Genomic DNA, 144,179 nt, shown 5'->3' with positions numbered 1-144,179 from the left:
ACCTACAAGTTTTGGTGATAGAAAATTCCGTAGTTCTCATAGTCGCTAAAATCAGTAGAGGGAGTTAATATGATTCTGGAGTTAATATGATTTCATTGTACCCAAAAGGGACCCACATTGTTCCTTCCCCTCCTGCAGCATACACATACTTCTGAACTGCATGCGAAGCAAATCTCCAAGATAAGTTATATGTTAGGCTATAAAACAAGTCTTAACCAATTTAAGATAACTGAAATCATTTCAAGTATCCTTTCTGACCACAATGGTATTAAACTAGAAATCAATAAATGTAACACTTTGGAAACTTTAAAAATCCAAGACAGATCTGGTGTTATCAAGTATCAGGTAGGCAACACCTGGGACACCAGCACTACATACGGGTGCAATACTAGTTAGAGGCTGCTCCACTTCTGATCCAGCTCCTTGCTAATGCACCTGGCGAAGCAGCGGAAGATACTGCATATCCTTGGGCCCCTGAACCCATGTAGGAGACCCAGAAGATGTTTCTGTCTCCTAAATTCGAACTGACACAGGCATCTGGGGAGTAAACCAGAGATGGAAGAACTGTGTGTGTGTATGTGTGTGTCTGTGTGTGTGTTTGTGTGTGTGTATGTGTGTCTCCTTTCTGTAACTCTCCTTTCAAATCAATAAAACATAGGAATAAATCTTAAAAAATGCAAGGACATTAACCAATTACAAATGTGCCCATGAAGTTCAATAGAAATAAGAAAGTATTTTCAACAGGTTTTGGTTTTCAATGTATTATTATAATCCCTGTTGTATGAATGTCATTATTTTACTTACAAAGCTGTAATTATTCATTATCTGTGTATCAATTTAAATCTTTCTCTTTTTCAATTTTTGAATTTATATAATGTGAACAAATTTCCTATATTTCTTAGATACAGATTTAGGAGCATAGTAATACTTCTCACCCTACCCTCTCTCTCACCCTACCCTCCCTCTCACCCATGCTTCCATTCTCCCTCTTTCTTTATTATTCCTTCTTTTAATTTTAAATATATCATATTTTGAATTTATTTTATAATAAAAAGCATAATGAATAAAAAGCATTCAACAAATAGTAAGAAAAAAAACACTGTTCTTCAAAAGTAGAGACAAGGGCTATAAACAATAATCAAACTCAAAATGTCAATTTCACTTGCATGTATAACTTTTTTGTACTCTATTAGTTAACACAGATCACGGAAAACATATGATATATGTCCTATGTGTACTAGCTTATTTCATTAAGTAGAATGGTTTTCTACTTGGATACATTCTGTTGTGAAAGACAGGATTTCATTCTTTATTATGGCTGAATAGTATTCCATAGTGTTTATATCAGCACTACCTCTTATCAATAGGAAAGTAAAATTACGTCAATAAACCACAAGTATAAAAGAGAGATAAAACACTTTTGAATTTACTCTGCCATTGTCAGATTATTACCCACATCATCTGATGTGCTCTTGTTCAAGTGTCCTTGAACTCTCCTAGTGTATAAACAATAACCTTTACCCTCAAGGATGTCTTTTAATCTAATCAATTTTCAGATATTTAGCTGATGTGTGTCCTTTGTCATAAAACAATCAACCAGAATTTTGTCTAAAAAGACATTTCATTTTCTTGAAGTAGAGCATAGGTATAGTACCACTTGACTCATTCCTGCTTTGCTCATAATTATTACCAAGGCTAAAGAGAAAGATTTATCGTTGAAGTTTAAGACTTCAATCAAATTCTGCCGGTTCTTAATAATAAGTTAATAAATCCACCATAGGAATAATTTTATCAGGCAAAATCCCTCCACCACAATCCTATGACCTTTATTCACCTGATCTAATCATCATCCCATTAATCATTCTTACTTTTAATTCCTGATTACTTCCTGTACCTTTTCCAATTGAGTTCTGAATTTACTTCTCACCACCGTGATTCAGTTGTGGATGATGCTTCATATGCCTGAAATTCTTAGATTTATTGGGTCTTGCTAAGGCTTAAAATCCCATTGTACTAAACATATTCCCATTCTATGTGACTGTCTAAATTGTTTGCTTTGTAATCTGTAGTGCATTGGGGGATGCTCATTTTTCCTATGGAATAGAAATAATAAGGGCTGGATATGAAGAATTCAATCTCCCAGCATAATGTTGATTTGGCCTCTGGTGCCAAGATTTTATCTCAGAATATGAGAATCTGTGCTTAATGAGATATCAGGCATGCATTTTGATCATGCATAAATGTTCTTCAACTTGGTCATTACTGGCTACATCAAAAATGAGCCTGTCAATGATAAGAAAAATCATTCTCTGACACCAGAGGATGTGCCTCAAATAGAGTAGATTTAATCATGCTGCAAAGCAATTGCATTCATGGGTTATTGTAAAGATGAGATAGAAAAAGCCAATGTCTAGCTTTTTGTGTCAAAAATGGTTCTCTTGCTTGCTCTCTCTCTTTCTCTCTCTCTCTCTCTCTCTCACACACACACACACACACACATACAACTACAGGTTTTGTGTAGAGAACTTGCCTGCTTGCTGGCCTACCCATGAGCCTGAAATATAGTAAGATATGAGAGGCCCGGGAGACATTTCCCACAGCTGACCAAAAATTCCTTCAATTCCAGGTGTCTACCCATATTTGAGGCAACTTTCAAAAGGCTATTGCTATTCAAGGTGAGAAATACATTCTGCTTTTAGATATTTTCTTCTTCGTTACCTCTGTTTACCATAGGCTGAGCTCAGAGGACACATAAGTTTTGAAGATAGGAAGAGCAGAGCAAAGGTCAGACTTGTGGTTCCCAGCTACCACAGAGGGCACAAGAGTGGCCCATAGGAGGGAGGGAGGCAGAAGGGAGGCAGTCATGCTACCATGGCTCCACCAACTTGCTTCTGCCCAGCCCAGGTCCTATTTGAAATAAAAATGCCTGGTAGTGGACTTAATGGATTTTTTTTCAATATCTTTGTAAAAGTGAATTCTTTCCCCTAATAGTTATCTTGGAGAAAAATACACATAGTCTTTGTTTCAAATGTTGTTTTAGGAATATCAGGAAATTCATTTGAACAGATATGCTCAAAAGTCCTTCACGTTTAACACAAACAGTTATGGAAGTCAGAAGACAAGTAAAAATTCAACAAATTGCTACACATTAATATTTTCATGAGACCTGCAGTTGATCTCTCCTTTTGACCATAATAATTCATCAGGGGAGGACTGGACCTGAAGTGTTCCTAAATTCTCTCCAACTTTGAGTCTAAACTTCTATTACCTATATCTGTGTGGCAGAAAAAAATTTACAATGTTCTCTAACATACATTCTCTCATTTGGTTTTTTTTTTTTTTATTTTATTATTTTATTTTTTTTTTGACAGGCAGAGTGGACAGTGAGAGAGAGACAGAGAGAAAGGTCTTCCTTTTGCCATTGGTTCACCCTCCAATGGCCGCCGCGGTAGCGCGCTGCGGCCGGCGCACCGCGCTGTTCCGATGGCAGGAGCCAGGTGCTTATCCTGGTCTCCCATGGGGTGCAGAGCCCAAGCACTTGGGCCATCCTCCACTGCACTCCCTGGCCACAGCAGAGAGCTGGCCTGGAAGAGGGGCAACCGGGACAGGATCGGTGCCCCGACCGGGACTAGAACCCGGTGTGCCGGCGCCGCAAGGCGGAGGATTAGCCTGTTGAGCCACGGCGCCGGCTCTCATTTGGTTTTGACTACAACTTTAAGTCAAGACATGAACCTCACAGAGAAAGAAACTGAAGCTACAAGACTTTGAATGATTTTCCCAAAGTCACCAACTCCTTGTCATGACCGAATTCTGATTAAGATCAAGGTTTCCTGACTCTTGATCAAATATTTTACTGCCTTCAATTTGCACAATACCCCATGCAAAGATATGAGATAAGTTATACCAATGCTTTGGAATGCTGCTCTGCTATGATATGGTTCTAAATCAGCACATTTGTGCAGATAAACTCAGCAACGCTCTTTTTTATTCTGTTGCTTTATTAGCATGCCAAAATGTTGTGGATATATGGTCTCTGCCTAAGAATTTCAGCTGTTAAAGACAACACAAATATACCTTAGTTTTCTTTCCACTTGTATTAGTCAGGCTCTTTTAACATGTAAGAGGCACATATGTTCAGGTTTCATCAGAGGAGTGGGGCTTCTAGTTGAGATACAAGGAGAAGGAAGGAAGGACCAAACATGATCTCCTGATCTCCTAAGGCCTTCAGGAGAATTGGAACATGCATCTACATAATTCATGGTCAACAAAAGCCAGAGAAGGCAGAAGGTATCTGCGGGTAGTTAGGGTGAATGTTGTTCCTATGTCTAGACTTCAGCCTTACTTCTCTGCTTCTTTCTCCAGTCTTTCTTTTTATTCCATGTAAACTGACCTATCTCCAAACTCCTTTTAGCTGTCTCGTAAGATTTCCTTGATTAGAGCTGCTTATTATTACCTTCGTGAGTTTTTTTCCTTTTATTTTCTTAGTTATTCTACTCTTGACCCACTCTTCCAGGAGGATCAATCTGAGTGTCATAGTCATCCAGACAAGCATGCTGGGACTCTGATCATATTTACAAGTCTGTTTCCCATGTCTTCATGTCATGTCTCCTATGCCCACTCCGAACTGAATCAGCTCTCCAACAGCCTAGATCCTACCTTAGTGATGACACAAGCAAGGACACAAGCAAAGGGAAGAATGAGAGCCTATAGTCAGAGGTCTCTGACTCCTTTTAAACATTCATTCTATTTCATTTTGAAAAGTTGTATTTATTATTTCCTATCTATAATTTTGATGTATTTTGCAAATAAACAACAATGTTCTAGAAACACTTCACAAGAAACATGGATAGCAAAAATAATGAAATCAAAATCAGGACTTGTAATTGGTTATTAAATCAAAGTCATTTAATGTGAGGAATATTTTAAGTGACATACTATTTAAACATAATAGTTAGCTTAAAATGAGTATCTTTCTTATTGGAGTAACCCTTAGTAATCGGGGTTGCATAAAAATCATCATATCTTGTATAACCAACTTTGGATTCTTTACAATAAAGTGAGAACTTATTATATTTGCAAAGTAATTATGCATCATCTTAGGACTTTTAAGTATATATTCCAAAGCATTTATATTTTTATCTACACCTAATTTTAAATGAAATTTAATTTAGAAACAGAAGCTTATCATGCCTTATCAGAAAACAGAACCAAGATTATTTAATGGAAATGTTGTTAATTGGCTTATTTATTTTTATTTTAAAAGCAGTGAAGCATAGAGAGAAAAACAGTGAGAGAGGGATTTTTAACTGCTGTTTCACCCCCTAAATGCCTGCAAAAGCTAGAATTGGACCAGGCCAAATCATAAGGCTAGAACCCCATCGGAGACTTTCACCTGGGCGGTAGGGACTCAAGACTTGAGAACCTGCTGCCTCCCAGGATACTCATTAGCAGAAAGTTGGGTTTGAAGCAGAGGAACCAGAACTACAACCAAGCAGTCCAATATGGGATGCAGGTGTCCTAAGCAGTGAACTAAGCCACTGCACCAAACAACTACCCCTGAACTTCAGTTTGATTGAAGTCCCTTTCCCTCTTCATATTTCATCAGGTGATATCACCTAAAACACATAAATATATTAAAATAAATAAATACCTTAAATACCATAACAATAACAAAACTGACTCTTTTGTAAGTTTATAACACAAGGAATGTGAATAGCACTGCCAATGTGGCTTGGAAAATTAAACATTCTCCTGGTCATGAGTGTTTGGCATGTCACAGCCATCAGCCATTGTGATTCACATGGAGAAAATAGAGAGTCCATGAGTCATACAAATTGGATAAGTGTTTTTTTCTATATATTTACTCAGTCGGATTCATAATTCCCCTTAGGTTATCATGGCAATAAAACTTTAGAATGGTTTTAATTGAAAGAGAGAAAATTCCATTGGTGAATTTCAAGTAAAGATAATTGCAGTTAGAAAAACATAAAATAGCATGGAATTAGACTGTTTAGTATAGGTTATATTCAACAGAAAAAATAGCTCCCCAGAATGTGCACGGAAATAAATTCCCTGTAAATGATGTAGAAGTAGTCTTCTATTTATCAAGAATGCAGGCAACAGATAGTACGAAGTCTCTTATAACAAACATTCTTCAAGTGCAGCCAGACACCAGACATGACAAGGAACAAAAAAGATTAAATAGACAGCAAGCAAACAAGTTGAGGCTATATCTGCTCTTGAGGATGTGCTAATCCTATGCTTTAGCACACTGAAACATGACCAGACAATGTGGGCCTCAGGAAAGGATGGCGTTGAAAACAAAACCAAAATCAGATCAAGTAACGTTTCTGGCCACAATGGAAGAAAACTAGAAGTCAACAACAAAAGGACCCTTGGAAACAGTACAAATACATAGAAACTAAAAACTATACTCCTGAAAGGCGAGTGGGTCAGAGAAGACATTAAAAAGGAAATTTTAAAATTTCTTGAGGGGCCGTTGCTGTGGCGTAGCAGGTAAAGCAGCCGCCTGTAGTGCCAGCATCTCATATGGCACCAGTTAGAGCCCCGGCTTCTCCACTTCTTATCCAGCTCTCTGCTATGGCCTGGGAAAGCAGTAGAAGATGGCTCAAGTCCTTGGACCCCTGCATCCACATGGGAGACCTGGAAAAGGTTCTTGGCTCCTGGCTTCAGATCAGCACAGCTCTAGCCATTGTGCCAACTGAGGAGTGAACCAGTGGATGGAAGACCTCTGTTTCTCTCTGCCTCTCCTCTCTGTAACTCTGAATTTCATATAAATAAATAAATCTTTTAAAAACATAAAATTTCTTGAAATTAGTGGAGATGGAAATACATACCAAAAAGCGAAAAAGTATGAAGATGGAAGCTTATAGCAATGGAAAAAGAAAGAATGCAGCTTAAAAACCTAACAATACATCTCAAAGAATTAGAAAATCAATGACAAAGAAAATACAAAACTGGTAGGAGAAAATTAATAATAGAGATCACAGTAGGAAAAAACTAGAGACTAAAAATTTACAAAACATCAATAAGATGAAAAGTAGATTTTGGTAAGATAAATAAAATAAAAAATATTTAGTTTAACTAGGAAAAACATATTGAAGATCCAGGTAAGTAAAATTAGAGATGAAAAGGAGACATTACAACTGATACTACAGAAATACAAAAGATAATTGAAAATTATTATGAGTGACTGTAAGACAAGAAATTGGTAAATCTATGGATAAATTCCTGACTGCATAAAACGACATAGATTGAGTCATTAAGACATAGGGAAAGCTTTTACAGATAAACAAGGAGTAATAATACCAAGTCAGTAATAAAAAGTCTCCTAACAAAGAAAATCCTGAATTATATGGATTCACTACTGTAGTATGCCAAACCATGAAGAACTCATACCAATTCTCAAACGATTACAGAAAATTGAAAAGCCTGAAAATCACCTAAATTCTTTCTGTGAGGCCAGTATTAGTCTGACACCAAAACCAGATAAGGACACAGCAGACTTACAGACCAACAGCTGGATCCAACAGCACATCAATAGATTATATACCATTATCAAGTAGGATTTATACCAGGACTGCAAGGACAGTTCAACATAACCAAATCAATAAATGTAATAAATCACATTAACAAGATAAAGAACAAAAACCATATGATCAGCCCAATAGACACTGAAAAAAATTTTGTAATATTTAACATTTCTTTATTATGAAATCTTTTAACAAATTAGGTATACAAGACATATAGCAATACAATAAAGGCTGCATATGACAAACCCACAGGTAACACACTGAATGGGGAAAAGTTGAAAGTTTTTCCCCTAAGACCAGGAACAAGACAAGAAAATAAATTTTTACTACTTTTATTCAACTTAATACTGGTATTTTTAGGCAAGAGAAAGAAACAAAGGGCATTTGATACAGTCATATGTTGATGGGCATTCAGGTTGATTCTGTGTTTTAGCTATTGTGAGTTGTGATGTTATAAACATGGGAGCACAGGTAAATTTTTCATATGTTGATGTCATTTCCTTTGGATATATTCCCAGGAGTGATATATATACACGATGGAATATTATTCAGCCATAAAAATGAATGAGAATCTGACATTTGCAACAAAATGGATGGCAACTGGAGAAAATTATACTAAGTGAAATAAGTCAGACCAAAAAGACAAATGTCATGTTTTCTCCTGTTTGTAGTACTTAATGTATATAGAGTATAAAAATTGTGTGAAAATCATATCTTTTGGTATGTAGTTATAAATAGTGCCTCACTAAATCATTCCTGTAAATGATAATACACTCTTCTAAAAAAATTCATTTATTTATTTGAGAGGTAGAAGTACAGAGAGAGAGAGAGAGGTCTTCCCTCCAGTGGTTCACTTTCAAGTTGACTGCAACTGCTGAAGCTGGGCTGATCTGAAGCCAGGAGCCAGGAGCTTCCTCCAGGTCTTCCATGTGAGTACAGAAGCCCAAGCACTTGGGCCATCTTCTACTGAAACAGGCAAATGATCTGAACAGATATCTCTGAAAAGTTGACATACAAATGGCCAAAAAGACATATGAAAAATTATTAACATCACTAACCACCAGGAAAATGGAAATCAAAACAATCGTGAGAGATCATCTCATCTCAGTCAGAATAAAATCCAAAACACAAAGAGTAACAAATACTGGTGAGGATGTAGACAAAGGGAAACATTTATACACTGTTGGAAGGAATGTAAATTAGTGCAGCCACTGTGGAAAACAGTGTGAAAATTTCTTACAAAACTAGAAATAGACTTGCCAAATGATCCACCTATCCCACTACTGGGTGTATACTTAAAAGACATGAATACAATGGATCAAGAAGATATCTGAACCACCATGTTTATAGCAGCCCTGTTCATAATCATCAAAATTTGCTATCAACCAAGGTATCCTCTTCAGATGAATGGATAAAGAAAATGTGGTATATACACACAATGGAATATTATTCAGCTATAAAAAATAATGGAATTCTACCATTTGTAGCAACATGGATGTAACTGCACATGGATGTAACTGCATCATGTTGCATGAAATAAGCTGGACCCAGAAAGACAAATACCACATGCTCCCCCTTATACATTGGAGCTAAAATTAAAAACAGACAGAAAGAAATGTCTATGTATATCAGTATTGCTACAAATATACTTTTGTAAAACTTGTTTGATACCTTTGTCAAACCAATGATTAAGAATATTATATTGCTATGATAGCTTTAAGGATCTATGATTACTTTAAATTTACTATATATTTGTGAAGTGGTCATTTTTCCATTCAATTATTATTTATAAACATTGTCCATATCCCCACTAAACTAGGGTCTTTTTGCTTGTTAAATTTCTTTGGTGAAAAAGTAAAGAAATGCATTTTGTAGATAAATTTTTAAACAGAAATGAAATTTTTAAAATGCTAATGAAGATGCAAGGGAGAACTCTTATATATTGTTATTTTAAAAATTATTTGAAAGGCAAAACATGAGATACAGAGAAAGGAGAGAGAGAATATCTTCCATCTGCTGGTTCACCCTCTTAATGGCCACAACAGCCAAGGTTAGGCTAGGATGAAGCCAGGAACATGGAACTCCATCTCATTCTCCCACATTAGTGTCAGGGGCCCAAGCACTTGGGCTGTCATCCACTGCCTTCCAAGGTACATTAAAGGTGGTAAAATTAGCAGGAAGCTGGACAGAAAACAGAGAAGCTGGAACTCAAACTGGTACTCTGATATATGTTGCTTGAGTAGTAAGGATAAAAACTGGTGGTTTAACCTGTTAGGTCACAATACCAGCCTTTCTTATACACCAATGATGGAAATATAAATTAATATAGCCATTACTGTACTAATGGAGAACAGTATGGAGATGTCTCAAAAAACTAAAAGTAGAACTATTATATGATATAGTACTCTCACCATCTGGTATAGGAAATTAGTATGTCAGAAAGATAGCTGCACTTCCATGTTTATTACAACACTATTCAGAATATCCAACATATGGAATCCAACTAAGTGTCCATCCATAGGTGAATAAATTTTAAAACGTGTTACACATGCACACAAACACACACACATTCACAGTGGGACATTATTCAATTATAAAAATGAGAATTCATTCATTTGTGGCAACACAGACAAGCCTGGAGGACATCATATTAAATGAGATAAGCCAGGCTGAGAAAAACAAACACATGTTTTCACTCTTATGTGGTTGATAAAAAGTGAATCTAATAGAAATACAAAGCACAGAAGTAGTTATCAGAGGCTCAGCAAAATAGGGGAAGTGAGGGGAGGAGAAATTGGTTCATGAGTACAAAATTTGTGTCAGGTAGGTGGAATAAGTTCTAGTTTTCCATAGTATAATGGGTGACTTTAACTAACAGTAATTTATTATTATTTCCAAATAGTTAGTAGAGAAAATTTTGAATATTCTTACCATAAGGAAGTAATAGATGTGTGAAGTAATTGATATGCTAATTACTGAAATTTGATCATTATAGTATGCATGTATGCAATATCACGACATACGTGACAAGCATATTATGTGTCAATTAACAATAAAATAATGAGTAAGGATTTTTTAGCTATTTATTTATTTATTTGAAAGGCAGAGTTACAGACAGAGAGAGGGATAGAGAGAAAGATCTTTCATCTGCTGGTTCGCTTCCCAAATGGCTATAACAGCAGGAGTTGGACAGATCTGAAGCCAGGAAGCTTAACCTACTATACCATAGTGCCAGCCCCAAGAGTAAGGATTTTTGCAAGCTGAATTTAAAACTGAGACTAGCAATATAAAATTGGAACTTCAAGAACCTGCACTCAATAAAAAGGTTAGAAAGAGAAAAGGGAAGTCCACTCATATAAAGAAAATACAAGGAAGTTTGTTTTAGCCTGAATTTTGAGTGGCTAAAAAACATGTATGTTGAGTCTGTATCAAACACTGTTGAGTTTGGAAGAGAAATTACCATGAAAGTTGTTTTTGTAACAGTTACACTACTGAGAGTGCTGAAATAAGGAAACACAAAACCTCTCTGATAGGAATGATTTCAACATAGATCCCCATAACAAGGAAAATGAGTTTACAATTCAATTATGAAAAAAGAAACAAGGTACCATGAATAAGACATCACCCAGAACAAGAGACCTCTAGTCTCCGTAACAGCAGAAAAGAGAGCAATCTGATGGAGATTCTGAAATAAATATGATTGAGATGATTAAAGAGAAAAAAAATACTTAAAGGTTTAAGAAAAAGGGATTCAAAACTTTTCAAAATTAGGATGCACTGCTAAATATACAAAGGATTGGATAGATACAAATACATCAAATATAGTAAAATATTGTAGTAGAATAGATCATGTGTAAATTAGTGTTCACTATAAAATTTTCAACCTCTTATATGTTTGAAAATTTATAGAATTCAATATTGGAATAACATATTGTTAAAAAATAGTTACACAAGAAAAATAGAATTTTTAAAAAGCTATAAAAATTGGACAAATATTCATAAAACTCACAGCCATGAACAAATGGCCATAAAACCTTGAGAGATGATTTGAGGTGACTCTCACATATATCCTGGTTATTTCCTGGAGAACAGGGAAATAGAAGCTAGCTAAAACTGGCATAAGCATGTTTTGGAACAAATACAAACCATCTCACAAAAATGTATGATTCAATTGATAAGAAAGTTTTTTTAGATGTTTATTATTTATTGGAAAGGCAGAGTTATAGAGACAGAGAGGAAGCAATAGAGAGATAACTTCCATCAGCTGGTTCACTGCCCAAATGGCCACAGTGGCCAAGGCTGGGCCACACCAAAGTTAGGAGCCACAAGCTTCTTCCATGTGTCCTACATGGGTTCAGTGGCCCAAGGACTTGGGCCATCTTCTGCTGTTTTCCCGGGTGCATTAGCAGGGAGCTGGATCAGAAGTGGAGCAGCCAGAAATCCAACGAGCGTCCATATTGGGATGCTGATATCACAGGTGGCAGCTTAACCCATTACCCCACAACACTGGCCCAAAGAGGTTTTAAATATAAAAGCAGTGGCTGTAGTCCACAAAGTGTAATCCCCTGACTAGCAGCATCAGCAATACTCAGGGATGTGCTGGAAATGCAAACTGTGTGCTCCCCAAGACTTGTGGAATCCAAAACTCAGGCGATAAGTCCAGCAATGTCTTTTGATAAGCTCTGCAGATGATTCTGATGCCCTCTTTATCATTGGAGAATTTGTGGTTAAAGGGAAATAGAGCTTCCGATATAAAGTAGCTAACAAGATCTTAAAGATCGAAATTAATTTAATGATAACTTAATCACAAAAGAATTCCATTTAATTACAAACTGGGTAATAGTATATTTTCTAATCAATGGAGTCCTTGTCAACGATTTTATTGTCTATACACACAAAAGCAATACTGGTGATTTTATTATCAAATTACTGAAACCAATATAAAAGTTCAACAAGGTTATCTCAAATAAGGGATTAAAATTCAAAATTATATTAGATTTAATTGTGTTTTTAGGAAGCAGAAACAAAAGTTTATAAAATACCCATTTTAGGGGCAGGCATTGTGGTGTAGCAGGTAAAGCTGCCACCTGGACAGCCGGCATACCATGCGAATGCTGGTTTGTGTCTCAACTTCTCCATTTCTAATTCAGTTCCCTGCTAATGGCCTGGGAGGAGCAGCCTAAAATGGCCCAAGTGTCTGAAGCTCCTGGCCCCTGAATTTGGCCTGGCCCAGCCCTGGCCATTGTGACCATTTAGGGAGTGAACCAGTGTAGAGACCTCTCTCTCTCTGTAAATCTGCCTTTCAAACAAATATTAAAACATACATACACATAACTTTAAAATATACATGATGCTATAGTTTGAATATGATTTGGCCCCAGAACACATGCAGACATTTAAATCCCAAAATAGTTCATGTTTAGGAGTGAGGCCTCCTTGAAAGGTCTTAGGTCACGAGGTGGTGGTGGGAGTGCCTGCAGAAAGTAATCCTTGTGAGCAGATGATAATAAAAACCCCATTCTCTCTCTGCTTCACGGCCTGCATGTGATCTTTCATCTACACTTGCTCCACCATTGCTATCCACCATCCTGAGAGGCCAAACCAATGAAGATGCTGATCTTGGACTTGAACCTTCAAAACTATAAGCTAAATAAACCTGTTCTCTTCATAAGTTAGTTGCTTCAGGATTTCAGTGTAGTGATGAAAAATTGATTGAATGTACATTTATAACAAATATAAGATAGTCCAAAATAAAAAAGTACTACTCTTTGACCTTGAATCAACAAAACACAATGTGTGTGAGAAATGGGGAGTTAAATAAGTTACTTTTGTGATAAGAAAGGTGAAGAATTTGGTTGATATAAAGTAAAAAAAAATACATGATTTTTTTGCAGATAAAACTGCAAGCTAAGAAGCTAAATAGGTTCCAAAATTCTATAATAAATGGTCAGAGAAATCACAGAGGTTCCCCAAAGCAATACAGGCCACGGCACAATGTTAGCTATGAATCACATATCTGTTCTGACGGACAGGTACATGAAAAGACAAAGGATGAGGTACTCACCAAGGACAAAAGAACCCAGAAAGAGCTAACAGAGTAACAAGGAACAAATTTAACCAAGGTTATGAGACAGCTGAACTTGAACAAAAAGAGCTTCTACTACTGATGGGGGGGGGGGGGGAAGCTTCACTAATATGACAACTGTGAAAGAGAAAAATCTTGGAAGTCTCATCATTGATAATCACATTTACTCCCTTTCCCTTCGCTTCACAACATCCCCTGAAATTTATAATTTTAGAATGGAATATATCTTTGAGAGAGTCACACTCCTCTGAGTTGCAAATAAGGAGACTGAGACCCACATTGGTTGTGTCTCATCCATGGTTACATAATAAATTTATAAAAGAACCAGTATACACTAAGTTTCTCTGATTCCTAGCTCAACTTTCTTTAAATAGTATATTGCCATCAAGGAAAGACTCATATATACTTGACGATACCTCAAGTGGTTAGTGGAAAATGGAATCAAAAAAGTTTATTTGGGAGCAAAAAGTTTTAAACCCATGCATAACACTGTCACCCTATGCATTTTCCATAAACGTTTTGCAGACCTTCATGTATACTTTTTTCAGCATAAAGTAGAGCAAGCATGTTTGCCTTACTACTGACAGTTTAGAAATGAGTAACTCCTACATGTGAAGCACAGATGATAAACTGAACAAGCCATTCTACAAGTTTGCCTAACCCCGGACTTCTTTATGCAGCACATTATCAGCATCAGTGCATACAGGAAATTGATTTTTTTCCAATCACTTCCATTCAAGGATATTATATTGCTATATAAAAGCTTAGACACACTGATAGATTCCATGAAAATATACAAATGAATATAGTAGATAAAACTGTGCCAAACACACATTTGGCCTTACTCTATGACTCAGTGTGTTTTCAAAGTACTCTGAAAGTAAAGTAATTCTTTTGGGACTAGCCAGAGAATATTTTGAAACACTCTGTGCCAGACCTCTGCAATTCAACTACTAACTGACAATGGTTGGCAGTCCTGAATTCATTCAATCCAAGTTTACTAGGGCTCTATTTTCAATATAATGGCTGGCTCTATCCTATGGTGTGCCACTAGCAAGAATTTTCCTGAAGTTCAGTGTGGAGGAGAACAAGAAAATGCAACAGCCAGTGTCTACCAGACTCTCAAACTGCTCCTAATTTATTTTTCAGATGACTCTAGTTTAAATTACTCAATGCGTAGATCACACATTTTGAATCAGAAGAAGCATTCCTGGAGTTTTATTAGCTTCTTTCATTCTAATTGCTATTCTGCCACAAGCGGACAGTTCAACTAGATTGTGAGGGATTAATTGATAGCACCACAAAGTACAGACATCAAAAGGAGAAAAGGAAAACTAAATTCTTTTATGGCTATTTTGGATAGAACATAATCAAGTTAGCAGTTCTAATGTTTGTATAATCTGATCATAATTTAAATGATAACAGTGAAGCCTTTCTTAGCATCACATTTTCTGTAAAATGCCTTTTCCTGAAAACAATTAATTTCAGTTGGTACATAGAATTTGTTGCTCGTCCAAGGTAGGCTTGTTTCTTCATGATCATATTTCTTGATCTACATTCAGATGCCTGAACATTCTTAAAGACAAAATATTTTTCTAATTTAGTATAGACTAAAGACTCAAAAGACACATGAATACCCTAGGCAACTCAGTAAATGTTAAATAAGTAATATCTCTAAGAGAAATACTTTGCACATAAACAGTGTGCAACTTATTTATTAAAACTATAATTTTACTGAATTTAAATTCAATTGTAACCAACTGAATACTTCTCACTAAAAACCTGAACACATGTATCATCTCTGGTTTTTAGGGATGCTTTTCAGGGATGGTGAGTGGACCATTACGTTTGTTGGAACAGAGCACAACAGTGTGGAACTGTTCCCTCACACAAGGAATCATCCTGCATTGGAGAAAATGGAACATGGGAGATCCAGCTCTGAAATCCATCTGACAATGAACCAAAAGCAAGAGAGGCACAGCTTCCAGAAAGAAAAATTTCCATTCCTAGTACTCAACATTTGTAAGCTAAATTCTCCCCTATCAATGCATAAACCAATTTTACCTTTAAGGAGTTTGAATAGAAGAGTAATATTTGACCTAAAAGATACTATATTTGCATAATATTCTGGCCTCTAAATATTTCTCATATAAATATATTTTTATCCCTTTAAAACATCTTATAACAATAGACAGAAACACTTTTCTCTATGTGTTGGGCTTTACTACGCAAAATTTTTAAAACTGTAGTCGTGCCCAAAATTCTAGGACCCAGATCCTGTCTAGAATGGAGAATTTCAGTGTCAGCTGGTTTCTCTGTTTCCTGAGGGGCAAGAAGGAATATTCCTTGTCATTCTCTCAGAGTGGAGGAAAGTGGCCAGGAATTTTCATAGGTAGACTCCTTTGGTCAGTTTGCTAGATGTCTAAAATCAAAACACACCTTTCCTGGGCTGGGTCATGAAAGTGATGTTTGTTCAGCCCTCACATTTGGGGGTAAATGGATGCCAAAGAAGGAAACACAAATGCCTGTCCAAGAGGCGTGGGGGTGTCTGCCGCCACTTCCTTTCCAGAGTATTTCTCGCTGGGTTGGTGCATCTGGAATTCCTCGCCTTCCTTTTGAACATGTTGATGTTTATTCAGACTCTCTGACTCTTCACAGTGGTAGTCGGATGCCTGTGGCTAGCAGGTCCCTGGATGGGAGGCTGGCAGTCCTCAAGACCACTGACTCTGCCACCTACCACGTGATACCAGAGATTTAAAATCAGCCTGGTCAAAGTCAAGTCCAGATAGACAATGTGTAAATGTTTAGTCTGAGGTATTTTTTGACTCGTGTCTCTCTCTGAACAGCTTACCTCACCCTTCTAGGTTTGTTGATCTTGTTACCAGCTCCTGATGAAATGAAGTGTAGACCATTTTTCTTTTGTGGTTCTGCAAAAAACTAAGAGTCCCTTCTGATATGGATGTGAAAAGGGAATTTATGAGAAACCTAGGGCAGCTGAAATTGGTAGAATGGTGGTACCTCTTAGAAAGATGGTCAGCTCTTTCAAAATGCATTTCCTAAGACCTGAATACATAAGCATCACATTTATAGAGCACAGGCAAATCCCACCCTTCTCACTGTAATCCCTAAAAATAAGAGAACAACCGTGTAAAAAAGGATGAGTGGAAAAAGAAATATTGCATTTGGTCTAAGGATTTCTATGACTTATCCTAATGAACCTATATGAATTTCTTCTTAAAGTGCAGTTTATTTGTTCCATAATTAGGACAAGGTAAAAATGAAGTCTAAAATCAAGCAAGTAGTTTTTCCCCGCTTCTTCTTCAACTACAGCAGAATTAGAAAATATAAAGTTATAGGTATTTTGATGTGGTGGTTCAACAGGACCCTCTGAGCACCAGAACGGAGACTACTTTAGCTATTCAAAACAAAGGTAAAGGGTAATGCCCAAAAGCAAAAATCTATCATGGAGTTGATTTTGCAATCCAGGGCATATGTAGGGAGCCAAAAATGTGAATGAGGCACTTCAACTTACTCAATCTTTTGGTACCCCATCATTCCTGTCCAACAGTATAGATGTTTCAGAGTTAAAAGATGAGTCACAAAAATATGTCTGCTAAAGACAGATTTTCTAAATTACAAAATATTAGCCATCAGGGAAAATTATGACAGGAAATGTCTTGTAGTTGCTTACCTTGGCCAGTAGCCAAAATAAAAAGCATTCATTATTACTGGGTAAGCCTTTGTACATCTAAGCAGACTAATTTTTAGATAGAATGCTCTTAAAGACTCAGCATCTGGAAAATGTCTGTTGATCTTCAATCTTGGTTCAGTTTTTAACAGTAGACTAACCACAGCTATGGAAATGCTTGGACAGTATTCCCACAAAGGATGTTTTGGGTGAAGCAAGGCTAGCGTTGTCAAGACTTCAGTTCAGACCTGGCAGCGGTTCTGCAAACTAGCAGGTGTTGGAACTAACAACAGAATCAAATGGGCAACGGTTAGCAGAATGTTTTAAAAGGAAGCCAATGGAGTTGCATTATTCTTGTTGGTGTGTCCTGGACATATGTTCTTCTACCTGTGTTTCATGTATTTGGTAAAAAAAAAATGTGATATGTGAACATATATCTTATAAGGTTTTATTTGTCTCAAAACAATTAATATAATTCATACACTTACTTAGAGAAAGAAAATGTTTCATCTATGTCTCATGGTTATTAGGGTTCTCAAGAGAAACAAAACCAATGCATATTGTATCTTCCCCCACACACACACCCCAATACACATAGACACACATTCTCTCTCTCTCTCTCTCTCTCTCTCTCTCTCACACACACACACACACACACACACTCATATATATGAGATGGTCTTCAAAAAGTTCATGGAAAATGTGTATAGATTTTTTTAATGAAATTGCAACAAAATAAATTTACCTTTTATGAAATTTTTAAAATACATACATATATATATATATATATATATATATATATATATATATATGTGTGTGTGTACTTAAAGAGAAAAATGTTATGTATACCTGAAATCTACAAGGCAGACCAGTAGTCTGGAAATCTTGAGAGGAGTTGCTATTACAATCTTGATTCCAATGGAGGTAGAATTCCTTCCTCTTAAAGGGCTTCAGTCTTTTCTTTTAAGACTTCAACTGAGTGAATGATTTATGCACATTATGGATGGTAAATTACTTGGCTCAATGTCTACTCACTAATTTAAAAGTTGATTATATTTAAAATGTATTTGCCAAATAAATGGGCACCATGATCTAGCTAAGTTGACATAAAAAATTAACTGACATGGGGCAGAACACCTTTTCCCAACACATGGCATCTTAGAGGTTCTCCCATCTCTTCTGTGTGGGAGTCATCCATAAAAGATGGTAAGTAGTTCATAAGATCGTCATGCAACAGGTGTCTTGCCCTATTCTCAGTGGGGAAGTGGGGGAAAGGTAACGCCATGCAGTGATACAGAGAAGGATCTGAACAAGTGGGTGTTGATGTCTTCCCCCAGTACATTGCCATTAGATCGTACTTCTTTTTGTCTGTTTATTTGTTTCTAAAGCTAACCACTTATTTCATCAGACTTAGCATTAAAATACACAGTTTTCACTGGGTGTTCAAATATTCATTTCTAAAGCTCCTATGCCAAGTAAAACTTTAGTAAAAGGTGTCTTGCTGCTTTGTTGTTAGTCTGTATTTAGTTACAGGGGTGTCAGCCATGAACCTTGCAATAATTGTGGAAAAAAAGTATTATTTTCTCTTCCCTACATAACTATCACCTTATCTTATATATAGTTCACATTTTTATCACTTAAAATATACTCCAATAAGTTTATGGCAGACTAAAACCTATAAAATATAAACTATGAAAGGTAAACTTGCCCTAAATTAATTTAATCTAGTACTTCTCATTGTCATTTGGCCCTTCAGCTAGATATGTCTAGAAATAATAATAGGAAGTTGTCATAAGTAGAACTGTAGGTGTGCAAAAATAAGGCAAAGCTACTTAGAATCTAAATCATCACTGTAAATAAATATTGCAGTAAAGTAGTGAGAAAATAAAGGAATAAAATTTCCACTAAAACTAACCTCCATGTAAAAATGAGTTTGATACGCAATACAATCTCAATTATAGGTTTTTAGATTAGACTTGGTTGCCTCTCTCTGAAGCCTCTCCCTTACTTAGAAATTGTACTTTACATACATTATGCCCAAAAATATCTATCTCTGCTTTATTATTAAAAACTACTCTCGCTTCAAATGAAGAACAAGAGTAATCTAAAAAGCTGAAAATTCTGTCTTCTAGGAATCTAATGACAGATAACAAACGAAGATATATAGGTTACTTTTGAGTTGATTAATATTATTTTTATTATCATTTTTATGAAGGCATAGCAAGATGAAAAATGTCTCAATGTTTGGAACAAAATGGTTTCTGTCTTCTGTGTTGTTTTCTACCTTAAATACAAAAAAAGTGGGAACAGTGTCTTGGACATAGCAATCAGAAGACCTTTTTGTTCTTTTTTCAGTGACTGATTAAGAGCAGTCAACAGAACATCCAAGACCACTGATTTAAGAAAAAAGTGATGTAGATTCTTCTCGCACTTGCTTTACACAATGTTTTATTTCATACCTGATGTTTTTGGTATGCTATGATTGGCCATTGATGACCGAGACTCTTTGGTCTGGAAAAGTAATCAACAACAAAAAAAAATACTTATTGAGTTCCACTTTGTTCCCAGCTTCATAAAGCTCACCTCATTAAGAAAAAAGTAAAATTTTCAAGAAACCACAAAGAAAAACGGATAAAAAAGTGTAACGTCTTTAAGATTAAGACACACCTGTTTCCGCTATTTTATTTTTACTTCGCCAAAATATTTCCTTTCATGTGGCTGACTCTATGATGCCTATTAAAATATTGGATTTTTGGAGGATAAACATCTTGTCTCTTTGATAATACAGTACTCCTGCCTCAATTTTTTATTACATATCCTATCAATAAAATTATAAACACATATCCATTATGTTTACATATTTATTTATAAATTATACAACTGTACTACTTTTATAAAATATTATGCACATTATAAAACCATATAAAGATATCATTTTAAATAAAAAATGTATATAAATGGAATTTCTAATATTTTTTTCTGCACCCTAGTAAATCATTTTTGTCCCTCTCAGAGTAGAAACCTAAACCCTAAACCCTCTACTTCACAAACCATTGCTTCAGCAAAGATGCTCTTCCTACTGGTTCCTTGCTCCCAGTAAATTTCTCTTTTTTTTTTTTAAGTTTGTGTAGACATAAGCATTCATGCATCGTTCTGAAATCAATTAGGCCTACATTTAAATGCAGAGTCAGGTTAGTGTAATTCTTAACTATGTATTTGCCTACTCATTCACATCTCCTCTTCTGTTCCGAGAGTCTCTTTGCTCCATGTTCTTGGAAAAGAAAGCATATTACCGTCCTTGTACATCTCTTTCTAGGATCTAGTCTGGGATTGGAGCCCAAGATAGTCAGTGGTTTATTTTCTCTGCCATTTTTATTTTCCAGGAGGAAAAAAAAAATCCCAGTACCATTGTACTTTCCTGTACTACAGTCATCTCCCAAGAAGAGCCAATTTACCTCAATTTCATTCTGGCACTACCAGATTCTATACCAAATGAATGGGAATATTTGTCTATGGCCTTAAAGTAACTATCCTTAATACTAATAGACACTCTTAACTACAACTTCCTTAAAATGCCTTTGCCCCTTGATTTGTACCTCAGTGCAGGATCACTGGCTGCTGGGACCAAATCATTCAAGGTAGTTTAAGGAACTAAATCCAGAAGGAGGAATCTCTTTGGTTCTTTGAGGGACTGAAACCAAAAGTGACAACCTGCAATCCAGGTTTCTTTCTTAAGCACACAATGCTCACTGAGGCGTCTTCAGCCCTTCTCAGATCTGTATCAGTCATCTCTCTGGAGGCGGACCTTCTCTGCTGACACACTGCATAGTGGTCATGACTCTGCATGTAGATGACCTCCAGCACAAAACCCCACTGAAAGATGAGCGTCTACCATAACAATCACATTAATCAAGACCAGGAAAGTTTGACTCAGCTTGCCTCTTGTGTCAAGTCCTGGTCTTTGGTTGCCTGTGGTCAATAGTTTGGGGGTCTTCAGAGGGGACAAAGTTGGATTATGGTTGGAGAGTGAGCCTGGTTCCCATATGGTTCTGGATAAAACATGATTTACAACTCTAGAACTGTTTCTACTATTCTCTCTCCTATTTCTCTCCTCCCTTTCACACATTTCTTTAAAAACCATTTTATTGAAATACAATATACATACCAAAAAATGGAAATAAGTAGATAAATGAGGTTTTTTGTATCTCAAGAGTCCTCACTATTCTCTCCCTCACCATTTCTTTTCCTACGTGCAAAATAAGAAAATATTGTCACTTCCATGCGAAGCATCTATGAAGAACTGTCTTTATATATCAAGTGATTTAACATCCACACAATTTTTGTACTCAATATATATTAACTAGCACAAATAAGAAAAAAAAAAAAACATGTGATATTTGTCTTTTGGGTCTGGTTTAATTCACTTAGCATAATGATCTCCAGTTGCATCCATTTTGTTGCAAATCTCATGATGTCATTCTTTTTTGTGCCTGAGTAATATTCCACATTTTCCTTATCCAGTCATCTTCCCTTCTTGGATTCTTCCAAGGGTTCTTCTTTCATCCAGTGTTTAATGAGGGTGTTTGCACAATATTCTGACTATTTTTTCTCTGCTCAGTTCATTCATTCCAAACACCTGGCTTTTGCAGCCATACTGGGTTGATGACGTCTACATTTGTGTCTTCAACTCTGCAATCTGCCCTGAGTTTTCAATGTGTCTACCTGCTGCCTCTCTGTCTGAGTTCCCCCAACCACCGAGATTACCAATTTCAGTCTGACTACTGATTTTTTCACATACCCCTGACCCAGGCAACACATCTATACCCCCAGCCAGACACCAAAACCTGAAAGACGTCCTAATTAGATCCCTGCTTTCATCTGAATTGTATCTTGGCTCTCACTTCAGATTTCACTGAAAATGTAACTTTCTATTGCTTAAAAACGATGCTAAAGCATCACAATATTCAAAGTTCTTCTACTCAAATAACATAATAAATTGATATTATTAAGTATTTATCATTAGAGAATTTAGCATATATGTTTACAAATAACAAATACCTGTGGATAGGGCACCAGATGATAGTGCAGAATGATGCTACTGAGGAATGACTTGGAATCCCAGGAAACATTTCTTATTTATTATGCAACCCAACCATGAGAAGTAAATATTAATATTCTCATTATACAGGTAAAGAAAGACACTGAGATGTACAGTTAGAATAACTTGCACAATGTTACCTATCTAGACAGAGGATTTTAATATTTACTCTGGAGTCCAAATTCATAATTCTTTCAATTTGTGTCTTTCTTCCATGTTATAGAGTTTGGTATGTGGTTAAGAATACAAGCTTCAAAGTCAAGCAAAACTAGTGTGAGTTACTGCTCTCCGATTTGGGCTAATGAAACTTCTGTTTCTTCAGCTCTAAAATGGGGGTGATCAAAAACTTTAGGGCCTTTACAGAGTAAATGGAAGTGATGGGTATGGAATGGAGAGCCCAGAAACTGGCATATATGTGATGTTCAGTAAATGGTGCCTGTTACCATAAATGAAGACATGTAGTAGAAGGGTGTACAAGATCAGACACAACCTGGACTCAACCAGTGGATGTGTGAGTTCTCCAGAAAAATTGAGCAAATACAATACATATGGACATCTCCAAACTGGAGAATCAGAAAGGCCAGCGGTAAAGTTCCAGTCCAAGATCTAAGAACTAGGGCAGCCAGTGATGTAAGTGCTGGTCCAAGTTCAAAGTCCTGAGAACCAGGAGACTGATGTCCAAGGACAGAGGAAGATGAAGTTTTCAGTTCAAGCAGAGCAAATTCTCAGTCCTTTGTCTTATTTGTACCCTCAGTGGAATGGATGATATCACAGGCATAAGTCAGGGCGATCTTCTTTACTCAGTCTGCTGACTCAAACCCCAACCTCACCTGGAAACATCCTCAATGCCATTAAGAAATACTATCTTCTAGCTGTCTAGATATCCCTTGGATCAGTCAAGTTGATGCACACATTCATAAGCGCTGTTGCTGCTGACACATTGGGTTATACTAGGCAAAGTACCTTAATCCAAAGTTGATAAAGTCTAAAAGAACATGCTTGTTAAATAAAATGGATTTATGTTGGAGGAATGCCAGCCAATGTGAAAAGCAGAAGGACCTTAGACCTAGACATGTTACATAACAGGCATTGATGAATATTACTTCCTTTCCTCTCTCAGATCATAATGTAAAAATAGTAAAGGCCAGCTGTTGTGTCATAATGAGATACAAAAATCCAGTTGGGCAAAATGAGGAAGGGCACTTACTGAATAACTGTGGTATTCTTGCATGGTTAGTAAAATGACAGTGAGCCAATCTGGCATACCACAGGATAAGCACCTTAATCCAAACCATCCAGGTCCTACTAAAAAGAATGCTATCCATTCCTGTTTAAACATAGAAAACAGTCTGAATCTTGTGATTAATTAGAAATTCCAGGAGAGTGACATTTCAGGATTATCACAATTAGTTGGTATTCGTCTTGTGAACTCAGACCTGGAAAACTGCTCCAAGAGCACGCTGGAGTATAGAAGTCCAGACTCTAACTTCCCATTTCTGAAGACCAGTTTTTCCTGACACTGCACACCTAGCCTGGCCCTCTCCTATTTTTTTTTTTTTTTTTGGACAGGCAGAGTTAGACAGTAAGAGAGAGAGAGAAAGGTCTTTCTTCCATTGGTTCACCCTCTGAATGACCACTACGGCCTGTGCGCTGCACCAATCCAAACCCAGGAGCCAGGTACTTCCTCCTGGTTTCCCACGCGGGTGCAGGGCCCAAGCACTTGGGCCATCCTCCACTGCCTTCCCAGGCCACAGCAGAGAGCTGGATTGGAAGAGGAGCAACCGGGACAGAATCCAGTGCCCCGACCGAGACTAGACCCCAGGGTGCCCGCGCCGCAGGTGGAGGATTAGCCAAGTGAGCCACGGCGTCGGCCCTGGCCCTCTCCTATTACCTAGGCTTGTCTGTTGTTCCCAGGACATGTGAACCTTTAGACCATGTCACTTTCAGATCTGAGTGCTATGGTCCGATTTTCTTAAACCTAATAGATTCTGTTACACATAGTATAATCAAACTGTCAGACATGACAGTCCCAGAATGGATTGTCACTGACTACAAGACCATCCAGTTGAGATTCTTCTGTTCAGAAGGAAAAGAGAATATCATCTCAAAATTCTTCCCAGGGATGTTATAAAATATTGTCATTCAACATTTTAATCAAATGATATTAGTAATTAAAACATCATGCAGTTCAACATTTTGCAAATATAGCACACTTTCCAAGTACAGCACAAATTATCACCCAATTCACTAGGATACAGACTTTACCCAAAAGCCACAATTGACAGGAAAGTCTATAAAGAATTCTGTGGCAGACACTACTAGGTTCTCACTTAATATCTATTTTTCCCTCTTCTTGGTGAATAGAACATTGATAGTATTATAGATGGCAGTGTACCCAAATTAAAAACTACATTTCCCAGTCTCCTGTGAAACCTGGAATGGCAAAAGTACTTAGATGGATGCCTGGAAAAGGAGCTTAAAGTTAAGTTAGAGCTTAAAGGAGCTCTAACTTAGCTAAGAGAGGGAACTCATCGCCCTTTTCCTTCCCACTGCTTCTTCCTTCTTGGAATTCAAATGTGATTATTGACGCTCCAGCACCCATTATAGACCAATCCTGAAGCCAAGATGGGTGTTTTAGTCAGCTCTGGTTGCCATAACAAAATACCATAGAGTGAGTGGCTTAAACAAGATATTTAGTTTCTCACAGTCCTGGAGGCTGGAAGTCTGAGAGCCGGATGTCAGCATGGTCTGTCTCTGGGGAGGCCTCTAGTCCTGCTTGTCAGTGTCTTTCATGTTGCTGTGTGCTAACTTGACTTTGTCTTTTCTTATTTATACGCTTTAATGAAGGCAGATGGGGCTGGAGTGTATGCTTTCTGATTTATCTTTTTATACGGACACTAATCCTTGTATATAAAGGGCCTGTCTTAGGTTGAGTTTCTTTAACAAAATACCATTGTGTGGGTGGGTTAAATAATACAAATTTATTTTTTACAGTTCTGGAGGTTAAAGTCCAAAATTAAAATGCTGGCAGTTCAAGTGTACTCTATTCCTGATTTCCTCTCATGGAGAGGGTTGGGGAGAAAGAGAGAGAGAATGAGAAAGAGAAAGGGGAACACCAATCCCATTCACAAAGGGCTCTATCATCATGACCTAATGATTCCCAAAGGCTCAATCTCCAAATACCATCACGATGAAGATTAGGGTTTCAATATGCTTATTTTGAAGGACATAGACATCCAATCAGTATCAATGACTTACCCATTTAACTGTATTTAAACTTAATTACCTCCATAATCCCTATCTTTAAGTACAGGCACAATGGGGATTAGGTTTTCAACATATGAATTTGAGGTGACATAATTAAGTCCACAGCAGATGAAAGCAGAATTTCTCTTGTGACGCTAATGCCAATGTTGAGTCATTATACATCTCTGGATTGTCTGTCTTTGGATTTCTATTTTTTAAGAATTTATTTATTTATTTGAGGGGTAGAGCTACAGAAACAGAGAGGGAGAGTCAGAGAGAGATCTGCCATTCACTGGTTCACTCCTCAAATGACTACAATGGCCAGAGCCAGGTTGATCTGAAGCTAGGAGCCAGGAGCTTCTGTCAGGTCACCCATGATGGTGCAAGTGTAGAAAGACTATGGGCCATCTTCCAAAGCACTGGATTAGAGGAAGTACAGCTAGGACAGGAACCATTACCCATAGGGGATGCTGACACTGCAGGCAGAAGCTTAGCTTACTACACCACAAGGCTGGCCTTTATCTTTGAATTTCCTCTATAGGAGACAAAAAACAAAACCAATCAAACAGATCAAACTACTTTGAGTAAGTCATATATTTAGTTTTTATTATATTAACTCAAACCTAATCTTATATGTCAAAATATTTATTCATGCATTCATTCAATAGAAAATTTTAAAGATGCACAGTGTATTGGGCAACATGCTGAATACAGAGAATGGGGATCACAGGACAAATCAAATAGATTTCTGGCTTCTGGTGAGTTCCATGTTTTATGGAGGAGACAAACATGAACAAGTGGTGCTATATAAGAGTCAAAAAGAGAAGGTGAACAAAGAAACCTTAGCTTGGAAGTTTAAGCAAAGCAACCCAGAGATGATAACTAAACCTGTCCTCGAAGGATGCATGGAATTTCAGCAGTTTAGTAGAAGTATTCCAGACATAGGGAACAGTAAGAGCCAAGGAGTGAAGGTTTAGATGAGCATGGATGCCTTTTGTTGAGAAAATGAGGGTGGGGAAGGTAGCTAGTTAAGAAGCAGAAAAAGTAAAATAAAAGCAAGTGACTTGTTACCCCCTTGTTTAGATTCTGATAATCAACCCTATGGCAATGGAATACAAGGAAGGCTTTCTAAGCAGTGATGTTAAGGAGTAATGTTAGTAGATTCACAATTTAAAAAAATCATTATAGAGATAGATTGGAGGCAACAAGATTGGGTAGGACACATTATAACACTGAGAAGAGATGATGAGAATAACAAGGCTAAGAGAGAATAATAGATAACTTCTACCTGTTCTAGTTCCAACTCGGTTTGTCAAATAAGCTATTAACCATCTGCGGATTAGCTTGAATAAACCGACAGACCCCAAGATAGAGCTACAGCAAAATTTCTTCCCTCATTGTACTGTACCTCTTAGAAATGGCCTTGGTTACTATCCTTTTGCTATATGTAGAAAGCTAGTTGATAAAGTTATCAGGTGGCAGTATTCTAAGCATCCTCAGGCAAGGACAAGACTTTTACTTGCTGCCTACACTTTCTTTCACTACTTGAGTTTTCTCTGTCCTGATATTTCCTTACCTAGACCAGAGGCACCAGGAGGATTGTTTTGTACCACAGCCTGATAATTTGGAGCTACTCTACTACTTCCTATTCATCACACTCCTCATTTTCAAATGGATTCCCCTTAGACATGATAGCCCTCAAAATAATGTTGTTATTATTATATTTGCCTTTAACTTCTGAAACTATACATTAATTACCCTGTATTCATATAACAGAGTTCTAAATAGGTTTAGATACTGGTTTGATTTTGAACAGTGAAAACTTTATTGCCATGATTAGTATCTCTCTGGGGTGTTGTCCTTATAACCTTTTTCCTCGTAGCATGATCTCCCTTACTTGCCCAGATATACACCTCTAGCATTGAATATGGGTATATGCTAACCTCTTCCTAGGACACAATGCTGGTAAATGGGATCACCCAGAGGCAGAATGAAATAAAGTTGGTTATCACATAGTTACACAGCCAAATTATGCAAAAGTACAGAAAGGTTAACTTTGTCACAAATAAGGAGAATATTTATGATATTTCTTTAGAAATTGAAAAGGGAAGATGAAAATATAATGCATTTATAGTTCTTTTCCCTGTAGCATTCACTGCATCTGAAGGCAACTTCTTTCTTATATTTAGAAGTTAATAATCACTTTTTTATTACAGATTTATTGGATTTGAATATCTTCATTATGTATAAATCTATGTATACACTGTATACATACATGCACACATAATTTTATTCAAAGTCAGAAAATCTGAAAAATAAAAGACTAAAAAGACAATGTGATGGCATTCCAAGAATTCTACTTCACTCTCATTTCAAATATGGATTGTTTTTTCTAAAAGTCTCCTCGTTCTTTTTAAGGTTTGTTTATTTATTTATTTGAAAGGCAGCAAGATAGAGAGAATGGAAGAGAGGGAGGGGATAGAGAAAGAGAGAGAGAGAGAGAGAGAATCTTGCTGGTTCATTCCCCAAATGGCCACATGGCCAGAGCTGAGTCAGGACGAAGCCAGGAGACGGGAGTTTCATCCAGGTTTTCCATATGGGTTAGGTGCCCAAGGACCTGGGCCATGCTCTGCTGCTTTACCAGGCTCATCATGAGGGAGCTGGACCAGAAGAGGAGCAGCCAGGACCCAAACAGGCACCCATATGGGATGCCAGCACTGTAGATACCAGCTTAACCATCCACTCCACAACACCAGCCCCTCTCCTGTTGTTTAAATTGTCTACTCAGTGAGCTGTGTTCACAGCTGAATCAGTAAAAATAAATAACATGCTCTGTACATACTTTTAAGGTTCATTGACATTTTGTTTGAAAGTTGGGATAAATCAGCATAACTTCAATCACTCCAAAAATTTGTATGACCCCTAAACTTTCCTCACCAATACAAGTTATAAGGATCTATTTCCCTGTAATCAAGTTTTCAGTTTTAAAGCTGTTTCAAGTGTTCAATGTATATTTTTAATAGAAAACCTTTATTTAATAAATATAAATCTCAAAAGTATAACTTTAGGATTATGGCGGTTCTTCCTCCCCCCCCCCCCCATAACCATCCTCCCACCTGCAAACCATTCCATCTACTTCCTCTCCCATTCCATTCTTCATTAGGATTCATTTTTAATTATCTTTATATACAGAAGATTTTGATGCTATTTTTCACTCTTTTCTTAGCAATTCAATGTATATTTTTTTTCCAGTGAGCCTATGGTGCTCTTTATATTTTATTTAGTAAATATAAATTTCCAAAGTACAGTTTATGGATTACAATGGCTTCCCCCCATAATTTCCCTCCCACTCACATCCCTCCCATCTCCCGCTCCCTCTCCCATTCCATTCACATCAAGATTCGTTTTCAGTTCTCTTTATATACAGAAGATCGATTCAGTATATATTAAGTAAAGATTTCATCAGTTTGCACCCACACAGAAACACAAAGTGTAAAAATACAGTTTCAGTACTAGTTATAGCATTACTTCACATTGGACAACACATTAAGGACAGATCCCACATAAGAAGTAAGTACACAGTGACTCCTGTTGTTGATTTAACAATTTGACATTCTTGTTTATGGCATCAGTAATCTCCCTAAGCTCTAGTCATGAGTTGCCAAGGCTATGGAAGCCTTTTGGGTTCACCGACTTCGATCTTATTCAGAGAGGGTCATAGTCAAAATGGAAGTTCTCTCCTCCCTTCAGAGAAAGGTACCTCCTTCTTTGATGGCCCCGTTCTTTCCAATGGGATCTCACTCACAGAAATCTTTCATTTAGGTCTTCTTCTTCTCCTTCTCCTTCTCCTTCTCCTTCTCCTTCTTCTTCTTCTTCTTTTTCCAGAGTATCTTGGCTTTCCATGCCTAAAATACTCTCATGGGCTCTTCAGCCAGATCCAAATGCCTTAAGGACTGATTCTGAGGCCAGAGTGTTATTTAGGACATCTGCCATTCTATGAGTCTGCTGTGTATCCCACTTCCCATGTTGGATCTTCTCTCCCTTTTTGATTCTATCAGTTAGTATTAGCAGACACTAGTCTTGTTTGTGTGATCCCTTTGACTCTTAGACCTATCAGTGTGATCAATTGTGAACTGAGATTGATAACTTGGACTAGTGAGATGGCATTGGTACATGCCACCTTGATGGGATTGTATTGGAATCCCCTGGCACGTTTCTAACTCCATCATTTGGGGCAAGTCCGATTGAGCATGTCCCAAATTGTACATCTCCTCTCTCTCTTTTTCCCACTCTTATATTTAACAGGGATCACTTTTCAGTTAAAATTTCAACACCTAAGAATAATTGTGTGTTAATTACAGAGTTCAACCAATAGTACTAGAACAAAAAAAAATACTAAAATAGATAAAGTATTACATTGTACATCAACAGTCAGGACAAGAGCTGATCAATTCACTGTTTCTCATAGTGTCCCTTTCACTTCAACAGGTTTCCTTTTTTGTGGTTGGTTAGTTGTCACCGATCAGGGAGAACATATGATATTTGTCCCTTTGGGACTGGCTTAATTGACTCAGCATAATGTTTTATTCATTTGTTCATCCATTTGGCAAACACAATTTGGACATCTACTGTGTGACAGATGCAGTGCTGCAAAGTATGGATAGTTAAAGATAAATAAGAAATTATCTCTATGATTAAAAGGCTCTCAGTCTGGCAGGAGAGCTAACATTATCATGCATTTTTGCAAGGCTTTGTAGTTTACAAAATGTTTTCAAAAACATTCTAATACTTAAATGTCTTCATAGCAATCTGATGAGCTAGGCAAGGTGGGTGTTGTTAGCCTTATTTTATTGACAGACAAACTTCATGATCTTCATTAAGTCCTACCTCACTTTCCATGACCATTTCAACTGGAATACCATGAGATTCGCCATGAAACCTTAAAAAATATGACCAGTGCTGAGGTTCTACCTCCAGAATTCAGAGTTTAGTGGTCTTGAGTGCAGTCTGGGTATCTGGGTATGGGCATATTTTTAAAAGTTCATGAGATGACTCTACTCTGCAGCCAAGACTGAGAATTCCTGCTCGCACATCACTGAACAAGGGTGGTTCTCCTTTGCTACCATACTGCTTCCCATCTGTCTTGCTTTTTTTTTTTTTTTTTTTTTTTTGGACAGGCCGAGTGGATAGTGAGAGAGAGAGACAGAGAGAAAGGTCTTCCTTTTTGCCGTTGGTTCACCCTCCAATGGCTGCTGCGGCTGGCGCATCGTGCTGATCCGAAGCTAGGAGCCAGGTGCTTCTCCTGGTCTCCCATGCAGGTGCAGGGCCCAAGCACTTGGGCCATCCTCCACTGCCTTCCTGGGCCACAGCAGAGAGCTGGCCTGGAAGAGGGGCAACCGGGATAGAATCTGGCACCCTGACTGGGACTAGAACCCGGTGTGCCAACACTGCAAGGTGGAGGATTAGCCTGTTAAGCCACAGTGCTGGCCTGTCTTGCTTCTTAACTACTGCACTTAATACTTTATGATAAAATCCTGTCTAGTTCTCAAAAGTGCTCATCACAGTATCTTACAAACCATGGACTTCAGTAAGTGTGTTGGACTAAATTCAACTTGATCACAAAATGTATTAGTTTATGTTAGCACTTCTTCCACAGCATAAGGGATATATGCTTCTATCTGATTAGTTCAGCTAGTTCATTTTTATTCCCTTCTGGGTTAGAAGTTGGGGTAAGTTCCTTGGGGAAAGATAGGAGGAAAATTAAGAGGTACTCTGATGTCCTAAGCTCAATATCATCCCTCCTCACTAATACCCGCTTTTCAAACTCCTGGTCTCTTTCTCCATGCTACTTTGGCAGAAGAGTGAGGATTTTGCTCCCTTACCCTTACTCAAACAGGCCAGCTCACCCTCCCATGGTTGCCATCAGGAACTTCACTAGCCTTAGTACATTACGTGGCCTACTGATCTTTAAAGATACACCCAACTAGGTCAAAATTCAAAATGTGCCCTGAGTTTAGCCCTTAACTATTGAATCTACAATATCCACCCAATGTTAGGATATTTCTATCTAAATAATAGATAATTGCAATGTATTTTTCTCATAGATTAATGTTCAAATGTATTAATATCATCCTAAGAAATGCAAAAGTTAATGCTCTTATTCTGCAAACAAATGAATTTCCAGGTGTCATAAGAATAATTGTTTAAAAATAATACTATAGGAGAAATATAATATAAAATATTTTATGCTATTTTGTAGGCTTAAAAATGAGTGTTTATTTCATTGCTTTATTTTCATAGAGCGTTTTATTCCCAGTTCTCTAACAGGTCACCAGAGGAGGACCAGTTTTTCACTTGACGTGCAGTGGACTTCACATCATTAGGAAGGGGAAATTTGAAATAAGGACTTAGAATGTACATTGGATAGCTGGCAACAATAGAACTCTTCACCTAGAAATAAAACTAAATTTTCTCTAATCAATGGTGGGGAAGAGTTCTACCTAGGATGCAAGCAAATGGCTCTGGGGAGATAAATCTCCAAATTTCTCTGGAACAATGTACAATCACTCCCTGACAGTACATCTTGGCTATTCAGTCATAAGAAATGAACTATGCAATAATATGAAAACATTCATGGAGAATTATTTCCAAATAAAAACATATAGAGATATTTTCTGTAGCTTATTTGTAACAGTAACTATACATCCTTACGTTTTTGGAAACTGCTTTCTTGAATTTCCACAAATGCTAGAAGCTAAACTGGAAGTAGCTCCTACCCACTCAGTAGTAAATGTCACAACATCATCAGCAACAACACCTGGTTTCTAATATTTATGATTCTGGACCAAAACATTAGAATATTCTGCTATTTGGCAGCCAGATTAATGATCCCCTGAATTCAGTGGGATGCAAAAATAAATTCTGATAATTTTTTTTCGTATTGTTTTCACTGCTGTTCCATTTCTGTTGCATTCCTCGGTCCTGTCATATCTCTAGTTCCTTCTGCAGTACTCAATTCAGCACAGAGGGTGATTCAGCAAGTCATCAGCCTGGCCTTACAGCCCGCAGATTCTGAGATGCCAGATTCCCATTGTGGCTGACTCTTCCAATTTCCAAGAGTGCTTCTCTCAGATCCTGCCTAGAATCCTTCCTTGCTAGGACAGGGGAATTTTTCACAAGGAAGCACTGTCTTCATCCTACATTGAGGGAAAAGAAAAGTTCTAACTCTGTGCTTAGATTCCAGTCCTTCCCAAATTTCTCTAATCTTCCATTCATATCTACAAATAATCAGAAAATGGCAATGTTTAGAATAAAAAGAAGCCAGTTTGGTCACATGTCATAAGACCTGAAAAGGTTTTGTACCTATTACTTTCATTAAGTAACATCACTAGGGACTGGATATTTTAAGTTTCTTTTTAGTTCCAACCCTAGATCCTTGTTTCCAATTCTGGAACAACAGCAAAGTCTTGTTAGGTTGACCTGCCTAACAAATTGTCAAGTGACAAATAATTGGAATTCTTCTAAATGTCTGAATTTGTAGATTTAGCTTTTGCTTCTAGTAATCTGCTTTCTACCATTCAAAACTTTCTCAGGACACCTTTTCCTTCTATAAAAATTAATCAACTTTATGCTATAAGTGATGAACACTAAAGCATGTTCTAGCTAGAAAAAGTCAGCATGAACTCAATCCAATTCTCTCCATTGCCTGGTAAGAATAGTGGATTTCAAAAGGTGAATGATTTATCCAGGGTTTAGTATTAATTAGTTGCAAAGTTGGAAGCAGAATTCTCACCTCCTGGCTTCTGAGAGAGGAACATTCCCCAATACATCGTCATGTCTCTCATGCAGAAATCAATATGACCCCAACAACAATAAAAACAACATGCACTGAAAACACACAACTATTTACTCTTATTTATTGCTCTATCTACTGGACACCATGACATTAAAATGACATGAAAAGACCATGACATACCACAATTTCTCCCTTTCTGTAGTGTATAACCTGTCAGGAGACTGGGTATATGTTCTATGAAGTCAGGCAAGTTCAATATTCATCATGAGTCACACCTAAAAATTGGCACCAGGTATTTGGAATGCACATGGGAAAGACATCACTGCCCGAAAGTGTATAGAGATTTAGAAGAGATAGCAAATTTGGATTAAGACCACAGAAACCAAGTTTCCGGAACAAACGTGTCATTTTGCAGCTGTTTCCTGCATCTGTAACAACCCCATCACAGAAATCAGGTTAAGCTGGAGGTGTCAGGATGTAACCTAGGAGCATGCCTCTTGATGGCTTCTCTAGGGTGCTGGGGAATTTAAAACAAGCAATTACTAAAAGATCTAGAATAAGCTATGGTAAAGAGTACTAAGATCAGTGAATAAGAAGAATTATAACTCTAAATCATCTTTTTCACAAACTTCAAAAAGTTGAACTAACATTGCCAAAACATTTATGGGAATTATATTTTTCTTAGGAAAATTGAGGTGTTCATATCTTACAGGAATGTCTTTGGAAATATTTATGAGAGGATAAGCATGACACCAGGGATAAGAAGTACAGCCCAAGAAAACTAATTTAGCTCCAGGAAGTGGACATTCCAAAGTCCAAAAGCAGAGAGAGGTGGGGGGAGCAAGAGAACTATGTGTGTGTGTGTGTATATATATATATGCATATATATATATATATATATATATATATGGACTAGGAGATTTATAGAGTGTTTATATATACCGTGATTCGGTTCCTCAAAGTAGCTTCCCTATTTGGACTCATACATGTAACTAATCTTCGTTGGGCTCCTGACTTCTGCCAACAGTGGGAATATAAGAATGCTACACAAGGCATGGTCTCTACCATTCAGGAATTTATTGCCTCTTTGGGAAATAAATGAGTACACCAGTCATTACAATGCAGAACTACATTAAAATGTCACTGCTGTGCGTCTTACTTCAACCTTGATTTAGTGTTCCTGGAGTATGCTTGTGTCTCTTCAAGTATAGATCAAGTTCTCAGGGTATAGTGATTGTGTTTTATTGATCTTTGAGGCTCTTGTACTATTTAGAAAATGAAATATTTCATAAACTAAAGGGATCACCTTTTCTGTGAATAATTCTCTACACTTTATGAAAAACTTTTAAGTCCATGGAACTACTTGGCTTAGAGCCAACATAGCCTTGTGCAGTAGGCAGAGCCAATATGATTTTCCATTTCACAGTCAATTAAAGTGAGGTTTGGAGAGCTTAAGTTGGTTTCCCAACATAATAAGTGGCAGAAGTGGGGATAAGCTCCACATTCCCATTCCCTCGGTTCTTCCTATGGCCTTGTGCTGCCCGCATAGGATGTGATGACTGATCTATAAGTGTGATAGATATTTAGAAAAGAGAGGGATTGTGTGGGGTGTGAGTAACCAAAGAAACTTCATTAGAAAGATGGAATTGCTTCCTCTTGGGTTGCCTGCATCGCATTATTGGAATGCCACTTAAAGTTCTGGCTACTCAGCTCTGATCAAGCTTCCTGCTAATGATCAACACTTGGATCCCTGACACCCATGTTGATATTCCAGACTAAGTTCTGGACTCCTGGCTTGAGCCTGGCCCAACCCCTGCTATTGAAGGCATTTGGGGAGTGAACCAGTGAAATTAAAATATTTCTGTCTCTCCCTCCCTCACTTTCTCTCTCTGTCACTTTGCCTTTAAAAATTAATAAATAGGCCAGCGCCGTGGCTCAATAGGCTAATCCTCCACCTGTGGCACCAGCACACCAGGTTCTAGTCTTGGTCCGGGCGCTGGATTCTGTCCCGGTTGCCCTTTTCCAGGCCAGCTCTCTGCTGTGGCCCGGGGGTGCAGTGGAGGATGGCCCAAGTGCTTGGGCCCTGCAGCTGCATGGGAGACCAGGAGGAAGCATCCGGCTCCTGACTTCGGATCAGCGCAATGCGCTGGCCACAGCACGCTGGCCACAGCGGCCATTGGAGGGTGAACCAACGGCAAAGGAAGACCTTTCTCTCTGTCTTTCTCTCTCTCACTGTCCACTCTGCCTGTCAAAAAAAAATTAATAAGTAAATTTTTAAAAAGAGAGAGAGGCCAGCGCCGTGGCTCAATAAGCTAATCCTCTGCCTGCGGCACCGGCACCCCGGGGTTCTAGTCCCGGTCAGGGCGCCGCATTCTGTCCGGTTGCCCCTCTTCCAGTCCAGCTCTCTGCTATGGCCTAGGAGTGCAGTGGAGGATGGCCCAAGTGCTTGGGCCCTGCAGCTGCATGGGAGACCAGGAGAAGCACCTGGCTCCTGGCTTCGGGTCATCGTGGTGCGCCGGCCACAGCGCGCAGGCCACAGCGGCCATTGGAGGGTGAATCAAAGGAAAAGGAAGACCTTTCTCTGTCTCTCTCTCACTGTCCACTCTGCCTGTCAAAAAAAAAAAAAAAGAGAGAGAGAGAGAGGGAGAGAGAGAGAATGATTTGAATTTAAGACATCATTTCAGTACTTCTCTATCATTAAATATATTTCAATTATATTTTGTTATTTTATTGTTTTTATTCTGACAACTATTCTGATTAAAATTGCAAATGTTATTTTAAGATTAAAAACTTCTAGAGAAGATTGTGATTTTGTGTATATGAGGAATATTACCCTGAAAAAATGTTGGTAATAAATATTTAATTATAAACTACTGGGTAATTGCCCACAATAAAATATTAAGACTTAAATAAACACAGTTAAGAGCTAAAATTATTCTAGAACTAATGTGATCTCTAATATTTTTGCAACACGGTGGCCTTTTTTGAGACTCCTCTCTCCACAGTCCTTCCATCCCTATTTTAAATATTTTACCTATTTTATTTAGTCAAAGAAATAAAGAAAACATGGCATCAGTCTTCAAGGAACTTACCAACTTTGAGAGAAATCCATAAATAAATAAACAATATACAATAAACCTGTCATTCTCTATCTTACATCCTTTTGATCTACTTCATCCCGGAAAACAGTGCCACATTTATCCAAATGCTCATGTGTCACACAGGTAATCTTTAGTTTTCATCTTTCACTCATAACCAATATGCAATACATTTGAAGTTCACCAGCATAGCTACTGCACTTAATTCAGAGTTTGGCTCAAACCTCACTTCCCTAGAAAGCCCTTTCCTGTTGTTGATTTAAGGTAGTCATTCTCCCTGCTTAGTTTAAAGGTGTCCCTTCCAAAATTAAGGTGTTGCCAAAGTGGTAGTTTAAAGAAGTAGCATCTTTAAGAGTGATTAGGCCATGAAACTTCCTCCCCTGTGTCATGAGAGAACATAATGTTCCCCACCTCCTCCAAGATGCATCCATGAGGTATATCCCATCATGGAAGCAGAATGCAGACTGCACCAGGCAACCAAACCTGCCAGCACCTCAATCTCAAACTCGCCAGGTTCCAGAAATGTGAGAAATAAACACGTGTAGTTTATAAATTACAAACATGCTAATTCGTTGTAGCACACAAATGGACTCAGATTCTACCCAACCTTTTTCACCTTTTTTTCCCTTTAACTACTTTTCTTTTTCATTCATTGCACTTATCACAAACAGAAATCATATTTCAACATTTATTTATTAGTTAATTTTTTTACGTATTAGAACATACAAGGAATTCATGAGTGTAAGAACTTTGCTATTCTCTTGTATCATCAGTTACTGGAATACATAGTAGACATAATAAATATTTGCACGGCTGAACTAACAAAGAAATGTGTAGACATATCAACAAATAGTTGATTAAATGACTATAATAATAAAGTGATATGGTAGTAGTAATATGAAAATGACTGATTAAATATGCCTACAGAAAAAAAGTTAAAAAGAGGTGACATTGAACAAGTTAGATGGAGATGTGCAGTGTCAGAAACCCATCCAGAGATGAGAGTGGATATGGATCTTTCACTGAGGGTAGAAAACTAGGTATGGATCAGAAGTAGCAGAAAACAACGCACTTGTTAAATTGAAGCCATGAACTCAAAGGACTTGAATGCTTGCTAAGCACTTTGCACTTTCTCTCTATGGAATATGAAACAGATTTTAAAAACAGAAAGACCATGATCAGATCTGCTATGGCTATGGGTTGAATACACTTTAAAGAGAAAAGAAAAGAAACAAGGAAACAATTTAGAACATATTTGAAATTCTTCCAACTGTGAATTGAGGAGCTAGACCATAGGGCTGTGACTATAAACATGGAGATGGAAGGATACCAGTGAGAAATATTTCTTTTAAAAATTTTTATTTGTAAAAAGGGGCTAAATTTCATGTATTTCATATATACAGTTTTAAGATCATAATGATGCTCTCAAATCTACCCTCTCTTACTCCCAGCATCCCTTCTGCTTTTTTATTTTTCTTTTTTTTTAACTTTTATTTAATGAATATAAATTTCCAGTGTACAGCTTATGGATTACAATGGCTTCCCCCTCCCATAACTTCCCTCCCACCCGCAACCCTCCCCTCTCCCGCTCCCTCTCCCCTTCCATTCACATCAAGATTCATTTTCAATTCTCTTTATATACAGAAGATCAATTTAGTATAATGATTTCAACAGTTTGCACCCACATAGAAACACAAAGTGAAACATACTGTTTGAGTACTAGTTATAGCATTAAATCACAATGTACAGTACATTAAGGACAGAGATCCCACATGAGGAGCAGGTGCACAGTGGCTCCTGTTGTTGACCCAACAAATTGACACTCTAGTTTATGGCGCCAGTAACCACCCTAGGCTCTTGTGATGAGTTGCCAAGGCTATGGAAGCCTTCCAAGTTTGCCAACTCTGATCATATTTAGACAAGGTCATAAAAGACAGGGTGAGGATAGTAACCAATGATCCTAAGAGTGGCATTTACCAGGTTTGAACAATTCTACAGCATTAAGTGGGGAAGAGGACCATCAGTACACACAGGTTGGGAATAGAGCCATTGGTGGTAGAGTAGAGGTTATGATTACAAAGGAATGAGGCCCAAGTGCACTAGACAGGGTCTAGAACAAAGGACAGAGTCATTATTAGAGGAGCTAAGAAAGGTGCTGTCTAAGCTACAATTGAGTTTTCTGATTGAGAGGCAAATAGAACCTGATTGAAGGGGCTTGATAATAATCTGTTGGGCTTTAGGCCTTGTAAGTTAAGAGGCCCAGACCTATCTATCTCTTCACATGGGGTATATCCTAAGGGAGGTGTGAACCTCCTAGGGGAAGGCACTCTGTTGACTTTCATTACTTGGCTGGCCTGGGAGGAGAGCTGGCCAGGTAAAGGCAGGGGGCATCTCTAACAAGAAATTTACAGTTCTGCCTACAATGTTGCTGACCCTACTTGACCATCCCCTCAGCTGCAGTGGTCACTTTGGAAGTTGGGCTGAGTGAAGGGCTTTTCAGCTTGGAGCCAATAAGATCTGTGGCTCTGACCTGGGCATCCTTCGACTCCAGGGCAGGTCCATTTCCAGTGATCCAACTCTTGGCCAGGGCTCTTCACAAGCTGACTTCTGCTGAAGCCCAGGCTTACCACATTGAAAGCCACTGCAGTGGACTGGCCTGTTGGGTCTCCTTGAGGACAGATCACTGTACAGATCAGCCATTAATAGGCCTGCCACCCATTGCTTCTGATGCCGAGCTTTCTTTTCCTCCTGGTTTGTGTTAAAGCAGACCAGAGGATGCAAGTCAAGGGAGTGCTCAAGTTCCATCTCTAATCTTCGGTGGCCTGAACTACAAGTCTATAGTCACAGGCATGTTCTGTAGTAGTTTTTCTAAGGTAGACAATGCCCATGAGGAAAATTATATTCTCACTTTAAAACTTTCTTTCCCTTTGGTCTGAAAGGGAGGTTTTTTCCTACTTACTGTATACTTCGCTGATGGCAAAGTGAATCTAGCTATGAGATTATTATTTAAGTTCTTATTTTGGCTCTGCTATTACAGAAAAATGTTAGCCATCTCTTTATAAGGTCTAAAGATTAAATTGTGCGTCCTACAGATTCCTTCATAATAGAATTAGTTTCCTACCTTGAAGAGAATAGAGAAATGAAAGAACAAGTTGGGCTTAGAATAGAGAAATGAATCTGTGTATCATGTTTTAAACTTGTTGGTAGAAAGAAACTAAAAACATTTTATAGGGTTGTGCTTAAGTTTACTGGTTAAACAAACTACATCATGTTAGATATTTAAGAGGTGTTTTCAAATACATGATTCTTAAAATTTATAGAAGGCATTGGACCTTCTGGTAAATGTTTTCTTAAGTTGTTATCTAATGGTTGAAACGGTTTGCTAATTATTCATGTAATATTGCTATTGTCAGCAAGCGATCTAGGACTTGCTCCCTCATTTCTCTATTCTAAGCCCAACTTGTATTTTTCTTTTAGTCTTTACAATGACATACTTAGAATTTTCTTTATAGTCACAAGCCTAACCCTCCACTAAATACACGATTCAACAAGTACTAAGTAGAAAAACCACTGTTCCTCAAAAATATAGACAAGGGCAATAAACAATAATCAAATAGCAAAATGTCAATTTCTCGCATATGTATTTTTTTTGCCACACATTAATGAAAACATATTTTTCTTTTTAGAACTGACTTATTTCACTAAGCATAATGGTCTCCAGTTGCATCCATTTTGTTACAAAAAAACATGATTTCATTCTTTTTTATGGCTAAAAAGTATATCATTTTATTTATATAATACATATATATTTTATATATAAATACATATAATATATGATATATATTATAAAATATATAAAATTTATATATAAATATATATTTATATAATATATCCAGTCACCACTTGATGGACATCTGTGTGGACTCCAGATCTTAGCTATTATGAGTTGAGCTGCTATAAACACGGGGGTATAGATAACTCAAATGATGGCTGGGTCATATGGTAGATCTATTTTCAGATTTCTGAAGCATCCCCATACTGTATTCCAAAATGGTTGTACTAATTTACATTCTCAACAACAGCACATTAGGGTAATGTTTTCCCCACATCGTTGCCAGCATTTGGTTTTTTGATTTTTATATGATAGTCATTCTAAATGTGGTGAGGTGAAACATTGTGGTTTTTATTTGCATTTCTCTGATTTCTAGTGATCCTGAGCATTTTTTCATGTATTTGTTTGTGTTTTGGATTTCATCCTTTGAAATGCCTGTTCGTATCTCTAGCCCATTTCTTTTTTTTCTTTTTTTTTTTTGAATTTTTTAAAGATCTTTATTTAGTAAATATAATTTCCAAAGTACAGTTGTACAGTTTATGGATTGCAATGGCTTTTTCCCCCCATAACTTCCCTCCCACCTGTACCCCTCCCATCTCCCGCTCCGTCTCCCATTCTATTCACATCAAGATTCATTTTCAATTCTCTTTATATACAGATCAATTTAGTATATACTAAGTAAAGATTCCAACAGACTGCACCTACACAGTTCAATTGTGAGCTGAAATTGATCACTTGGATCTAGCCCATTTCTTAACTGGATTGCTTGTTTTGTTGTTGTAGCATATTTTTAAAGATTTATTTAAGAGGTAGAGTTATGGCCAGTGCCGCGGCTCAATAAGCTAATCCTCCACCTGCGGCGCCAGCACCCCGGGTTCTAGTCTCAGTTGAGGTACCGGATTCTGTCCCAGTTGCTCCTCTTCCAGTCCGCCTCTCTGCTGTGGCCCGGAGGATGGCCCAAGTGCTTGGGCCCTGCACCCACTTGGGAGACCAGGAGGGGGCACCTGGCTCCTGGCCTCGGATCGGTGCAGTGTGCCAGCCGTAGCAGCCATTTGGGGGGTGAACCAATGGAAAAGGAAGACCTTTCTCTCTGTCTCTCTCTCTCTCTCTCTCTCTCACTGTCAAAAAAAAAAAAAAGAGAGAGAGAGAAAATGAGGTAGAGTTACAAAGAGAAGGAGAGACAAGAGAAAGGTTTTCCATCCACTGGTTCAAACCCCAAATGGTTGCAATGGCTGGAGCTTGGCCAATCCAAAGTCAGGAGCCAACAGCTTCTGGGTATGCCAAGCAAGTATAGGGCCCCAAGCACTTGGGTCAACTTTTACTGTTTTCCCAGGTGATATCTAGGAGCTGGATGGGAAGTAGAGCAGCCAGGATAAATGAACTGGTGCCCAAATGGGATGTTGTTGCTGCAGGCAGAGGCTCAGCCCACTACACCACAGTTCTGGCCCCAGTTGTTGAGTTTCTTTTTTTTTTTTCTTTAAAGATTTATTTATTCATTTTTTAAAGTCAGAGTTACACAGAGAGAGGAGAGGCAGAGACAGAGAAAAAGAGAGAAAGATCTTCCATCCACTGGTTCACTCCCCAATTGGCCACAATGACTGGAGCGGCACCAATCAAAAGCCAGGAGCCAGGAGCTTCCTCTGGGTCTCCCACTTGGGTGCAGGGGCCCAAAGACTTGGGCCATCTTCTACTGCTTTCCCAGGCCATAGCAGAGAGCTGGATCGGAAGAGGAGCAGCTGGACTAGAATTGGCTTCCATATGGGATGTTGGTGCTTCAGGCCAGGGTGTTAAGCTGCTTTGCTACAGCACCAGCCCCTGTTGAGTTTCTTGAATGATCTTTCTCATGTGTTGTTGGATTACATTGGATAGTAGTTTATTGAGAATTTTTGCATGTGTTCATCAGGGACATTGGTCTATAGTTCTCTTTATGTGTTGTATCTTTTTCTGATTTTGAAATTAAGGTAATTTTGACCTCATAGGAGTTTGGAAAGATTCCCTCCCTTTGAATTGTCTAGAATAGTTTGAGTAGAATTGGAATTAGTTCTCTCTTTTTTAGATTTCTTTATTTATTTTAGAGGCAGAGTTACAGACAGAGATGGAGAGAGAGATTGAGGTCTTCCATCTGCTGGTTTAGTCCCTAAATGGCTGCAATGGCCAGAGCTGGGCTCACCTGAAGCCAGGATGCAGGAGCCAGGAACTTCTTGTGGGTCTCCCATGCAGGTGCATGGGCCCTAGCACTTGGGCCATCTTCCACCACTTTCCCAGGCCATTAGCAGGGAGCTGGATCATAAGTGGAGCAGTCAGAATTCAAATCGGTGCCCATATGGGATGCTGTCACTGCAGGCAGAGGCTTAACCTACTATGCGACAGCACCAGCCCCAAATTAGGTCTTTAAAAGTTTGGTAGAATCTATCCAGTCCTGAACATTTCTTTTTACTTGATTCAATCTCTGTCTTGGTTATTGGTCTGTTTCAGCTTTCTATGGCTTCATGACTAAATTTTAGGAGATTGTATGAGTCCAGAAATCTATCATTGCCTTTAGATTTTTGAATTTGTTGTCATATAGCTGTTTGTGGAAATTTTTGATTATTGTTTTTATTTCTGTGGTATCCATTGCAGCATCTCCTTTTTCATCTCTGATTTTTATTAATTTGGTCTTCTTTTCTTTTTTTTGGTTAGTGGGGTTAGCAGTGTATCAATTTTGTTTATTTTTTTAAAAACCAGCTCTTAATTTCACTGATCTTTTGTATATTTTTACCTCAATTTTATTTCTTCTCTAATTTTAATTATTATATTCTTCCTACTAATAATGGGTTTGGTTTGTTCTTCTTTATCTAGATCACAGAGATGCATTGTTAGAACATTTATTTGATGGCTTTCCAATTTCTTTTTTTTAAAAGATTGTATTTATTTATTGATAGGTAGAGTTACAGACAGTGAGAGGGAGAGACAGAAAGAAAGGTCTTTCATCCATTGGTTCACTCCCCAGTTGGCCACAATGGCCAGAGCTGGGCCAATCCAAAGCGAGGAGCCAGGTGCTTCTTCCCAGTCTCCCATGCAGGTGCATGGGCCCAAGGAATTGAGCCATCTTCTACTGCTTTCCCAGGCCACAGCAGAGAGCTGGACTGGAAGAGGAGCAGCCAGGACTAGAACCGGTACCCATATGGGATGCCAACGCCTCAAGTGGATGATTAACCTACTGCGCCACAGCACCAGCCCCCCAATTTCTTAATGTAGACACAAGTTTGCTTTAAACTTTCCTCTTAACACTGTTTTTACTGCATCCTAAGTTTTGATACATTGTGTTGTCATCTTCATTTGTTTCTAGGAATTTTTTATTTCCCTTTTGATTTCTTCTATGACCCCCTGTTCATTCAGGATCATGTTGTTTAGTTTCAAAGTGTTTGCATATTATTTAGAGTTTCTTAAGTTATTAATTTCCAGCTTCTTTACATTGTGGTCAGAAATAATACATGATATGATTTCAATTTTTTTGAATTTGTTGAGATTTGCTTTATGGCCTAGCATATGGTCTATCCTAGAGAAGGTTCCATGCATTCATGAAAAGAGTGCGTATTCTGTAGCTATGAGAGCAAATCTTCTGTAAATATCAATTAGGTTGATCTGCTCAACAGTGTAGATTAGCTCTGTTGTTCCTTTGTTGATTTTTTTGTCTAGTTGATCAAGTCATTGATGAAAGTGGGGTGTTGAAGTCCCCCATTATTATTGTATTAGAACCTATATCTCCCTTTAGATCCATTAACATTTGTTTTTTGTTTTATTTAGTGAATATAAATTTCCAAAGTACAGCTTATGGATTACAAAGGCTTCCCCCCCTACTACTTCCCCCCCACCCGCAACCCTCTCCTTTCTCACTCTCTCTCCCCTTCCATTCCCATCAAGATTCATTTTCAATTCTCTTTATATATAGAAAATCAGTTTAGTATATATATAGATTTCAACAGAATGCCCTCCCATAGCAACACAAAGTGAAAAAATACTGTTGGAGTACTAGTTATAGCATTAAATAACAGTGTACATCACATTAATGACCGAGATTCTGCAAGATATTTTTTTTAAAAAAAGATTGATTATTTTTCTATGTAATTTCCAATTTAAAACCAAGGGTTTTTTTTTTTTCATTTTCAATTATCTTTTTATACAGAAGATCGATTCAGTATATACTAAGTAAAGATTTCATCAGTTTGCACCCACACATAACCACAAAGTGTAAGAATACTGTTTCAGTACTAGCTATATCATTATTTCACCTTCGACAACCTATTAAGGACAGATCCCACGTGGGACGTAAGTACACAGTGACTCCTGATGTTGTTTTAACAATTTAACACTCTTGTTTATGGCATCAGTAATCTTCCTAGGCTCTAGCCATGAGTTGCCGAGGCTATGGAAGCCTTTAGGGTTCGCCGACTTCAATCCTATTCCGACAAGGCCATAGTCAAAGTGGAAGTTCTCTCCTCCCTTCAGAGAAAGGTACCTCCTACTTTGATGGCCCCGTTCTTTCCACTGGGATCACACTCGCTGAGATCCTTCATTTAGGTCTTCTTCTTCTTCTTCATCTTTTCTTTTCCCCCAGCGTGTCTTGGCTTTCCATGCCTAAAATACTCTCATAGGCTCTTCAGCCAGATCCAATTGCCTTAAGGGCTGATTCTGAGGCCAGAGTGCTATTTAGGACATCTGTCATTCTGTGAGTCTGCTGTGTCTCCCACTTCCCATGTTGGATCTTCTCTCCCTTTTTTTTTTATCAGTTAATATTAGCAGACATTAATCTTGTTTGTGTGATCCCTTTGACTCTTAGACCTATCAGTGTGATCAGTTGTGAACTGAAATTGATCACCTGGGCTGGTGAGATGGCATTGGTTCATGCCACCTTGATGGGATTGTATTGGAATCCCCTGGCACTTTTCTAACTCCATCATTTAGGGCAAATCCAATTGAGCATGTCCCCTATTATACATCTCCTCCCTCTCCTTTTCTCATTCTTATATTTAACCAGGATCACTTTTCAGTTAAGATTTAGACACCTCAGAATAATTATGTGTTAATTACAGAGTTTACAAAAAAAATACTAAAATGGATAAAGTGTTACATTGTACATCAACAGTCAGCACCATAGCTGATGAAGTTACTATTTCTCATAGTGTCCATTACACTTCCACAGGTTACCCTTTGGTGCTCAGTCAGTTGTCGCCGATCAGGGAAAACAAATGATATTTGTTTCTTTGGGACTGGCTTAATTCACTCAGCATGATGTTTTCCAGATTGCTCCATCTTGTTGCAAATGACTGGGTTTCATTGTTTTTGACTGCTGTATAGTATTCCATAGAGTACATGTCCCATAGTTTCTTCATCCAGTCTACTGTTGATGGGCATTTGGGTTGGTTCCAGGTCTTAGCTATTGTGAATTGAGCTGCAATAAACATTAATGTGCAGATGGCTTTTTTGTTTGCCAATTTAATTTCCTTTGGGTAAATTCCAAGGAGTGGGATGGCTGGGTTGAATGGTAGGGTTATGTTCAGGTTTCTGAGGAATCTCCAGACTGACTTCCATAGTGGCTGAACCAGTTTACATTCCCACCAACAGTGGGTTAGTGTCCCTTTTTCCCCACATCCTCTCCAGCATCTATTGTTGGTTGATTTCTGAATGTTGGCCATTCTAACCGGGGTGAGGTGAAACCTCATTGTGGTTTTGATTTGCATTTCCCTGATTGCTAGTGATCTTGAACATTTTTTCATGTGTCTGTTGGCCATTTAAATTTCCTCTTTGGAAAGATGTCTGTTGAGGTCTTTGGCTCATCTCTTAAGTGGATTGTTTGTTTTGATGTTGTGGAGTTTCTTGATTTCTTTGTAGATTCTGGTTATCAACCCTTTATCTGTTGCATAGTTTGCAAATATTTTTTCCCATTCTGTCAGTTTCCTATTCACTTTCCTGACTGTTTCTTTTGCAGTACAGAAACTTCTCAGTTCGATGCAATCCCAATAGTTAATTCATTTGTTTTAAATAGCCAGGTGCCACACCACTGGGTGCATATACATTTATTATAATTATATGTTTCTGTTGAATTGAGCCCTTAATCATTACACAGTGCTCTCCTTTGTCTCTTCTAACAGTTTTTGTGTTAAAGTCTATTTTGTCTGATATCGGAATCACTACTAATGCTCATTTTTGCTTTCCATTAGCATATAATATCTCTTTTTCATCCTTTTACTTTAAGTCTGTGTGCATCTTTGTCGGTGATGTGCATTTTTTTTTTAGGTAACAAATAGATGGGTCTTTTTTTTAAATAATTTTGTTCTAAAAATTTATTTATTCATTTGGAAGTCAGAGTTACACAGAAAGAGAAAGTGATTCAGAGAGAGAGAGAGAGAGAGAGAGAAAGGGAGAGAGAGAGAAAGGACTTCCATCTGCTGGTTCACTCTCCATTGGCCACAACAGCTAGAGCTATGCCAATCCAAAAACAAGAGATTCTTCCAGGTCTCCCATGCAGGTGTAGGGGCCCAAGGCCTTGGGCCATCTTCTACTGCCTTCCCAGGCCATAGCAGTGAGCTGAATCTGAAGTGGAGCAGCTGGAACTCAAACCAGTACCCATATGGGATGCCAGCACTGCAGGCAGCGGTCCTACCCACTATGCTACAGAGCCAGCCCCGGCTTTTGTTTTTAATTTGTTCATCCTGTCTGTGTCTTAATTGGAGAATTTATACCATTTATACTCAGAGTTATCATTGGTAAGTAATGACTTGGTCCTGCCATTTTCCCATAAGTATTCCAAATGTTTTCTCTAGATTTCCTTTGTACTTTTACTAGGAGATTTTTTGCCTTCACATTATTTCCTGATACTACTTTTCTTTGTTTCTGCCTGTAGCACTTCATTAAGAATCAATTTTAAGTCTGGATGAGTGGTGACAAATTCTTTCAATTTCTGTTTATTTTGAAAGGGCTTATTTCACCTACATTTATAAAGGAGCTTTGCTGGGTACAATATTCTGGGCTGGCAGGTTTTTTTTTTTTTCTTTTAGAAATTAGACTATGTTTCTCCATTCTCTTCTAACCTATTTGGTTTCTGATGATAAATCAGCTGTCAATCTAACTGTAGATCCTTTTTAAAGTAATCTGGCATTCATCTCCTGCACAATTTAGGATCTTTTCCTTTATTTTTACTTTCAAAAGTTTGGCTATTATGCATCTTGGTGAAGATCTTTTCTGATCATGTCTGTTAAGAGGTCTATGTGCTTTCTATACTTGGATTCCTTATCTTTCTCCAAATTAGGGGAGTTTTTGACTATTATTTCACTGAATTGTTCTTCTTTTTTTAAGATTTATTTATTTTATTTGAAAGACAGAGTTACACAGGGAGAGAAAGAGAGGCAGAGAGGGGGGAGAGAGAGAGAGAGAGAGAGAGAGAGAGAGAGAGAGAGGTTTTCCATCCGCTGGTTCATCCCCAAGGTGGCTACAATGGCTGGAGCTGCGCTGATCCAAGGCCAGGAGCCAGGAGCTTCTTCCGGGTCTCCCACATGGGTGCAGGGTCCCAAGGACTTGGGCCATCCTCTACTGCTTTCCCATAGCAGAGAGTGGGATCAGAAATGGAGCAGCTGGGATTCACACTGGCACCCTTATGGGATGCTGGCATTGCAGTAAGAGGCTTTACCTACTACGCCACAGCACCAACCCCTCGAATGGTTCTTCTAATCCATTTTCTCTTTCTATATTTCAGGAACTCCAAAGACATCTATGTTTATTTGATTGTATCCCATAAGTCTCTAAAACTATTTTTAGTTTTTCTTATTTTTTCTTCTTTTTTAGTTTGTCTGACTGATATTTCCAAGGATTTTTCTTCCAGCTCAGATATTCTTTCTTCTGCCTCAGTGTCTCCTCCTGTCACTGGCTGTGGGAGTTGCTTGTGGTATGCCACTCACTGTTGTGATTACACTGTCCTTGCTGCTCCTCCATGGTGTCTCTCTTCTTTCTGTAGAATTTCCATGGCAAACTTCTAACTTTCCCCTTGGTGTGCAGTACTTCCTCTTTTCTGCTGTTATCTTCCCATGATCAAAATGAGCACATCTTTTCCTTATTCAGTCATCGTGGATCCCTGAATGAAAGATATTTCTGAAATAAAATGAACTGAAAGAATTAAATGGCTACATTTGGAAAAAGAAGATGGAGAAACTATAAAGATGGTTCCATAGTGCCTTGCCTGGGAAATAAGTGGGTGGTGGATTAACAAAAACAGGCAAATCAGAGAAGGATCTGGGTAAATGAGGAGAAATATGAATGTAGTTTGAAGCAATGATAAGATATTTGGAAATTGATTTGATTTGTAAGGTAGTTGGGTATTTTATTTTGGGGATGAAAGAGAGACTGATCCTAAAATCAGTGTTTGTAGTCAAAAGAGTATGAGTGCCAGTTGAAGCCATGATGGAGTCTATCAATGAAACTGCACGTATTAATAATTACTTTTACATCTTTTCCATGCAAAAACAAAATTTCTAGTCAGAACTACTGATTGGGAGCCATGATAACAACTCTTAAGTTGATGAAAACAAGCTAAGAAACTTGAATTTTTGTTTTGTTAAATACATGATATCTGAGTTTTTTTATTTTTAAAATTTTATTTAATTCATACAAGTTTCATGTATTTCTCACATACAGATGCAGGAATAAAGTGACACTCCCCCTACCCTCCCTCCTGACCACACTCCAATTACTCCTCCCCATCCTCACATTCCCACTCTTAGTTTTTACAAAGATCTATTTTTAGTATATTTAATGATCCTATAGTTAATCCTATTATAATTAAAAGGGTTCAGCAAATAGTATGAAGAGAAAAAAAACTGTTCATTATGGAAGAGACAAGGGCTATAAACAATCATCTTAAAATGTCTATTTCACTGCATTACATTAAACTTCAGATACTCCATTAATTACCTTGGATCAAGGAAAACATATGATATATACTGGCTTATTTCACTAAGTATAATCATGTCCAGTTGCAACCATTTTGTTGCAAATAACAGGATTTCATTTTTTATAGCTGAGTAGTACTCCATAGTGAATATATACAATAATTTCTTAATCCAGTCAACAGTTGATGGACATCTAGGTTGATTCTATGTCTTAGGTACTGTGAATTGTACTGCAATGAACTTGGCGGTACAGATAACTTTTTCATACTGATTTCTTTTGGTTTTGACTGGATCATATGGTAGGTCTATATTCAGATTTCTGAGGTATCTCCATATTGTCTTCCACAGTGACTGTACCAGTTTACATTCCCACCAACAGTAAACCAGGGTACCTTTTTCCCCCACATCCTCACCAGCATTTGTTGTTTGTTGATTTCTGTGTGAGAGCCATTCTAACAAGCCTGAGGTGAAACCTCACTGTGATTGATTCTCATTTCCCTGATGGCTAGTGATCCTGAACATTTTCTCATGTGTCTGTTGGCTATTTGAATTTACTCTCTTGAAAAATGCATGTTCAAGTCCTTTGCTCATTTCTTAACAGGTTTGTTTGTTTTGTTGTTGAATTTCTTGATTTCTTTATAGGTTTTGGATGTTAACCCTTTATCAGCTCCGTGGTTTGCAAATATTTTCTCCCATTCTGTCAGTTGCTTCTTCACTTTGCTGAATGTTTCTTTTGCAGTGTAGAAGCTTCTCAGCTTGCCGTTTGTCAATTTTGGCTCTGATTGCCTGTGCTTCTGTGATATCTTCCAAGAACTCTTTGCCTATGCCAATGTCCTGCAAAATTCCCCCAATGTTCTCTAATGATTTGATGGTATCAGGTCATAGATCTAGGTCTTTGTTCCATTTTCAATGGATTTTTGTGTAAGATATAAACTAGGTGTCTAATTTCATACTTCTGCACATGGAGATCCAGTTTCCCCAACACCATTTGTTGAAGAGACTTTCCTTGCTCCAGGGATTGATTTTAGCTCCTTTGTGAAAAATAAGTTGGTTGTAAATGCATGGATTTATTTCTGGAGTTTCGATTTTGTTCCATTGGTCTACAAGTCTGTTTTTGTGTCTGTACCAGGCTGTTTGGATTATACCTGCCCTGTAGTATGATTTGAAATCAGGTGTTGTGATGGCTCCAGCTTTGATTTTGTTGTAAAAGATTGCTTTAGCTATTTGGGTTCTCTTGTGTTTCTGTATAAATTTTAGCATTTTTTTTTATATCTACAAAGAATGCAATTGGTGTTTTTATTGGGACCACGATGAATCTGTAAAATGCTTTTGATAGTATGGACACTTTGATGATGCTGATTCTTCTAATTTCTGAGGTTTTTAAAGTATGCCATCAATCATTTAAACTCCTTATTCTTCAGGAATCTCTAGGAGGGAGGAAGTCTGGAGTCTTTGAGTTTGAAACAAAAGAATAGTCCAATCCTTTAGGAAAAAAACTTAAACCCAGAGAACCATAAACATTTAACACAAATTAATACTTAACTTAAATTGGATATGCAGGCTCTTTTTGGGTCATTGTTAGGATATCCCTCAGCTCATTTGCTATAGCAATTTAAGAATGTAAGCTGAGCAATGGTTTGATCAAAGGATCACTGGGTTTTGGAAAACTCTCAACCTATCTCCACCCATGCTTCTTACTCAGGAAAGGAAAGAGATATGTAGAGGACAGGGAGAAGAATCACCAGTGAAATGACACAGTAGGGAAATCTTGTCCATAATAATGAAACAAAAATCATAATAGGAAGTATTGGCCCCAGTTTCTGGAGAATATAGCTAGCATGCTGATTTGTGGGAGGTATGATAGAAGAATCCTGGATCAAGACTATGAAAGTAAAGTCTGCTTAAAAGCAGAAACTGTTCAGTTTAACCAAAGAAGAAATGTCAGAGTTTCTTAAAGATTAGGTCATATGACAAGATTATTTGGGAAACTAAATTACATTCCTATATATTTTTAAAATTTTTCAGTTAAATTATTATTAGATCTTATCACTTAACATGACTTAATCTTTTAAATTACCCAGAGGCATGAAGCATGACTCCCACACCATCACTGTATGGAGATTTGACACAGGAAAGATGATTTTAGTTCTACACAGAATGGAGGCAACCTTATATGCCCATTCAGAGCTTCAAAATGGGGAGTTTGTTCTTGTAATTCTAAGCTATACTTCTCAATTTTTAGAAATACATAGTGTTCAGAATTTGATTTCTGAGTATACTGACTTTTAATTCTACCTTCTCCCCACTTCTTGGGGGAAAAATTCTTAAATAAAAAAAAGATGAATAAAATTTTCTCCAATATAACAGCTATACCCTGAAATAAAGGTCAAGTTTTGGTTAAACACATACTCTACAACTCCGTAGCTATATGAGTGGCCCCAGACAAGTATACCAACCCTGTAAGGCTCATTTTGCTCATCCATACACTAGGATAATTGATATACATGGAAAGCTTGTTTTGAGGACTACATATAAACCTATTCCCCCCCCAAAAAATGGGCCTATGTTCCATATATGGCACATAAAAGTGTTCAGAAACTTTAAATACATTTTTTAAATGTATTTTTTAAAATCATTCATTGTACCCTATCAGACTCAAACTTCCAGGATATATCTGCTTCAAAATTAATTAGGTTATATTGCTTAATTAATTTCTCATTAATGAAATAATGTGATTTATATGTGTCATATTATGATTTATCTATAATATCTTAATTGATCTTCAAACAGTTAAATAAGGGAACTTACAATGTTAGGCTAATTTTATAGGTAAGGAAACTGAGGGACATGCAGATTAGGCAACTTGTCCAAAGTCAGACAGCTCACAAGTACCATATTCAAATGCAAAACACCTGACTGATTTAAGTTGAGAATACTCCTGTTTCTCCTTTATTTTCTTTCTATGTTACCCCAAATCTAGGAAATAATGCAACCAGCAATTTTCCACCCCAGAATCAATAGTTGCTACTGCCAATGAAAGCATCAGAGAGGGAGAACAAATGTCAGGGAAAAAACAATCAAGGGACATTGACAATCTAGAAAGCAAGGGAAAGAGGAGTAATAGAAAAGAGTTCCCAATATTAGCCACAATTCTCATTTAGGAAAATCTTCCTTGTAATCAGGAAATAATGAAAACGATAGGCAGAACAAAATCAGTGAATTTTTAATTGAAAACAACTTCCATAAGAATCTTATGTAGCTTATCAGGAATCAGTTTTGCTGGCCAGAAAGATCAACACCACAGAAATATCCCCAGATTGTCCATAAAACTTCATCATTTAGGGACGAGAATTTTGGCATAGAAGGTTAAAGCCCCAGCCTGCAGCTCTGGCATTCCATAGGGGCCCCAATTTGAGTCCTGGCTGCTCCACTTTTGATCCAGCTCCATGCTAATGCATCTGGGAAAGAGGTAAAAGATGGCCCAAGTCCTTGGGTCCCTGCATCCATGAGGGAGACCCAGAGAGGCATCTGGCTTTGGAATGGCCCACTCCAATTGTTGCAGCCATTTGGCAAATGAACCAGCAGATGGAAGATACCTCTCTCTCTCTCTCTCTCTCTCTCTAACTCTGACTTTTCAAATAAACACATCTTTTAACAACAACAACAACAAAAACTAAAAGCAGATCATTGTAAAAATTGAGAGTGAGAATCCAAGAGGGAAGGGGAGGAAGGTTTGGAGTGTGGGTGGAGGTGGGGGGAGGAAGTGCCACTAAGTTTCTAAACTTGCACATATGAAATATATGAAACTTGTATAACCTAAATTAAAAAAAAAAAAAAAACTTTAACAAATTTAAAAAAAAAAACAAACTTCATCATTTAGTCAGGAGCAAGAACACTTATTCTTTGTTTCTGTTCTATGACAGTAGCTTATCATACAGGGAAGTATTGGTTTCAAGAGGCAAGGAGGTGAAAAATATCTAAGATAGGTATATGATCATTTGAAAAGAAATAGCGAAAAAGTACAGAAGGCTCAAGGCATGGAAGTACAACAAAGGGCAGGAACCTCAAGGCCTATGAGATGGGCACCTTATGGGACACCCAAAGTGGCTTAGCATAATGCTTACTAGACGCCTAGGCAATCTGATGTGCAGTTGTCACAGTTACAAAGACAGCCTCCTGGGAGGTGTCCTTTACGATTTCAGAAGGCACTTAGCGCCCCACCTCTTCTTTAGTGCACAGATACAATCATATCAAAGAAAAACTAAAAGAAACAGAGGAAAAATAGACTTAAAATTCTTCCATTGCAGCACTTACACACTTCTCATTTGTAAGGGAGAGGATACTTCTAATTTCTGAGTTATTTTTGGTCTTACTGATGAATGATAGCTTCAGGAATCTGCAAAACTTTGAATACTTATCTAATTAAAAAAAATTTAGTAAATATATATTTAGCAAATTATATTTATACTGCAGAGATGTGTGTTGCAGTGTAATTTGTAACAGAATTTTTAGTGACTAAAATATCAAAAAAATAAATATTTACTAACATAAAATATATATAGTATATATGTTGTTAAGTAACCATTATTTAAAATTTCAATTATGGTTATGAAGAAGCTCTACAACATGGACAAGTGATAAAATTATTAAACAAATGAGAAGAGGTGAACATAAAAGTTTGTATACAATATGAGCATAGTCACAAATGAAAATGCATAAAGTATACACAAGCTGTTAATACTGTTTTTCAATAAATGATTGAAATATGCATGATTTTTAGTCCTGTTTTTCTAATTTTCATTTTCCTACATCTTTCTAAAAATTAAAACCAAAAACACTTTTGATGACCATATATATTTTGGAATTTTTTTCCTAATGTTTAGTCTTTTTTATATTGCAAATGAACACTGCCACAGAGGACAAACAGGTTTTGTCCACTGGGCTCTTGAGCTACAGACTAGAAACCTTGGTTAGAGGCCTGCGCTGTGGCACAGCAGATAAAGCCTCCGCTTGCATTGCAGGCATCCTTTATGGGCACCGGTTCGAGTCCCAGCTGCTCCACTTCCAATCTCTCTCTCTCTCTGCTATGGCCTGGGAATGCAGTAGAAGATGACCCAAGTCTTTGGGCTCCAGCACCCATGAGGGAGATTAGAGGAAGCTCTTGGCTCCTGTCTCCGGGCTTCAGATCAGCCCAGCTCTGGCAGTTGTGGCTCTTTGGGGAGTGAATCAGTGAATGGAAGACCGTTCTCTCCATCTCTCCCTCTCACTCTCTGTAACTGCTTCTCAAATAAATAAAGTCTTTATAAAAAAAAATCTTAAAAAAGAAAAACTATACATGGATTTCAGATTTTTGCAATAAATTTATCTTTTCATTTTCATCATTTAATTCCATTTTCCTGAACTTTTTGAAGCAACCTTATATATAAATGTGTATATATCTATTTTTTCTGTTTCAATAGGCAACCTTAACTAATAAAACCAGACATCACACCCTACTCATACCAATAAAGAGTTCTGAAATCATTTTCTCCTTCATGATAACACAGGTTATGTCCTGTTATTTAGTCAGTAACATAATCTAAATTAATTAGTGCCATACCATGCCTCTATGAATATAAATATACAAAGGAAAGTTTGTTTGTCTTCCTATAAACCTGTTTTTATTTTGAAACTTAATGTCTATCAAGAAACCATTATTTAAGATTTCAGTTGTGCTTATGAAGAGGTTCTACAACATGGACAGATGCATATTTATATTCATTAAATAAAAGTTTTTAATAAAAAAAAGAAATGGCAAATAGTCAAACAATCTACTTACAAATCTTAATGAATTTCAGTGAAGGGAAAATACCATCAATCATTAACTTGCTTAATTCCATTAGCCAACTCCCTTCACACTTTAAAGGGAAGAAGAGGTGACTTCAAGAGGAGTAGAGAGATGGGAATGTACAACCTCAGTCCCCAAACCACATTCCTTGGCAGCCATTGTAGGATTTGTTTTAAACCAATGCACCAGCAATTTCTATCTTGGAAAATCTTGCTTGGAAATCAATCAAGCAGCAGGAGATAATCTCTTTTAGACTAACCAGAGCCTTGAGAGAAAAATCAGAGGTAATTTGAAGGGAAGAATTCTAATGGCATACTTCTGCCCATATTCATGAGCCTCCCCAGACTTGGTGAGGGCTGAAACCAGTTGCCAAGAAAAGCCTTCAGGGTTCAATTAAGAGCAATGAGATGTTGGAAAATACTTAGCAAAAACTAATATTCCAAAGCAGGATAGAATGTGAAAATTCTGGACATGGTGGGTAATGCATTCTGCCAGATCCTTCTGATTACGTTTGGTGTAGACTTGGGACTTCTTCCCCAATAAAAGTGTAGCCCCCTCTTGAATCATGGCAATGCACAAGACTCCTAAGGTCTATCCTAGTCAGTTCAGTATTGAAAGAGAAGAGGAATTATTTTAAAAATAAAGACCTGGGGCCAACGCTGAGGCTTTGTGGGTAATGCTGACACCTGCAGAGCAGGCATCCCAGATAGGGACCAGTTTAAGCCTCGTCTGCCCTACTTAGACACAGCTCTCTGCTATGGCCTGGGAAAGCAATAAAAGATGGTTCAAGTCCTTGGGCCCCTGCACTCACATGGGAGACCTAATGGAAGCTCCAGACTCCTGGCTTTGGATCAGCCCAGCTCCGGCTGTTGCGGCCATTTGGGGAGTGAACCAGCAGATGGAAATCTCTCTCTCCCTCTCCCTCTCCCTCTCCCTCTCCCTCTCCCTCTCCCTCTCCCTCTCGCTCTCCCTCTCCCTCTGTCTCTCCCTGACCCTCTCTCTCTATCTCTCTGCCTCTCTGTAACTCTGCCTTTCAAATAAATAAATAAATCTTTAAAAAAAAAAAAAAGACCTATTGATTGAAAAGAACAAGTATCCAAAACCCATGGCTTTAGGACACAATTTCAGGAATGTCTACCTTTGAGATGATTTGTTGCTTACAGTACAGACTTGGATTAACGAAAAGAAAACATCTTGAGATCATTGAGTGTTGAAACTAAAAGGAGCACCACCTTAAAGACCATTTGATCCTGCTTCCTCATTTTCTTAGGAAGCCTCTGAGAGCAGTGAAGCTTCATTAATTAAGTAATTCATTAAGTAATTAATTAAACTTAATTACTGTCCAAAGATGAAACAGTCCATCAGGATCACAGCCACTGAAATAGTGTCTCACATTCAAATAGAAATTCAGGATTCTCAGGTTTATTTCATCCTCAACCAGCTCTGAAAGGCCTGATTGCTTAGACTAATCAATGGGCTTGTTCTTGTATTTCTAATACTTTTTCAAGAAAACTAGCATCACTTGAGAAGAAAAAGAAGTTCAAAAATAGAAAAAAAAAAGTTCTTCAAATTCAATTCTGTCAGTTCATTTATAACATCCAAAGATTCTATGTTCTTATTTGTATTCTATCTCAAAATCATACAAGATAAGTGACTCACTATCTGTGGACTCTATTAAAAAAAGAAAGTCATATTTTGAAAGGAAATAACTCCTTATGTAACTTTTATTCATTGAAGAACAAACTAAAATGCTTTCCTCTAGAGATTTTTTTTAGACTTGGAAGATATGCATTTGTAGGCAAAGATGAGGCATAGTCTTTTCTGGAATTGGGCATGAAATTTGTCTTGAGTCTGAAGGTCTCTCCCATTCTTGGAAGTCAAGACTTACTGGCTTTATTTTCTTTAGTTCAACAGTGTGGTTTTATTTGCTGCCTTAATACTTCTCAGAAACCTTTTGATTCTGAAATTCATTAAAATCTGGATTCGCCTTAAAGTTGCCTACTTTGGCCATGATATTATCTATCAAGTGAAAAATTGAAATTGGGTCTACAGAGACTCTTGCTCTAGGCATGATTGATGTGACTTCTGCTCCTTTCCCACTTCCCCTCTGAGGACTGATGTAGAAAGCAAGACTCAACTAATGCCCAAATAAACAGAAACTTTCTTCTTCTACTTTTAAGCATCAAAATTTTATAATGTATTGAATAAAAACATACTTTAATCATACTTAAAGTAATGTATTTAACTTTTTCCCAAATTAAATGATAACATTCTCCAATGCCTGATTAAGCTCTTTTCTTCCAAAGGTGACTAACCAAAGAGCCAGCCTAGAGTAAACTAACAACTCCATGCTTTGCATGGAAATAGAACTAGAAAGTACATGGACTCAGATTTGAATAACCAAGGAAATGTAATGAAATTAAGTGCAGATGTGGGATGACACATGTTCCTACTTCTAAGACCTGGCACATTACAGTATGTGGGGCTTTTTTTGTTTTTTGTTTGTTGTTGTTATTGTTGTTACCATTGCTCGTTCTTAAATCATGCAAGGTTTAATTGGTCCATGACTCACACTACTGTCAATTGACCCTTTTGTTTTGTGTCTTCAAATATACCTTGTAAGATATAGTGGTAAAAGATGTAGAAACTGTCTGAATAGAAACTTCACATTTCATACTAGGACTACCATTCATGAAATTTTTTTCAATCTTATTTTATTATCTAGAAAATAAACTAAGAGTTTGAATTTTTGAGGGGAAAAATTTTTTTTCTCACTTTTAAATTGTGACATCTGTGCTTCTGTGGAGGCTAGATAAGTCTGTCCAACGCTAAGAAAAATTATTAATCCATAGAAAATACCTAAATCAATTTTCTTCCTCTTAAATTCATACCTGAATCAAATTGTAAATATTGAACCCATAGGCAACTTATCTGGAACTGAATCTTTAAAAGCACATCAATTGCCTTTCCATTTCATTCTTCCAGTAGAATATCACTTAGTCATTTTGAACAACTGAGTTACCACTTCCACATGATAGATAAAACAGCATTTTATTTCTGCCTCCTACATTTCTGTAGTCTGTGGCTATCTCTAAAAAATTAATATATTGTGTTGCTGAGAATTTAACAAAAAAGAAAAATACAAGGAACTTCACTGTTGCCAAGTACAATGGTAGTCTCTTATCTGTTCTTCATTTTCACATATAAGTAGTCCACTAAGTTGAAATAAAAATGAGCATTATACATTCTGAACACCCTATTAATCAACAACATATTATACTGCTTGAAGTTGGAAATATTTCCCACTGCTAAATCTAATATTGGATAAAAAAGTAATGAAGAATGATAATTGAATCTCCTGTTCTACTGAGAGGGATTGGAAATATTTCCAATTTTAAAATCTAATATTAAAGAAAAAGTAACGAAAATTAATATTTGAAACTCTCTCAGATTATGAAGGTAGGAAGTTAGATGAACTATGGAATATGAGGACAAGTCCAAAGTGATGTCAATTTTAATTCATAAAGTGACTGAACACTCTCTTTAAAGGAGTCAAGTGGAGGGGTGGGTTTAAAAACAATTTAAATCTTTTCTTAAGTTTATCAATGTATTTCCAAACAGAATTGCATTCATAATATATTACCAAAATGCCTCAAAAAATTTTCATCATTTTTCTCACAATGCCCCACACTGAACAAATTCAACTGCTCCAATTTCCTCTCTTCTTCTGTAAAATATCCCCAGACTCTTCAAAACACAACTCACCCTTTTCTCTTTTTGGCCTTCACACATATGTTCTTTTCTTCTATAAACAGTATGCTATACACAGTAGAGAAAGGATTAGTCCAAGTTTAACTTCTAAACATTGTATAAGATGATGCCTGAATCCCTTAACAAACTTGCATGGTGAGGACATTCTACTGGCTGCTGAGACAAACTCTAGTTCAACCTTTCTATTTGTGTCCCCACACTCCTATGGAAATTGAAACCAAGCATTTTCAACTTACACTATTGGCACTGACCTTCTAAGGCTTGAATTTCAGGATTTCAAAACAAGACTTTGGTGCCAGCTTGTCCCATGGCAGGAAGGAGAGCAAATGAAACCACAGAGACATGCCAGTTTTAATTTGATTTCCGGCTCAGCAACCCAACCCTGGTATGAAAATAAAACCCAAAACCCAAATCCCTTCTGTAGCAACCAACAAAAAATGTAACCCTCCTGCACCCCAAAAAGGGAGTTTTCAAAATTCTCCCAAACACAACTGAATTACTACTGGATGTAATAAGCTTCTCATAGGAGGACTACAGATCACTGCGTTTTTGGGGTTAGACAGCATAGCAGGGCCATGTACCCTCAGTGTCACAGTGCACGTATAAGTACAAGGAAGAACAAAGGGAACTGAGCTTTGACTTGGAATATAAAACTCTAATCCTGAAGATAGAATTTATACTTAATTGGATATAACATCTTTAGTAGGGCCTTTCTACCCTATACTTCCGTAATTGATTTAACATGCATCCGAATTGGCACTGTAATCCTGAGTCCTGAACACAGCCCTGCTTAACCAAAACAGAGACAGCAACACGGGATACAATGCAATGCTGTCAAGTCCAAAATATACAGGACATAGGAAAAAATTAAGGAAATACAATAAATGATTTATCCTGCCTTTGGGGCAGGATAAAAGATGCGTGTTAATTCCCAAATAACCAAGTCTTTTTATTTTATGTGCCAATATTTTCTTAACAAACGCTCTCAGGACTAAAACTACATATTACAGTGAATTCTTATGCGATGTATGTTTACAAGGGGAAGCAAGGAAATGGGACGTAAGTGAAAAAGAAGTTATTTGGATGTTCCCTGATAAATAAGTTTGTAGTATTAATAAAAGGTGCTTATATGATAAATGTTTATCAGTTTTAGAAGATTCTACCCTGCTTGAAAATATCCCCAAATTCTTGGGGATTCAAATGCATTTCCCAGAATGTTCCTCATTTAATCCATTGACTATGGCTCTTTCTCATTTTCCCACTAGTGAATGGCTTTTAGTTGGCCTTCATGGTCTACAGCTTCATTAGGAAGTGACAAGTAGATGATGCAGGGATTAGAGGATTAGGATTAGAGGGATGATTTAAGCAATTATTAAAGAACTATCCAGTAGCTGGCGCCATGGCTCAACAGGCTAATCCTCCACCTAGCAGCGCCGGCACATGGGGTTCTAGTCCCGGTTGCCCCTCTTCCAGGCCAGCTCTCTGCTGTGGCCAGGGAGTGCAGTGGAGGATGGCCCAAGTGCTTGGGCCCTGCACCCCAAGGGAGACCAGGAGAAGCACCTGGCTCCTGCCATCAGATCAGCGCGGTGCACCAGCCGCAGTGCACCGGCCGCGGCGGCCATTGGAGGGTGAACCAACGGCAAAGGAAGACCTTTCTCTCTGTCTCTCTCTCTCTCTCTCTCTCTCACTGTTCACTCTGCCTGTCAAAAATAAAAATAAAATAAAATAAAATAAAAAGAACTATCCAGTAAAAAAGATGGGAATTACATAAAAAGTTGAAATTTCCCAAGAATTTACTATACACTCCTCAAAAATGGGCCAACAAAGCTCTTTGAAAATTTGATATAATTGAAGATCTTGGAAACCTAGAATCACTTAAAAAGAACGTATATTAACTAGTTTCCTTAATAAATTCATCAATTCCTTTTTGTGTTCACCTAAGCACCCTTTTCCCAATAGCTTTAGGAAAACGCATTCTAATTTATGTCAGCTGGATTTAATACCTATCAAGATTATGCCACACTTGTTTTAATTTTTCTAACCATATTTATGGTGTACTATGTGATGTTTTGCTATATGTATACATTGCATAAGATTCAATAAGATAAATATGTTTATCTTTTCAGGAATAAAGAAATTGGCATTTCTTTATAGTGAAAATATACAAAATCCTATCTCATTTTTTTATTTGTTTTTGTCAGAGGTTCTTTTCTTTTATTATTATTTTTTATTTATTTGAAAAGCAGAGTTACAGAGAGAGAGGGAGAGACAGAGAAAGAGATCTTCCACCTGCTGGATCACTCTCCAAATGGCCACAACAGCCAGGACAGTGCCAGACCAAAATCAGGAGCCTGGAGCTTCTTCTGGGTCCCCCACATAGGTGCAGAGACTCAAGCACTTGGTCCATCTTCCACTGCTTTCCCAGGTGTGTTAGCAGGGAGCTGGATCAGAAGTGGAGCAGCCAGATCTCCTTTTTTTTTTCCATATGGGGGCTGGAGTAAAAGACATACTGTCTGTGACATCGGCATACTATACAGTCACCGGTTCATGTCTGGGCTGCTCCACTTCCAATCGAACTCCCTTCTAATGGCCTTGGAAAAGCAACAGAAGAAGGTCTAAGTGCTTGGGATTCTGCTACCTGCTGGGATACCCATATGAGGCTCCTGGCTCTTGGTTTCAGTCTGGCCCAGCACTGGCTACTGCAAACCATCCGGGGAATGAACCCATAGATGGTAGACCTCTCTGCTAGTGTCCCTCCCTCTTTCTCTGTAGCTGTGACTCTCAAATAAATAAATAAATCCTTTTTTAAAAAATTAAAGTTTATAAAACATTGAACATCAGTTTTTACATAACTTCTACCATTACCTTGCATCAACTGAGACAAAGCCTCTATTAAACATCTTTGTCATTGAATTGTGTTGGAGAATATCTCCTAGTGGCTAGTACTAGGTGCAATGAAGTCAATTCTCATTCACTCCATGACAAAATCTCTTCTGGGCCATGACACTCTGCTGCTACTGAACCCAGGAACTGACCCCATATCTAGCTACCACATCATCAGAGTTGGTGTGTGACATACATCAGCCAATCCTGAGCTACTGACTGACGCACAGAAGTCACTTGCACTTAAATTCAAGTCCCTAGTTGAGAATTCTAGGAAAATAGAGTTTTTCTACCAATAAATCTGCAAGTTCAATGCATGATTTTAAGCTTTTTTTTCTTCACATAAGGCAAAGTACACAGATGCAGGCTATAACCTAACAAATCATCACAGTGCAAATACATCAATGTAATAGACACACAGGTTGAGAACTAGAGCATGACCAACACCTAGGACCTCCCCTCATAAACCATTAGTTCTTTTTTCAACTTTATGTGAATAAAAACACTACATTAAAAAAAATCTCCTAGACTGTACTGCCCATAGGCTTATTGTTTCATTGCTACATGTTGTCTGCTTCAGGTTAAGCTTTGTACTCTATCCCATGCTTGAACATCCTAGTCCTAATAAATATAAAAATAGAGATGAAAATAATTTATAATATAGCATTAATTTACAGGGACTATCATCACACAAGTCTGCTTCAGAAAGTTCACAAAGCATTTGTTCTCTCTTTTATTTTCATTTTCCACAAACTTTTTGAAGCCCCTTTGTATCTTTTTTCGTAAAAAATTAGAAAAATGTAATACTATTGCCTTGAACTTAATGTTAACTGAAACAAATTAAATGCAACTAATTTGTCTAACCAAGATATATACACTACATTTGAAACCTTGTCTGAAATATTATGACAGATTTATGTAAATCTATTTTCCTGAAAATGGATTAGGATTCTTATGTATATGTTCTTTACTAAGTACATTTCCTCATATTGTTTTTTTTTTATCTCTCTAAGTTCATTCATTTAATGAAGAATAATATGAGAGGGGTGAGATAAGACAAGAGGAAAATGAGAGTAATTAAAATGCAAATAACTCAAAAATTTTAGGTTTTTTCAACCTAAAGAACAAATTTCCTCTATAATTGTGAAAGATATTTGCATTTTATAAAGATTTATTTTTATTTATTTGAAAGGCAGAGTTTTAGAGAGAGATGGAGAGACAGAAAGAGATCCTTCATCTAATGATTCACTCCCCAAGTGGCCACAATGGTTAGGACTGGACCAAGCCAAATCCAGAGCCAGGATCTCCATCCAGCATTCCCATGTGGGTGGCAGGGGCCCAAGTACTTGGGCCATCTTCCTCTGCTTTTCTAGATGCATTAGCAGGGTGCTGGATTGGAAGTGGAGCAGCCATATGAGATTCTGAACCAGCACCCATATGAGCTGCCAGCGTTGCAGCTGGTGGCTTTACCTGCTGTGCTACAATGCTGGCCCCACCGGATATTTACATTATTATTCTCAAAGCTGAATATATGGCAACTAAGTACATATTTTTAATTTCTGAAAATGAAAAACTGAGAAGTTAATGAAAAAAATCCATTGAAAAATCAAAGAATCACAGATGATTCAGTGTTTAATTTTTTTTCTTGTTGTGTCCTGTTCATTTTGGTAGTTGGCCAGTTGTCTAACTCATTGTTCCAAATTACAAGGATAAATTGCACCTTATGAATTTTTTGCCATTCTGAGTTAAGGGAGAGATTAGTTCAACTAAGTCATCCATTTATAAAAAAACAGAGTACTGGGGTGGAGCAGACAGAGACATTGATAGATTAAAAAACAGTATGTCCACAATAATGAAAAGTGTGTTCTCTGAATATTTAAGACAATGGTTAGGTCAGTGGAGGCAGATGGTTGTTTGGAGAGTGAGAACAATCCGCGGAAACCACATCCACTTACCTAGTTAGCACTGGAAGCAGGTTAGTCTTGCCTCTAAGATTCCATAAAACATCCCCACCTCAGCTACCTCTGCAACTCCCTGAGGGATGATTATTCTGGTCTAGCTTTAAGCTATCAGAAGTAGGGAGGGTCTTTGGAGGGAAGGCAGTCCTTTCTAACTGCCACACATTTCTCTTTGCCTATTTTTACATTTTGCTAATTTAAATCTGCATATTTAATCCAATAACTGTTCTTTGCTTTATACTCCAGAAGTTTAATTTAGGGAACACTATGCTACTCTAAACTATGTAAGTACTTCAAAGATTGATTCCTCCCTCAAAAAATGCTAGGCTATTTTTTTTTTTTAATTCTTGCCCAGTCACCTGTATGAAATAATATTCAGGACAAATGGGTCTCATCAGATTTAACTTGATTCTACAACCACATTTATTTTTAGAATTTCAAAATATCCCCAGTGAAAAATGGGTAAATACAGCAGAACTTTATTCTCAAATCTCACAGTGTTCTGTAAGGAAAAGCACAAAGCAGACGTCAGATGAGCTGTTTTGATAATGAGGGGTCCACTAGCTGGTGTTTTCTTCTCCGGATCTGAGACTGATCTGTAAAATGAAAAAATCAGACCACATGATATGTGAGTCATCTTTATTATTGTTTGCTGGGCAGAAGTTATGCCTTTATACTTCACAATGCAAGCTTCAGGTCTCTTTTCACATGTGTAATATAATATGCGTAAGAAGTATCTATCCACTTCTATCTATCTCCACTTCCTCCATCTCCACGCCAACATCATCTGTCATCTAGATGGCACAATAACTTTCTCATGGTTCGATATTTTTCTGTTCTGGTTTCTTTCCAGTTCATTTCCCACACAGAAGCAATGGTGATTTTAAAACAGAAGTTGGTCTGTTGTATGCTCCAGCTTAAATGCCCCCAGAAGTTTCCCATGACTTTTTAATAAAATGCAAAGAAAGAATTTCAAGGTCCTGCCTCATCTCCTCAGCCCACAATTCCAGTCTCACCCCTCACTGCCACTCTCTCTTTTGGCAGTACACCAGCTGCCCTGGCTCATTGTCACTATGAGTAACTCTCCAAGATCTTGTATGTACTCTTCCCTCCATCCAGGCTCCTCTTCCACCCAGTGTTCACATCATTATCTCCTGCTCATGTTTAAAGTCTCAGATAAAACTGTCCTTCAAATGTCACCTCCAGAGACAAGCCTCCCCTGATGTTTCTACCCAAAGCCGTTTTCTCTTTCTTGTTTTCTATCTCAGATGTTATCAGTTTCTCTCATGGGTGTTGTCTAAATTTGAGTTCTGTAACTTATTTGTTGTTTGCTGGATTTGGACTTAGACTCTCTTCCCAAATTGCATTTCTGCTTGCCTATCTTGTTCAGCTTGACATCCTCAGTGCACAGCTTGGTGTCTATTCCATATCAGATACACAATAAATGTTTGCTGAATGGGTGAATAAATATGGGCTGGAGATGGGAAATATGTCTCTATGTAGCATGGGTGTAGTGTGCGTATCACAGGCACAGAATTCAGTGATAATGATCTGGGATGAGTAAGTAGAAGAGGACAACTCTGCTCTGCAGGTGGGAACTGTGCCCACATAAGACATGTTCAATGTAGATCACTACATCTTATGGTTTTATACTTCTTCAAGCACCTCTTTAAAGACTTATTCATTTATTTGAAAGGAAGAGTGACAGAAAAAGAGGAAGAGGGAGGGATGGAGGGAGGGGAAGAGAGAGAGAGGGAGGGGAAGAGAGAGAGAGAATCTTCCTTCTACTGGTTCACTCCCCAAATGCTTGCAACAGCCAGGGCTGAGCCAGGCTGATGCCAGAAGCCAGGAACTCCATGCAGGTCCCCCATGTGGGTGACAAGGACTCAGGTATTAGAGTGATTACCTGTTGCCTACCATGCACATTAGCAGCAAGCTAGACAGGAAGCTGAGTAGCTAAGACTCAATCTCAGGTATTCAGATATGGGATGTTGGTATTCAAAAGTGCAGCTTAACCCACTGTGCCACAGTGCCCACCCCCCCCCCAAGGAAGTGCCACACTGTTTTTATTTTTGCTCACTTAATATAAAGAGAACAATATATACTAAACTGATCTTCTGTATATAAAGAGAATTGAAAATGAATCTTGATGTGAATGGAAGGGGAGAGGGAGCGGGAAAGGGGAGGGTTGCGGGTGGGAGGGAAGTTATGGGAGGGGGGAAGCCATTGTAACACATAAGCTGTACTTTGGAAATTTATATTCATTAAATAAAAGTTTAAAAAAATTTAAAAAATAATAATAAAAAAATTTTAAAAAAATATAAAGAGAACAAATGTAATGTAGTTCATAGATAAAATTCAAAGAATATAATGATCCTGTGCGTGCTCTCTCTCTTTCTCCTTCCTTCCCGCCCTATCTTCTCCATCCCTTCTTTCCTTCTTTCTTTTCCACTCTTGAGCTGAAAACAATGAAAGTCAGAATCACTTCCAAGCTTTCTTTAGCGTCTGCCTTTATCTTCTCCAGAGAGAAAATAGGGGGTACGTTAGGTGAGTCTATTTTTTAGGCAGTGATTTGAAAACTCTTATTTCCTAACAGTGAAGGTGAAATGAAAAGGTCTGAAATGCAGCAAATGATGACATGAATCCCACCCTCTACACTATCTGAAGTTTCCATAGAAATATGAGTGCAGCAGCTCCTTCTTTAGCCCTTCCTGTAAAGAAATCTAAAGCATTTGACAATTAGGTCCTGGAGAAAATGCTCCTATGCAAACTTCCAAACCCAACATGTTCAGTTCTGTCAAGTCAGGGAATCTATTTCTGAATCAATTATGTAATTTAAATGATTAGCTAATTTAAAAATCGAAACATGAGCTTTTTCTTTTACTGCCAATTATTAACAAACAATTGCCATCTCATAGTCATCATAAATTTCTTAGTCCTGTGTACCTGGAAACATTTTCGCAGGTGTTTAGCTAAGAATTCTGCCTAACACTGAGCCAATTGGCAAAGAAGAAATTTTATGGGATCCAGCTATAAAAGTACAAAGCAGGGCAAAAATGATGGATTTGGAACAAAGGAACAGTGAATTGATAAAAATCAGAGAATGCCCAGAAAGGGGAAATGGGGCTGCTGACCTGAGAACCACAAACGCAACTCAGATACACAATCCATTTCTCAACTTTGCCCTCCATGTAGAAACAGAAGCTTAATTGGTGGCCCACAATAGCCTTCAAATGACATGCACCTATAAAAAAATTTCCTGGAGAAAGTGATCACAGTTTCTTCATTTTTCCAATGAGATCTACAGCTCTATCGAGATTAAAAACAGCTAGAGTAGAATATCAGGTAAATACCTAGATAAGTGAGCAAAAAGCATTTTTCTGTATCCATTACTCAAGTATGTATTGAACAGGCCTACAAAAATAATCCTTAATCAAATTTTAAAACTGGATTTTTCCAAGGCAAGAGTGGAGAACACAGAGATGACTCTAACAAAATTTAGAAGGAATATAATTAAAGCTGTTCACATTCTGCAGACAGAACACTTAGGCTGAGTGCCGTCCCCTGCTCTGGACTTCCAGCTGTTTTTGGATACCTGTCCCAGGATTTTGCATAATTTTTTCCAATGGAATTATTCCACAAGTACAAAATTAGAAATGTATTTATTATTTTCCTTGGATGATTTTTTTTACATATAATAAAACTTAACCACTTTTAAGAGCAGCATGTACCACAAATAAAAAGTCGGGCCACAAGACTGTTTAGGAAGAATCCATTTTTTAAAAGAAATTTAAATTATTAAATAAGGAGAATGCCTTCCTTTTGTGCGACCTTACTTTAGCCAAACTTTTGGAAAGCTTTGGAAGGTTGAGAACATCATTTTTAAAATTGTATTTATTTACTTACTTACTTACTTACTTATTTGAAAGGCAGAGTTAGAAAGAGAGGGGGAAACAGAGAGAGAGAGAGATCTTCCATCCACTGGTTCACTCTCCAAAAGGCCCCAATAGCCAGTGCTGAGCTACTACAAAACCAGAAGCCAGGAGCTTCATCCAGGTCTCTCATGTGAGTATAGGAGCACAAGTGCTTGGGCCATCTTCTGCTGCTTTCCCAGGCACATTAGCAGGGAGCTGGATCAGAAGTAGAGCAGCCAGGACTCGAACCGGCATCCATATGGGTTGATGGTGTCACAGGCTACAGCTTAACCCACTAAGCCATAATGCTGGCCCCAAAGAGATCATTTCTACACTGGAGTTGAATCTACTTCATTGTGGATTATTGTGAATTACCAAGGCACCACAGGCAGGAGGAGATAATGGATTATTTTACACTTTGGAGACCCAGCGCATATGATGAGTGCAGCTTCAGGAAACCATCCACTTCCATTTTCAAAAGAGGAATATGTGCACTACATTTTAGACTTTCCAAATAAAATTAAAAGGTATTTTTAGAGTTTGTTATTTTTAGAACCATCCATTTAAAGGATCTCATTTATTCAAGAGATTTTCTTCATATTGTCCTATAAAAGAAGTAATTTTTATTCTGGCGCGTGGAATTCATGGATTTGGTATATATTTTCTTGCATAGGAGTACCATTGCCTTCACATATAACACATTTTTGAAAAGGGATTGAAAGTCAAATATCTGAAATAATAGACATATACAATGTAATACTGGCTCGATTTTCATTAATTTAAAAAATGTATAAACCACAACATTACAGTTCACTGCCTTCTTGTGGTACGCAATCCAGCAAATAAGTGTGAAATCTGGAAGCCCAGCTGCACTGCTCATTAAGGCTACAGGTGGGGATGAGGTCTGGATCGAGATCTGATAAGCAATGATGGGGACAGGGATTCTCTGTCATCCTGGGGTCTGCGCATTTTGAGCCAAGTATTTTCATTTCCCACAGAATCCCACTCCATCATTCCTCCAAGAGCAACAGATAATAGGGGACCCTCAATTTTAACTCATCTGCTAGATTTCTGGAAAAAAAAAAAAAAAAGGAAAAAACTTTTTCTTTCCCTGACACTGAAAAACAAACCAGGTGGAGGCTTGGCCACTTGGACACCCACACAGGCGTCTCTGATAGCTCAGCTGCTTAACCCAGCACGATCAGATTCTTCATACCTCCATCTTCATCCCCTATGTGAGTCAGAAATAATGATATCCAGGAGACTGGTAGACTCAGAGGAAGCTGTGGGCCAGGCAGAGGAAGGAATCCAGGTTAGCAGCCTGTCTTGGTCAGGTTTCTCCAGACAAACAAAATCAACAGGTTGTGCAAGGGGCCTGCAAAAAGTTCATGGAAAAATGAATATTATGAAAACAATACACATGGATTTCAAGTATTTTTGCATGAAAATAAACATACCGTTTCATTCTATTTTTCCACAAAGTACTTGAGAGATTGGGAAAGTCCCTAAGATAAGGGTGGTGCAGGCTCTCCAGCTCTGACCAGGAATGCATATTACCTGGCTGAAAAAACCTGCTGGACCGCGGAAAATTGACCATAACTGAGAAGGGACTGCTGCTACAAGCCTATACATTGTATTATAGGCTATGTTGCAGCAGCACTCAGCTTTTTACTGTTCTGCCTTCCTGCAGCTCCCTTGCAGCATGCTCGACAAATATAACTCTTCTCACTCTCTCTCTGGATTCTGGTGAATTCATTCCCCACCTGTGAAACCAGCCTCAAGTGGTCGCTTCCTGCAGCAGAGTTCATCATGGGAATTGGCTTATGCAATTACGGGGGCCAAGAGGTTCCACAACATTTTCTCAGCCAGCTATAGAACCAACAAAGCTGTATGTAATTCAGTCTGCATTCAAAGACCTGAGAACCACAGACTCTGATGGTGGAGCTCACAATCTAAGCCCAAAGGCTGGAGAACAGGAGCACCTGTCTAAGGGCAGGAGAAGATCAATAGGAAAAAAAAAAATTCCTCCTTGCTCCACTTCTTTGTTTTGTTTGGGCCCTGGGCCAATTGAATGGTGCCCACCCACAGTGGTGAGGGTAGAGCTCCTTTAAATCAGTCTACTAATTTAAATATTAGTTTCTTCCAGAAACACATTTGCAATTACACTAAGAAATAATGTTTTACCAGCAATATGGGTATCTCTGAGCTCTGTAAAGTTGACGCCTAAAATTAAACCACTCACTACATAACCCTTTGTGTGAGCTAAAGAATTGAAGGCCCATAGGAATCCTGGGGTTTTGCAGCATGGGAGGGTGGAAGACATGTTCTTCAACATGGCAGCCAGGGAGATTGTGGAGCTCTGAGGATGAGTGCAACCCTGCGCCCCTCGGTGGAGAAGCAAAACAGAAACGCTCCTGGTTGGTTCATCATCACGAGTGCTCAACTTCAGACACTCCCAGCAGGCCTCATTCCAGGGGCACCACTTACAATAGCACAAAATCGACATCATTGGGCATACATACAAGCCTAAATCTGGTAAAGTAAATGAAGGATGATTGGAGAGGAGTCAATGTATAAAATGTGAAAAGATAACATGCATGGAAATTCAATGCATGACTTGAAGTGAAAGATCTAATGTCACCTCCTGAAGTTCTTTCCACCTGTTCCTAGAAACTGGATGATTCTAGTATGATCTTCCTACCCACATCATTGGATGAGCTAAGAGCAAACAAACTTTATAACAGCTGAATTAGTTTATTTATTATAATATTTACAGGAGAAGGAGGAGGTTGGACCAAAGGCTTAAGTAAGAATTTAACATGTGAAAAACTCCATGATGCGATGTAGCACAAACCCTCATCCTGTTTCATTTCAGGATAAGCTTTACACACATGCGTCCACACACACATGTATACGTGTGTCTGCAGGAGTTTTCAAAAAGTCCACAGAAAAGTCATGTGATGAAAATCTATGCATGCATTTTAAAAAAGTGTTTCACTAAATAAACTCTTTAATTTGTGTTTTCTGTACACTTTTTGGCATATCTTTGTACATCCTCATAGTTTGGAACAGGCAATTTCAATGGCAAACTCATGAGTCTGGCAAACTCATTGGAGATGATGCTATCGCTTTAAGGATTGTGAAGAGTAACAGAGTGCTTAAGTTTGCAGGCTATCAAGTTTGTAGCCATAATTTCCAGATACCCTTTGTTCTATCTCTTACAAGCTTACTAGGTTAGGTAACTTGACTAAGTTTAGTCCTAGAACCTATACGCCCTTATCAGAAAATTAGAGATAACAAAAGAGTGCTTATGTCTTTAGGCTGCAAAGGTTACGTGAGCCATTGTGCATAAATGCACCTCTACTTCTACCCAGTCTACCCCCATGTGTTAAAAGAGTGATGGTGGTGGTAATAGTGATAGCGATACTAGTTGTGGTTGTAGTATTTTTCCTTCCCATACCTGCAGGCTCATGGCACTAGCTGGGATTACAAAGCCTCTCTAATTTTCTGCTGCCATGAACCATGTGGTTTTGTTTTTTCATTTCAATTTATTGTTGCATAACATTGTTTCACATGAACATCTAACAGGCCAAAAATAAATTTAAAAGAATAAAAAATGAACTGGTGCTGGCACCATGGCTCACTTGGTTAATCCTCTGCCTGCGGTGCTGGCATCCCATGTGGGTGCCAGGTTCTAGTCCCGGTTGCTCCTCTTCCAGTCCAGCTCTCTGCTATGGCCTGGGAAAGCAGTGGAGGATGGCCCAAGTGCTTAGGCCCCTGCATCCGCATGGGAGACCAGGAGGAAGCACCTGGCTCCTGACTTCGGATTGGCGCAGTGCCGGATGTGTCGGCTATTTGGGGGAGTGAACCACCAGAAGGAAGACCTTTCTCTCTGTCTCTCTCTCTCTCACTAACTCTGTCAAATAAGAAAGAAGGAAGGAAGGAAGGAAGGAAGGAAGGAAGGAAGGAAGGAAGGAAGGAGAGAGAGAGAGCGCGCGCGGAAGGAAGGATAAACTAGCAACTTCATAGACAAAAAAATAAACCTTTTCTCTTTGTCCTCTTTAATCATCTTACACAAAGCAACTACTTATAGTACAGCTGGACACATGCACAAAAAAGTTACTGGAAAGCCCAGAATAAGATTATTCTTTTTGTTGCTGCTTTTGCTTTTTTTACAAGATTTTTTTCTTTCTTTCTTTGAGATAAAGATGAACATGGTCACATCACAAGTCAGAGGTAGAACAGAGGACGATCTGAAGGCTGGTTTGGTCACTCCCAGAACCCTAATAATATGTAGAGAAATAGAACACGCACATTTTCCTTTTTACTTTTAAGAAAAAATGTCCGGTCTGAAAGTTTGGTTCCTTGTTCCCCTGTTGGAGATTCACCGGACCGGTAATTTGGGTTGGGCAGTGGAGAGCGCGCATCGTCTGTAGGTGGCGCTGCCGCGCTGGGCCGGCGGCCTCTCAGCGGGGGTGACCACGTATTGGGTCTGAGGTCTGAATAGGTTCCTGTGGCCTGCTTTTTAAACTTCTCCCTTTCTTGCTTTCTGGTCTTCCCCATCAGTCTGCTTCTTGATGCCAACGTCGTCACCCTCATCATCTTGGGCTGCACGCTTGCCTGCCTGGCTCCCCCTGCTCTGGTTCATTCCCAGCCTCTTCCTCCTCTGCCTCATTCACCTCCTGCTTCCTATTTTCCTCGTTAGTGTCCCATTAACAGGGTCATCTCTGCTATGAACCGTACACTAATAGGCATGATTGAGTGGCTGATTTTAAAGCTTCTCTTGTACACCTATGATTGCTTGGCTCCCCTTAGCTTTGGAGACACTATGCAACAATATTCAAATGTTTCCCCACTCCTTTCTTTCTAATTTCAACATAATCTCTTTTTTGAGGATTTAGGTTGCTAAACTTTTAAATGACAAAAAAAGTTTTCTTAGGACGACTGTATATGCAAAAATGCTGTGGGAACACAGATTTATTCGGTTACATCCAGCTGACTGTGAGACTGAGTTTACCAAGTCATGCGACCTGTGAGGCACACGCTCTTGTTTTGGACGTATCAATTGAAGAAAGACTGTAGAAGAGAAAAAGGCCCCACAGACGCATGGAAACGCTCTTCAGATGTGTGAATGGCTTTCACCTGAATTCATTTGTCTCTTTATTTATCTTCCATGAATTCATTCACCAAGTGTTTCTTCAGGGTTCCATGTGCCAGAAACAGGGCCAAGGTGAGGCAACAGCAGAGAAACAGGAATTTTGGGTTCTTTCCTTGGAGATCAGATGAAGGGATAGATTAATTTCCAAATGCAGGAAAAATACCAGAGGACAAAAGATCCAAGAAGACTGTTTTTTCATTTAAGTAATGGAGGATTTTGCTAACTATCACACCTTTCAAAAAGAAATGCACTGGCTGCATGAGGTGAGTACTTGTCCAACACTACATGTGGCCAAGCAGAGGTTGTGATTTCTAAATTAAAGATGACAAAATATTTTATCAAAGACTCTTTCCTTGGCCAGAGAAGTCTTGGGAACATAGTTCAGTGATATGGAACAAAACTGAAAGCTTAGACCAGGATGAACAACCAAAATTAGTGTCTCTAAAGACATACATAAAAATCAAAGATTTGACTAGGTTTTACTTTACATAGATAAAAGGTGACAGCCCTGTGAGCTTACATAGATCCTATTTTATTGACAGCAAATCCTATGTGTCCATACATATTTATTCGTTTTAAACTTTTATTGTATAATTTTCAATCCATAAAAAACATATCATTAGTAAATTAATAAGCAATAATAAAATAATACCTTGTAACTGATGCCAAAATTAAGAACCATAACTGGCAGTTTCACAAGTAGCTGAAACGATCTATGGGCACCACTTGATTTTATATCCTGACCTGGCCTCCCCACTGCTACCAAAGTTAACAGTTTGCCACATGGATATGAAGGGTCTTCACAAAGCTTCTGAACAATGTGTATTATGAAAAAATGGGTGGATCTCAAAGTCTTTTTCCACCCAAACTAAACTTTCTTTGTTCTCCTTTTCCATGAACTTTTTCAAATACCATTCTGTGTATGCAAATTTAATATTGTTTTTACAGTTTCTTGCTGTTTTACTTTTAAAATGATAGCAAGTCCTTTGCTTTCTCTCATGTTGTTGCATAAATTAATCATTTCACTACTGTAAAAATAACAATGGATATTTGTTTCCAAATACAAGCCTGCTTTCCCTTTGTTTAATGGTTACTGGTTTTATGTCACATTGGAAAAATTCTTCCTTACATCACTGCCACAAATGAAATCGGACAAGACCCCCTAAAATTCACACTGAAATGTGGCCCCTTAAAGTTCCCTAGAAATGCTATCCGGGGTGCCACATGCACTACCGCAATTTGGGGTGCCTTACAATTTCAACACGGGCTTATTACTAAATCCCCGATATTAATAAGCCCGAGAGGGTTCTTGCCTAGTATTTAGAGAAGAATTCTAAATACCGGCACAGATAAACGAGGCAGCATGGTACGTTTTAAGCTTTTATTTAGTGAGAAAGATGCATAGGAGAGTGAGAGCTTTATTTAGGGGAGAGAGGTGAATGGGGGTTCATACTGAGCACCAGGAACCAGCGGCATGGATGAGCAGCTAGGCCAGGAAGCCCAGAGCACATGGATCGAAGGTCATGTGCCCTGGAGGCGTGGGGCTACAGCAAGCCCCTTCCTAGCAAGACGCAAGAGAAAAAGAGCAGGCTGGGCACACTGTGCCCCAGGCTTTTAACCGACTCCAAAGGGGAGTGGTCAATTAACCTGATTGGCTGGTGGGCACCCCGGTGCGGCCAGGTAGGGGAATGAGGCCACACAAGGGCATGGCAAAGGCATTAGGTAGGAGCATGAGGTCACACAGGGGCGTGGTCTTCCAGTTCACAAATCTGATCAACTCCAACCTGTATGCCTGCCTACTTCATTCCCCCCTCAGAGACTCCAGACCTTAATCTTAAGGGGATGCTGATGGGCGTTGAGTCTCCATCTTCTGTAGCTACTTCCTGCTGATTAGGGGCGCAGACCCTGCCTGTTCTCGGTCTGGAAGTCTCTGCCTATCTCATCTAATGAGTTCACTTCGCGAGCTGGATCTCTCTCAGTCACTGCCATCCTCAGTGTCTCCTGCATGGTCATCATTATTCTCAGAAGCTGCCGGGTTCTGCTGGGTTATTTTAGATATAAATGAAGGTCCATTGTCACTCTGGAGTGACCGTGGAAGTCCAAAGTGTGGCACAATGTCTTTTAACATGGCTTTAAGCACCTTGTGTGCTTTCTCCGTTCGGGTTGAAAAGGCCTTTATCCATCCTGTAAAAGTAACGATAAAGACTAGGAGGTACCTATAATTACTAATTGGGAGCATATTGGTAAAATCAACCTGCCAATCTACACCTGTTTGTTCCCCTCCTCTGCACAGAGACAACAGGGGAGGTGGCCTTACATGGGGAGGGTTATTCTGTAAACACAGTGGCCAAGATCGAGTCATTTCCTTTATGACCGTATTTAGTCCCTTTCCTCCAAAAGCTCGGGAGACCAGTTGTACTAAGGTGTCTCTTCCCGTGGGTAGAGTTGTGTATCTCCTTTATAATTTTCCATTGAGTGGCCATTGGGAGCATAATTATGATTTAGCATCCACCATCAATTTGCATTTTTAGTATAGCCTCGCTGTTGGGCCCATTCATCTCAGGCTCCATATAGTGCGGTTCCTTAACCACTTCCACAGATTGAGGTATAAGGGCCATTTCCAAACTTTCCTGTGTAGCTGCTCTATCTGCTAATGCATTTCTCTGGTTAACATAATTATCTCCCTTCTGATGTCCCTTGCAGTGGATGACGGTCACTTCTAAAGGCTCCAGTGCTGCCTGAAGTAGAGCCCGTATCTCTTTTTCATATTTAACAGGGTTCAGTAAGCCCCTCTCTTTCCAGATTGCTGCATGTGCATGTAACACAAGGAAAGCGTATCTGGAATCCATCTATCTATCTATCTATCTATCTACCTATCTATCTATCTATCTATATTAACTCGCTGACTTTTTCCCAGTTGTAAAGCCCTAGTCAATGCAATAAGCTCTGCCTTTTGGGCTTAAGTATCATGTGGTAGTGCTTGGGCTTCTATTGTCTGCCTTTCTAACTCCTTCCTTCATACAGCTGCTGCCATTAGTAAACCATTTGGCATCTGGATTTTCCAGAGGCTCATCTCGTAGGTCTGGCCCACTAGAGTACACCTGCCTACTTCACAAAGACATTCTCTTTTTTAAAATTTATTTATTTATTTGAAAGGAGAGTTACAGAGAGGCAGAGGCAATGAGAGAGAGAGAGATCTTCCATTCACTGGTTCACTCCCCAAATGGCTGCAGTGGCTGGTGCTGCGCCAATCCGAAGCTAGGAGCGAGGAGTTTCTTTCAGCTCTCCCACACAGGTACAGGGGCCCAAGGACTTGGGCCATCTTCCACTGCTTTCTCAGGCCATAGCAGAGAGCAGGATGGGAAGTGGAGCAGCTGGGACTCAAACTGGTGCCCGTATGGGATGCCGGCACTGCAGGTGGTAGCTTTACCTGCTGTGCCACAGCGCCAGCCCTAAAAACATTATCTTATATATCTACACAGTTTAAAGTTTTGCAGCTCATATTCAACCTTCTAAATCCCTTTCAAACTGAATTTTGAGCCTTGTGTGAGGTAAAACTCCAGTTTCATTTAAGAGTATGTAACAGTTCCTCTATTTTCCAATGACATATCATGTCACCTGCCTCATATATCAGTTTTTCATATGTGCTGCATCTCTTTCTGGGTTCTCAGGACAGTATGTTCATCCTTGTCCAATAATATACCATATTAATTCCTGTATCTTTACAATAAATGTTTATATCTTCTTCAGGAAGGGCTTGGCTACTGTGAGCTTCTGCTCCCTGTTATAAATTTCAGAACCAGCTAATTAGATTTGTCAACAGCTAGTTGAGGGGTGGGCATTTGGCCTAGCAGTTAAGATGCCAGTTGGGACACACACACTCCATATCAGAGTGCCTCAGTTCAAGCCCTATCTCCTCTCCTGATTCTGACTTCTGGCTAATGCACACCTTAGGTGATGGAGGTGAGGACTTATGTAGTGGAATCCCTACCACCCACATGGGACACCTGAATTGAGTTCCAGGATCCTGGCTTTGGCTTGGCCCCCAGATCTGGCTGTTGCAAGCATTCGGGGAATCACTGAATGAGAACTAGTGTGCTTATTTTCTCTCTCCTCTCTCTCTCTCTCTCTCTCTCACACACACACACACGTAAATAAAAATAATATTTTAGAATACAACCAGTTGATGTTTTTAAAACTTATTTTATTTGATTTTATCAGCAATAATTATACAAATTGATGGGCCACAGTGCAACATGTCAATACATTTATACAATGTGTACTAATCAGATCAGGGTATTCAATATTTCCCTTTCCTTAACATTACTTTATGATTGGAGCCTTGAGGTTCAGTTTTCCATTTTCTCATGATATATATAATAATAGATAACTTTGAACTACAGTCAGCCCACTGTGTGGTGTAACGCTAGGAATGTATTTCTTTGATCTGAATAATATTATCCAGATTCCCTTTATCCTCCAGCCCAAACTCTTCAAGCCTCTGATAATCATTATTCTGTGTTCAGACTAAGTTGTTCAGCTTCCACAAAAGAAAAACATGTGGTATTTGTCTTCCTGTTTTTTGGTTTATTTCACATTGACATGCAAAAGGACATTATTTTTTATGACTGAATAATATTCCAGTGTTTATGTCACATTTTATTTATGCATTCAGCTTTTGAGTAGGACTATTGGGATCACTAAAGCAAATTGAAGAGGACTGATATTGTTATATATTTTGAAAATTTTCCCATAAATTTTTCTTATAACTATTTTGTTAGACTTATACTACTTTTTTGTTGTTTCTATTATAAATGATTTATGTTTTTCAATATACATACATATATTTATTTATTTGGAAGGCAGAATATCAGACACAGAAAAAGAGAGAGATTTTTCCATCCACTGATCTCACCCCCCAAATGGCCATAATAGCCATGGTTGGACCAGGCTGAAGCCAGGAGCCAAGAACTCATCAGGTCTCCCACATGGGTGGCAGGGGCCGTAGCACTTGGACTATCATCCATCACTTTTGCAGCCACATTAGCAGGGAGATGGATTTGAAGTAAAGCAGCCAGTTTCCAAATTGGCAGTTCAATATGAGCTGCTAATGTTGCAAGTTGTGGCTTAACTCACTGCACCACACTGACAGCCATCAAAATATTTTTTGTTTTTACTGCCACACAGAAGTATACTTTCTTTTGTATATTTTTCTGTTCCCAATATTCAGTTAAACCTTATTTTTTTATTTTTATTTATTTTTTGCCAGGCAGAGTTAGACAGTGAAAGAGACAGAGAGAGAGTTGTAGACAGTGAGAGAGAGACAGAGAGAAAGGTCTTCCTTCCATTGGTTCACTCCCCTCATGGCCGCTACGGCCAACACTGCGCCAATCTGAAGCCAGGAGCTGGGTACTTCCTCCCGGTCTCTCATGCGGGTGCGGGGACCCAAACACCTGGGCCATCCTCCACTGCCCTCCTGGGCCACAGCAGAGAGCTGGACTGGAAGAGGAGCAACCGGGACTAGTACCCAGCACCCCAACTGGGACTAGAACCCGGGGTACCAGTGCCACAGGTGGAGGATTAGCCAAGTGAGCCATGGCGCCGGCCTCAGTTAAACCTTATTATTGATTCTATTTTCTATTTAGCCAATAGCAGCATTTACACAAACCAGTGGTTTTATTCCCTCTTTTTACATTTTGTGCTTTGTAAAGCCAGTTCTTACTATTTCCTTGTGTGATTACACATTGAGGGTCCACTGTGCGGTGCTGAGTAGAAGTGATAGTGAGCCTCTCTGTCTAATTAAGCTTTTTCACTCTACCTCCACTACGAGGGAAATCTAATCTACAAATACAGTAAATTAGAATGAGCAAGTTAAAAGCTAATCTGGCATGCGGAATAATAGACAAAAAGAAAAAGTAAAGGAGTCTGAATCAGTTGATGTAGACACAAAAGGATGAAATGTTTTATGTTACAATATTCTGGGAACATTCTTTATTGTAGTCCAACACAGTGCCGGATGATTAGGGCAACAGCTTCCATTCTCTGTATTCTTTGCTAGGGACCCATGTCTAACAATCTTTTAAATATTGGTCACTCTAATGTTATGCACTAGGTCCCTTCTCTGATAACACATTCTCCTAGTTTTCTTTATCCCGTCATCAGCTCAATCGTGAATTGAGCTACTATAAACACGGAAGTTCAGGTAACTTTCATATGCTGATTTCACCTGCTTTGGGTATATTCCCAGGAGTGGGATAGCTGGGTCACATAGTAGATCTATTTTTAGTTATCTGCATACTATCTTCCATAATGGTTATACCATTTTGCATTCCCATCAACAGTGTATTAGGGAAACTTTTTTTGTCCCACATCCTCATCAGTATTTGTTATTTTTTGACTTTTTGCATCATAGCCATTCTAACTGGGGTGAGCTGATACCTCATTGTGGTTTCTCGTTTTCATTTCCCTGATGGCTAGTGATCCTGAGCATTTTTACATATGTCTGTTGGTCACTTGTATTTCCTCCTTTGAAAAATGCATTTTCATATCTTGTGCCCATTTCTTCAATAGGTTATTTTTTTTGTTGGGTTTCTTTTTTTCCTTAGAAAGCTTTTATTTAATGAATACAACTTTCATAGATACAGCTTAGGAATAGAGCAGTTCTTCCTCTCATACCCGCCCTCCCACACCCGCTCTCATCCCACTACCTACTCCCTCTTGCTTCCCATTCTGCATTAAGATTCATTAATTAATTTTATATACAGAAGACCAACTCTATACTAAGTAAAGATTTTCACAATTTGCACTCACACAGACACATGAAGTATAAAGTACTTTTTGAAAACAAGTTTTACAGTTAGTCCTCATAGTACAACTCATTAAGGACAGAGGTCCTACATGGGAAGTAAGTGCACAGTGACTCCTGTTGTTGATTTAACAATTGACACTCTTATTTATGACGTCAGTGATCTCCCAAGGCTCTCATCATGAGCTGCCAAGGCTATGGAAGCCTTTTGAATCCACAAACTCTGTCAGTATTTAGACAAGGCCATAATCAAAGTGAAAGTTCTCTCCTTACTTCAGAGAAAAATATATCCTTCTTTGATGGCCCCTTCTTTCCACTGGGATCTCACTCAAAGAGGACCTTCATGTAGATCATTTTTTGCCTCAGGGTCTTGACTGTACATGCCTGAAATACTCTTATGGGTTTTTCAGCCAAATCCAAATCCCTTAAAAGCTGAATCTGAAGTCAGAGTGCTGTTTAGTGCATTTTTCATTCTATGAGTCTGCTTTGTGGACTGCTTCCTATGTTAGAACATGCTCTCCTTTTTAATTCTATCTATTGTTATTATCAGACACTTGGTCTTGTTTATGTGATCCCTTTGACACAATTCTATCTATAAAATCAATTGCATACTTAATATGATCACTTTAACACATAAGATGGCATTAATACCCCCCAGCTTACTGGGATTTAGAGTCCCCTGGCAAGTTTTTAGCTTTACTCTTAGGGGTAAGTCCACAGGAATGTGTGCCAAACTGTACATCTCCTCCCTCTCTTATTCCCACTCTTATTTTTTTTTTACTGTGATCTATTTTCAGTTGGATTTAAACACCTCTGAATAATTCTGTGATAAGTAAATAGGTCAACCAATTGTATTAAGTAGAAAAAGAAAATAGTAAAAAAAATAATAAAATAAGATAATAAACTGTTCCTCAATAGTCAAGACAAAGGCTCTTCAAGTCATTGCTTCTCATAGTGTCAATTTCACTTCTACAGATTTCCTTTTAGGTGCTCTGTTAGTTGTCACAGATCAGGGAGAACATATAGTATTTGTCCCTTTGGGACTGGCTTATTTCACTAAATATGGTGTTTTCCAGATTCATCCATTTTGTTGCAAATGACCAGAATTCTTTTTTTCTTTCTTTTTAACCACTGTGTAGTATTCCATAGAATACATATCCCATAATTTCTTTATCCAGTCTTCAGCTGATGCACATTTAGGTTGATTCCAGGTCTTCACTATTGTGAATTGAGCTACAATAAACATTGAGGTGCAGACAGCTCTTTTGTTTGCCAATTTAATTTCCTTTGGGTAAATTGCAAGGAGTGGGATGGCTGGGTTGAATGGTAGGGTTATATTCAGGTTTCTGAGGAATCTCCAGACTGACTTCCACAGTGGCTTTACCAGTTTGCATTCCCACTGAGTGGATTAGTGTCCCTTTTTCTCCACATCCTCGCCAATATCTGTTGTTAGTTGATTTCTGTATGTAAGCCATTCTAACCGGGGTGAGGTGAAACCTCGTTGTGGTTTTGATTTGCATTTCCCTGATGGCTGGTGATCCTGAACATATTTTCATGTGTCTGTTGGCCATTTGGATTTCCTCTTTTGAGAAACATTTGTTTAAGTCCTTGGCCCATCTAAGTGGGTTGTTTGTTGTGGAGTTTCTTGCTCTCTTTGTAGATTCTGGCTATTAATCCTTTATCAGTAGCATACTTTGAAAATTATTTCTTCCATTCTGTCAGTTGCCTCTTCATTTTCCTAACTGTTTCTTTTGCCATACAGAAACTTCTCAATTTGAAGTAGTCCATTTGTTAATTTTGGCTTTCACTGCCTGTGCCTCTGGGGTCTTTTCTAAGAACTCTTAGCCTGTGCCAATGTCTTTCAGGATTTCTCCAATGTTCTCTCATAATTTGATTGTGTCAGGTTGTAGATTAAGTCTTTAATCCATGTTGAGTGGATTTTTGTGTAAGGTGTAAAGTAGGGCTCTTGCTTCATACTTCTGCACATGGAAATCCAGTTTTCCCAGCATCATTTGTTGAAAAGACTGCCCTTGCTCCAGGGATTGGTTTTAGCTCTTTGATGAAATATAAATTGGTTGTAGATGTTTGGATTGATTTCTGGTGCTTCTATTCTGTTCCATGGATCTATCCATCTATATTTGTACCAGTACCAGGCTGTTTTGATTATAACTGTTTTGTAGCATGTCTTGAAATCTGGTATTGTGATACCTCCAGCTTTATTTTTGTTGTATAAGATTGCTTTAGCTATTTGAGGTCTCCTGTGGTTCCATATGAATTTCAGCATCATTTTTTCTAGATCTAAGAATGGCTTTGGTATTTTGATTGGTATCACATTGAATCTGTAAATTACTTTTGGAAGAATGGACATTTTGATGATATTGATTCTTCCAATCCATGAACATGGAAGATTTTTCCTTTTTTTATATCTTCTTCTATTTCCTTCTTTCATGTTTCATAATTCTCGTTGTAGAGATCTTTGACATCCTTGGTTAAATTTATTCCAAGGTATTTGATTGTTTTTGTAGCTACTGTGAATGGCATTGATCTTAGAAGTTTTTTCTCAACTGTGTCATTGTCTGTTTCTACAAAGGCTGTTGATTTTTGTGTATTGACTTTATATCCTGCTACTTTACCAAACTCTTTATGAGTTCCAATAGTCTCAGTGGAGTCTTATGGATTCCCTATATATAGAATCATGTCATGTGTAAAGGGGGGTAGTTTGACTTCTTCCTTCCCAATTTTATACATTTGATTTCTTTTTATTGTGTAATGGCTCTGGCTAAAACTTCCAGGACTATATTGAATAGCAATGGTGAGAGAGGGCATCCCTGTCTGGTACCGAATCTCAATGGGAATGCTTCCTACTTTTCTCCTTTCAATATGATGCTGGCTGTGGGTTTGTTATAAATCGCCTTGATTGTGTTGAGGAATGTTCTTTCTATACCCAATTTGCTTCTTCAGCTCCTTTTTATATTCTGGATATTAATTCTTTATCTAATGCATAGTTTGAAAATATTTTCTCCCATTCTGCCAGTTACCTCTTCACTTTGTTAATGGTTTCCTTTGCTGTTGCAGAAGCTTCTTAGCTTCATGTAATCCCATTTGTCTGTCTACTTCTCTTTTATTGCCTGTGCTTGTGGGATATCTTATTTTTAAAGATTTATTCATTTACTTGAAAGGCAGAGTTACAGAAAGAGATGGAGAGAGAGAGAGAGGGAGAGAGAGAGAAAGAGAAAGATCTTCTATCCACTGGTTCACTCCCCAAATGGCCACATTGGCTAGAGCAGGGCAAGACCAAAGCCAGAGGACAGGAGATTCATCTAGGTTTTTTATATGGGTGCAGGGACTCAAGGACTTCAGACATCTTCCATTCTTTTCTCAGGCACATTAGCAGGGAGCTTCACTGGAAGTGGAGCAGCCAAACTTGAATCAGCACCTATATGAGATGTTGATGCTGCAGGCAGCAATTTAACTGACTGTACCACATCATTGGACTCACTTGTGGGATCTTATTTAAGAAGTCTTTACCTAGGCCAATGACTTAAAGAATTTCCCCTATATTTTGCTCTGTAACTAGACGGATTCAAGAATTAGATTTAGTTCCTTGATGCTCTGTGAGTTGATCTTCGTATTTGTATAGGGTGTAAGGTAGGGGTCTTGTATCAAATGTCTGCATGTGAAATCCAATTCCACAACACCAGTTTTTGAAGAGACTGTCTTTTCTCCAGGGAATCCTTTTAGGTCATTCGTCAAAGATTAGTTGGCCATAGAAACATGGGTTAATGTCTGGGGCTTCTATTCTGTTCCATTTGTCTACATGTCTACTTTTGTGCACCACCAGGCTGTTTTTATTATAATAGCCCTGAATTATTGAAATCTGAAATTGTGATGCCTCTGGCTTTATTTTTATTGTTTAAAATCATTTTGATAATTCAGGGTCTTGTATGTTTCCATGTGAATTTCACAATTGTTTTTTCTGGATCTGTGAAGAATGTCCTTGGTATTTTGATTGGGATCACATTGTATCTGTAAATTGTTTTGGGAAGTATGGAGAGCATGATGATATTAATTATTCTAATCCATGAACATGGGAGATTCTTCCATTTATTTTTTATGTTTTCTTCTATTTCTTTCATTAATGTTTTCTAATTGTCATTTCAGGGATCATTCACATCCTTGTTTAAATTTATCTCAAGTTATTGAAACATTTTGTACTATGGTTAATGAAACTGATAAGTTCTTTTCAAAAATAACTTGTTGGTATATAAGAATAGCATTGATTTTTGTATGTTCATTTTATATTCTGCAAATTTTGCCAAATTTTCTTATTAATTCTAATAGTATCTTGGTCATCTTTGGTTACCCTATAAAGGATCATGTCATTTGCAACAGGAATAATTTTACTTTCTCCTTTTCACTTTATATTCCTTTGATTTCTTTTCTTGCTTAATGGCTCAGCTAAAACTTCCTAAATTATATTGAATAATAGTAGTGAGCATGAAAGAAACTCAATAAGAACAAAACAAACAATCCGATCAAGAAATAGGCAAAGAACTTGAACAGACACTTTTCAAAAGAGGAAATTCAAATGGCCAACAGACACATCAAGAAGTGTTCAGGGCCGGTGCCGCAGCTCAATAGGCTAATCCTCCGCCTTGCGGCGCTGGCACACTGGGTTCTAGTCCCGGTCGGGGCACTGGATTCTGCCCCGGTTGCTCCTCTTCCAGGCCAGCTCTCTGCTGTGGCCCGGAAGTGCAATGGAGGATGGCCCAAGTGCTTGGGCCCTGCACCCCATGGGAGACCAAGATAAACACCTGGCTCCTGCCTTCAAATCAGCGTGGTGCGCCAGCCACAGCGCGCCGGCTGCAGCGCGCTGACCGTGGCGGCCATTGGAGGGTGAACCAATGGAAAAGGAAGACCTTTCTCTCTGTCTCTCTCTCTCACTGTCCACTCTGCCTGTCAAAAAAATAAAATAAAAAAAGAAGTGTTCAGGATCACTAGCCATCAAGGAAATGCTAATCAAAATCCCACTGAGGTTTCGCCTCACATCAGTTAGAATGGCTCTCTACAGAATCCAACAAACAACAAATGCTGGTGAAAATGTTGTGGGAAAGGTACCCTAATCCACTGTTGGTGAGAAAGCAGACTAGTACAGCTGTTCTGAAAGACAGTACTGAGATACCTAAAAAAGCTGAAAATAGGTATATCTTATGACTCAGCAATCCCACTCCTGGAAATTTACTGAAACAAAATGAAATCAGCATATGAAAGAGTTGTTTGTACCCCTGTGTTTATTGCAGCTCAATTCACAATAGCTAAGATATGGAATCAACCCAGATGTCCATCAAAACATGACTGGATAAAGAAATTGTGGTATATACAGAGTATGGAATACTATGCAGCTGAAAAAAAGAAATGAAATCCTGTCTTTCACAACAAAATGCATGCAACTGGAAACCATTAATATTTAGTGAAATAAGCCAGTTCCAAAATGACAAATATATGTTTTCCTTGACCTGTGGTAACTAATAGAGTGCTAAAAATGTACTGCATAGGAGTGAAGTTCAATTTTGAGATTCAATTATTGTTTATAGCCCTTATCTCTACTGTTGAGAATCAGTGTTTTTTTTCTTCCTATTATTTGTTGAACTCTTTACTTAGTGTAGGGCTAATGTTCTGAGTATAAAGTAAACTGAACAGCAAAAGCAGTGTTAAGATGAAAATTTATAGCAATAAGTGCCTATATCAAGAAATTAGAAAAGCATCAAATAAATGATTTAATAATACCTCTTAAGGACCTAAAAAAATGAGAAAGAAACAAAATTATTTTAAGATTGAATGTAATTTATTTTTAATTTGTACACTTGCTTGATTCGGAAAAGGTACTGTTTTTAAGAGAATTAGGAAAAAAACAAATGTGTTAAATCCTCAATTAATGACACCTATGGGAAATCAAGGTGCCTGGAAAACATAACCTACAGATTAGTGCTGGCCAAACAAGAATCAACAGACCTCACAGGGAATAGCAATTACCAATAACTAAATTGAGTTAACTTTTACCTTTTGAAGTTGCCCATAAGACAAAGAGCAGATGTGTCCCCGTCAGTAACAAATCTGAGTTCCCTATATACTATGGCTTGAACATGATTTAGCTCCTGAATGCTAAACTCAAAAGTCATATGTTAATTTACAAAGAAGATTGAAACTTCATTCAAATAATATCTAGTAGAGGGCCATAGGAAGTCCATCATTGAAGATGAGCCCTTGAAAGGAGCTGTCAGGAAAGGTTGGTTATAAAAGCCTGAGTCAGCCCCCAGGGTTCTCTCTCAGCTTCCTGTTTTCCTTGTGATCCTTCCTCTGCCTGGTTCTAAGTGTACACCCCCACCCATAAAGGATGGAATTAATCCACCATGAACTACATTCCTGGCCTTCTCTCCCTGTCCATTGCCCACCAGGAAGGGATCCCCAGACATCTAAAATCTCCTCTAGGCCTGGACTCTAATTCTCTGTTCCTTGCCATCAACAGTGTCATTTTTCACAAGGAGAAAAATTCCAATCTACCCTCACACTCTCTAACAGATTTCCTTCTTCTTTCCTTATCTCCATAGGACATTCTTAGGGGAGGCTCCATTTCTTGGACCACTTCTACTTCTGATTCCCTAGGGTTTCAAGATTGAGATCAGTGGCTGGCATCACCTTGCAAAGACCTTCCAAAACTCTTTCAAAAAAGTCTTCTTTGGACTTACCCCTAATGGTAGAGCTAGAAATGTGCCAGGGGATTCCAATTCAACCCCATCAAGGTGGCATGTACCAATGCCATCTTACTTGTTAAAGTGATCAGTTTAATTTCATAATTGATCATAATGATAGGATTAAGAGTCAAAGGGATCACACATACAAGACTAGTGTCTGCTAATAATAACTGATAGAATTAAAAAAGAGAGAACGATCCAACATGGAAAGCAGGATACACAGCAGACTTACAGAATGGCAGATGTCCTAAACAGCACTCTGGCCTCAGAATCAGCCCTTAAGGCATTCAGATCTGGCTGAAGAGCCCATGAGAATATTTAGGCATGGAAAGCCAAGACACTCTGGGGAAAAAAAAAAAAAAACTAAATGAAAGATCTCTGTGAGTGAGATCCCAGTAGAAAGAATGGGCCATCAAAGAAGGAGGCACCTTTCTCTGAAAGGAGGAGAGAACTTCCACTTTGACTATGACCTTATCTAAATAAGATCAGAGTTGGCAAACTCAAGAGGCTTCCATAGCCTTGGCAGCTCATGACAAGAGCCTCGGGTGATTGGGTGATTACTGAAGTCATAAATAAGAGTGTCAATTGTTAAATCAACAATGGGAGTCACTGTGTACCTACTCCCCATGTAGAATCTCTGTCCTTAATGTGTTGTACTATGTGAATTAATGGTAAAACTACTACTCAAACAGTACTCTATACTTTGCGTGTCTGTGCTGGTGCAGTCTGTTGAAATCTTTACTTAGTAAATACTAAGTTGATCTTCTGTATATAAAGATAATTGAAAATGAATCTTGAGGAAGAATGGGATGGGAGAGGGAATGGAAGATGGGATGGTTGCGGGTAGGAGGTAGGTCATGGGGGGGAAAGCTGCTATAATCCAAAAGTTGTACTTTGGAAATTTATATTTATTAAGTAAGAGTTTTAAAAAATAAAATAAAAATGGTGACTCATTAAAAAAATCTAATCCTCTTGATGAAATAATCAGATAGATAAATCATGCCTACATAGATTCATACGTATGCACCTTGCTCTTGAGGCTTATGGCATTAGCTGTAACCTTGCTACACACCTCACTGCCATCACCAACAGAACGGCCAGGCCCCACTCATTTGCTAAAGATACTGTTGTTGACTCAACCTTCCCCTTCATACCAATTTCTACCATCGTCCTGTTTGAAGTCAATATCTTGTCATTTTCCTGCTTAAAATCATTCAGTGTTTCCCACCGCTCTTGGTTTTGAGCAAGATCTACACAGTCTAACAGAAGAGGTAAACCTCTGAAATGTGGCAGTAGCCACTCTCTGAGCATACTCTATATACCTGTCCATACTAGATTTCTTCTTTCAGTTACTGGAATATTCCAAGTTCATTCCCACCTCAGGATTTTGAAGGTACCAAACTTCCTAGAATGCTGGTACCCCTTTCTGTCTCTAAAAGCCTCCTACCCCCTTCTTTCACAACACTAATTCATACTTTTTGAAACTCACCCTTAAGCTCCCAGTACAAATGATCTAATCACAGGTAAATGCTTCCACACTAAGCTCACCTCCAACCACCTGGAGGTAAACAGTAATTCTCAACTTGGGGACAATTTTGCACCACAAGGAACATTTGACAATGACTAGACACATTTTTATTTGCCACAAATGGGGAGTCTACCAGCATTCAGTGAACAGAGGCCAGAGATGCTGTTAAATATCCTACAATGAACATTGTACAGCTCCCCACAACACAGAATTATCCAGCACAATGTGTCAGTAGTGCTGAGGTTGAGGCATCATTCATTAGGTTGGAGCAGTGTCCTGTATATTTCCATTGCAGTATCCATCATGTTTATGGTATTAAATTTAATGATGGCTTCTCATGTCTATCTAGTTCATCATTAGATAGTGGGTGTACAATAACTGCATACAGTGATTACCGATGTCCATTTGGGACAGGAGGGAGAAAAGAATAAGAAGAGGTTGGGGAGAGAAGTATCACTTGGGGAACTTTCAACAAGTTCATAATGAGGAAAGTTTAGACTAGAACACTATAAGTGGAAACAATGAGGAAAAGAGGAAGGAAAACATGATTTTAAAAAAATCAAAAGAATTTATGAATAATTAGGTATGAGTAATGAAACAGTAGTGTCAACAAAAACCTAGAGACTTCAGCAGTCTTAAGTGAATCAAATAGAAGCTGGTTTTTTTAATTTCATTGTTTATGGTCTTTTTATATACAAAAAAATGAGGCAGGCTAAAATCAAAAACATATGAAACAAAATTAAGAACAAAAGACTAAGCATCCAGTAATGGGAGCAATCAAAAGATAGATCACTCTTACCAGCAATCAAAGAGAGAGATAAGCGCTGCAATTTAATATGAAATATAAACCTGAGCTTTCTGAGAGCCAAGACACAAAGCAAAACATAAACATGATTGGTCTTCATCTTTGATAAGCTTTCTATCACTCTTCATGCTGTTTTCTTCAGAGTTGTTTTGTTGTTAATATTCTTAACTTTTTGTGTATCATTGGAAAAGGCAAATTCTCCTGGAACTGAAGAAGGATGTATCCAAATGATTCTTCGGGAACTTTAAGTTACAGTGCAAAACTGTTTTCAGTAGTAATTTAATGGAGGTGCATAAACGTATCTCATGTGACCCTTTTATACATGGGCCCATGGTTAATGAAAAGATCTTAATGCTGTTCATTTATCTGTATAGCAGGGATTCTCAGCTTAATGGGGGCTGCTGGTGACAGTGTGTCAGAGTGTGAAGTCCGCAGATATATGTATGCCCTCATGATTAGCAGGTTCACCACGAAGTCACTTTCCTTGGTTAAGTGCATTGTCACTTCATATTCTATTGGAGAATTAAGAGGAAGAGTTGTGGGTGGAGGTGGAGGAGGGGTGAGTGGGGAGCATGAGGAAGAATGGTGCTATAGATGATTCTCTTTCCATAGCCTTATATAGTTTTAAACATATAACTTCTTAATACATTCAGATATTGCTTTTCTAATTTGCCTCTGGGTTTTAAATGCTATTGACTGTAGTCTAATGTGTGATACTACTGTTAAATATTTGTCCCCTTTTCCTACTTATCCAAAGTTTGGTTCATGGCAATCCTTGATCTGAAAAATGAATTAAAACAATTAAAAGGACAATTTATTCAAATAAAATTTTAGATCAAGCTATGATGCAACAGGAAATAAATACCTTAGATATTTCTGGACCTGTGATAACATGGGACACAATCAGATCAGTGTTTACAAGAGGTCATCCATAATGTGGTGACCTGATTTTTATCACCAAGCAGATCATCTGAGCATTGTACTAACCTCCTTAAACCAACCTACAATTATTTCTCACCACAGGTTCACATGGGTCTGGGACAGCAATTTTTCCCTTAAGAAGTCTCTGAAATTAGAGTACTCCAGTTCTGTAAGCTAAGTATTGCTGACATTTAAAAAGAATGCAACAGCTAAATATCATGTGCAATTTCTCAAATCACCAATTTGGGGGATGGTGTGCATGATGTCCTAATGAGGACATTTTTGGAAAAATAAAGCATTCTTTCCTTATAACGAGAGCAGCTAATAAAATTCTAGGCCAGTGTCTTTCATTGGTTAAGTGCATTGTCATTAGATTTCTTAGAGAAATAAGAGGAATGGTTTGGAGGTACAAGTAGGAGTATGTGAAGGGGGTGAGGGTACAGAGAATTCTCTTTACGCCAGCGTGTACAGTTCTAAGCAGATTTTTTTTTATTAAACTCAGATGTTATTTTTCTAATTTGCCTCTGGATTTTTAATGGCATTTACTCCAAACACAACATTTAATAGCTCTGTGAAAATAATAATAAAGTTGAGCAGAAGGGAAGTGTTTGGTAAGAAAAAGTTGGATTGAAACTCATTTTCCCAGTCCCCTTCTTCCCTATCCCCTTTTGTGTTTTGCCATTGACAATAATTCCAATGTCTTAACAATGAGAGCTGCCTTGGGAATAAGTCAAAATATAAATGATCTATATTTATTTGGGTAACTGCTGGAGGAAAGACAACATCCCATTTGAAGTTCATTATTAATTGCGATTAGATCTAAACCTTCCCAGTAAAAACTGATTTATGTGAGCTATTCTGGCTTCCAAAATCAGCTTGGCAAGTTTATGATACTATTGTTTGAAACTAGAGATATAATTTACAGAAATATTTCATTCTAACCCTGGGTTGGATTCGTAGGGTGTTATGTGCTAATTGTTCATTGGTAGGCAACAAAAACATTGAGGCTCAAAAATTGTGCACTGTGGCTTATGGCTTGCCTTCCTGTTACTCAGAGTTCCTTTGTTCAGGACAGTCTGAGGCATCATCTGTGGCTCGAGTTACCTTTCTCCTGGCAGTGACCCTCCTGAGCTTACCTGCTGGATCCTCCTCCCAGTATCCCTCTCTCTAACTAGTATTGCATGTTCCGAGCGTTATCAACCCTTTTTTCTTGACATCCAGTAAAATTCCTGAATTTGAGTATGCTGACCAGCACACCTATGTGTTAGAGTTACTACTTCCCCCTTATGATCATTTGATTGCTGTGCAGGTGCCCTTTTAGACTATGAAGTATTTGAGAGATCATATTCTTCCTTGTATCAACAGCTTCACATAGTACTTGGCACATCATAAAGGTTCACGATGTGTGGAAAAAAAGAAGAGGATAAAGAAGGAAATAAGGGGAAATGGAGGAGGAAAGAAAGGAAACAGAAGATTAAGGAAGCATAGAAAACTAAGGAAGCAATAAGGGAAGAAAATATTCTAAGACAAATGCAATCATAAATAACTATTTATTATAATAAACCAATTTGTAGGGGCCAACATTGTGGCACAACAATTTAAGCTGTAACTTGTGACCCTTGCATCCCATATAAAAGTCCAGATTTGAGTCCCTGATGCACTGTTTCAAATATGGCTTCCTGCTACTGCATCTGAAGAAGCACTAGTTGATTGCCCAAGACCTTGGGTCCCTGCCATCCATATAGGAGACCCAGATGGAGTTCTGGGCTCCTGGATTTGTCCTGGCCAAGCCAAGGCTATTGCAGGCATTTGGAGAGTGAACTGGAAGATGGAAGACCAGAATACCAATATTCTCTCTCTCTTTCTCTCTCTCTCTTTATCACTCTGCCTTTTAAATAAATAAGTACATAAAAGGATATTTTAAAAAAATGCAGCCAAACTAAAAGGTCCAAAAATCAAGGAATTTTTGTACTTAAAAAAATGCTTCATAAAGCAATAAAACAAAAGATAAATTATTTTTTAAAAAAGATTCATTTGAAAGGTAACACTATAGAGAGAGGGAGAGACAGAGAGAGAGAGAGAGCTTCCATCCACTGGTTCACTCTCTAAATGGTCACAGTGGCTGGAGCTGGGCCCACCCAAAGCCAGGAGCCAGGAGCTTCTTCCAGGTCTCTCCTGTGTGTGTAGGGGCCCAAGCACTTGGGCCATTTTCTGTTGTTTTCCAAAGCACACTAGCAGGGAACTGGATCATAAATGGGGCAGTGGGACTTGAACTGACACCTATATTGGATGCCAGCACTTTACCTACCATAGTAGCTTTTACCTACCATACCATAGCACCTGCCCCAAAAGATAAATACTTAATGTTGAAATTTCAAGTTCACAATTACACTAGTAGAATAAATTTTCAAAATCAGGAATCTTTCAAATATGCCTTCAATCACTCCATATTTAGAAAATTAAAGTAAATGAACCTAATTACATGAGACACTGTTTGCCATAGAGTTTTCAGGTGTTTGGAAGAGAGGTTAAAGGTGTTGACCACCACACAGAGGATGAATTAGCAAAGACTAAATAAAGGTAACAAGTAAATGAGCAAGTAAATATTGGAAATTCAGACTTCCAGACAGGAGGGCTACTCTTGAGAAGGTCTGTGTGTAAGGACTCTAAGTTCTTTGACATTGTCTTGCTCAGTTCCCTTTGATTTCAGATTTTTTTCTTCTTATTCAATCTCTTTCTTCTGTCCTAAAGAGGAGATTTCCTCTTGTACTTTCAATCCCAACTCTTCATCTCCACAAGTGCCTTTTTCCTGTAACTGAAATTGCAGGAAAATTCTTTTGTATTTTGAGTCTCCTCTTTCCTGCTATCATTCTCGGATCTCTCTCATCTAGAAATGTGAACAATTCAATGCAGCTGTGAATCCGGTCAATCACTCCATCTCCTTAATCTGCTTTATTCTTACAAGCCATTCCCTGTAATCTGTTATTTTTCTCCTAAATCCAAATAACAACCTGTAAAGTTGCCAATAATATTATTCCAAACAAATTCAAACAAATTCATTGTGTTGGCTTCTTTGTGTTTTTGTTTTCCTTGTATTTTTCCTTGTATTTCCTTGTATGGTTTACTTGTGTTTTTGTTTCTTGTTTGTCACTGACTAACTAATCTTTGTTGGAGGCCTCTTTTTCTTCTACTTACTTACTGAAAAGGTGATCTCCAATCCTCAGATGTTCTTCCTTCATGTTAGCTGACATACTGTACATCTCTAACCCAATGTCACCTCAACCTTCAATTATGATACATTTTGAGTTGCACACTCTTGTTTTAGACATTTGGAGAGTTAGAGAAGAGGAGAATGGAAAGACTCTAAGGGAAATAGTATAAAGTTATGTATCATGTAGTCTTTGTCTTTGTACTTGTTATTTCAAATGGAATTGACATTGATAACAATGCTTTTGGTTCCATTAAGTGCTACATGACAGAAAAATTTCAGTGGACACTACTCACGTTGTTTTTTTTTTTTTTCTTTTCAAAACCTGTGCATGTTAGAATGTTAGATGTCCCTCTAAAGTTCTTCATTGATTTTTACTTCCAAAGGGTATATTTCTTCCATGATTTTTCCTTTTACTCCCCACACCTTATTTGGGGCTTTCATTGCCTGATGGTTTGATTGTTTCAATGGCTTCCTCTATTGTGTCTCCTTTTCCTGGCTCTCGGTCTCCCACTCAGCCTTAGATCCACAGACTACTATAAACATCTGACAGAGATACTTGCCCAGATTTGCTCCACCTTGGGAAATATAAATGGCCTATCTCCAGCTCTAAGCTGAAGGTACTCCAAAGCAATTTCATTTATAATTTTGAGAAACATTTTTAGATAAATAAGAATGTCATAAAACACTTGAAAAAAGCTTTCAAAAGAGACTTATAGATAAAGTGAAGAAATTTAAACTAGGTGTTGGCAGAGTTAGGGGAATTTGTTTCTGACTGAAGAGATAATGTGCTTCAGGGCTTGAGTTTGGCCTTATCCTTTTCCTCTGTTTATTGTGATTCCTATGAAGACAAAACCATGCTTAAAAATTCTTTAGAAGACCAATAGTTTGAAGATCTATATCAACAGGATAGGAATTTAAAATATTCTATCTGGACTTGAAATTATGACATGAAACTTTATGATGATGGAGTAAGAAGAAACAAAATCAATTCTACATGTTTATGCAAGATGGAATGTGGCTTAAGAGCAGTTCTTATCAGCACATAAAAGATTTATTTTCCAATAAGCTTACTTATAATATAGACCAATAACATGACCTAAATAATGGTATATCTTACCAGACAAGACACAAAACTGAGTTGATGATCCCTAAACTATGAGATAAGATCTAGCCTGTGGTTACTCTAATGAAAGAGTGCTGAGATTGGTTGTCCATTTGCCAACAAAGGAAAAATGCCAGTCTTCCAGTATCACCTTTCCTAATATCCCTATCCCAGTTCCTGGATCTCACTATAAGTTCAATCATATCACTTGAAAAATAAATAAGTGGACATTTGGTGGTATTTTCACAGAAATAAGCCTGATGACCCCATTGGCACAGAAGTTGTAATTATTTTTTTAAGATTTATTTTATTTATTTATTTGAAAGGCAGAGTTACAATGAGGCAGAGGCAGCAATGGCCGGAGCTGCACCTATCCGAAGCCAGGAGCCAGGAGCTTCTTCTGAGCCTCCCACATGAGTGCAGGGGCCGAAGGACTTGGGCCATCTTCCACTACTTTTCCAGACCATACCAGAGAGTTGGATCCGAAATGGAGCAGCTGGGACTCAAACCAGCACCCATATGGGGTGCCGGCACTGCAGGCAGCGGCTTTACCTGCTACTCCACAGTGCTGGCCCCAGTTGTAATTATTTAAAAATTTCATGTATGTGTATGTGTAATGTGTGTCCATAATAAACAAGACATTGGTCTTCTTTCAAAATATTATAGAATTAGGCAAGTACAATTGACATATTTAAGGAAAATTTTCTAAAGCAATGAAGGAACTATGGAATATAGGAATGAATAAGGCACAAGTTATCTATTTTTGCCAAAGTTACACATTTCATTTTGAGAGACTTCAGTGTAACTGAAGCTGATAAGAGATGGTGTTCTAAGTGTCCAGAACACTTCCCCTTTGTAATATCAATTATAATGCAGTAGTCTGGCATAGTAGAACAACTCCACGTCTAGAGGAGAATAATTATGTGGCATTGAGTTTTACATCATCCAACTAAAGGTGAACTTCCTGACTTCCCTCCAAAGAAAAAACAGTAGAATCTCTCATTAAAATAAAGGCCAGGTTGTACAGAACTGTACTCAATACCATTTATCATCAGTGATGATGTGAAAAGTTAAAGCAGATGAAATGAACAAGTATTTATCAAGTGCCTAAACTTCTCTTCCTTAAAAAAAAAATAAAAGGTTTGAGATTTTCAAAGTTCTGTGAAAAAATGAAATAATGCATTAACTATATCAAGGAAATTATTCCAAGCTAGTTCATCTCCAGCCAAGTGTCCTCCAAAGTATATGCTAAAAAGTTTTACTGATAAAGAAAATGGTCTGAGTTTGCCAGAAATTTTGTGTGTACTATAAAACAGAGATTTCTTAGGAGTTAACTTTGCCCCTAATCATGAGAGATAATAGGTAAACTTTTTAAACTCAAGAGTGTACCCTAGATAAATAGTAGCAGCTACTAATGGTACTATGATGAGGCACATTCTGAAGCCAAGTATAAAGTTTTCAGAAAACAGTGCCATGATCAATTAATCATGTCCAGTACTGATAGTAAATCAACAACATATTTGTCATAAGAGCTCTAACCCTACAACATGTTGGTGAGCTGTAATGAAAGAATAATTTAAAAAAGATTCCCAAACATCTGAACACATCTCCCCTAAGTCTGGCTAGAGAATGAGAATTAAAAATCATTAGAAACATCAAGTTTGATTTCATAAACTGATGAGTGGATAAAGAAAATGTGGTGTGTGTGTGTGTGTGTGTGTACAATGGAACATTACTGAACCATAAAAAAGAATGAAATCTGACATTTGCAACAAAATGGATAGAGCTAGGGATCACTGTGATAATAAGCCAGACACAGAAAGACAACTATCATATGTCTTCTCTCAAATGTAGGAGTTCATATATAGAGTGTAAAAGCAGTAGGGATGTCATATCATTTTGTATATACATACAAATATTGTCTTCACCGAATTATGCTATTTACATGACAATATATCCTCCCTTCCTTACTTTATGACTTTTCCATAAATCCCACATTATGTGATATCAATATCCTTGTTTTCAAGTAAAAAGATATATATATCTGTATATGTATAATATATCTTCATAAGGAGTGAATATCACAAAATGTTAAAAATTGTTAAACTTAAAATGAATTTTAAAAATGCTTCTAGGAACACGGAAAAATATTCCACACTGTACCAGATAAATATGCATAATTTTATTAATAAAATATTCTAATGAAAATATAAATTAAAAGCATGAAGATTTTACTTGCATCTATTTATCATACTTTTCTTGAAACATTTTCTTCCTTCCACTCTATATGCCATCTCTGACCTCTAGTAATCATCCAGAAATTTTTAGGATTGGACTTTATGCTCTTAGGGTTTCCCATTACCTTTTACTCAAACAGACCTGTCCTGCACATTCGATCAACCCCATGCAAGTGTTGAGATGACAGCTACATGGTCTGATCAATTTATACCTTATTTAATTTACACTTACATCTTAGTGACATACTTAGAACACTTTACCTCTAAATAACGCTTCTGCCTTTTCAGAAACTATGACTTCCCTATATAAGTACTTAACCAAAAGGAATCATTCTAGTCATGGGACTTAAGGAGTATTTCAGGGCAAGAATATCTTAGTATATGGGGGTACTTCAAAACACTCATAGAAAACTGAAATTAATAGATACATTTATTTTGATGCAAATTTTTTAAAATCCATGCATATGTTCGAGTGTTTTTTTGCAGTTTTTTTCATAGTTTTTATAAAAGGTGCTTTCCATGAACTCTCTGAAGACCCTTAATACATCTATTTTTCTCCCTATATCTTTTCAGCTATACTTCTTAATTAAAGAGTTCTAGGATACTATACAGCAGTTAAAAAACAATGAAATCCGGTCATTTGCAACAACATGGAGGAATCTGGAAAACATCATGCTGAGTGAAATAAGCCAGTCCCAAAGGGACAAATATCATATGTTCTCCCTGACCGGTGACAACTAGCCAACCACAAAAAAGGAAACCTGTTGAAGTGAAATGGACACTATGAGAAATGGTGACTTGATCAGCCCTTGTCCTGACTGTCGAGGAACAACTTAATACGTTATCCCTTTTAGTATTTTTTTGTTCTACTTAATAATATTGATTGAACTCTTTAATTAACACACAATTATTCTTAGGTGTTGAAATTTAACTGAAAAGTGATCCCTGTTAAATATAAGAGTGGGAATAAGAGAGGGAGGAGATGTACAGTTTGGGACATGCTCAATCGGACTTGCCCCAAATGGTGGAGTTAGAAATGTGCCAGGGGATTCAAATTCAACCCCATCAAGGTGGAATGAACCAATGCCATCTCACTAGTCCAAGTGATCAATTTCAGTTCACAATTGATCACACTGATAGGTCTAAGAGTCAAAGGGATCACATAAAAAAGACTAGTGTCTACTAATACTAACTGATAGAATTAAAAAGGGAGAACAATCCAACATGGAAAGCGGGATACACAGCAGGCTCATAGAACGGCAGATGTCCTAAATAGCATTCTGGCCTCCGAATCAGCCCTTAAGGCATTCGGATCTGGCTGAAGAGCCCATGAGAGTATTTTAGGCATGGAAAGCCAAGACACTCTGGAAAAAAAACAAACAAACAAACAAAAAAACACCTAAATGAAAGATCTCTGCAAGTGAGATCCCAGTGGAACAGGCCATCAAATAAAGAGGTACCTTTCTCTGAAAGGAGAAGAGAACTTCCACTTTGCCTATGACCTTGCCTAAATAAGATTGGAGTTGGCAAACTCAAGAGGCTTCCATAGCCTTGGCTACTCATGACAAGAGCCTCGGGTGATTACTGATGCCATAAACAAGAGTGTCAATTGTTAAGTCAACAACAGAAGTCACTGTGGACTTACTCCCCATGTAGGATCTCTGTCCTTAATATGTTGTACAATGTGAATTAATGCTATAACTAGTACTCAAATAGTACTTTACACTTTGTGATTCCATGTGGGTGCAAACTGCTGAAATCTTTACTTAATATATATTAACTTGATCTTCTGTATATAAAGGTAATTGAAAATGAATCTTGATGTAAATGGAATGGGAGAGGGAGTGGGAGATGGGAGGGTAGCGGGTGGGAGGGAAGTTATGGGGGGGGGGGAGCCACTGTAATCCAAAAGCTGTACTTTGGAAATTTATATTTATTAAGTAAAAGTTTAAAAAAAGATTAAAGAGTTCAACCAATTGTATTAAGTAGAACAAAAATATGTCTACTGAGCTACCGTCATAGTCTCTGTGGTCCCTTCCAAGGACAGACATCACCCTGGGTACTATGTGGACAGATATTGTAGGGCCCTAAGTCAGTTCTCTGACATCATTGCTCTGAAAACCAATTTACTGGAAAATAATTTGCCTTGCTTACCAGCTTAACTGAGTTCCAAAGCCATGTTAAGAGCATTCTTATTAAACATATTAAAAAATTTTTAATCTAAGTTTCATAATTCAATATGTTCAGGAAAATTATTCCTTAAAACAATTTTTTATTAAACTTTTATTTAATGAATATAAATTTCCAAAGTACAGCTTATGGATTACAATGGCTTCCCCCCTCCCATAACTTCCCTCCCACCCGTAACCCTCCCCTTTCCCATTCCCTCTCCCCTTCCATTCACATCAAGATTCATTTTCAATTCTCTTTATATACAGAAGAGCAGTTTAGTATATATTAAGTAAAGATTTCAACAGTTTGCCCCCATATAGCAACACAAAGTGAAAAAATACTGTTGGAGTACTAGTTATAGCATTAAATAACAGTGTACAGCACATTAAAGACAGAGATCCTACATGATTTTTTAAAAAATTAATTAATTTTCTATGCCATTTCCAATTTAACACCAGGTTTTTTTTTTCATTTCCAATTATCTTTATATACAGAAGATCGATTCTGTATATAATTAGTAAAGATTTCACCAGTTTGCACCCACACAGAAACACAACAATTTTTATGAGTTCAATAAATGCAATAAACTTGATGAATTCATCATTTGACATTTGATTTTTTGGCAAATGGGTTTTTTGGTGAAATTGACTCTCAAATTAATTTTGAGTGGATCAATTTGCTTCTATAAAGCAGAAACCATTCTGTCAAATGTGCTAGTGTAAAATAAACATTTATTTAATAGTAATTTTAACCAAGGAAGGCTATGCCCCCTCTAAGACTTTTGGCAATGGCTACAGACATTTTTGGTTGTCATAATTTGAAAGGCAGCAAGTTATATTTGCATCTACTGGATAAAGCCAGGGATTCTACTAAACATCCTGAAATATACAGGGCTCACACACTTAATCCATCCAAGAATCAACCAAAACAAAAATGTCAGTAATGCATAAATTGAGAAACCCTGAGACATGAAAGAGATCTCCCTCTAAATTTCTGCTACTTCTCTCTAAATCACATTGGTGTGGGTGTCCCCACCACACAATCCTAAAATAAAATTGTTTTATTTAAGTGAACTGTTTTTTGAACTTAGTGGGAACTAGGTAATGAACAAGCAATGGGTGCTGAACAACTGTGTCCTGCACTAAGATTGATAGTCTTAACCAGCTTTCAAACACCTGGTGGTAAGGCATCCTACCTGGAGGCATATACAGGACTGTAATAGCTAGGATTCTCTGGGTTATATTCCCAGGTCCCTCTGATGCCATGTGGCTCTTGGGACACTAGTATGTGTGTTTTTTAGATTTTGCAAGGGAACCCGATTTCTCTTTCTGTGTCCCTTGTTCACAGGTGTTTCATTTATCTACATATATCTCCAAAATAGGAAGAGGACTGGGGAAGTGCACGGGGCACTTTTTTCTCTCCTCTCCTCTGCTTTCTCTTGCTTTCCTCTCCAAACTACATAATCCATTTCATAAAAAGAAATATCAGGCTCTAAAAGAACTTACAGGTTGTTCTAGCAAAAACACAGAACCAAAGCAATAAGAGGGAGAAAAAAACAAATGAAACATGTAATTACTGTGAACACAATGTTGAACTCTTTAAACAAGCCCTAAAGTCCTAGAAGGAACAAGTTACTTAATTAGAAAACAAAAATGTCACTATTCCCAGAGGCAAGAGTGGGCACCGATCCCTGAGCCCAGTGGAGACCCTTCAACAGTCTGTTCAGTAGAGTCTGGCTGATGGAGGTAGAGAGTCATACACACTCATGTCCTCCAGAGAACAACTTGTCAGTTTCTTCCTGGTCCTTACCAGGACCACACCAGATGAAAGTGGCCAGAGAAAAGAAACTGCTAGTACCTTGGGAGCAATTTTCTTCACTGCCCAGGGTTCAAAGAAAAACTCCAGGAGTGGAAACAGAAAGATGATTTTATGGCATTGGTGGAGGAAACAAACAGCTTGACTGACTAGGAGAAAGTCTAATGCCTTCTTTTACAGGGCCCAGCTACTCCAGAATACCAGCTAGGATTTCTTAAGCTTGGCCTCAAGATTAGAAGAGAAATGGCCAGACGAGTGTGAGATAAATCAGTTGAGCAAGAGAGGAGACAATGACGTTATCCTGATCTGTCTCCAGCCTGTCTGAATGAAGGAACAGAGAATGAAGCAAATGTCAGAGTTGGAAAAGACTTCAAAAGTTGTCGAAATCTAAGTTCCTCATTTTGGAGATGAGGAAATAGATATCCAGGGGCTAAGACACTCATGTGTTACTGCACACTAGTAAAAGCCCTAACCACGTCTCCCAAACTGGTGTCCTTTTGACCCCACCAGCCTCTTTTGGACAAATAACCTATACTCCATATGCTCTAAGTCCCCTCCTCTATCCCTGGTATGGATGTTTGGTGGAGTTGACAGTATGTGAGACTTAACATATAAGAGTGTAAAGATGAAACATAAAGTAAGAGATACAGCAAATTACATATGCAATTTATTAAACCAATCAAAGTCATTGATCTTCTGGGAAGCCTCTGGGAATTTAACATACAGATATTTCTGACTGCTTGAGCTAGTCATCCAATTAGTATGCTAGTAGCCTTCAGTTACATGGTTTTCTGGATTTAAAACAATTAAGAGATTGGAAAAAATGAGAAGCTGTGATGTGACCTGTACAAGAGGAATATGTCCACATGGAATCTATTGTTGAATTGGGCAACTGAGACTGGTTGCAACATTCAAAACATTGTGATGATATAATTATGATTCTGCTAAGGACAGATGATCAGAATTGAGCCAAAAGGCTTCAATGTACAGTCATATAATCTTTCTTTATAAGACTCATGAGATTACCCCAGACTAACACCAACTGTTCTCTGGGGCATGATAAAAAGTTGACTGTTCTCTTTTTTCAACTTTATTCAGCTCTATAAACAATAAAATAAAATCGAAATCTTGGCTTCCCAAATTTTCAGCTGTCCTATTGATATTTTATAGTGACATTTCCAATCCCTTTCAGGCAGTCAAAAATGAGAAGACTAACTTATAAATTAATGTGTTTCCCAAATTTGTTCTAAGTAAAAATTCCTGCAGAAAGGACAACTCATAGGAAGGAGTGACAAAAGAGTCAAACTATTCTTAATTTTTTTAATACAAACTGCCTTATTTCTGCTCTGAAAAAGTGATCAATTTACCTGGGTGTCTTAATAGACAACAATTTTTAAATAAATCTGGGTGCTTTTGGTGCTTTAGAAGTACAGGAACAATTCTAGCACCTCTGCCATGTGTCCCAAAGGGCACGGAAAAATATATGTCATTTCAAAGACAGATGACTTTGTGAAACTGAGAAAAAAATGCTGATTACATTGATTTGAAGTAGCAAAGATCAAGTGTTAGATATTCTTGGGCACTGGATGGTGTTTTCTAAGAAAGGATCAAAGAGTGCCAAAATTTTCTGGCACTTGGTAAGGAGCTGTAGAAAAGGAAACCCTTATACACTGTTAATAGGAATGCAAATTAGTAAATCATTATGGAGAATAGTATTTAAGTTCCTCAAAAAGCTAAAAATAAAATTACCATTTGGACAACAATCCCACTTCTGGGTATATGAGTATCCAAAAGAATTTAAATCGATATGTTGAAGAGATATCTGCACTCCCATGTTCATTGCATCACTATTTACAATAGCCCAGTTATGGAATCCACATGAGTTCATCAGTGGATGAATGGATAAGGAAAACATAGTACATGAACACACAATGGAAAACCATTCAGTCTTTACAAAGAAAACTTGTCATTTGCAATAACATAGATGAATTTGGAGGACATTTATATGCTAAGTTGAAAAACCCAGGCATGAAAAGACAAATACTGAATTACTTCATTTATATGCATAATCTAAAAAAATAAATTGAGCTTACAGAACCAGAGAGTGGAATGGTGATTGTCAGAGGCCAGAGGAAATGAATATATAGGTGTTGGTCAAAAAGAACAAAGTTTCAGCAGACAGGAGGAATCAATTTTTGAGTTCCATTAAACAGCTTGGTGACTAATTAATAATGTAGTGTGCATTTCTTTTTCTTTAAAGATTTATCTACTTATTTGAAAGTCAGGGTTACACAGAGAGAAGGAGAGGCAGAGAGAGAGAGGTCTTCCATCCACTGGTTCACTTCCAATTGGCCGCAACTGCAGGAGCTGCGCTGATCTGAAGTCGGGAGCCAGGAGCTTCTTCTAAGTCTCCCACATGGGTGCAGGTACCCAAGGGTTTGGGCCATCTTCTACTACTTTCCCCGGCCATAGCAGGGAGCTGGATTGGAAGTGGAGCGGCTGGCACTCAAACCGGCGCCCATATGGGATGCCAGTGCTGCAGGCAGCGGCTTTACCCGCTATGCCATGGCACCTGAAGTACCTGAAGGCAGGTACTGTCCTGTTTACCACTGTAGCCTCAACATCTGCCGTGAGGTCTGACACTTAAGAGGTGTTAAACAAATGCTTTATTAGTAAATGCAGGAAAGAATTCATGAATGGCTCTACCTTTTCCTAGCTTCAGGGAGTACATTATTAATGTACTGTGCTGTTAGCATTTCCTATGGATATAGAAATTTACAGTGCAACTCAAATAGTGTCTTTTACCACTGAGAAGATGTTCTACTCTTTTTTCCATTGGCCTTATCTAACTGATGCAGAATCTTGTCCCTTTTAGGTCTTTGTCCTTTTTTTAAGTTCTACATTGTTTAAATAATCAGAACTGACCACAAGAGTCTGTTACTTTTTCCAAAGGCTAAAAAAAGGTATAGCACAGTGAATAGGATTCTAATTCACTAGATCGTTAGGGTACAGGGGTATGAAGGGACATAGGGGCAATACAGTAACTTGATAGGGTGAATCCGGAAGTAAGGCATGACTGTGAAGTAGAGGAAAAGCCTGCCAATACGTCTCAAGTCTACTAACTGTTCCTTACTTTTTCAGCTAACAGAGAATGATGTGAGAAGTGGATAACAGATGACCAAGAGGGTAAAAGAAAAATCGAGTATTCCTATTTGCATCATACAAATGTGTCTCCCTTTGTTATTTCACACATTTGTCTTTTTATCAAGTTAGAACTTTATATACTAAAAATCTTAGCACAGTGTCTTACACATAGTATATAAATTGCTGAATTCAATTTTTTACACATTAACTTATAATATCAAAATGGATCAAGAATAACATTATTTTTTTGAGGACTGGACAAATTATATCTGCCCCCAAAAAAATCACATGGACCTTAACAAAATATTTTAAAACAGTAATTTGAAGTAAAACTGGGTTCTAAGTTGGATGATGACATTGTAGGAGACAGATACAAGTACCAGAACATTCGAGGGAAAATGTGGAAAAAATTGGGGATTAATATGACTTCAAACGTCCACATGGCCAGTGTTGAGGATTTAAGAATGAACTGAAAATCTTTTAAGCAATACGGCCAACACAACCATGTGGAGATGATTCACAGCTGACAACATCACATCTATGCATGCACGTTTTCTGATAGAATAGAGTAAAATGTGAACAACGTGAGAGAGGAAGAAATAAGAATGAAGAGTATTAATATTTATTATAAAACCCGTTAATATAAAGACTTTTTACCAACATCTTATGTAAAGTCTCCTATAATGCTATGAATGACAAATTATTAACTTCTTTTTTGAACTGATTAACTAGATTTACTCAGGACCCAGGACTCCACTGACTGTCTTTCACTGTAGCTTCTCAGCTCCTGTGTATTATTTCCCTTTGTCATTTCAGAGGGTAATGACAAAGAGTGCCTAACCACACTGAGGATACAAACATTGGTTATGGATTTTTGGAATGGGCAATAGAAGCTCTGATCTGGATAAAATCGATGAAATAATCTCTGGTTACATGATGACCTCTCTTGTTTTATCTCCCATTGCTTAGCTCTCTCTTAAAATCTGGGATGAATGTGTGGTAGCAGCAAACTGAGATGGAAATTTGCATGCAGCAGGCAATAGGGCTAGTTTTGAAACTTTGAGAAATACAGCCACCTGTTGGACTTGGTCTGGTATCACACTCTATTCCCATTTGTTTTTACGTATTCTTTGAATGGGGAAAGACAGGGCATATTATTTTCATGAGCAAATATAAAAAATAAATGCATGAATGCCACTGTTTTTAAAAAGATGGTAGAAGGCATTTAAGCCCCTTGGTTTTTCAGTTGAGAGAATGGATCTGTATATTAACAATATTCTTTTCTAGTCTATGCAAAAGTGACAAGGAAATTCTATCATAAAGAAAAACAATAATTAAATTTTAAAAAATCTTCTTACACAAAAAAGAAAAAGTAAGAATTATTACATTTTGAATTTATTCCACCACTGGGTTCAAGGATAGGGGTCAGCAAACTTTTTTTGTGATTTTTAAAGACAGAAAATAGTTTAGGCATTGAAGGTCTTGGGTTTCCTTTCAGTAGTTTTCCTTTTTTTTTTTTTTTTTTTGAAAGTTAGGCATCTTGAAGAATGAATGGTTCTCCTGTTATATGTGTAGAGCGTGTATGTGTGCTCAGACAATTATTTTACTAAGGATGTGAATTCAAATGCAGCTCAATATTAGCTTCAGTATTAAAAAAAAAAAACTGTACAGATTTTTGTATACCTGACTAGATTCTTTGAGAAGATACTTTTTTAAAAAATGTAGGTTGTGTTGGAGCCTTCAATGTTGCAAAGTATGTTAAGCTGCCACCTGCAACACTGGCATCCCACATGGACCCAGGTCTGAGTCCCAGCTGCTCCACTTTTGATCCTGCTTCCTGCTAATGAGCCTGGAAAAGCAGAGGATAGCCAATTACCTGGCCTCCTGCAACCTATGTGGGAGACCAGGATGGAGTTCCAGGCTCCTGGCTTCAGCCTGGGCCAACCTCAGCTCTTGTGATCATTTGGGGAGTGAACCAGCAGATTGAAGGTTCTCTCTCTCTCTCCTTCTCTCTCACTCTCTCTCCTTCCTCACTCTCTCTCTCTGTAACTGTGCCTTTAAAATGGATAAATATTTTAAATGCAAGTTGTAGTTTTTTGAGGGGCTGCTACATAATGTCAGATTTTAAAGCTTCTGATGTTGAGTGTTCATAAATGCTTAATGGTTTCTTTAATTTCCTAACTTGTGCGTGATAGCACAGCAAACTTGTAAGGAATTAGTATCAATAGTAATATTGGATTTGTTTTAGGATTTGCACTCTGTGTTTTTTATTGTAAAAAATATACATGAATGTTTTAAAAATAAAGAATGTTTATTTAATAAAAATTACAAATATTTAAGGTGTACAAAGTGAGGTTGGTGTAAATGTGAGGATTTGATACACGTATGCACAATAAACCAATTAATGCCAACACACTGACTAAGATATCCACATCTTCACATAGTAACTTTTATTTTATGGTAATAACTCAAAGATATACTCTCTCAGCAAATTTCAAACACACAATATATCTTTATTCATTATAAGCCCCCATACTGTATATTAAATCTCTAAACATTCATTCTACCTTATGAAATTTTGTGCCTTTTGGCTAACATCTTCCTATTTTCTAGTAACCATAATTTTGTCTTTGAACCTGACTTAATTAGATTCCATTTATAAATGAGATCATGTGGTATTTTTCTTTCTCTGTCTGACTTATTTTACTTACTATAATGTCCTCAAGTTTCACCTATGTTGCACAATTTCCTTCTTTATTTAGGCAGAATAATATTCCCATGTATGAGCATATATACCACAATTTCTTTATCCATTCATCTACAAAAAGACATCCTGGTTGTTTCCATATCTTGGCTGTTGTGACTATGAGTTGCTTTGCAATGATTCAATTCTGTTATTTTTTTAAAGAAACATTTATTTTATTTACTTGAAAGGTAGAGTGACCTTTCAAAGAGAGAGAGAAAGAGATCTTCCATCAGCTGATTCACTCCTCGAGTGGCTACAATGGGCAGAGGTGGACCAGGCTGAAGCCAGGAGCCTAGAAATCAATCTGGGTCTCCTACATGGGTGGCAGTGGCCCAAGTACTGGGGCCATCTCCCACTACTTTCCCAGGCACATAAGCCCAGGGCTGGACTGGAAGTGGAGCAGCTAGAACTCAAACCGGTGCTGCAATATGAGATCTTTAGCAACATCTCAATCTCTAGTAGAACATTAACTTCAAGTGGAAAAGTTTTAATGAGCTTTGATGGGAAACTTGTAGAGATCTGCATCATTCACTTTGCACTAAAGATATTAAATTATTTTCCCAAAATCTGACAACTTGGCTTCTTTTTCAGTTTAACAACCTAATTCTCACCTCTGATATAGTTGATTGTGAACAACCACTAAGCTCTTGTATGCGCAGTTCCTCTTCTTTGACTGGAGAAACTGCCAGCTCTTAACCATCCGTCTCCTAAGGTCTATATTTCTACCCATTTGGCTGACCCTCTCCTCTCTGATAACAGTTGTACCAGGTGCTGTTTCCCACTCCAGATTGCCAAATATCGATCACCCACAGCTAGTTCTAACCTTGTTCTGTGTTCATGAGTGGAGTAATCTCAGTGATTTGGACAACCTCTCCCCTTCTTATAAGTGCCAACTCTTTCCCTGTATTTTTCCTATGTACATTCTGTAGCCATATCATTCAGATACCATGTTCTTCATTTGTGCAAATTCAAATGTCTCCAAAGTGCCTGCACTAGAACAGGACTTGGGATATAGAGCATAAAAGGGCATAAAACTCTGAGGAGTTTTAGCTGAAATGGGGCTCATTAGACATTCTCTCATGAGAAAACACTCTCAAGTAGGAATAAAATTGAAAATGATTCTTGATGCATTATTTCCTGTCCTACTGCAAAATAAATAACCATGACAGTAAGTTAAATGATAACACTAAACTGTAACATGGATGGAGAAATAATATGGCTTAGTGAAACATTAGAGAAAGCCAAGAAAAAAAAAACAGAAAAAAGATAGATCTACAATATCATCAGCCCACATGACTAAAAGAACAATGGTGCCACAGCCAAGAGAAAGGGAGAAATTGGGGTAGATGTAGGAGTGAAGAGAAATGCACTTGAAAAGTGTAGATCACTAGGGCCGACGCCATGGCTCACTTGGTTAACCCTCCGCCTGTGGCACCGGCATCCCATATGAGCACCAGGTTCTAGTCCTGGTTGCTCCTCTTCCAGGCCAGCTCTCTGCTGTGGCCTGGGAAGGCAGTGGAGGATGGCCCAAGTGCTTGGGCTCTGCACCCGCATGGGAGACCAGGAGGAAGCACCTGGCTCCTGGCTTCAGATCAGCGCAGTGCCAGCTGCTACCATTTGGGGAGTGAACCAATGGAAGGAAGACTTTCTCTCTGTCTCTCTCACTGTCTATAACTCTACCTGTCAAAAAAAAAAAAAAAAAAAGAAAGAAAGAAAGAAAGAAAAAGTGTAGATCACCAGAGACCTTAAATATAAAATATTACTGTCTTCTGTCTTATAGGGCTGAAGAATTTCCAAAATTGCTTCCACATTTATAGTCAGCCTCCATGTGTTTGAATTTCATGTCCATGGATTCAACTAATCACAGACCAAAAATATTTGGAAAAACAAATTGCATCTATACTGGACATGTGCAGACTTTCTCTTGTCGTTGTTTCCCTAACAATGAAGTATAACAACAATTTACTTAGCATTACCATTGTATCTGGCTTTCTAAGTGATCTAGAAATGCTTTGGTTTTTTTGTTTTGTTTTTATTTGACAGAGTTAGACAGTGAGAGAGAGAGAGAGACAAAGAGAAAGGTCTTCCCTCCGTTAGTTCACTCCCCAAATGGCCACCACAGCCGGCGCTGTGCCGATCCGAAGCCAGGAGCCGGGTGCTTCTTTCTGGTTTCCCATGCGGGTGTAGGGGCCCAAGCACTTAGTCCATCCTCCACTGTCTTCCCGGGCCACAGCAGAGAGCTGGACTGGAAGAGGAGCAACAGGGACTAGAACCCGGTGCCCATATGGGATGCTGGTGCTGCAGGGGGAGGATTAGCCAAGTGAGCCACGGCGCCAGCCCCTAGAAATGCTTTGATGTTCACAGGTTATGTGCAGATACTGCACATTTTATATAGGACATTTGAATATCCCGAGTGCCCAGAAAATTCCCCATGGCTACCAAGGGATGAGTGTATTTAGTGTCACTCAAAGCAAGCTGAGGTAGACGCATTCAGCACACTTATCTCTGACGTGACAAGTGAAACTAAGGCCCAAAGAGGCAAATAACTTAGCTCAGATTCCACACAGCTGGAGCGTGAACCCAATTCTCAGGACACCTTGTCCAGTCTGCTTTCCACTTGATCACTTGTCCCTTCCAGGCCAACTATAACAATTGATAACTTCATTTCAGTGTTCTTCAGCCAAAGTCATTCAAGTTAATAAAATACAAAATGACTTGGGCCAAGTAACTTGTTAGGGGCAGAGCTAACAGTTTATGATAGAAGCTACAGGTCATAAACTTTAAGTTTAAATATCCTAATATTTTATTTGATGTGGGGGGAGGGAGGAATGAAGTAAAAGTATTCCAGAGTTAATTTGATCAATCTTTCTCCAAGCTTCCACAAATTCCTACTAACTTTATTAAACTCCATACCAAAAAGCCAACCTCTGTTCTTTCCCATCACAAATAACCAAAACATTCATTTTTTGTATAATTATTTTATTTCAAATGTCAGCAATATGAATGATTGTCTTTAAAATGGCCTAGTTAGTTATATTTTTAAGCCAATATCTGCTGGTTCTTTTGTTTAGTTTCAAAAGCCATGAAAGTATTTTGCTCTCCGGAGTGTTTCTAATAAAGATAATGGTATTTTAGAAATAAATCAATACTTGGAACTTAAATTAAACTTTTCACCTGAGAAGTGCAGCATATCTTGATTTTATTTATTTTATTTTATTTTACTGATCTCTGCTTGTTTTGGCCAATGGGTAACACTATTCTCACTTTACCAAAAGAGAATGCAAAGTTCAAGACTTATCTAATGAAACAATGAGTTAGTGACAGATCTTGGAAGACGAATCAGTATGTTTGATTTCCAAGACTTAAAAAGATTTTTGATGCCAGGATATAATCCTTGTCCAACATGAAAGGTAGCCTTTCTACTTCAGGGGCCAGAGACACTGGAAAAGTTGGCATTCTTATGACATTTTAGAAACTTTCTTTTTTTCATACTATGTTCCCACGCCTTTATGATGCCAAACAAAATGGTTTTAAGATATTTCAGATAATGAAGAAACCCCCACAGCTTCAGAGTAATTTTCACATCACTTCTTTTCTAACCTATGTGTAGCAGATGACAATTGATGACAATTTTCTGTTTTCACCAAACAGCGTAACATGGGAAGAATGTTACCTCAGACAGAGATAGAATGAAGGGCTCACTTTGGAAGAAAAAAGATGATGAATCTTGATTTGCATAAGGTTGCTCCTAACTACTCTCCATGTCATTCAACCTCTTTAAAAATCTTTTTACCAGCCGGCGCCGCAGCTCACTAGGCTAATCCTCTGCCTTCGGCGCCGGCACCCCGGGTTCTAGTCCCAGTCGGGGCACCAGATTCTGTCCCGGTTGCTCCTCTTCCAGTCCAGCTCTCTTCTGTGGCCTGGGAAGGCAGTGGAGGATGGCCCAAGTGTTTGGGCCCTGCACCTGCATGGGAGACCAAAAGGAAGCACCTGGCTCCTGGCTTTGGATCAGCACAGTGCACCAGCCGTAGCAGCCATTTGGGGGGTGAACCAATGGAAAAAGGAAGACCTTTCTCTTTGTCTCTCTCTCTCACTGTCTAACTCTGCTTGTCCAAAAAAAAAAAATCTTTTTACCTTCATCCTCTTCATTTCTCTTCCTGAAAATAATTAGTCCAAAGTCAATAGGTGGGCCAAGCAAGGCAAGTGTCCATGCCAGAGGGTGGGGAGCAGAATGGCCCAGAATGGATGGAGAACATGGACTTCCATACTGGAGTTATCCCATCAGAGCCTGAGAGGAGTAAAGAGAACATCCATGGGGAGTGGAGAGCAACAGGGAGTCAGAGGCCAAGTAGGAATAAATAGGGTTGCTTATGCAGAGGGAGCAGGAAAATGGGTGTCTATGTGAGGGTGACCCAGCATGAGGCATCAGAGCCCAAGAAGCATGAAGAACTCAGCCTGGTGCAAGGACCATGCTGATCATGTTATCACCACACAGGGTCTTTTATGCACAGGTCTTTCAGCATGGGGTATAAAGCTTGGGCAGAGTGAGAAAGGTGTCCATGTAAGGGAGTAGCCCAGGAAAATGGGAACCCAGCAGATTGAAAAAGACAGGCACATCTGGGGTGGAGCAACAGCAATAATAGTGTCAATAAGAGATGGCATTTTATATGGCAGGTTGATATAAACCAATTAGGGAGATCAAGATAAATACACACACACACACACACACAGAGGGAAGCAGCTTTCTCAGTGTCAAAAAGGGCAGAGCAGTAGGGGAAAGGGTGATGTAATAGAATAAAAGCCTGTGTTTTGGGATTAGAATTGAAGGTGAAAGAGAGACAGAGAAATAACATTCCACCTGGCATTTGGTAAATACTGAGTAATTTGTGATCCCTAATTCACTTAAATTGTCTGTAGCTTGTGAGGAGGACATGGTGTGGTTGAGAGACTATATTTAGACTCAGATGTAAGTAATATGTGGGTTCAAATTTTGTCTCAGCTACTGAATGATTTTCTATAATCATAATAAATCTGTGTGACAAAGTTAACAATAGCATGCCATTTAAGTTCTTTGGAGGCAGTAGTTCTCACCAAGGATGATTTTATATCTCTGCCCAGCCCCTGGGGTATATTTAGCAGTGTCTAGAGACATTTTTGTTGTCACAACTGGAGCACATTGAGGCTTTCTATTTCACTATTTCACTAAACATCCTACAATACACAAGACACCACTTACAATAAGGAATTAATGTTAGGGATTGAATTGCGTCTCCCCAAAATTCTATTTTTTATAAGATTTATTTATTCATTTGAGAGAGAGAGAGAGAGAGAGAGAGATCGATCTTCCATATGCTGGTTCACTCCCTAGATGACCACAACACCCACAGCTGAGCCAGGCTGAAGCAAGGAACCAAGAGCTTCATCCAGGTCTCCCACATGGGTAATAGAGGCCCAAGTACTTGGATCAACCTCCACTGCTTTTCCCAGGCCATTAGCAGGGAGCTGAATTGGAAGTGGAGCAGCCGGAACAGGAACCAGTGCCCATATGCAATGCCAGCGGCTTTACTGACTATGCCACAAGGCCAGCCCCTCCCAAAATTCTTATGTTGAAGCCCAAACCCTCATTTATCTCAGTATATATTTTGTAAACAGGGCCATTGAAGATGTGATTAAGTGAAAATGAAGTTGTTAGAGTTGGTCCTCATGCGATATGGCTGGTGTCCTTCTAAAAGGAAAGTTGGAGACACACAGAATGTGCTTGTTGAGAATAAAGACCACGTAAGGACAGAGTGAGAAGGCAGCCATGTGCAAGTCAAAAGAGAGACCTAAGAAGAAATCAAACTTGCCTTGATCTTGGACATCCAACTGCTAGCACTGTAAGAAAATCAATTTCTTGTTTAAGCCACCCACGTTGTAGTGTTTTGTTATAGCAGCCCTAGCAATCGAATGCAGTTACTCAGCCCAAAATGCCAATAGTGCCAAGATTGAGAAACACTGGTTTATTATAAACCAAAACAATCAAAACAATCCTGAAAAGAACATTCTTTTGTGGGAAAGACAACCTGGCTAATATCCATGATTAAAATAATGAACAGAAGGAGACAAGAAAATAGGTTTGTCTCCCAATAAAAGATAGAAAAAAGTTATTGAGACAAACTATGGCCTTAGGACTTTTCTATGCTAATGGTCTGAGGCAGTTAGCATTCTTCCAGGCTATAAACTTATAGAAAAGGCAATTTAAAATAAAATCCATTTGATTTGGGGTGAAATAGAGTTTTACATGTATAACTCCTTATGTTTTTTTTGTTACTTTTTTTCCTATAAAGAGGAATTTGGAGCACCCAAAGATTTGATCCCTAAATCATTTCCCCTCCAAAAATATTTCAACCAATAGACTAAGGAAGCTCAACCATGGCTTAATCCCAAAGTCACTTTGCTTTGGTTTACAAGGGAGGAAAACATTCCGGATCCTGTGTATTTTCAGAGTTTCTAAGGAAGTCCTAATTTGTGATGCATTCTAATTGCCCTCTTTGTTGGCATGAAATCCTAAATAGATTGTAAAGATACATTTAAAAGCTAAAACTATAAAATGACTAGAAAAATACATAGGAGAAAGCTCTTTGAACTCATTAGTTGGGCAAAGATTTCTTAATCAGGACACACAAAAAGCACCAAGTATATAAGAAAAAAAAAAGATTAACTTCAGAATATTTCTTTAGTTTCTTTTTTTAAGATTTATTTATTTGAAAGGCAGAGTTGCAGAAGAAAAGAGAGAGAGAGAGAAAGAGAGAGAGAGAGAGAATCTTCCATTTGCTGGTTACCAAATGGCCACAGTGGCCAGGACTGGGACAGGCCAAAGCCAAAAGCCAGGAGCTTTTTCTGGGTCTTCTGCATGGTGCCAGGGGCCCAAGCACTTGGGTCATCTGCTGCTTTCCCAGACCATTAGCAGGGAGCTGGATTGGAAGTGGAGCAGCCATGACTCAAACCTGATGCCCATATGGATGCCAGTGTTGCAGGTGGTGGCGTAACGCACTAGGCCACAACGCCAGCCAAAAATGTTTTTTTTTTTTATGAAGTAGTTAATTAAGATAAAAGGTGAGACACTTCACATTGGTAAAATATTTTGATACATATATGCAAGTACTTGCATCCAGAATATACAAGAAAAAGAAGATACATTAATAATCAATATACACACAAAACATTCCCAACATCGTTAGTTATCAACAAAATGAAAATCAAAACTGTAGTGAGATACCACTACACACCCATTGGATTTTCTATAATTAAGAAGATTAACATTACCAAGTACCAGTGAGTATGAAGCAGTTGACATGCATACACTGTTGGAAGAGGTATAAAATGGTTTAGCCAATTTGGAAAAGAGTTTGACACTTTCTCAAAAAGTTAGCCATAATTACTATATGAACACCACTCAAGAAAAATGAAAATATGCATCTTCAAACACACTTGTATGTGTATTCATGGATTAAAAAGATGGTATATATATATCATTTAATGAGCAATGGAACAATGATGCAAAGTGTACTTCCATTTATAATAAAGCATTAGCCCTGGCTCCCAAAGTAGTGAGTTAGCTGGGCTCTGGGGACTAAGATTCAACTTAGTCTTAGAGATTTACTTCTAGTGCTTTATTTCTTTTTATTTCTTTTTTTATTATTATTACTTTGACAGGCAGAGTGGACAGTGAGAGAGAGAGAGAGATAGAGAAAGGTCTTCCTTTTCCGTTGGTCCACCCCCCAATGACCGCTGTGGCCAGCACGCTGCGGCTGGTGCACTGCGCTGATCAGAAGCCAGGAGCCAGGTGCTTCTCCTGGTCTCCCAAGCGGGTGCAGGGCCCAAGCACTTGGACCATCCTCCACTGCACTCCCGGGCCACATCAGAGAGCTGGACTGGAAGAGGAGCAACCGGGACAGAATCCGGCACCCCGACCGGGACTAGAACCCAGGGTGCCAGTGCCGCAGGCGGAGGATTAGCCTATTGAGCCGCAGCGCCAGCTACCAGTGCTTTATTTCTAAAATAGATTCCCAGAGAAGGGATGTTCCCACTTTTAACCTCATTTTGGAGCTTAAAAATCAAATGGTATATATGTTTCTGCCACAGCATTTGTGCCATCAGGTGAGAACTATTCTTTCCTGGGTGAAGATCACCATTCCCAGGCCTAGGAAAAACCCTAGTGATAGAGATTTAAGTTTCTCTGTGCAGGGTGCTAAAAGCTGGATTTAGTGTTCTACTCTCATGCTCAAATAAGGACAACGAGCTGAAAAGCTGTAGGCTAGCCCCTTACAGAAGTCAGCAAGTATGCATGCGCTGCCCAAGGAACACAGTGAGGTTATGAACCAAGCTCTCCTCTCATCACTAATGGCCAGTGCCGAGCGGGCCACGCGGTCCAGTGGGGAAGGAAACATTTGAGTGACTGCAGCTGCCGCTGTCAATTTGCCTAGGCCCCCAAGTGGCTGAGTTTCCTACAAAGCTTCTCTCATGTAGCAGACAGGACCAAGAACCCCAGGTCACGCTCTCCGTCTGCAGGTGCTGCCTGCTATCTCCTGACCCCAGAGACTTCCCAAGCGTTATAATTTAGAAGCCACTTGCTGAATGACTTCAGGGGCTAAAATGTCAGCCAGGAGCTGAGTCACTTGCCTCTCGTTGCCAGATGTTTATAATCCACTGTCTGATGGAGGCTTGGTTTTTGACTGAGGCCTAATACTTTTAAAAGATCTGAGATTAGTCTTCAAATACAATCTTTCAATAATATTCATATGGCTGTTTTTACCCATCTGCTGAGGATGTGGGAAATGCTCTAATTAGAAAATGTGCTCTAATTTTTCCAAACTTAAAGATATAAAACTAGTCAGTAAATAGGTAGAATGCTATGAGGTATCAGAGAGGTTCTCAAGTCAGGCAGAAGTGAGTGGTTCAATGACAGTACTTATCCTGTGCTGGGTTCTGGCTACTGGGTATCTGCTAACCTAGGAGCAGACACCAGAGATTTCTGCTGTATTTTTATGAATTGAAGTTGATACTACATCTGTGGTTGCACTCCTAGGAGTACAACCAGCCTGTGCATCTTTAGCAGGAAAATGACAAAATGGCACAGTGTTGTCACACATTCTATCAGATGCCACACAACTTCAATTTATTGTAGTACTAGTGATGTTTACTTTGAGCACTTCATTAAACTTACATGTGGCAAGCCTCTCCACTTCAGCATTACACTTTTGCACTTTGTCATTAAAAATTATTATTGCACTTGCTCCTCATGTGGGGTCTCTGTCCTTAATGTGCTGTACATTGTGATTTAATGCTATAACTAGTACTCAAACAGTATGTTTCACTTTGTGTTTCTATGTGGGTGCAAACTGTTGCAATCTTTATACTAAATTGATCTTCTGTATATAAAGAGAATTGGAAATGAATCTTGATGCAAATGGAAGGGGAGAGGGAGCGGGAGAGGGGAGGGTTGCGGGTGGGAGGGAAGTTATGGGAGGGGGAAGCCATTGTAATCCATAAGCTGTACACTGGAAATTTATATTCATTAAATAAAAGTTTAAAAAAAATAAATAAATAAATAAAAATATTTTGTGGGGAGTTAAACTATGTAAATATCTTTTTCTTCCTCCCTTTCGATTTGTTTATAGCCTATGAGCAGGTCTTCAAAAAGTCCATGGAAAATGCATAATAGGGAAAAACGACACATAAAATTTCAAATCTTTTTGCAACAATACAAATTTATCTTTTAATTCTGTCTTTCCATGAGCCTGTTGAAGTACTCTTGTACTTAGTTTTCCTATTTAGTTTAATGAGTAAAAATATACTGCTATAAAATTTTTTTATTTCTCTCAAAGTTAGCCAGTGGGAGTCCCTTCAAATGCCTTCTGGATCCTGTGAATATGGCCCATTATTCTTTGAGTACTTCCTGAGTTTCTATCACAACAAGATATTCTAGGTTCATTTTGGGTTTTCTGTTTCCTAATACTAAAATCAGCCATTTTGCCAAGAATCCCTGGTTCCCTTTAATAGAGAATTATATTGAAATACTGTGAAATACAATGAGGTCTGTTCATCACTTTTGAGTGTTGCTGTTTGCAGATCCTTTACCTTCACAAGGGTCCATCTCTATATTTTTAAAATCAACTTTATTGACATGTAGCTTACATATCATAAAATACTCCCATTTTATTTATGTAGTTAAATGAATTTTGACAAATGCAAACAACCTTGTTACTACCTCACCAATCAAGCTACAATACTTCTATCATCCCCAGAAAGCTCTTAAGGCCATTCTCCTCAACTCCACTCCAGGGAGAGCCTCATATGACTTAAATCACCATATGCTGATTTTGTCTCATGAAATTTTATAACAAAATTTGAAAACTAATATGTGTCACATTCTTTGCTCAGTTTAATGTTAGTTAGTAAGATTTATTCATGTTATTGTATTTATCAGTAGTTTGTTTCTCCTTGCCACCAAGTATCATTTCACTATATGAAAAAGTGATGAGGGGCTGGATTGTGGCACAGCAAGATTAACCCACTGCTTGGGATTCCCAAATTCTACTGGGAGTCAAGTTCCTGGGATCAAGTTCCACCTCCACTGCCAATCCAATTTCTTGCTAATGTGCCTGGGAGGCAGCAGATGATATAATTGAATGCATCATAGTTGAAAGTCCCTAATGTATCAATAGCCTTGGAAATCTATTAAAAATATGAAAATTGGTAAATTCTGGAGAAAGGAAAATGTAACTGGCCAAAAACATATTAAAAGTGCTAAACCGAACTAATAATTAAGGAAATGGAAATTAAAGAAATGATACAATGGCAAAACAATTTATTTGAGGTAGGCATTTGATCTAGCAGTTATGACACCATTAAGATACCTGCATGCCATATTGGAATACTGAGATTCAGTTTCCAGTTCTGGCTCCCATTTCCACTTTTCTGCTAATGTGGACCCTGAGAGGCAACAGTGACTATTCAGGTAGATGAGTCCCTGCCACCCACATGGGAGAATGATGTTGAATTCTTGCTCCTGGCTTCCACTCAGCCCAGCTCTGATCATTGTGGCCTTTGGGGAGTGAACCAGCACATGGCAGCTCGCTCGCTCTCTCTCTCTCTCCCTTAGTATCTGATCTCTTAAATACATTTTTCAAAAGGGCTTTTCAGGGGGCCAGCGCCATGGCGTACTAGGTTAATCCTCCGCCTGCAGCACCGGCATCCCATATGGGCGCGGTTCTAGTCCCAGTTGCTCCTCTTCCAGTCCAGCTCTCTGCTGTGGCCTGGGAAAGCAGTGGAAGATGGCCCAAGTGCTTGGGCCCCTGCACCCACATGGGAGACCGGGAGGAAGCACCTGGCTCCTGGCTTTGGATGGGTGCAGCTCCAACCCTTGTGGACACTTGGGAAGTGAGCCAATGAAAGGAAGACCTTTCTCTCTCTCTCTCCCACTCTCTCTGTAACTCTACCTTTCAAATAAATAAAATAAAATCTTTTTTTTAAAAAAAGGGACTTTTCCACAATAATATCCACTGGTATAAAAATGAGAAAATAGGCTGTGGGAGTGAGTGTTGTAAAATCTCTTCAGAGGGCAAACTGACATGATGGTTTAAATATAACACCTGTACATCCTCTGACCTAGTCCTTCTGTTTTTAGAAATTTAGGCTACAAACTCTCATATACATACACTGATAAATACATGTATATGTATTTACATATATATGTATACATGCTAAATGCCATTGTAATTTTTTTTAAGGGAAAGGGTTTATTGGGGAACACCCAACAGACCGTAGTGAAGGGGCGGCGAAGGAAAAAAGAGAGAAAGAGAGTATAAGAGAGAGAGAGAGACAGAGGAGAGAAGATAGAGAGACGAGCCAAGAGAGAGGAGAGAGTGCAGGAGAGAAGAACCAAGAGCCAAGAGAGCAAGTGTTCAGGAACAGGCCCTTTTAAAACTTGGGCCGGCGCCATGGCTTAACAGGCTAATCCTCCACCTTGCGGCGCCGGCACCCCAGGTTCTAGTCCCAGTTGGGGCACCGGATTCTATCCCGGTTGCCCCTCTTCCAGGCCAGCTCTCTGCTATGGCCCGGGAAGGCAGTGGAGGATGGCCCAAGTCCTTGGGCCCTGCACCCACATGGGAGACCAGGAGAAGCACCTGGCTCCTGGCTACGGACCAGTGCAGTGCACCAGCCGCAGCGTGCCAGCCGCGGCAGCCATTGGAGGGTGAACCAACGGCAAAAAGGAAGACCTTTTCCTCTGTCTCTCTCTCTCTCTCTCTCACTATCCACTCTGCCTGTCAAAAAAAAAATAATTAATTAATTAATTAATAAAAAAAAAAACTTTGCCTGAGGGCGGGCAGGGAAGCAGAAGCAGCGAATCCCAATAGGATGGGGGTGGAGCCTGGCTCAGGTAGCTGGGCCATGTGGCCACCTGGCTAAGACTGCACCAGTTTCCTAACATTCCCCCCTTTTGTTTTTTATAAAGCAGGATTTGTATGGGATTATGGGATTATATTAGTCCCAAAAGTCCAGGAGGGGTAGAGGGACGATGATCTGTCTTTAGAGCTACTTCCTGCTGACACGGGGCAACGAGGTACTCTTCGCTGGCATGGGGTGATGTCCCAAGTTGCTGTCTCCTGGGTGGGGAGCCGAGTAAATCCTTGTAGCAGCATTTGGTGGACTGCCTGGTTGTTGAAGGCCTTTGTTCGTTCCATTATCACCTGCTGTAAACACTTAGACAGACACTGTAGTATAAGAGACAGGGTGAAAATAGTAGCCATTGTAATTTTTAAAAAAATTGAAAGCAACCTAAAGGTTTAGTATTAATAAATATATTAACTATAATATAGAGACATATATACTGACAGTATATAAATATATGAAGAATCTCAAAGAGATCATAGAAAAATGCATTTTTCCACAAGCATTTTTGAAGTACCCTTGGATACTGGCACATTAGAATGCTATGACATTATGAAAACATGACAGCCAATCTAAAAAGGGGCTGTCTCCTAGATACATCAAAATAAAGCATATATTTAGGTAAAAATTGCATATATATGTCTAAATATATCTCCATCTGGGTGCATAAACATAGAATGCTCATAGAAAGATATATAAAAAAAACTTTACAGTGGCTGTTTCTGGAAATTCAGAAAAGGACTCAAAATGAAAAGACAGTGTACTTTTGTCATCAATACCCTCCTGAACTATTTTAATTTTTAATCATGTATGTTTGTATATGTGTGTGTGTGTACTTCAATAAAAGCAAATGTCTAACTGCCGAAAATTTTAGCAGAAGTAAAATATGTGAAATCTAGTGATGTTGTAATAGTTACATGTGATTACAAATGAAATGAGTCAAAATCTATATTCAACTAATCAGAAGTTTGTATTTGAAGACTGGTCCACTGTGTACAAGCAAAAATCTAAGTATTTAAGCAAAAGATCATCTCTTATAGATTATTTTCTCATCTTCTAATCTCTGTATTCCCCAAGGACAAACTTTTATTTTTAAAAATAAGCTCAATACAAATATACATGACTTTCAAATGTTTTGAAAGCTTGTTGACTCCCAACTGTTCTATTTTTGTTCATATATTCTTTTTTCTAAAAATAAAAAGGAAAAGAGTTAACATTTAACAAGGAGAGGATATCTCACCTACATGGTTCCTTTAATCATTAAAGAAAACTGTTTATTTTGATGATATAGCTATTCAGAAACATTCCTGTTAATGGACGTCTGAATTATTTCCAATTTGAGACTAACCTGATTAAAGTTCTGTGAATATTCTTGTCCAAATCTTTTTGTGAATGCACTCTTACCATACTCAAGATCACCTGTATTATCTTATCTCCTTTGCTTTATTCCTACTCACAAAAGATGGCAAAACACTTTCCAAATGATTCCGTTCCCAGAATTAGAATCTTCTTTGACACTTCTCCTCATTTGTGTGCACAATGACTCTTGTCATAGTCACAAAATCTGTTGTTTCCTTCCCCATAACTGTTGTATGACTAATTATCCAAAAAACAAGTAGTATAAAACCTTTCTCTTTGTTTGAAGTACGCTGGTCAGGAATCACAAAACGTGCTCTGCTAGGTTCCTACCACTTAGGGTTCATCACTCAGTTGCAATCAAACATCAGCTGGTGCCTGATTAACAAACCAGGACATCCGCAACAGCTCACTGACATGGATGGCAGTTGGTGATGGCTCTCTACCAGAGAACCTGTGTGGGTCTTCTTTAAGCATGATATACTCCAGATAGCCAGATTTATTGCAGAGCAGCTGATTTCCTTCAAAGAAAGCGTCTCAAAGGCACCAGGCAAGCGTGATACTGTCTTTCAAGACCACGCTTCAGTCTTTAGCAGTTATTGCGCATCAACCAGAAGGCCATTGACCTAACTTTTACTGCTTTGTTTTCTACTTCTGTATACATTTTGAAAAGTGCTTTGGAAAAATATGAAGCATTTCACAAGAGTCATAAAATAATTAAACTAATAATTGTAAAAACAATAAGTTCATCTCTCTGACAGGATAGCTTATTGAGATATCAAGTAATGCTTAGATCTCACTGTATTTTTCCTTTCACTTTCCATCAAGGTAGCCAGTATCCTGTTCTTTGATTCAGGGCCATTATGGGATTAAAGAAGAGTTTCCTAACAATTTTCCTCCTATCTATAATTTTCAAAAAAACTAAACATAATGATGGAGTTATACTAAAATATAGCAAGAAAAAAACCAAGGGTCTTTTGAGGGCTGTATAGGGAAACAGAAGATACATATATAAATGGCAAATGCCCACTTCTCACAGAGATTACCAAGGGTAGTTACTGCCAGCCACCTTAGTATATGTCAGGATTTGGCCATCTACTACTCTCGTGCTGGGACCTATTTTTGTAAACGAAAGGGGTTTTTTGTTGTTGTTGTTCTTGTGTTTATTTTTATTTTGGAATATAGCCAATTCTATATTTATAGATAAGGAGCAAGATGGGGGTCTGTGACCAGAAAATTCCTGTGATGAAGCATCAGGGTTAAGGAGTCTGCCTAAACAGACCTAACAAGGTGCACACTAAAAGCTGGCCAGGGTAAGCAGATATCAATTGGAGCGTAGAGAAGAATGATGAATTTGATCAGATTTCAAGGGTGTGAGTTATGAGTAAACCCACTTAGAAGATTCTTGTTGCAACTGGTGATGCAGGCCTCCTAAGGAAGACGCTGAAGGTCAATGTGTAAAAGGCTAAAAGGCGCCTGATTAGGGTGTGGTTAAGGTGACAGTATCTGTCGGGTTCTCTTCCTGTCCAGGGAAACAGATGACATTCTTCTTGAGTAATGAAAGTCCACTTCACCTGTTGTTTATGAAGGAGCTAGATGAAACACCTGTTGAAATTTGTAGTAGAGATTTCCTGGATTATGCAAGTAGCCTGGAATTTAATGAGGGGAACTTCTATGAAGATAACAACAAAAATTAATGATTGGATCAGACTGTAACCCCGGTTTCTGAGTACAGAGGGAAGCCATTTTTGGGTGTTAGGTTCAAAGCATCTTTGGGTGGTGAGGCGAGGTTGACAGCTTTCCTGGTTTGTTGGTTGAATATCCTTATTGATGGCATATACATCAGTGTCCCAGACATAAGTATCTCTTGGACCAGAGTGTAGACACATCTAGCTTCAGCTTGCAGAGCTTCTTTGGACAATTCCACTAAGGATCTGGGCAGTGAGATTTTAATCCTAGGTAATGCTAAGTGAGGAGAGTGGGAGAAAATTACAAAATGTTGAGAATTTGAGAATTTGTAGCCAGATACAAGAGGAAATCAGTGCAATTGAATAGCATCTAGTCTAGTGCATAAATAGATAATAAAGTAAAAAGTAAAATGGAACTACTAAGAGGTGAAAATTAAAGTTAATAAACACCCACAAGAGAAAGCTGTAGCTTTTTATTAAAATACAAAATCATCTCTATTTTGTTAGAAGATAACAAATTCTCCACTACAGAATAATTCTTGTTACATTAGATTTGGCCTAATGATTTATACAAATGCAGCAAAATGAGAATTTACCACATAGATTTTCTTTGTTTTTTATTTTTGATGGAAATTTTTATAAGGAATCTCGGAATCGGTTTTTCAAGCCTCTTAAGACTATGAAGCCAAGTCAAAAAACTGACACTAGATTTTTGCCTTCAGTAACTATTGATTTGAATGAATTTTCTCCTTGAAGTGGTCAAGATATCTCAAGTTTCCTAGACCTCCCTGGAAATGAGCTTTGTTACTCATCTGTAATTCTGCAAACACTGTAAGGTAGTTACCAGGATAGTTTTCCCAAGAGAACTTTATAAATGCTGCCTCAATAAAATCAACTCTAGTTCCCTAAAACTGTCTGATCATATCATATTTTGTGCATATCATTCTCAAAAATGACATTCCAGTCAAAGCCTCTGCTACATAATCAATGTTTCCAATTATGGCCTGTTATAAGAAAGATTCAATTAAATTATACAAACAATTATATTAGGAAAATTTTGGAATTCTGAAGGGATCAGGCAAGGAGATATAATACATGTTTAATTTCTGTTTATAAAAAATAGAAACTATCAAATTGTTATAAATTGTTAACAGTTTAAGAAAAAAAGGAAAAGGGGGCTGGCATTGTGGTGTAGTGAGTAAAGCTAACACCTGAGATGCCAGCATCCCATATGGGGACCAGTTCATGTCCTGGCTGCCACAATTCTAGTCCATCTCTCTGCTACTGGCCTGGGAAAAGCAGTAGAAGGGGCCCAAGTATTTGGGGCCCTGTCACACATGGCTGAACGGGCCTGACCATTACAGCCATCTGGGGAATGAACCAACAGATAAACGATCTCTCTCTCTCTCTCTCTGTTTTTATCATTATCCTTCTCCAACTCTTTTAAATAAATTTTTTTAATTAAAAAAGGACAGGAGTTCCTTATATCTAGAAAATAGAATGCTAATGAACAAGCAATGTCTCAAGCAAAAATCATAATTTTTCCTTCAATTCATTCAGCCCTCCTGTAATTAATGCTTGTTCTAGTCAATCTTAACAGTTTCATGAACTCATCTGCTTCTCTAGCATCCTAGATATGCTTGCTCCTTATAGTGGTAAGGTCTCCATGATATTTAAGAACTCCATCATGAAGAGTTCTAGTCTATAGCTCATTCCAAACACTTTCAGAGAAAAACTAAAGTAAAATAAAAACTGTGAATGATGGAAGACTTTAAATGTTCCCTGTTTAGAGCTTCAGTGAGAGTTCATTTGACCAAAAAAAAAAATCTGATTATTACTGTGGCACACAAAATTTAAAAATAATAATGAGATTTATAAACTAACATTATAATAAGAGAGATCATGGACAGCCACAGTATTAATAAATTTCTAAAACTTCATATAATTGCTGTTATACCTGTATTATCATACAAATATAACCTAGAGAAAGTTAAGTTTCTCTTCTTTGTTTGAGACCATGTTTTTCTGCAATTTAACATATTAAATAAATTTATTTAGTTTACCATCTCTTTTGCAAGATGAGAGAGCAAATCCTTTGAAATTTTCCACTAGACTTCTGGGCATTCTCAAAATCAGAGATCAGATGTTGTTTAGGATTGGGTTTGGGGAAGACAAAACTATTAAATTTGTGAAAATGTCAAAAACACTGCATAAATAAGATCCTAAGTAACTGTGAAAAAATACTTGGCTATCTTTTTAAACAAAGTGATTAAAAAAATTCAAAAGCAAACATAGAGAACCAGTTTTGTGGCACAGTAGGTTAAGCATCTCATATGAGCAACAATTCAAGTCCTGGTTGTTCCACTTCTGATCTATCTACCTTCTAATGCACCTGAGGAGTCAGCACAAGGACATCTGAGTGCTAGGGCCTCTGTTACCCACCTGGGAGACCCAAATGGAATTCCAGACTCCTGGCTTCAGCATGGCCCAGGCCTGGCCATTGTGGCCATTTGGAGAGTGAACCAGAGGATGGGAGATCTCCCTTTCTTTCCCTATCTCCATCTCTCTCTATAACTCCACTTTTCAAATAATTTTTTTAAAAAATTAATTTAAAAAGTAGTTAAAATACTAGCCGAAGTAGCTACAATAACTTAATCAATAGGGGAAAAGTGACCTTTGTAAAATTAGAATCAATTTTAAATACAACATGACGGTTGGGGATTATAGAGCAATGTGCAGCCAGTGATTGGAAAATTCCCAAGAGGAAATAAGGCACAGTAGAGGGTGCGAAGTTTCATAGCTATCAGAGTTGTTCAGATATTGAGGTTGGGAGTTCTGGCTAAACTGACTTAACAGAATTGTTAAAACTGAGTAATACAGAACCAACCATGGGGGGGTCACTGCAGGTCAAAGCTCCAAGTCTTAGGGAAGCCTGTCTCTCTAAGTCTGGTCAGGGAGAGAGTCCATCAATCTGATACCATGACAAGAATAATGTGCTTAGCTAAGCACAGGAAACCTTTGCCAGACTATAAATTAACTTGTATCTCTACAAAATTGTAAAATAGCCTCATCAAAGACAACAAAAAACAGAGATGGCTCTCATCAGTGAGCTAGCCCCCAGGATGCCCATGAAGTCTCAAAGCTTTGTACCAGTTTCCCATATGGACAAAGACCACAGAAAACCTCCACAAATCAAACTTGGAACTTTCATACGTTCATATGGCCCCAAGGAAACTGGATAATGACTGAGGTTGAATGTTATGCCAAACAGGTGGCTGGATCTCAGATGCATAACATCTTTGATTTAAAAAAAAAAATACATTGATATTTCTTGTACCTCTAAGTTTATAGAGTAAAATGGGTACCTGTTGTATTTAAGTTTCTTGAGGTGAAAGCTGAGACTTGTTCTGATCTATTTCCATATTCTTAGGCCTGACACTGGGTATGTAGGTGATTAGCGCCGGCACACCGAGTTCTAGTCCTGGTTGGGGCACCGGATTCTGTCCCTGTTGCCCCTCTTCCAGGCCAGCTCTCTGCTGTGATCCGGGAGTGCAGTGGAGGATGGCCCAGGTCCTTGGGCCCTACACCCCATGGGAGACCAGGGAAAACACCTGGCTCCTGGCTTCGGGTCAGCGCGATGCGCCGGCAGCAGCGGCCATTGGAGGGTGAATCAACGGCAAAAATGAAGACCTTTCTCTCTGTCTCTCTCTCTCTCTCACTGTCCACTCTGCCTGTCAAAAAAAAAAATTGCTAAATGAATAGAATGAATATCAATGAGCAGAGTAGATAAATGCTAAAGAACAAAAAGAAACTGGATATTTCACAGTGTAAAACAGAATATTTTACAATGTTAAGACTAAATCTTTAATGATGGCCCTCTCACACGGGCAGGACACAAATCTTAATCTGAATTCTCCATATTCTGTGTGAGAAAAATAACAAGATCATACAGAAATTCAGAGATTGCAGAGGGAGACTTGGAACTGCCTGTTTTCTTTCTATTTTTTAATTATTTATTTTGTTTATTTGAAATGTAGAGTTGCAAAAAGAGAGGCAGAAACAAAGAGAGAAATCTTCCATTCACTGATTCACTCGCCAAAATGGCTGCAATAGCTGGGGCTGGGAAGGAGCCTGGAAATCCACCTGGGTCTCCCACGTAAGTGGCAAGGGCTGAAGTAATTGAGCCATCGCCTACTGCTTTCCCAGGTGCACTAACAGGGAGCTGGGTTGGAAGCAGAGCAGCAGTGACTTGAACCAGTGCTGATTCTGGGATGCCAGGAATGACCACTGTGGATTAAACTGCTACACATGCCTATTTTCTAAGGAAACTGATAGAGGAAAGAGCCTCAAGCAGAACATCGATTTCTCTCCTAGGAAGAAAAAAATGTTCTTCACTGGAAAATGAGGCTCTTAAGGACACCCTAAGGATTTTTTTTTTTTTTTTTTTTTGGACAGGCAGAGTGGACAGTGAGAGAGAGAGACAGAGAGAAAGGTCTTCCTTTGCCGTTGGTTCATCCTCCAATGGCCGCCGTGGCCGGCGCGCTGTGGCCGGCGCACCGCACTGATCCGATGGCAGGAGCCAGGTGCTTCTCCTGGTCTCCCATGGGGTGCAGGGCCCAAGGACCTGGGCCATCCCCCTTTGCACTCCCTGGCCACAGCAGAGAGCTGGCCTGGAAGAGGGGCAACCGGGACAGAATCCGGCGCCCCAAGGATTAGCCTATCGAGGAGGAGGATTAGACTATTGAGCCAAGGCTCCGGTCAACCCTAAGGAATTTGGTTCTACTCTTTCAATATCTTTGACCTGTTTTCCAACTCTACAAATTGAGGGTAAATGACAACAATGCAAAATAATTCTTGACTATTGACATGCAAATTCTATCTTGTCTAGTAGAGTTTCAATTGATTTCCCTTCCCCTTCTGTGGAAAAACCAATTTTACTTTCACTTGAACATTTATTTCAATAGTCATGATTTATAAATGTGTCTTTTCTTCAGATATCCTTTGGTACCAGTCACATCATCTGTTGGTTCCCTCACTGGCCACTGGCCAAGGAGTAGAACAAAATCTGTAGCACTTGTTCACTTTATCTCTTCAGGAGTCATAATTTTAAACTTTTTGGAAAATTAACATTCTCCAAAATAGGACTAGTTTTGGGAGAAAGTAAATATTTGATTCATAACACAAGAGGAAAAGCAGCAGAGTGAAAAGGGGACACTCAAACTGTCAAAATAAATTGGGAGCTGAGTTTGAAATAATTATCAGTGTGTTACAAAAATAGACAAGCTTTTTGCACATCATACGTGATGCTAGCCAACTGAAGTAGCAACAGTAAACCTGCCTGTAAATAAGTTGTTCTAATTATTTACCTCATTGCTTTCATCAAAATGTGGAAAATGATTTTAATCCAAAAGTCTATTTCATTTTTCTCCCTCTCTTTTCATTTATTTCCTCCTCTCTGTTAAATATCAATGCAAAACCCATACTAGTGTTAAATATGTGCATTGCTATAATGGGGTTTAGTTCTTCTCTTTGAGTCTAATATGAATCTCTTGTGGGTTTCTCCCAAGGGAGTCATTACAACAACCCACTTCCTCCTGAAGACTGCAATTTGTAAGATATCCTCTGGTTTGAGTTGTTAAGTGTCAATACGGTGAAATGAATTTGATGCAAGAAACCCATCATTTCCAAACTCTGTAGAACATGGCTGCAGCATTAATTCTCTGGAGAGACAGAGAGGAGAGTCTCCAGGTACAAACATTGAAAGAGCCTCCTTTTAAATTCTAATTGGTTGGGTTCTGTGGGAAATAAACCACAAGCTGAGAGAGATCTGCTCATTTGGTAAAATGATTGCAATCTCTCCCCAGACACCAGCACATTGTTTGGGGAAGGAAATTTTAGAATTGAGTTTGTGAGAAAATAAAAGAGGAGCTAAAACATAATTTCCTTGGTGGTTTCTTCAGGTTCTAAAAACAATGAACTATGTGCAAGAAAACACCAAATGTTTCCCCAGAGTACAGAAACAACAATCTTGGTTTCTTGGTTGATTGCTTCTTTTGAATGCTGTCTTAAACGGAGAAAAAAATGTTACACGCTTTCACCAGCAGAGGGAAATACTGTCCCAGGGAAAAAACATGGACTCTCATGCCCATTCTATTCAGCATGATTCTTCTGCAGTGTAAGCAAGAGACAAATGTCTCTTCCTTATTTTTCTCATTTAGATCTGCATTTAACAGCAGGGAATCTGTTATGCTACGCCTAGAGCATAATTGTTTAGAAGGAGCATAAAGGAGATTGCAGAGAATTGCAACAACAGAGAAGAATTCAGAGATAGGAGGCTGAGAACAGTTCCACATTCAAAGGAAATAGGAGCTTTCATTAAATATCCATGTCTCACTCCATCCTCAAATCTCCAAAGCTAAAGCTTCTTCTTGAACCTTGGCATTTCCCTGTAGTAGACACTTGGCCATTCTTAATCAACAGATACCTGGAATGTCGGAACATTCACCATCTGGCCTTCAGGAACTATAGATTTAAAAATGTCTTGCCATTTTCTATTTCACAACCTTATGACCTTTTCCTAGTATTCTGAATACAGCCAAAGATAAAGAAATTGATTTCATGGGGGGAAGCTGTATCCTGCAGTAGAATTACACAGTAAGTACCCTGGTGCTGAATGACTCCGAGGTCCCAGTTTCTAGTGAGACATCATACCTGAAGAATCTGCTTGCCAAATCAACTTTAAAGACCTTCCTGTGGTCACAGTAAGCAGAGGTGCCTTTGTCACAGGAAAAGAAAGTGGCACAGCGGCACACTAGGATAGCACCCTGGGGCTAGAAAGAGATGATGAACTTCCCCATTATACAGCCACCTCCAGAGCTGACAGAATAGAGAGAGAAAGAAAGGGGGAAGAAGACAAAGGAAGAAAGGAAGGAAGGGTGGGAGGAGAAGGAAAGGCAAAGTGATATAGCTACTTTGTAAGACACTTTGACAATTTCTTACAAAACTAAACATAATCTTACCCTATAATCCAGAAATCAAACCCCTTGGCATTTACACAATGGAGTTGAAACTTTTATCCACAAAAATGCACCTCAATGTTTATAGCAACTTTATTCATTATTATGAAAACTTGGAAGCAACCAAAATATTCTTCAATTGATGAATAGATGAAAAAAATGCAATGATGCATTTTTCTGTGATAAAAAGCAATGAGGCATGAAGACATGAAAATACATGGGAGAAACATAAGTGCATATTGCTAAGTAAAAGACACAAATCTAAAGAGTCTATATTTTCTGTCAATCCAGCAATATATCATTGTGGAAACTGCAAAACTATGAAGATGGTACAGAGAACATGGAGGTCAGAGGAAGGGATGCGCAAAGGATTTTCAGGACAGTGAAACTATTTCCTGTCTTTGTATATTTGTCAAAACGCATAGAATGTACAACTCAACAAGCAAGCCAGACATAAGCTATACATATCCACTATGATGTGTTACTATTGGCTTATCAATTATAACAAACGTGCCACACTAATCTGGGATATTAATAATAGCGAAAAGTGGAAGGAGGAAGCAACAGTAATGGAAATCATTTGTACGTTCTGTTTATTTTCTTGCAAACCTATTAAAAATGATAATAAACTATACTAAGGAAAGACAGAGAGGGGAATAAAGGAAGAAAGGAAACAAAGAAGCAAGCATATCAAAGAGCTACCGGGTTAGAAACTCTTGGGACAGGCATTGTGGTGCAGCTAGTTAGGCCACCACTTGGGATACCCACATCCCAGCTGCTCCATTTCAGACCCAGCTTCATGCTGCTGCACCCTGGATGACTGCAGGTGATAGCTCAAGTTCATAATCCTATTTCACCTAATGAAAGACCCAGATGGAGTTTCAGACTCCTGGTTGCCCTCTGCCCTGGCTGTTGTGGCCTGTTGTGGCTTTTGTGGCTGCAGTGAGCCAACCAGCAGATGGAAGATCCTTTGTCTCTATCTCTCTCTCTCTCTGGTGCTCTGCCTGTCAAGTAGATGAAGACAAACAAATAAGCATTAAGAAAAAATGAATAAACTCTTAGTCAAGATGAAGCAGTCTACCACCAGACTCCAGTGTATACCCTTTTTGTTGTCTTGCATCTAGGTAAAAGTACTCATGTTATTTGGAAGTTCAGGTCCAATGGGAGTTAAAATACCAGGTAGTGACTTAAACAGGGTAGGTTAAATATAAAAGTTTATTGAACTATGATCAAAGAGTAACTGAAAGATATTTTTAAATTGAATATGCTGGCCAAGGCTGCACACAGCCCACTAGCACAGTACTTCACCCTTCCGCCCCTTCACCACTTCACACTCAACACCCAGCTCACCATGGGTGTAATATTGCTGCCCGCAATGGCCCAGCAAGTGCAAGGCCATCTTCACAGGTGACTGCACCCTTGGGCCATCTTCTCCTCTCCTGAAAGGCACCCTCAGCACCAAGGTGTGATGATGGGCATGGGCTAGAAGGACTCCTACATAGGCAATAAAACCCAGAGCAAGAGAGGAATCCTGACCCTAAAGTACCCTATGCAGCACAGCATTGTCAACAACTGGGCCAACGTGGAAAAGATCTGGCACCAAACCTTCTACAATGAGCTGTGTGTGGCCCCTGAGGAGCACTCCAGGCTGCTGACTGAGAAGCCCAACAGAGAGAAGATTATGTTTGAGACCTTCAAAACCACAGCCATGTCTGTGGCCATCCAGACAGTGCTGTCCCTATATGCCTCTGACTGCACGAGTGACATTGTGATAAACTCCAGCAACAGGGTCACCCACATGGTGCACATCCTTGAAGGGGTATGCCCTTCCCCAGTCATCTTGCATCCGGATGTGACTGACAGGAATCTGACTGACAACCTTAGAAAGATCCTCAGGGAGAGTGGTTTCATCGTCACCATTATGGCAGAGTTGGAAATGGTGCACAACTTAAAGGAGTTCTGCTACTTGACCTGGACTTCAAGCAGGAGATAGTAACCATCACATCCTCCTGCTCCCTGGAGAAGAACTATAAACTGCCCAATGACAAAGTGATGCCCACTGGCACTGGTGGTTCTGCTGTCCCCAGGTGCTCTTCCAGCCTTCCTTCCTGGGCATGGAGTCATGTGGCATCCATAAAACTACCTTCAACTCCTTCATGAAGTGTGACGTCAACAAGCAAGGACCTATACACCAATACTTTGCTGCCCAAGGGCACCACCGTGTACCCAGGCATCTCCAACAGGCTGTGGAAGATCACTACTCAGAAAGAAGGTTGCAGGAAACCAATTGTTATTAAGCCAGGCTGGAGTACGAGGTTGTGCAAGAACCATATATTCTAAGCTCTTGTCTGGCGCATGGCATAAAGTCTGACTTCATTCCCACACTACTGAATATCCCTGAAATCCCTGGGACCAGTAGGATATCCCCTTCCTCCGTCTATGTCCTTCTAGTGCTCTCTATCAAGAATGCTGACTATCATCCTCACTGGACATGGGAAACACAGGGATTCCAGGCTTTATCATGGAACTGGTACTGGAGAGTAAATTTGGACCTTAGAGGCAATAAATTGATAGCTGGCACATGTGAATAAGAAGTTGCACGTAATTAAATATGCAATGTGATTCTCAAAAAACAGCGTTTTGTTCCTGAAGATATAAAATCAAGAATGCTTCCAGGTATGGCTAAATAGACTCTTGGACTGTTCAACTCTCCTGACCACTAAAACTAAAACTCTAGAGTCTACAGTGCCAAGTAAGAAGCTCACTACACAAATTAAATGAGTGATCTCCATTATGCTTTTGTAAATCTGATGTCATAACAACACTGTGATACAGTTATGAAAATTCCCACCTTCCATGTGAAGAAATCTATTGAGATTCAGAGCAAAGCTAACTTCCATGATAATACAGGGCTAGAAAATGCTTTGCCAAGAAGATATTTAAAAGGTTTCAAAAACACTTTTAGCATCTATTTCTAGTTTGTTATAAGAATTAAAGACTCTAAACATGAGGGTATAAAATGATCCAGGACTAATGGCAACAATAAAATAAACTACCAAGCATAAGTCTGGTCAGGCGAGAGCAGTGTTGTGTGTGGTTAGGAGCAAGGCTTTAGAACCAAGATGCTTGGGTTGAAAATCAGGGCTTCGACGTTTCTTAAAGATGCTGCCTTGAGCAAGGCACTTAACTTCTCTCTGACCCAGTTTCCTCAATTTTAAGATGGAGATGACAATCGTCAAGGCATCTCTTTGAGATGTTATGAGGTTAAATGAGGAGATATACGTGGAGCATTCACAGCAGTGATGGGCATAGAGTTCCTGCTACATTAAGTGTGGTTGTTCTTATCACTTGCATGGCAAAAATATCAGAAATAGTCGAGGGAAGAATTTTGAGGAGTTAGAACTAAAAATATAAGAAACTGAAAAGAGGAAGACTGTGACAAAAATGAAAAAATATGTTTAGAAATTCTACATCTCTAGATATTTTGAAGTCTGACCCTTTTCCAATAAAACACAAGTACTGAACTTTGAAGGGAGTCTCAGCATCCCTCACCACCCTCAAAATAAGAAAGGACTTCAACCGTTGTGAGAATCCCATGTCCTTGCAATAAGATAAGAGGAGAAGTGGGTAGTAGGAGCCTGCTGATGGGCATAGCCACATGGAATGGGGCAGTCAAGTCTGGATAAGAAACTTCACAACACAAATTATTTATCTTATTGGGGGAGAGAAATGGTATTTGCTTGGTTGCTTGGTTTGCTATACTCTCTTGACTTTTAATGACTCTTGAAAAGCTGTAAACTTATTAATGACAAATGGAAAAATATTTTTTCAGGACAATGAACAGGTGCAGACTAAGGCTGGAAGGTAGTGCAGGAAATTACCAACCTGCTCCTCCCAGCCTTGAAAGTGAGTGAAATTTAATGGGCATCTAGCGGAGTCAGAGTCTCCTGTGGCCCTAAGCCAGGGCATTTCGTAATGAAACATTATTTTTTTGAAGATTTATTTATTTATTTGAAAGACAGAGTTGTAGAGAGACATAGTTGGGGGGGAGAGAGAGAGAGAAATAGAGAGAGAAGTCTTCCATCCACTGGTTCACTCCCCAAATTGCTGCAGTGGCCAGAGCTGGGCCAATCCAAAGCTAGGAGCCAGCAGCTTCTTCTGAGTCTCCCATGTGGGTGCAGGGGCCCAAGCACTTGGGCCATCTTCCATTGCTTTCCCAGGCCCATAGCAGAGAGCTGGATTGGAAGTGGAGCAGCTGGGACTCCAACAAGCACCCATATGTGATGCCGGCACTGCAGGCTTTACCTGCTTTTCTTTAGCTTTACCTGCTAAGCCACAGCTCAGGCCCTTTGAAATATTATTATTGCATGAGTACTATTGAGAATTTCTAAATTCCTTCTGTTGCTGTTATTTTTATTCATTATATATTCATTATAAAAGCTTATTATTGTGGCTTATATTGTTGCCTTTAGTTTGCAATTCATTCAAACTGCTCTCTCACAGGAAAGTTAGCCTTCTGCAGTTCTTAAAATAAACCTGTCCCTATCTCATTTTCTATGATCATATGGTTTAGGGTTCAATTACTTTGCAACTGAAATTTAGATATGTTAAGCTAAACAAACCCATTTCTGAGTACATTCACTGTAACAATGGACTTATTTCAACTCAGAATTTTTTGGTGTATCTCTAAGCACAATAAGATACTCTCCTACTCTGAAATTCTATTGAATGATAACACAGTTGGACATGCTGCTTACAAAAAATAATTGGAGTTGTCAAGTTTTCTTTCTTAAGCAGCTTCATTTTCTAGAAAGCAAATAAGTGGAATATGGGTCTTGCCCTTAATTTTTCAATCCCACATGCTTGAAATGATTGCATAGTCTCATGTTCTGCTAGGACAATTTCATCAACTGTCTTATTCCTTATTCTGTAAGGACAATAATAAAAGACAGTATTTTTTCTACTGTATAACTGTGCATCCATTTTTGTTCGTTTCTATTTTTCACTTTTCCACTATAATTCAAACCTTGTAAACTTAAAATTCTTCCCACTTATTGTGTATGCTAATAAAAGTATGTAACATAGTACATATTAGTAACATAATACATATTTTATATATTAAAATAATCTCTTTTTCTGCATTATGAAGACTATCAATTTGGTTTCATTAAGACTGCTTATCAAAGACCATTCTATTGAATAATTAAAAGTGATACTTGAGGGCAGGCATTTGGCCTAATGTTTAAAATGCTTGTGTCCCATATTGGAGTGTCTAGTTTCCTTTCCTGGCTCCACTTCCAACTCCAGCTTCCTGCTAATGCAGACCCTGGAGAGCAACAGTGATGGCTCAGGTAATTGGGTTCCTGCCACCCATGTGGGAAACCTGAACTGAGTTACTAGCCCACGGCTATGGCTTGGCCCAACTAGGACTATTGTGGGCATTTAGCTAGTCAACCAGTAGATACTGTCTCTCTCTCTCTCTCTGCCTCTTGTATATACTACATATATGTTTGTATATCTATAATGACATCTAGATACTTAACCCTTGATAAATACATCATGGAGACTAATAAGCCAAACCCGAGCCTGTACTATCCATGGATACAACTGTCTTTTGTTCACCAGATAATAAATTACAAAAAAAATGATTCTCATTATTGTTCCACATACTCAAACTCTAGCCAAAATAGAGCTAGAGTAGATACACAGCAGAAAAGGTTATGAAGAAAATATGTTAGCATCACAGTTCTTGACACCATAATGAAAATAAAACTCATAAGAAAGTGTGTGAAAGCAGGACTCGCAAGAAGTAAGGAAGGAAGACAAATCTACAACAACAAATTTTGTTGTTGTTGTAGATGTTAGGAGCTTGCTACCCATCCATTCACCAATAAAGGATTTGACTCCCCTCCCATCCACTCCCTCCTCTATCCAGGCTCCTAGAGAAACACACCATACTTATACCTCCAATCTGTCCTACCTGAAGTCTCAGATCTGGTCTCTGTCAAAACAGGATTGGAACCCAATTCCCCTTTGTCTTCTGTATTATCTGACTGGCCTTTAAGTCTTTCAAATAAATGCGCCATGTTTGGCTTGCCTGGAAAATCCAATGCAAATCCCACTATAATTCATTTTCAGGAATTTGAAAGTTCTAAAAATATTAGCTTTTCCCAAAGGCATGGTAAACTCATTTTGGGGTGAATCTGACCTGAACTGATAGAAGGATATTTACTGTCTTTTCTTATCCCACTTGATGTGAATATTTACACACTTCACTAGGCAAATGTTTATATGTTTGATTACTGTTCTCACACTGTGTTGCAGGTAGACACTGAGATACTACGTAAATAGAGTAAACACATGGGTTCCTGCACTTAGAGAGAGGTTGTGCTTGACTTAAAGCTCTACTGTTGTATCCCTGAAATTCTTTTTTTTAAACTTTATTTAAGGTATACAAATTTCAAGTATTTTATACATACAGATTCAGGAATATAGTGATACTTTCTATCCTACTCTCCCTCCCATCTATGGTCTCACCCTTCTTCCTCCTCCCACTGCTATTCCCATTCTTATCTTTTACTAAGATTTATTTTCAGTTAACTTTATGCTCATAAGATTAACCCTACATCAAGTAGAGTTCAACAAACATATTAAAAAAACTATTCCTCAACAGTCGAGACAAGGGCTATTAAAGATCATCACATCTCAAAGCATCAATTTGACTCCTATAGATTACCTTTTAGGTACTCTATTAGTTACCCCAGATCAGGGAGAATATGTGATATTTGTCTTTTTGGGACTGGCTTATTTCACTAAGTATAATGTTTTCCAGTTGCATCCAATTTGTTGCAGCTGGATTTCATTTTTTAAGCACTGTGTAGTATTCCATAAAGTATATATACCATAATTTCTTCATCCAGTCTTCAGTTGATGAATCTGGGTTGATTCCATGTCTTAGCTATTGTAAATTGAACTGTAGTAAACATGAGGACACAGATAATTCTTTCATATGCTGATTTCTTTTGGTATGGGTAAATTCCCAGGAGTCGGATGTCTGGGTTATATGGTAGGTCTATATTCAGATTTCTGAGGTATCTCTGTAATATCTTCCACAGTGGCTGCACCAGTTTACATTCCCACCAATGGTGAATTAAGGTACCTTTTTCCCCACACCCTACCAGCATTCATTATTTGTTGATTTCTGTATGAGAGCTATTCTAACTGGAATTAGGTGAAGCCTCATTATGGTTTTGATTTGCAATTCACTGATGGCTAATGATCCTGAACATTTTTTCAAGTTGTTGGCCATTTGAATTTCCTCTCTTGAAAACTGCCTTTTTAAGTCCTTTTCCCATCTCTTAACTGGATTGTTTGTTTTGTTGTTGTTGAGTTTCTTTTTTTTAAACTTTTATTTAATGCATATAAATTTCCAAAGTACAGCTTATGGATTACAATGGCTTTCCCCTCCATAACTTACCCCACCCGCAACCCTCCCCTTTCCTGCTCCCTCTCCCTTTCCATTCACATCAAGATTCATTTTCGCCAGCACCACGGCTCAATAGGCTAATCACCATCTTGTGGCTCTGGCACACCGGGTTCTAGTCCCGGTCGGGGTGCTGGATTCTGTCCCAGTTGCCCCTCTTCCAGGCCAGCTCTCTGCTGTGGCCCGGGAGTGCAGTGGAGGATGGCCCAAGTCCTTGGGCCCTGCACCCAAGGGGAGACCAGGAGAAGCACCTGGCTCCTGCCTTCAGAGCCACAGCAGCCATTGGAGGATGAACCAATGGCAAAGGAAGACCTTTCTCTCTCTCTCTCTCTCTCTCACTGTCCACTCTGCCTGTCAAAAACAAAAAAAAATTCATTTTCAATTCTCTTTATATACAGAAGATCAGTTTACTATATCTTAAGTAAAGATTTCAACAGTTTGCACCCACATAGAAACACAAAGTGAAAAATACTGATTGAGTACTAGTTATAGCATTAACTCACAATGTACAGCACATTAAGGACAGAGATCCTACATGAGGAGTACGTGCACAGTGACTCCTGTTGTTGACTTAACAATTTGACACTCTTGTTTATGGCATCTCAGTAATCACCCGAGGATCTTGTCATGAGTTGTCAAGACTATGGAAGCCTTTTGAGTTCACTGACTCTGATCATATTTAGACAAGGTCATAGTCAAAGTGGAAGTTCTCTTCTCCCTTCAGAGAAAGGTACCTCCTTCTTTGATGACCTATTCTTTCCACTGGGATCTCACTCGCGGAGATTTTTCATTTAGGTCATTTTTTTTTCCAGAGTGTCTTGGCTTTCCATGCCTGAAATATTCTCATGGGCTTTTCAGCCAGATCCGAGTGCCTTAAGGGCTGATTCTGAGGCCAGAGTGCTGTTTAGGACATCCACCATTCTATGAGTCTGCTGTGTATCCCGCTTCCCATGTTGGATCGTTCTCTCCCTTTTTTGTTCTATCAGTTAGTATTTTCAGACACTGGTCTTATTTATGTGATCCCTTTGACTCTTAGTCCTATCATTATCATCAATTGTGAACAGAAATTGATCACTTGGACTAGTGAGATGGCATTGGTACATGCCACCTTGATGGGATTGAATTGGAATCCCCTGGTATGTTTCTAACTCTACCATTTGGGGCAAGTCAGCTTGAGCATGTCCCAAACTGTACATATCTTCCCTCTCTTATTCCCACTCTTATATTTAACAGGGATCTCTTTTCAGTTAAGTTTCAACTCTTAAGAATAGTTGTGCATTAATTACAGAATTCAGCCAATAGTATTAAGTAGGACAAAAATATACTAGGAGGGATAAAGTATTAAGTTGTTCATCATCAGTCAGGGCAAGGGCTGATCAAGTCACCATTTCTCATAGTGTCCATGTCACTTTAACAGGTTTCCTTTTTGGTGCTCGGTTAGTTGTCATCGATCAGGGAGAACATATTATATTTGTCCCTTTGGGACTGGCTTACTTCACTCAGCATGATGTTTTCCAGATTCCTCCATTTTGTTGCAAATGACCGAGTTTCATTGTTTTTGACTGCTGTAAAGTATTCTGTAGAGTACATATCCCATAATTTCTTTATCCAATCTACTGTTGATGGGCATTTGGGTTGGTTCCAGGTCTTAGCTATTGTGACTTAAGCTGCAATAAACATTAAGGTGCAGACCGCTTTTGTTTGCCAATTTAATTTCCTTTGGGTAAATTCCAAGGAGTGGGATGGCTGGGTTGAATGGTAGGGTTATAGTCAGGTTTCTGAGGAATCTCCAGACTGACTTCCATAATATCTTAAACAGTTTGCATTCCCACCAACAGTGAGTTAGTGTCCCTTTTTCCCCACATCCTCATCAGCATCTGTTGTTGGTAGATTTCTGTATGTGACCCATTCTGACCAGGGTGAGGTGAAACCTCATTGTGGTTTTGATTTGCATTTCGCTGATTGCTAGTGATCCTGAACATTTTTTCATGTGCCTGTTGGCCGTTTGGATTTCCTCTTTGGAAAAATGTCTATTGAGATCCTTGGCCCATCTCTTAAGCGGGTTGTCTGTTTTGTTGTTGTGGAGTTTCTTGATCTTTTTGTAGATTCTGGTTATTAATCCTTTATCTGTAGCATAGTTTGCAAATATTTTTTCCCATTCTGTCGGTTGCTTCTTCACTCTCCTGACTGTTTCTTTTGAAGTACAGAAACTTCTCAATTTGATGCAATCACAATAGTTAATTTTAGCTTTGCAACTTTTTTTTTTATTCAATCCTGTTGATTTCTTCTTTGATTTTAATTATTTCTCTTCTCCTACTAGATTTGGGTCTGGTTTGCTGCAGATTTTCTAGATCCTTGAGATGCGTTGAAAGCTCATTTATTTGTTGCCTTTCCAATTTCTTGATGTAGGCACCTATTGCTATAAACTTTCCTCTCAACACTGCTTTTGCCGAATCCCATAAGTTTTGATATGTTGTGTTGTTATCCTCATTTACTTCCAGAAAGTTTTTGATTTCTCTTTTGATTTCTTCTATGACCCAGTGTTCATTCAGGAGCATGTTGTTCAGTCTCCATGGGTTTGCATACTCTCTAGGGATTCCTGAGTTGCTAATTTCCACCTTCATTCCACTGTGGTCTGAGAAGTTGCATGGTATGATTCTAATTCTTTTAAATTTGCTGAGACTTGCTTTATGGCCTAGTATGTGGTCAATCCTAGAGAAGGTTCCATGCACTGCTGAGAAGAATGTAAAATCTTTAGATGAAGGATTGAAAGTTCTGTAGGTATCTGTTAGATCCATTTGGGCAATAGTGTCGATTAAATCTGCTGTTTCCTTGTTGATCTTCTGTCCGAATGATCTATCTATTTCTGAGAGTGAAGCATTGAAGTCCCCCAGTGCTATTGTATTGGAATCTAAGTCTCCCTTTAAGTCCCTTAACATATCTTTTAAATAAACCGGTGCCCTGTAATTAGGTGTATATACATTCATAATAGTTACATCTTCCTGTTCAATTGAACCCTTAATCATTATATAGTGCCCCTCTTTGTCTCTCTGAACAGTTTTTGTGTTAAAGTTTATGTTGTCTGATATTAATATGGCTACACCTGCTTTTTTTTTTTTTCATTTCTGTTGGCATGGAATATCTTTTTCCAACCTTTCACTTTCAGTCTGCATGCATCTTTGTTGGAAAGATGTGTTTCTTGTAGGCAGCAAATAGATGGGTTTTGTTCCTTAATCCATTCAGCCAGTCTGTGCCTTTTAACTGGAGTGTTAAGTCCATTAACATTCAATGTGACTATTGATAAGTAGTGAGTTTGCCCTGCCATTTTCCCAAAGATATTTTCTAGTATATGCTTTGAGCTTCATGATCTTTTTTTTTAGAAAAGTTTTATTTATTTAATTGAGAGGTAGAGTTACAGACAGAGGAAGAGATAGAGATCTTCCATCCACTGGTTCAATCCCCAAATGCCTGCAACAGCTGGAGCTGGGCGGATCCAAAGCCAGGAGCTTCATCTGGGTCTCCCACGTGGCAGAGATCCAAGCACTTGGGCTATCTTCCACTGCTTTATCAGGCCATCAGCTAGGAGATGGACTGCTGCAATGGACCCAGGTCTTCGTGAGCCCGCATGGGTGGCAGCGGCCACCTTCCCCGCCATTGGGCGAACTCTTCCGCCCTCAAAGCCTAGGGGGTGGCACCTGGCCGCCCGGCCAGCTGTGGTCACCACTGCCGTGTCTGGACCTGGAGCCCATGGCTCAAAGGGCCAATGCACCAAATGTGACCCCCAGGAGACCGAAAAAAACAAGCGGCACTCGGACTTGGGGGAGGAAAGGCACACAGGGTATTATGCATGCGGACTGGACTCCCGTCCTATGTGTAGAGCCCGATTTTCAGCTCTACTTTGCTTTTACACATTTTTAAACCAGGAAGTTAAAAGTTACAAGGCAGTCCACGCAGCATGCAAGCATTCAGATAACTCAGGCTCGCAGCCGCGTTTCACAAGAGCAACCCAAGCTAAACCTGGTCCGGAAACTGCTCTGGGTGCGGTTGAGCAAGCAGAGTTTAAAGTCCCTGAAGTCATTAGTGGCCTGTCCCAGACAGAGCTGGCCAACCTCAGTGATGGGGGGAGCGGGGAACACCCTGAGAGGGCCCCCACAACGGGACCAGGGGCACACTGCTGGTGCAGGGCCGGCCGGGGCTGGGCCGCGGGGTGAGGCCCTGGGCCGGCCGGGGCAGATCCAGCGAAGCGATGATGCCCCGTGGAGGGATAGGCGCTGGGCGGGGCACGGCCTGGCCAGACGCTGGGGACAAAAGTGCCCCCCGGTGCGTGCCCACGGCGCTGACCACGACTGGACATCTCTTCAAAATGCTTCCTTAATTGCTTGAAAAAAGTAAAATTAGGAGGGGAGCGGTGGCTGCCCGCATGCCACGGGGCGGAAGACACTGCCCCGGCACGCCTGCCACCCCACAAGGATCCGAGGCGGTCCAGCCGGGCGCGCCGAGCTTTATGATCTTTTACTAGTAGGTTTTCTTCCTTTACCTTCTTTCATATTGGTGACCATGTTTCTGTGTTTCTGTGTGTAGCACATCTTTAAGCATCTTTTGCAGGGCTGGATGAGTGGCAACAAATTCTTTTAATTTCTGTTTGCTATGAAAGGTCTTTATTTCACCTTCATTCACAAATGAGAGCTTTGCAGGATATAGTATTCTGGGCTGGCAGTTTTTCTCTCTTAGTAACTGGGCTATATCTCGCCATTCCCTTCTAGCTTGTAGGGTTTCTGATGAGAAGTCAGCTGTGAGTCTAATTGGAGATCCTCTGAGAGTAATCTGACGTTTCTCTCTTGTACCTTTTAGGATCTTTTCTTTGTGTTTCACTGTGGTGAGTTTAATTACAATGTGTAGTGGTGAGGATCTCTTTTGGTCATGTTTACTAGGGGTTCTATGAACTTCCTGTACTAGGATGTCTCTATCCTTCTCCAAACCTGGGAAATTTTCTGCTAGTATCTCACTAAAAAGGCCTTCTAATCCTTTCTCCCTCTCCATGCCTTCAGGAACTCCTAGAACCCGAATGTTCGGTTTTTTAATAGTATCCTATAGATTCCCGACAATATTTTTTAGATTTCTAATTTCCTCTTCTTTTCTTTGGTTTGGGTGTATACTTTCCTGTTCTCTGTCTTTTAGGTCTGATATTCTCTCTTCTGCTTCACCCATTCTGCTTTTAAGGCTCTCTAATGTGTTTGTCATTTGATCTATTGAATTCTTCATTTCATTATGATTTCTCATCACTATCACAGTTTCTTGTTCTACTAGTTGCTTCATTTCATTTTGATCCATTTTGATTCATTTGATTCCTCCTTAAGATTTCATTTTCATGAGAGAGATTTTCTATCCTGTCCAGTAAGGATTTCTGTAGTTCAAGAATTTGTTTTTGAGAATTTCTTAATGTTCTAATCAATTTTTTGAGATCTGCTTCTTGCAAGCCTCATTCCCTCTAGGCTCTTTCTGCCTTTCCCTGCCAATGTCTCCGGTTACCGAGGTTTTTGTCTCACCTCCCCTTCCAGCACTCACGTGCAGACTCTGCGGCTGGTCTTCCATGCTGTGGGCATCCTTATTCTCCCCAAAGGTCCTCCATATCACATCCACTAGATCCAGAAGAGTTTCCTTTGCAATTTTTTCCTGAGCCTTTTTCTGAGACTACAGTAACTCCACTTTTATTGAACTCTTTTCCCGGACTATCAGTGTGTCCCCTCACTATTCTGCCACCTTGGCTCTGCCCTGTTGTTGAGTTTCTTGAGCTCTTTATAGATTCTGGATATTAACCTTTATCAATTGCATAGTTTGCAAATAATTTCTCCCATTCTGTCAGTTGCCTCTTCAATTTGAAGAATGTTTCTTTCCCAGTGCAGAAGCTTCTCAGCTTGGTGCAATCCCATTTGTCAATTTTGGCTTTGATTGTCTGTGCTTCTAAAGTCTTTTCCAAGAAGTCTTTCCCTATGCCAATGGCTTCCAGAGTTTCCCCAATGTTCTAAGAATTTTATGGGATTAGGTTGTAGATTTAGGTCTTTGATCCATTTTGAGTGGATTTTTGCATAAGGTGTAAGATAGAGGTCTTGCTTCATACTTCTGCAAGTAGAAATCCAGTTTTCCTACCACCATTTGTTGAAGAGATTGTCCATGTTCCAGGGATGATTTTAGCTCCTTTGTCAAAAATGAGTTGGTTGTAGATGCATGGATTGATTTCTGGAGTTTCTGTTCTGTCCCATTGGTCTATTTCATGTCAGGATTTTTTTGGCCAGTACCAGACTGTTTTGATTATAACTGCCCTGTTGTATTCTTGAAATCTGTTATTGTGATGCCTCCAGCTTTGTTTTTGTTGTTTAAGATTGCTTTAGCTATTCAGGATCTCTCATGTTTCCATATTAATTTTAGCATCATTTTGTCTGATTTAGCATGATTTTTTTCTGAGAATATTGTTGGTATTTTGATTGGTATCACATATTATCTGTAAATTGCTTTCAGTACTATGCACATTTTAAATTCTTAAAAAATTTTGAAGAGAGCTTATATTTTTCACTTTGTACATGGTTTTTCATTTTTACACAAGGCACTACAGGTTATGTAGCTAGTCCTGAGTATAAGCACTGTGGTGCCTTTCCAAAGTCAGAATGTAGGGTCTGGTTTTGGGGTGTATCAGGTAAGGCTACTGCCTGTGATACTAGCATCTCATATGGGCACTGGTTCCTGTCCCTTCTGCTCCAGCTCCCTGTTAATGACTTGGGAAAGAAGTGGAAGATGGGCCAAGAGTTTTGGACCCTGTCACCCACATGGGAGACCCAGAAGATACTCTTGGCTCCAGGCTTCAGCCTGGCCCAGCCTTGGCTGTTGTAGTCATCTAAGGAGTGAATGAGCAGGTGAATGATCTCTCTCTCCTTCTCTATTTCTGTAACTCTTTCACATAAATTTTAAAAATCTTTTAAAAAAATAAAATCAGCATTTACAGGTTGTGAAACATATATGATCCTAAAGATTTGGGGTAAAACACCTGTACTGTGACACTACAAGTATTACATCTATTGCTACCAACACCATATGCTGAATGCCTCCCTTAGGCAAATGCTCTTCTAAGGACATTTCACATGTTACACATAACCCTGATAGGAACATACTACTTTCTTCATTTTAAAAAATCTAGTAGGTAAGGTTTGAAAAAGTTAGCCATAAATTTTTAGTTACCCAGCTAGTAAATGGCAGAGTTGGAATTCAAACTAAGGTGTACCTGACTCTAGAACTAATGAAAGAACATTTAATACTCTTGGACATAAGATTTTCTGGAGGTATTAGGACAAACCATTTGAGATTGCCAAAATTTAATCATTTTGACCTAGAAAAAAAGGCAATTTCATATGGCTCAACTTAATAGATATGAATAACTACTCATAAGATGTAAGCTTCCTCTGCTTCATTTATTCTTCTTTAGTTTGAAATGATGACCAAACTTGTCCTTCTGCTAACACAAATAAAAGCTTGCAGAGAAGTCAGAAGAAAAATGTATAGAGTTCAATTTAAAATAAGTTTCATGTCTCATCCAGTCTCACCAGAGATGACATCACTGCTCCTACATGGGGAGGACTGGTCACATGGGAGACCCTGTTTTTATTGTGATCAGCTGCAGATGATCAGCAAGGATGACTTCATCTGCAGCTGAGGAGGGTTGACCTTTGCCCCTTTAGGCATGTGAAGCAGAAAAGAAATCCTTCACAGGCTGAGGAATGCGAAACAGACAAGCATCCTTCAGCCTGGCAGAGTTTATCAATCAAGTGTTAAGTGCAAATGCTCAGACTAGGGCATGACATAAAAGCAATTAGGGCAAAGAACAGTCAGTAGCCTAGGGACTGGGTGGGTTCTTTGGCATTTCTCAATAATACCAGAAAAATATGTTTTTCTTTTTCCAATAATAAAAGATATGAATTGAGCCTTTTAAAAATGATACTTGTACTACTTTTCCATAAAGAGATAATAGAACAGAAATTCTCGTTGTTATCAGTTTTCTGTGAGAATGTCTTCTACTGAATAAAATCAATTAAATCCACCAATGGATAGATGAATTGCCTAATTTGTAGGGAAAAAAAGATGACATGCTTT

At 38.6% G+C, this 144,179-nt stretch overlaps 1 pseudogene; it reads left to right on the top strand.

Moving 5' to 3' along the window:
* The first annotated feature begins 72,627 nt into the window (after nt 1-72,627).
* LOC133750849 (actin, cytoplasmic 1-like) lies at nt 72,628-130,897 on the top strand (annotated as a pseudogene).
* Nucleotides 130,898-144,179: the final 13,282 nt, after the last annotated feature.

The sequence above is a fragment of the Lepus europaeus genome, chromosome 2 (assembly GCF_033115175.1).
Source record: "Lepus europaeus isolate LE1 chromosome 2, mLepTim1.pri, whole genome shotgun sequence".
Taxonomy (NCBI): domain Eukaryota; kingdom Metazoa; phylum Chordata; class Mammalia; order Lagomorpha; family Leporidae; genus Lepus; species Lepus europaeus.
Note: the sequence above shows the minus strand (reverse complement) of the source record. Positions and strands in the feature narration are given on the sequence as shown.